This window comes from Oryctolagus cuniculus, chromosome 8 (genome assembly GCF_964237555.1).
Source record: "Oryctolagus cuniculus chromosome 8, mOryCun1.1, whole genome shotgun sequence".
Lineage (NCBI taxonomy): Eukaryota > Metazoa > Chordata > Mammalia > Lagomorpha > Leporidae > Oryctolagus > Oryctolagus cuniculus.
In genome coordinates, this window is record NC_091439.1 from 8,802,874 (window position 1) to 8,947,052 (window position 144,179).

Consider the following 144,179-nt stretch of genomic DNA (forward strand, 5'->3'; position numbering starts at 1 on the left):
AGATGGGGTTTTTGTTTTGCTGGCTTGTCTTTTCTTGGCATTTTAGTTAATGAGAATGGGATCTTGGAGATTTAGTCATTTCTCTTTTTATGCCTGCCTGTTAATGATTCTAGGTTGTCAGCTTCTGTAGCTCCAAGTCTGGGATACTGGAGACCGAAAAGAAAAGGAATTCTGCCAACCATGTGGGAGACCTGGATTGAGTTCAGCCTGGTTCAGTCTTGTTGCAGGCATTTGGGAAGTGAACCAACAGAAGAAGTGTTCTGTCTCCCTTTCTTTAATGTTCAAATAAAATTTTAAAAGTTAAAAATAAAATAAACAAGGATCTCAAAACCCTTTTTATCCTTGGAACCTTAGGTCGCTAGCTTGTCTAGTGACCTGAGTGTGTCTGCCTTTCAGAGCCTTGCTATGTCTTGGATATAAATGTCAGGGTGTTTAGTTATTCTTTATGAAAGGAATCGAAAAATTATTTCTATTCCATCTTTCTGGAAGCAAAAGGCGAATTCCACAGTTCTTTTCAGGAATTAAGCCCACCTTGCACTGGGACTCAAGTGTGACACAAATTATGTATTACACTATAGCTTCTCTAAGCTCAAGTGATGAAAAGTCTTTGAACTATTTTGAAAATAATTAATAATTCCTAGTTTTAGACATTTGAGCTTTACACATGCAGTACTTTTGCTCTTCCTATTCTCTGTGCTGAAGCAAACTTGGCTGGCTTCTTGGAGCCAGCACAAATACAACTTCAACCAAGAGCCTCCTAGGCTTCCTTGGCCTGTGTTGATTTCTCACAATTGTCAGCACTACTTACTATTTTTAATAGAAAACTTTTATTTAATAAATATAAATTTCAAAAGTACAACTTTTGGATTATAGTGGTTTTTCCCCCCATTTCCCCACCCACAAACCATCCTATCTCCTACTCCCTCTCCCATCCCATTCTTCATTACGATTCATTTTTAATTATCTTTATATACAGAAGATAAACTCTATAAAGATTTCAACAGTTTGCACCCACAGAGACAAAGTATAAAGTTCTGTTTGAAGACAAGTTTTACCATTAATTCTCATAGTACAATTCACTAAGGACAGAGGGCCTACATGAGAAGCAAGTGTACAGTGACTCCCGTTGTTGATTTAACAATTGACACTCTTATTTAGGATGTCAGTGATCAATAGAGGCTCTTGTCATGAGCTGCCAAGGCTATGGAAGCCTCTTGAGTTTACAAACTCTGGCCTTATTTAGACAAGGCCATAATCAAAGTGGAAGTTCTTTCCTCCCTTCAGAGAAGGGTACCTCCTTCATTGATGGCCCGTTCTTTCTGCTGGGATCTCACTCTCAGAGATCTTTCATTTAGGTCATTTTTGCCACAGTGTCTTGGCTTTCCATGCCCGAGATACTCTCATGGGCTTTTTAGCCAGGTTTGAATGCCTTAAGGGCTGATTCTGAGGCCAGAGTGCTGTTTAGGGCATTTGTCATTCTATGAGTCTGCTGTGTATCCAGCTTCCCATGTTGGATCGTTCTCTTCTTTTTAATTCTATCTATTATTATTAAGGGTAAAGGTAAAAACTTGCCATGGGACTCCAATTCCCATTAAGTTGGCAGGTACCAATACCATCTTACTAGTTAAAGTGATCTGCTTAAGTTCATAACTGATCATAAAGATAGGATTAAGTGGCACTACTTACCTTGTTCTTTATCATATATCCTGACTTCTAGTGACTTTGGATTTGGGGCTTATTTCTTTTCTTTTCCTTCCTTCCTTCTTTCCTTCCTTCCTTCCTTCCTTCCTTCCTTCCTTCCTTCCTTTCATTAGTTTGTTCGTTGTTTAATGACTTTCCCAACATGGCCTTGAACTCAAAGATAGGAATGCTGTTTTATGATTTTTGCATCACTTTTTTTAATCAAAAATAGTTTCTTAAATCCTTGTTTACATTCATACAGAGAGTTGAAGTAGTTTCTGGACTATATGCCAAAGAGACTTTAAAAAAATATAGGGGACAGGTTATAGCCTACAGGTCGAGACACTCACATCCCACATCAGAGTGCCTGGGTTTGAGTCCTGGTTCAATTCCTTATTACAACTTCCTGCTAATGCAGACCCTAGGAGACAGTGGCAATATCTCAAATAATTGTGGAGGATTTTTGTTTTTTTGTTTTTTGTTGTTTTTATTTTACAGGTAGAGTTATAGACAGTGAGAGAGAAAGACAGAGAGAAAGGTCTTCCCTCCGTTGGTTCACTCCCCAAATGGCCCCCATGGCAGGCACTGCGTTGATCTGAAGCCAGGAGCCAGGTGCCTCCTCCCGGTCTCCCACACAGGTGTAGAGGCCCAAGCACCCAGGCCATCCTCCTTTTTTTTTTTTTTTTAAGATTTATTTATTTATTTATTTATTTATTTGAAAGAGTTACTCAGAGAAAGATGGAGAGACAGAGACAGATGGAAGTCTCCATCCACTGGTTCACTCCCCAATTAACTGCAATGGCTGGAGCTGCAACAATCCGAAGCCAGGAGCCAGGAGCTTCTTCCTGGTCTTCCATGCTGGTGCAGAGGCCCAAGGACTTGGGCCATCTTCTGCTGCTTTCCCAGGCCATAGCAGAGAGCTGGATCAGAAGTGGAGCAGCCAGGACTCAAACCAGTGCCCATATAGGTTGCTGGCACTGTAGGTGGCAATTTTAACCACTACACCATAGTGCCAGCTCCAAATAATTGGGTTTCTACCCACCCATGTGAGTGACCTGGATTGAGTTACCATGTCCTACCAGTCAATCAAAGCTATCACAGGCATTTGAGAAGTCAATTAGTGGATGGGAGAGCCTCCCTGCACCCCGCTTCTCAAATAACTGAAAATTTAAAAATAAATAAATAAATACATATAGAATATTCTTAAAAACAAATTTGAAATTATTAGCATTGCATTACTTCAGTGTCCAATACTTCCTAGTTTCTGAACACAAAGAAAACCACTGCATTTTAGTTAATGCTTGCATTTTATAAATTTTAATATGAAGCTTTAGACAAAATTAACTACAAGGAAAATTGATAAAATGTTAAAAAGTAACACCTTACCCAGACCAATAACTAATGGTTAAAATCAAAACTTATCATTATGGCATATTATTAGCATCTCTATAAATAAGATTCCTAATAATAATTTTGAAATTATCAAGCCGATTCTCTTTCTAAAATAGAATTTTGTTTATTTATTTGGAAATCAGTGTAACAGAGAGAGGAAGAGATAAATATATAGAGAGATAGCTTCCATCCACTGGTTCACTCTACACATGGCCGCAATGACCAGATCTGGGCCAGGCAAAGCCAGGACCTTTATCCAGGTGCCCCACACAGATGGCAGGGGCCCAAGCACTTAGGTCATGTCCTACTGCTTTCCCAGGTGCATTAGTAGGGAGCTGGATCAGAAGTGGAGTAGCCAAGACATGAAGTGTTGCCCATATGTGATGCCAGTGTCCTAGTCAATGGCTTATTCCTATTAGCTACAGTGTCAGCCCCTATTAAGCTCATTCTTAGAGCATATTTGCTTCTTTGGATATCTGATGGTTTATTATTTATTTTTTTAAATATCATGTTCTTGGCCGGCACTGCGGCTCAATAGGATAATCCTCCACCTCTGGGGCCGGCACCCCGGGTTCTAGTCCGGGTCGGGGCATCGGATTCTGTCCTGGTCGCTCCTCTTCCTGTTCAGCTCTCTGCTGTGGCCCAGGAGTGCAGTGGAGGATGGCCCAAGTCCTTAGGCCCTGCACCCGCATGGGAGACCAGGAGAAGCACCTGGCTCCTGGCTTCAGATCAGCGTGGTGTGCTGACCATAGCGCACCGGCCGCTGCAGCCATTGGAGGGTGAACCAACAGAAAAGGAAGACCTTTCTCTCTCTCTGTCTCTCTCTCGCTCACTGTCCACTCTGCCTGTCAAAAAAATAAAATAAAATATCATGTTGTTGCCCATCTTTTACAATTTTGAACATTCTTTCAAGTTGTGAAAATCAAAACAGAGATTACTCACTTTTATGTACCGGGAAATTCGTGCAATTTAAAATGGAAACCAGATTTACTTATAAACCTGCATCTCTTATTTTGACAGGAGTTTTTAAAAGGGAAAGAAAAAAATCACTTGAAAAACATAAACTGTTTTATACCTCAAGTGCAAATATAGCTTTCAGGCTTAATTTGCACAACCCTTAAGCATTAGCTCCTTTTGTGGACAGCCATGGGTAAAGCAAACACATCAAATCAGATTTTCCATCAACATAATTTTCAGTGGCATAGCTCAATAAAAAAGTTCCCAAGTTTTTAAAGTATTTTCAAATAAATACCTTCTTGGACAGCTATCTTATACTGTTTAAGTTCGAAGGGGCACATAAAGGAAAATTCAGACTAGCACTCAAAAATTAACAGGAAAAATTCCTTGCATTTCTACAGTACTTTACAGTTAGTGAAGGGCATCAACGAACATTATTTCATTTAATTTTGTTCTCAAAAGTAACCTATAAATTAAGCATCACGGTTCTATTTTTAAGAATTCCAGCATTCACTTTGAAAGTCACTCTTTGCTAATCAGTGAGTTTTCTGAGCATTCTCATTTGCTATTCCATTTGAGATGATCTCATCATATGCTCCGTCAATCTTTATGACATTTGCACATGCATTTTAGGCAAATAAGTTAAAATATGCCACAGAATTAATTTCCATTGCACAAGGTGTTCCCCCTGGTTCAAAATAAGAAGATGGTTGAGTTCCCTCCGTGGTGCTCTTGCTCCAGTTGGTCGTCTGATTTCAGTCACTGAAAGAGGGCAACAGGCCCTGAGCCTTCCTGTTTCTAGTGCCACACTGAGCAATCTCTTTAGTTCTGAAGCCTAGAATACATCATTCCTATTTAGTCAAAAGTTATCCCATATGAGACTAGAGCTCTGGAGCAGTGGGTAAGCTGCAGCCTGGGACACCAGCATCCCATATTGAGTTCAAGTCCTGGTTGCTTTGCTTCCAATGCAGCTTCCTGCTAAGGTACTTAGGAAGGCAGCAGAAGATGGCCCAAGTGCTTGGGCCTCCACTGCCCACTTGGGAGACCTGGATGGAGTGCTGGGCTCCTGGTTGCAGCCTGCAGGCCGTTGCAGCCATTTGGGGGGTGAACCAGCAGATGAATGATCTCTCTGTGTCTCCCCCCCTCTCTCTGTAACTCTGCCTTTCAGATAAATAAATAAATAAATAAATAAATATTAAAAAAAGAGATAGCGAGAAAGAGAAAATTTCACATCAGTGGATTTACCTGGACGCTGCTCAGGTTCTCCCTACCTCCCTAATTCGCTTCTCTGTATTTTTTGCTTCCATCTGTGATTTTCTTTGGTTTGCATATTCTCTTTTAATTGGTCTAAAGATAAATTCGTCTAAAACACAAGAAGGAAATAAATATTTATAATCAAATGACCCCCTAGAAAGAACAATTTCCCAATTGTTATAGTGTTAATATACTATATATTTTTCTATTTAAAAAGCCCTAGGGGCCAGGGCTGTGGCTATTTCACTCCCCAGATGATCACCACTGGGATTGGCTGGTTCAAAGCTAAGATCCCAAAACTTCATGTGGGTTTCCCACGTGTAGTTACCAGGGGCCTAAGCACTTGGGCCATCATCCACTGCTTTCCCAGGCACATTAGCAGGGAGCTGGACTGGAAGCCTGATGAGACTCAAATTAGCATTTCAATATGGGACACTGGCCTCACAAGTGGGCAGCTTTACCCACTGTGCCACAATGCCAGCACTGAATTTGTTGATCTTAAGCTTAGACAATTCAAAAGGCCATCATTATGCAAAAGAATGCAAATTATAAATACACAAATCACAAAAGCAAGTTATTTGAGAGATTTTCAAAGCTCCCAATAAATTTTAGTAGCCTTAGAAATGTAACTCCCTTTCTTCTGAGACCTTTATAGGAAAGTATCAGGATTTCTTAGGCAAAGATGCTTCTGGCTTACCTTTGCCACAAGAAAAAAAAATCTTTAAACTCCCAGAAACTCCGCATTGTCACAGGCACCTGGGCAACAGAGATACCTGAAGGTTAAGCTTCATTGGTTTCAGACTGTTTGCCTTTGGCTGCATCAGTAAGTTCACCCAAATACAAAAATGCAGGTATTCCTCAGGTCTTCCTTTTATGCACAATGCCCACTAACCAGAAGGCACAGAATTTAGTGATTACCCAAAATAATATCTCTTTTTTTAATTTATTTGACAGGTAGAGTTATAGACAGTGAGAGAGAGACAGACAGAGAGAAAGGTCTTCTTTCCGTTGGTTCACCCCCCAAATGGCCACTATGGCCAGCACTGCGCCGATCCGAAGCCAGAAGCCAGAAGCCAGGTTCTTCTTCCTGGTCTCCCATGCGGGTGCAGGGGCCCTAGCACCTGCGTCATCCTCCATTGTCCTCCCAGGCCACAGCAGAAAGCTGGACTGGAAGAGGAGCAACCGGGACTAGAACCCGGCACCCATATGGGATGCTGGCGCCACAGGCAGAGGATTAACTAAGTGAGCCATGGCACCGGCCCCCAAAATAATATCTCTTGAGGTAAAAGGAGAAAATAGTTTCATTGATTTGAACATCACTTGATAAAGTAACTCACATTTCCTGTTCTTACATTTTAAAAATATTATTCAGTAAATGCCAATATAACCCTTAGAAGAACTGATGGCATGAAAATCCCTGTATTATAAGGAGCTCTTATCCTTAAATTACCTCACACGACGGTCATGCGTTTCTTTTTAATTTTTTTTTAAATGTATTTGTGAGAGAGAGTGAGAAAGGGGCAAGGGAGAGAGAGAGAGAGAGATAAAGAGAGAGAGAGAGATCCTATCTGCGGCTTCATTCCCCAAATACCCAAAACAGCTGGGACCAGACTGAGGCTGAAGCCAGAACCCAAGAACGCAATCCAAGTCTCCCATATGGGTGTCAGGGAGCCATCACCTGCTGCTTCCCAGGGTATGCATCGACAGTAAGTTGACATCAGCAAGAGCAGAGAATTGAACCCAAACCCCTAGGCTGAAGGACTTCCCTGGGTTATGCATTCTAAAACCCTTTTAGGAGTTTTAAGACAATGCATGGTCAACCACAACCATGTTACCTGCAAAACCCACGTTCCAGTAACAGTCAGCAAAACCCTGTGTTTGAGCGTCCAGAGTGGATCACAGGGCATTAGGTCTCTGCTGCACTGGACGTCTGCAGTGCACCGGGCAGGTTCCTCTCGGGATCCCGGGTCCTCTCTGGCCAGATCCCTTTTTCCCAGGGTCTCTCTCTCTCACTGACACCTTCATGGAAAATACGCACACACTCACGAACATTACCCAGTCAGGCAAAACTCTAAACTCACTCTAAAATCTAGCAGGAGTAAGCCAGCCACGCACTCACAGGAGTCCCTTCTCAGTCTCCTGCAGACGTCCACGGAGACTGACAACAAGAACCCAAATCTCAAGTCCATTGTTCTCTACTCTCCCCTTCCACTCCCAAACCTAAGCAGCACACTGTGTCTTGATCACATGTCACAAGGAACAGGGCAAAGAGGAAATGATAGGTGAGAAGCTCTGCATTCCTTTAGAGAACCTTTTCCTCGAAACTGTTCCTTAACCAGTTAGAGAGGAGCCAAATCCACGAAATCATCCTGAGGTCTCACGGCGCCACAGTCTTTCTAGCGGCAGCCTTGGGCCATACTGCCCCCTGGAGGTCTTTCCTGGACACTGCGCAGACTCCCTGCCTCACCTGTTGAAACTTTTGCTAAGATGAACTTGAGTGGCAAAAGGAGCAGGCACCGGAACTCCTGAAATTGTTTATTGAAAGAATGGGGAACTTCCTACATCTGGAATCTGGGAAGAGTTTAGAGCTCTTGATGCAAAGAATCATGAAAAAGAACGTGGGTTCTGTTAAAATTCTGGTGCAGCTCTTTACGCTGGGGTTTCTGTGATAATAGGTTTCTGATAAGGTTAAGCCGCTGCATGAGATGCTCACATCCTATGTGAGCAGCTTCGAGTCCCACGGCTCCGCTTCTTGTCCAGCTCCCTGATAACACGCCTGGGAAAGCAGCAAAAGATGGGCCAAACACCTGGGCCCCTGACATGGACGGGGGAGACCCAGATGGAGTTCCTGGCTCCTGGCTTCAGCCTGGCCCAGCACTGGCCATTGATTCCATCATGGGAATGAAACAGCAATGGAAGATCTCCATCTCTCTCTCTCTCTCTTTGTCACCCTCCAGCCCCCTGTAACTCCTCTGCCTTTCAAATAAAATAATTTTTAAAAAAAATAAGGTTATGATAGGTTTTGCATAATGCCTGGCACAGAAATGCTTAGGAAATATTGGAAGGAAGAAAGGAAAGATGGAGGGAGAGAAGGAAGGAAGCAGGGGGAGAGGTGAGAAGGGACAGAGAGAGAGGGAAAACTGACAGTATATGACAGTTTGATCTGAGATGCAAGGCAGGTGTCATTGGGGCAATTTGTTTCATGGGCAAAGGTAGACTACACCTATCCAACCCTACCAGGACCCTCTCCAGCCTGTCCCTTAGTGTCCCCGTGCCATTGCAGCACCATTTGCCCTCTGGCTCTCAATCTGGGTGCTCTGTGCTTAGGTTTGGATGTGGTTTATGTGTCACCCAAGGGTCCATTTTCATTGAAAGTTTGGTTCCACAGAGTGCTATTATTGGGAGTTGGTAGAACCTCTGGGAGGGAGGCCAAGTTGGAGGTCCTTGAGTCATTGGGGAGGTACCCTCTGAAGGGATTAAAATAGCAATCACAGGACCCCGAGTTCTCCCAAGGGGGTTGTCACAAAAGGAGCAAGCCTGGTGTTTCCCATGCTCTGTGCTCCTGGCTCCAGGTACCATCACTGCTTGCTCCTATGTACACTCCCGTCCAGTCCTTGGCGTGATAGAGCTCTAAGGGCTGGGCTGTGCCACAGAGCCTGCACTACGCTGTTGTGTAGCTGTGAGCGACACAAACCTCTCTTTCTTTTCTCAGTAACCTGACTCAGGAATTTTGTTGCAGTAATGCAAAGTTGGCTGTTATACTCTAGAATGGAGATGAATGTTATTAAAAAGGGAAAAACTGTTCATGACAGCTCTGTTGTGGGAAAAGAATCTGAGAGTCAAAGGAAAGTAAAAGGAGGGACTCTGAGCGTGAGACCTCCACCTGGAGGGAGTCGACCTGGGGACAGTAGCAAAAGAGTGAGGAGCAAATGGGAATTGGGGCCCCAGGGCTCTCAACCCCGGGGCTTGGCAAAAGCTGTGGCTGTGACAGCAGGGGAGTCCAGAGCTGCAGATGGTGTCTCACATGAGTGGCACATGACAGCGTGAGAACTGAGGTCACAAGAGGATCCCAGAAAGAGGAACAAGAGGAAGATGATATTTTCTGGATGTCCAACACAGAGTGGCCTGGACCCCCCCATAAGGGATTTTACTGTAAATACGATGCATTCACTCTCAGTAGCAAGTGATGCTAGAAGAATAGTTTAATATGTATAAAATATGTATTATGATAATATATACACTTTCTATAATGCTATTTAAAATTTGAGTAAAATCTAAACAGAAAGCAATTATAATTATAAAAAGAAAACATCTAACTTGCATTGTGGTGCAGTGGGTTAAAGCCCCAGCCTGCAGCACTTGGCATCCCAAATGGGTGCCGGTTCGAGTCCTAGCTGCTCCACTTCCTATCCAGCCCCCTGCTAATACACCCGGGAAAGCAGCAGGCAGTGGAAGTTGTTCCAAGTGTTTGGGCCTCTGCACCCATGTGGGAGACCCAGAGGAAGCTCCTGGCTCCTGGCTTTGGCCTGGCCCTCACCCCAGTAGTTTTAGTCATTTGGAGAGTGAACCAAGCAGATGGAAGATCTCTTTCATTCTGTCTCTACCTCTTTCTATAACTCTACCTTTCAAATATATAAAATATTTTTAAAAGAAGAACATATTTTTAATGTTGAAAGACACATTTAATTTCTGCTTCAATAGAAACAGGTGGGTTGTAAATGAGGCAGTTGCTTGCCAGGATGTTTTCAGTCTGCATGCATTTTTGAAACGGCACACTTTACTGATAAAACTATCACACACAGGTACTTCAAAAGATTCAGGGAAAGACGGAAACCTGCACATTTTTTTATTTTATTTGTTTATTTTTATATACATAGAAGACAGAGCAACAGTGAGAAAGACAGATCTTCTATCCACTGGTTCATTCCCCAAATACCAGCAACATCCAGCGCTGGGCCAGGTCAAAGCTTGGAGCCTGGGACTCCATCCTGGTCACATAGATGGGTGTCAGAGGTGTAAGCACTTGAGCCATCATCTGCGGCCTCCAAGGTGCATTGGCAAGAAACTGGATTTTGGAAGTGGACAGATGGAACTTGAACTGGCACTCTGATGTGGGATGTGGGCCTCCCAAGTGGTTGCTTAACCTGCAGCACCACAACAATGAGTATTTTACACTTATTTTTTGAAAGCCCCTTGTATTAACACAGAGAAAAGTGCAAACAAGCATTACAAATTAATATTGGTAAAAATTGGGAGACTTTCATATAAAGTATGTTCCTATATTTTGTAATGAACTGAGATAGATTTCTACCTTAAGCTCTTCCAAAGTTAACTTTTGAAAATTACTTTGGTAACTGATAGAATAAAAAAGGGAGAGAACGATCCAACATGGGAAGTGGGATACAAAGCAGACTTATAGAATGGCAGTTGTCCTAAACAGCATCTGGCCTTGGAATCAGCCCTTAAGGCATTCAAATGTGGCTGAAGAGCCCATGAGAGTATTTTAGGCATGAAAAGCCAAGACACTCTGGCAAAAAAAAAATAAAATAAAATAAAATAAATGAAAGATCCCTGCAAGTGAGATCCCAGTGGAAAGAACAGGCCATCAAAAAAGGAAGTACCTTTCTCTGAAGGGAGGAGAAAACTTGCACTTTGACTATGGCCTTGTCAAAATAAGATCAAAGTCGGCGAGCTCAGGGGGCTTTCATGGCCTTGGCAACTCATGACTAGAGTCTGGGGAGATTGCTGACGCCTTAAACAAGAGTGTCAATTTGTTAAGTCAACAACAGGAGTCACTGTGCACATACTCCCCATGTAGGATCTCTGTCCTTAATGTGTAGTTCAATGTGAATTAATGATATGACTAGTGCTCAAACAGTATTTGGCACTTTGTGTTCTGTGTGGGGGCAAACTGATGAAATCTTTACTTAATATATACTAAATTGATCTTCTGTATATAAAGATAATCAAAAATGAATCTTGATGTGAATGGAATGGGAGAGGGAGCGGGAGATGGGAGGGTTGTGGGTGGGAGGGAAGTTATGGGAGAGAAAAATCCATTGTAATCCATAAACTGTACTTTGGAAATTTATATCTACTAAATAAAAATTTAAAAAATTAACTAAAAAAAAGAAAATTACTTTGGTTAACAAAAAATTTCATTAAATTGGAAAAATAGTGATTTTTTTAAAAAATGAGATTCACATGCTTCCAATGAATATTTTATTTATTTGTAATATCTAGAAAATTTAACTTTAGTTCATCACATACATTTGTAACTTCCTTAATAATACTTCCTAAGAAATTCATTCTTCAAAGCCATATCAAGTCAAGAGTAGATTTTTTCCCCTTCTGCTATGCCTGATTTTTCTTAAATACTTGTGCTCAGTACACAAAAGTAATAAGGTAGAATTTATCATTTCAGTTCAACATTGAAAAGCCCTCAATTTACACATTAGTTGTGCCCAACTCTTCTGAGTGTTGACATTTTTAAGGTTTTGGGAAGTTGACCTTTCCCCTAATGGTCTAAAATAATTTATTTTAATTCCCTATAAATCATAACTAGGATTTACAGAACACCACAGGCCTACTCTATTCAATTTTGTTGTGTGGCCCACTTGAGTCAGGAAATTTTGACCCCAAGACTTGAGAAAGTGAAGTGTTCTGTATAGACTGAGTAGCTCAGCAGGATTTCCTTCATTGGCATATTCACCAGAACGGAGAACAAAAGGTGATGAGTAGCTGCACAGTTAAAAGTTGGCATTGTCAACCAAGTCATCACTAGATGCCTGGCAGAAAAATTAGGCAAATTAATATTCAGCGTAGAGTCAAATGCTCTACACTGTGCTTTGCCCCTAATTAATACTCTTCCAAAGAATGCATTTTCTTAGGAGCTTCTCCAGCATTTTGAGAAATCTTTCTATCTCTACAATTAAGTTTTTAAAAACACTTGGAAGTTTCTGATTATGCATTTCAGGATATCCAAATTCATGCAAAACAAATAAATGACCTTGGGGGAAAAAAAAACCTAGCTCTTAGAAACAATTTTCTGCCTGCTTCTGTCAAGTACTGTTCAAATAGTCAATCAGCTTGTGACATTGCTTGGCAGTTTTGATATGAATCATTGCGGTTAATTGAACCACATCCTGCAAAATATGTATGTCTGAACTTGTCACAAACCTCAAAATGCATTGACAACTTGTTTTTGATTGATTTGCTTACTTTGATTTTATCTCGTTTCTTCAGATATCCATTTGCTTACTTTGATTTCATCTCGTTTCTTCAGGTATTCAGAGAAAAATTTTAAAAGTAAAAGAAAAAATATATAATCAGACAATTTAAATGGTAGTATTGTGAATACTCATTTCTATGTTTCCCTCAATAAAAGAGGCTTCCTCATTTACGCAGTCATTCATTCACTCAACAATCATCTGTTGAGTTTATAATATGGACCAGGAACTATTCTAAGCTCTGCTGAAATGTGGAATAAAACAGTGACCTTGTTCTTGCAAATTTTTAAGACTGAGTTTACAATAAAACAAAAACAATCTATTATACATGCTTAAGGAAAAGACTGTAAGGTAAGGGAATAAAGAGGATGCCAAGGGTTGGGATAGAAGGCATTTGTAATGTGGTGGAAACTTCTTGAGAGGAACCTGAAAGCAGTCAAGTATAGCGCCATGGGAATCCCAGGAGACAGTTCAGGAAGGGGCTGCATCCCATATGGGTGCTGGTTCTAGTCCCAGCTGCTCCTCTTCCAATCCAGCTCTCTGTTATGGCCTGGGAAAGCAGTAGAAGATGGCCCAAGTGCTTGGGATCCTGCACCCACGTGGGAGACCCAGAAGATGCTCCTGGCTCCTGGCTTCGGATCAGCTCAACTCCAGCTGATGCGGCCATCTGGGTAGTGAACTGGGGAGTGAACGAGTGAATGGAAGACCTCTCTCTCTATCTCTATCTCTCTCTGTAACTCTGTCTTTCAGATAAATAAATAAAATAAATCTTTTAAAAGAATAAAAATAAAATAATTTGCCAACATCAAGAAAATGTTCTCCTGTTTATCAAGCTCTAATTAAATACCTGAATCTCCTTGGAGCAATAAAACTCATATTGAGAATTCAAGGACATAGAAATCAATCAAATATGAAGTTTTTTTTTCTAAGCTTCTATTTAATTTCACATAGTATATCATGAAATAATAACATGCTGCACTCATTTCTCAGTTTTTTTTTCCTAACAAGACTTCTTAAATTTCAAAATTTCTAGCAGATAATTTATTCTTATCATGAAGGAGCTGCAAGAGAAGAGAGCTTTGTGCATGGCCACGTTCCCCTGAAGACTCGGCAACACTTCTTCCAAGTGGGACGGAAGTTTGACTCCCTCACTCCTGTTCTATAACATAGATAGAAGTACATCTAAGTATAACTTATTTTCTTGATGACTTTAGTAACAGTTTTCTTCTATTTTAAAAATATTAATAGGTCATTATCATGAATGATTTTTGTACAAAGAAGAAAAATAAGAAATTATTATTTCCATTTTCTTCTCTTATAAATTAGAAATATTTTCCCAACAGAACATAACTTTTAATGCCTTACACAAGATGTTCAAGAAACAACAGAAAGAATTTGCCAAATTTGTCTTTCCAAATGAAGCAAATATTGTCACATGGAAACCGATGAAAAGTAGGTTCATTCAAAGTTGGGAAAGCAAATCTCCCAAAATCCACCAATACTCACTCTTTTAATACTTCAGAATTTTCACCAAATGATTATTCTTTCTTCCTATCAAATTTATGCTTCTTTGGAATTTTTTTAAAGTGATTTTGCATCCCACGTTGAAAAAATTCCTAAAACTGTGTTTTAGTTTCAAATGGTTTTTGTACCTCACAAAAAAAGATAAAATTCAATAGTACATCAATTCATACAAAATGGAATCTGATAAATAAGGCAGACTTCACTCTGTTACCCTTCCTGAATCCATCATATACTCAACTGATAATTAGAACTGCATTCTGCTCTTTCTTTTGCCTGATGATGTGATAAATGCTCAAAGGCTTGCTTATGAATTTTTAGTTAATTTTCACTCACTCTAAGACTCAGGAAAATATTGGATTTGCAAGCATTGTCAGACCACCAAGGGCAATTTTATATCTGAGGGCATGAACAGAATCACCTCAACCCTGAGGAGAAAGCCTGGTGGAGGAGGTTCTGGCTTAAAGTACTCCTCTCTCTACCTCATATATCCATGCCAATTATTCGTACCTGTGCATTTTCATTTTGTTTTCTTTTCTCCCTTCAGGTATTCGTAGGCTAATGTTCCAGGCTATCCTGTCAGCCCTGGTAAAGCCCACTTTTACTTTACTCATTACCTGTAGACGGGTTATTTAAGTTTATGCTCTGGTTACTTGCTGCAGGCATTTTTCTTGCATTTTTCTTTTTTTATAAACCCAAAATTTTACCCAAATCATTCTTCTGACATCTGAAATGGCTCAAAGAATTCCTTCTGCATCTGCTAAACTCCTGAATTCCCATGTGTCAAAGCCATTGAACATTTCTGTGATAGGCAAGAGAATGACAAGCCCTAACCCACAAGCCTAGCAATCCCTGGGGCTCACCATATGCTGTACACTTATTCTGGTCTTGTGTAGTACATTTCTTTAATATAGGTCAAAATCTGTCCAGTGATAGAAACCAGACCTTCGTAACTTTAAGCCAGTGTTAGACATCACATTGACAATCAGTCAGCAATGATTAGAGGAAACAACAATGACGACACATTTTTTTCCCAGTTGGGCTCTTGTTAATGTAATAAAGGGAAGACTTCCCTTCACACGATCAATCAAGATCATAGCTGCAATAAAAATATTTGTTTTTCATAATGCAAACTTTTGAACATCAATCTATTTTTTATTACTGCTCAATTTTCTAATTGTTTATACTTTTCTGATTTTTTTTTTTTTTTTTTTTTTTTTTTTTTTTTGTGGCAGGCAGAGTTAGACAGTGAGAGGGAGAGAGACAGAGAGAAAGGTCTTCCTTCGGTTGGTTCACCCCCCAAATGGCAGCTACGGCCGATGTGCTGCTCAGATATGAAGCCAGGAGCCCAAGCATTTGAGCCATCCTCCAATGCCTTCCTGGGCCACAGCAGAGAGCTGGACTGGAAGAGGAGCAACCAGGACAGAATCCGGCGCCCCGACCAGGACTAGAACCCGGTGTGCTGGCGCCACAGGCAGAGGATTAGCCTAGTGAGCCGCAGCACCGGCATACTTTTCTAGTTGTTAAGAAAGAATATTTTAATTGAATGCTCTTAGTCATAAATGTAACTCACTGATATCTTGATTTATGAAACAAAACAGAACTATTATAATTTAAATATTGATAACTTGATAAATATCTAGATTTGAGTCATGAAGTTATATTACTTTATGAATTTGGGATCAAATTATGTATTAGAAACAAATCTCACCTTGTATTTGCCAACTTGTCATTACCATAATGAAATACCTGAGACAAGCTCCTTATGAAGGAAAGAGAAGTTTACCACTCACAGTACAGGAGGTTGAAAGAACAAAGAGTTCCTTGCAGGCTCTGGCATAGGCCCCATGGTAGATGGTAGAGCCTGTGCAGAGGAGGGAGCACATGGCCAACAGGAAGGCAGAGAGAGTGAGTGGGCCCAACCTCAGGCTTTTTAACAACTCTCATTCAAGAATTCCCTTCTGAAGGCACATGCTCAGTGCCCTCAGCACCTCCCAACAGACCCTACCTCTTAACATTTCCATGGCTCCCTAGAAGATCAAGCCTGTAACACATGAGCCTTGAGGAGACATTCAACATCCAAATCACAGCATCGCTCTCTGTCTCTCCTAGCTAAAAAATCAGAAAGCAATGAATCATATGTATAAAATTTTCATAAATTAAAAATCAGACATGTTTAATTGTTGATACCTTCAAATAAAATTTAATTGCAAAAATTATAGTTATTTTAATTATTATGCCTGTGAAAATAATACACATTTATTTGAAATAAATAAATATAAATTTTAAAATAGTGGTAATTTTTTGCTGGAATTCTCAGTGTCTCGATGATAAATTCTTACTGCACACACATACATACACACAACCAACATCTATTATCCCATTTAAAGATTGGAGCATTTTACTCTCAGTTGGGGTTTCCTATATAAAAATGCTTTCAAAGTATCTAAAACACAACAGATAAATCCCTCCATAAACAAGTCCCATCAATTGTCCCCCCTACTGTGTCCAAATTGTTTCCAATCAGCATTTTAGTGCTTCACTTCTGAGCAAAGGAGATCAATTCTAAATATTTAAGGAATACTCCAACCTGAAGAGAAAGTTTTAAAAATTTAAAAAAAGTAAAAGATAAAGAGATAAAATTTTAAAAAGATCTAAAATGCCAATTAATGACTTCATAGCGTTATGAATATTTGTATTACTCAAAAAAGTAAATGGTGACAGGAGAAAGTAGAAATAAACACAAAAGTTAGCCAACCAAGAGATTTTATGAAATCTTTCATAAATAAAACAAAAAAGGAAAGTGACAGAATATGAGTGGGAAAAAGTAGCTGAAAGATGAATTAATGGCATTCAATTTCTAAATAAAGGAAATTCTAGAAAGCATTGAACATGAAATTAGAAAATCCTGAAAAACACAACTGAATATAGTTTTCCAGAACAGAACAGAAGGACATGAATCACTCATTGAAAAAAGACGAAATTTCCAGACCAAAAAAGGAAATTATAGCTTTGCAAAGCAGGCTGTAAATTTTCTAACAACAGAAATGGGCAGGAGGCAGTGGAAAGTGGCGCAGTGGTTAACTCACACTTCGGACACCCACATGGCATATCAGAAAGCCTGGGTTTGGGTCCCACCTCTGCTTCCATTCCAGCTTACTGTGAAAGTGCATCCTGAGATGATGACTCAACTCACTTTAGTCGCAGCTACCGTGTGGGAGACCTAGACTGAGCTCCGGGCTCCTGGCTTCGGCCTGGCCCAGCTGTAGCTGTTACAGACACTTGGGGAGTAAACCAGCTGATAAAAGATTGATCTCTCTTTTGCTCTTTCTCTCTCTCCCTCTATTTCCGTAACTTTCAAATAAAATGAAAGTAAAAAAGAACACCAGGAACAAATTTATCATTCCTAAAATTTTCCAGGAAAGAAATAACAAAAATAAAAGTTACATTTCTCAACAGCAAAAGAACACATAAGTGTAATTCATTCAAATTTCAAAAAAAATGTTTTTCTCATGCAAAAATCAAAATGTAACTCATTTTATTGTTGTGAGATTCACTTTTTTTTTTTTACATACTAAGAAATTCTATACCGAGGCCGGCGGCATGGCTCACTTGGTTAATTCTCTGCCTGTGGCACCGGCATCAGCACCAGTTCTAGTCCCAGTTGCTCCTCTTCCAGTCCAGCTTTCTGCTCTGGCCTGGTAAGGCAGTGGAGGATGGCCCAGGTGCTTGGGGCCCTGCACCCACATGGGAGACCAGGAGGAAGCACCTGGCTCCTGGCTTCGGATCAGCGCAGCGCCGGCCGTGGCGGCCATTTGGGGAGTGAACCAACAGAAGGAAGACCTTTCTCTCTGTCTCTCTCTCTCACTGCCTGTAACTCTACCTGTCAAATAAATAAAATTTAAAAAAGAAAGAGAAATTCTATACTATGTGGAAGTTCTTAAACATTAATGCTCCAAGAAAATCAGAAGAAACCAAGATACTGAAAGACATAGAAGGTCTATAGAATAGAGCAGACCATTCCAAGAGAGGGCAGAAGACAAAATTCGAGTTGGGGATTCATTTGAAAAACAGTAAAACATCGTGAGAAGTAGAGTGCATGACACCCCGGACGTCCAGACCTGCGTATGTAAAATGTACTTATGATGGTAAGAGATTTCATAAAGGAGAAATGAGCACAAACTCTGTGTCCTGCATTCCACCTGCTAGTCCCATCACCTTGGGGGATGTATGTTTCCAAAGAGGGCCATATAAATCCCTTATCGACTAGAACCTTGCCTCTGAATTTTGGTAGGTTTTGGCTTGTTTATAATGAACAGAATGCAATAAAAATAACATTATATGACTTACAGTGTTAGGTCACAGAACATTAAGCTTTTCCCTTACTAACTCAATAATCCCCAACTCCCCCTTTATCTTCCAGAGCTGCCATGGTAAAAATTTGACAGCCTTTGGACCAACTAGCTATGAGGCAATCCAGATCACCTGCAGAGGGCATTTGCAGGTGTTCCAGTTGATGAGATCACAGCCAAAAGCAACCAACAACTGCAAGACTTGTGAGTGGAAAATCTGAAGATGATTCCAGTCCCCAGCTAGTCAGTCCCAGTACAAGTTGTAAATATTTTAGAACAGGGACAAGCTGTCTCTGCTGGGCACTCTCCAAATTCATGACTCAAAGAGTCCATGAACAAAATCAACAGTTGTTGAGTTTTGGGGTGGTTTATTTTGCAACAATAGCAACTGTAACAGGTAAATTACACAGTCTCCACTTTGGATTCATCATCTATATAATGGGGATAGTAATATATCAAAGAAAATGCTAAGGGAGCAGGCTTTAACCTAGCAGTTAAGATGCCTACATCTTACATTAGAATGTCCACGTTTGGTGCCTAGCTCTGGCTCCCAACTCCAGCTTCCTGCCAGTGCAGACCCTGGGAGGAAGTGCCAATGGCCTAGGCAGCGGGGCTCCTGCCACATATGGGAGAGCTGGATTGTATTCCCAGCTCCCAGCTTTGCCCTGGTCCAGTCTACAGCAGTTCCAAGCGTTTGCGGAGCGAACCAATGGATGAGAGCTCTTTCTGTCTATCTTTCTCTCTCTCTCTCTCTCTCTCTCTCTCTCTCTCTGCAGAATGTGGTAAGAACATTAAAATTCATAACACAAATTTAGAGTAGTGCCTGACACTAAACACTTTTTATTATCACATTGGTAATTACTATTGTGCTGCTATTATTATTAATATTATTCATCATCTTTAAAAAAACTTGAGAGGAAATAAAACATATCTAGAGTATCACCCATAACAATAAGCTTTTCAGGATCCTAGTATTATAAATCTTAGCAAAGATGACCTAAATCTTACTGGAAGCCTTGCCACCATTCTTGGGTAAACCAACCTTATGTGTTCCCTTCTGGCTTTAGATAACAACATTTTTGCTGCCAAAGACAGAAAGACAGTGCAAAGAAGAAAGAGTGAGCAGTTGTGATTTTCAACTTTTTAAATTTTTTTTTTTTTTTTTTTTTGACAGGCAGAGTGGACAGTGAGAGAGAGAGACAGAGAGAAAGGTCTTCCTTTGCCGTTGGTTCACCCTCCAATGGCCGCCGCTGCAGCCGGCGCACCGCGCTGATCCTGGCAGGAGCCAGGAGCCAGGTGCTTTTCCTGGTCTCCCATGGGGTGCAGGGCCCAAGCACCTGGGCCATCCTCCACTGCACTCCCTGGCCATAGCAGAGAGCTGGCCTGGAAGAGGGGCAACCGGGACAGAATCCGGCGCCCCAACCGGGACTAGAACCCGGTGTGCCGGCGCCGCAAGGTGGAGGATTAGCCTATTGAGCCACGGCGCCGGCTAACTTTTTAAATTTTAAAGGAAATCAGTTAAAGAACCCAAATGTGACACAAATATATTGGATAACGAAAATTGGTAGAAGGGAGTGAGTGACTCCAACCACACTTAACATGACAGAAAATAAAGCTTTAAAATTATATGTTAAGATGTAGCAGTCAAATTATATTAAAGACTTTAATGGAAAATCTTTAGAACTGTACCCTTAATTAAACATTGTCTTTAGAAGGACTGGATGTGGAGAGTGGTGGATTGAGACACCGAGCGAATCTTTGGTAACCTCTTGTGTTTTATTTGATTTTTATAATGTACACTAGTTATGATAATTTTTAAGACTGAAGATTTTTTAGGAAAATGAAGTCACAGATATTTGAGAAGCAATAGATGAAAGACTGGTCCTCAAGACACACTGAAATCTGCTCAAAACTTTCTGTTGGTCAAGCTATGCTTCAAACAGAAGCAAAAAGTCTGTTGCTGTCTGGCTGAAAAGAGACAATATTTTTTTCTTACAGAGAACAGCAAGAATCTATGGAGTTCTTGTTAAGTCAAATTAATAGGTATATCCTGTTAGAAGGACTACCTGCAGGGGCTGGTGTTGTGTGTGGCTCAGTGGGTTAAGCTGCCACCTGCTATACCAGCATCCCATGTGGAACCAGTTGATGTCCCAGCTTCTCCACTTCTGATCCAGCTCCCTGGGTAAAGCAGCAGAAGATGATCGGAGTGCTTTGGCCCCTGCACACAATGGGACACTCAGTGTTCCAGGCTGCTGGCTTTGGCCTGGCCCAGCTCTGGCCATTGTAGCCATTTGGGGAATGAACCAGTAGATGGAAGATCTCTCTCTCTCTCTGCCACCCATCTTTCCCTCTCTCTCTGTGTGTGTGAATCTGCCTTTCAAATAAATAATACAATGTAAGAGGTTATCCCAGAATCATATTAATGTCCAAATAACAAGATCAAAGTATCATAAAATCTCTTAAATTAAAGCTACATTCAGAATCCATACCAAAGGAATGAACATAATTTCATCTTAAAACATAGACACTGCAATGTCTATTCTAAGCAAGAAGTTTTGCAATAGATGAAAAAGCCATAGAAATGCTTAAATCCTCAGAATCTCTGTCATTCTCTAGAAAAAGGAAATGGGCTTAAAATAAATGATAGAATCTTCTGAGTTAGGAAAATTTTCTGAGAAGCACAGCTATGAAGCATCCCAAAATATGCATGCCATCATTAATCTTTATAAGGAGGCCAGAGAAAGCAAAGGAAAGAAAATTAAATTGAATGTGTGGAATTCAAATATGGGAATGCAAATTGGACATAGTTGAATGACTCCAAGTATAACAAGTTAATTTGGTGTTCTTTACATAAATAAGTTCAAATAAATTGCAGAGCTTGAGAGAGAAATCTTGCTTGATGCTTGCAAAATCTCACATCAAAACCACACAGTAGAATGTCTAATATCATTCAAATAGATAAAGCATTTAATGCTTATGCATTCATAACCCTACATTATAACAAATTGCTTGCCTAACTGGTATTTCAAAATACACAATAATGAATGAAATGCTATTATTACAAATTTTTGCTACTTGTGAATTTTTATTATATTGTCTCTCATGGCAGAAGACAATGAGACTTTTCAAAACTTTGGCCTTGTGCTATGACTTTTTACTCGGCTTTTTTTTAGCATGTTTCTATTGTAATTAGTTTTATATAAACTAATTAACGGCCGGCACCACGGCTCAATAGGTTAATCCTCCACCTAGCGGTGCCGGCACACTGGGTTCTAGTCCTGGTCGGGGCGCTGGATTCTGTCCCGGTTGCCCCTCTTCCAGGCCAGCTCTCTGTTGTGGCCCGGGAAGGCAGTGGAGGATGGCCCAAGTGCTTGGGCCCTGCACCCCATGGGAGACAGAAGCACCTGGCTCCTGCCATTGGATCAGCGCGGTACGTCAGCTGCAGCATGCCAGCATGGCGGCCATTGAAGGGTGAACCAACAGCAAAAAGGAAGACTTTTCTCTCTGTCTCTCTCTCTCACTATCCACTCTGCCTGTCAAAAAAAAAAAAAAAAAAAAACTAACTATAAAAACTCTCGGGGGCCAGTGCCATGGCTTACTTGGTTAATCCTCTGTCTGCGGCGCTGGCATCCCATGTGGGCGCCAGGTTCTAGTCCCGGTTGCTCCTCTTCCAGTCCAACTCTCTGCTGTGGCCCGGGAGGGCAGTGAAGGATGGCCCAAGTGCTTGGGCCTTGCACCCGCATGGGAGACCAGGAGAAAGAACCCAGCTCCTGGCTTCAGATCGGTGTAGCGCCAGCCATAGCTGCCATTTAGGGAGTGAACCAACGGAAGGAAGACCTTTCTCTCTGTCTCTCACTCTCTCACTGTCTAACTCTATATGTCAAATAAAAAAAAAATTTCCTCTCAATTCTCAGCTCCAATTCCTGGCTCCCGTATACTGCTTCTGCTTCTGTGGACCCTGGGAGGCAGTGATGATGGCTCAAGTAATTGGATTCCTGCCACTCAAGTGGAAGACCTGATTTGAGTTCTCAGCTAGCAACTTTGGCAATTCTGGTCATTGTGGGCATTTGGGGAGTGACCTAGGGAATGAATGGGGGCATTCTCTCTCTTTCAATGTCATTGCCTCTCTGTCTCTCAAATAAATACATTTAAAACTGTTTTAACATTCTTAAATGCCACTGAATAAGACTCTTTTTTTTAAAGATTTATTTATTTATTTGAAAGTCAGAGTTACACAGAGAGAGGAGAGGTAGAGAGAGAGAGAGAGAGAGAGAGAGAGAGGTCTTCCATCCGATGGTTCACTCCCCAGATGGCCGCAATGGCCAGAGCTGCACCAATCCAAAGCCAGAAACCAGGATCCTCCTCCTGGTCTCCCACGTGGGTGTAGGGGCCCAAGGACCTGGGCCGTCTTCTACTGCTCTCCCGGGCCATAGCAGAGAGCTGTACAGGAAGTGGAGCAGCTGGGTTTTGAACCAGCGACCATATGGGATGCTGGTGCTTCAGGCCAGGGCATTAACCCAATGTGCCACAGCGCCAGTCCCTGGATAAGATTCTTGAATTCACAAAATATTGAGTAATTAGTAAAATAAAGTCAGATTTTTTTGTTAATTTTTTCCATAGAAGATACCTTATGACCAATAGCATGTATTAATCAGGCTATGAGTCTTATAAAGCTTATGTGCCCATACCCTGTAGTTCCCTTCTAAAAGTATTGCCATACTGATAGATGCGCTAGAGGCCCTGAAATCTAACACTGCCTTGGCCATAATTGATTGCAACAGGCCTGATTACCTAAACCAAGAATGTGGCAATCTGCAGGCTGATGAATTGCCCTTGAATTTGGTGTCTCAGTTCCTCCCAACAGGATCATACAACTGGATGAATCAGACTGTCCTAATCTCTATGGATTAAGTGAGAAGTTCAGCCTTGGAGAGACATGTCTTTATCACAGAAACTAGCTGAATCATAATAAAAGAGGGCATCCGGGTATGGAACATCAAAGTCCAGTTAAGTCAGTGTCTTAGGTTAGCAGGACAGAAATCAGGGTAAGCAAGAATGTGAACCCACGCAAAGTCCCAACTGGTTTCCCAGCGTTGAAGCTGCTACTAGACGTAAGGATTTCTGTGCTAAAATTGGAAAAGTTCAAATGAGCACTTGGCTTAAGTGGTTAAAATGCTGCTGGGATGCCAGTATCCTATATCAGAATACCTGTGTTTGAACCCTGGCTCTGCTTCCAATTCCAGCTTCCTGCTTATATGTACCTTGTGAGGGAGCAGGTAATGACCCAAGTAGTTGAGTCACCAATACCCATGTGGGAGACCCTGATGGAGTTTCTGACTCCTGGCTTCTGCCTGGCCAGCCCTAGTTGTCATGGGTATTTGAAGAAATCCACACGAATGTAAAAAATATGACCGAGTTGGATAATAGCAATGTGCAGTTTGGATGTTCTGATTCTTTGTTGATAAAATTGTAAGCTGGTACCGTCATTTTGGAAAACACTCTGACAGCATTTAGTTATGCAATAATATCATCTAATGATGATGTCTGCAATCAAGGTAAACATACTTCAGCATTCAAAGTATGAATTTGTCAGTTTAAATTATAGCCTAGATGGGATCAGTTGCCCTAATTGGGAATGCAGACCTTGTTAGTGGTCAGATAGAATTCTTTTTTTTTTTTTTTTTTTTTGAGAGACAGAGTGGACAGTGAGAGAGAGAGACACAGAGAAAGGTATTCCTTTACCGTTGGTTCACCCTCCAATGGCCGCTGCAGCCACACTGATCCGAAGTCGGGAGCCAGGTGCTTCTCCTGGTCTCCCATGGGGTGCAGGGCCCAAGCACTTGGGCCATCCTCCACTGTACTCCCGGGCCACAGCAGAGAGCTGGCCTGGAAGAGAGGCAACCGGGACAGAATCCGGTGCCCCATCCGGGACTAGAACCCAGTGTGCCAGCGCCACAAGGCGAAGGATTAGCCTATTCAGCCTCGGCGCCGGCCTATCAGATAGAATTCTAATCAGGAAGCCATCTCTAGAGTCATCTTCTATAAGAATTCCAGTGATTTTTATTTCCTTCAGTTCCAAAGCATCTGTGAAACAGTTTTAGAGATAATAGGAATAGATTTTCACTGGCAAAGTAGTATCCTGATCTTACTCATCCTTGCATTGATAACATTAAGCATTGAAATGGGATAAGGAGACTGCGCTCTTAGTGTTGGTGCCCAGGACTTGATCCTTAGAATGTCCCATATCTGTCACTAGTTCTCAGCGGCTTTCTGGTTTCTTGACTTCAGTGGATGACAGGCTATAACCTGACACTGGAATACTGTCTTGTTTTTTTTTTTTTAAGTATAATTTTCACACTGGGTATTTTTTGAAGCATGAAAGAAGATAGAAAGCTGAGATTTCTTCAATCTTACAGAAAAGATTTGAGTAACTCTGTTTTTCCTTGCTGATAAATGTTAGTGTAAACTGGAGTGTACTATGATATCTGTTTTCTTTATATCTTCATAAGCTTGTAGGTAAGTAGTGACTCTACTCTGCATTTAAATATTACTTGGTTCTGAGTTCTATCACAAGTTAGCTAATTGTTCCACAGGCTATGTTGAAAGGCCAGGTCAATGCTGTGTAAACATTTAGCTCATAATCCCTTGAATACATATCTATAAACAATGGTATTTCACAAACATTAATTGAGCTCTAAAATTATTTTTTATTAATTTCAATGAGACACAATCTCTACCTTTTTCTAAACATTGATGCTATCAAACAAAATCATGAGATTATCTGTCCAATGTACCCAACAGAAACTAAGTAGCTTACAATTATGCACCTCACAGAATTAGAACAGCAAATCAACATCTGACAAAAAGATGTTATCCTAGCTAAATTACTTTGATGTTCAGGGACTATTTGTCTTAGATAAGATGTTGGGAACATTATGTTTAAAACCATAATGGCTGTTCTGTTTTGAAAAGTGCATTTAATGGTATTTGTTGAAATAAATATGTAAACCAAGAAGTGATATTGGTCCATGGATAATTTTCAAGCTTACCAAATTGTATTGATAATTTTAGTAACTGCATTACTGATAGCAGCTTCCAAAACTTACTTTCATTTTAATAATCTAAATGTAACAAATACATGATATCACAGGGCTGTCATCTCATTGGTCAAAAAAGTTCTATGGTATGATGGTAGAGTATGTGCAGAGGATCACATGGTCAGCTAGAAAGCTCTGAAAATGGGTGGTCTCACACTTAGGCATTTACAACAAACTTCTCATAGAGAACTTAAAAGTTCACAAGAGGGGCCGGTGCTGTGGCACGGTGGGTTAAAGCCCCAGCCTGAAACACCAGCATCCCAAATGGGCATCAGTTCGAGTCCAGGCTACTCCACATCTGATCCAGCTCCCTGCTAATGTTCCTGAGAAAGCAGCAGAGGATGGCCCAAGCTCTTGGGCCCCTGCACCCACATGGGAGACCCAGAGGAAGCGCCTGGCTTATGGCTTCTGGATTGGGATCGGCTCAGCTCTGGTCATTGCAGCCATTTGGGGAGTGAACCAGCAGATGGACGATTTCTCTCTCTCTCTCTCTCCCTCTGTCTGAAACTTTGTCTTTCAAATAAATAAAAAAAACTTTAAAAAATTTTCACAAGAGAACTAAGTTCTGAGGGTACACCTCACTGATCTAAGGACCTTCCATCCATTACTCCCCACATTCTAATGGTCCTACCACCTCCCAAGTAGCACTACCCTGAAAACCTTCTTATTTTTTTTTTTTTTTACAGGCAGAGTGGACAGTGAGAGAGAGAGACAGAGAGAAAGGTCTTCCTTTTTGCCGTTGGTTCACCCTCCAATGGCCGCCGCGGCTGGCGCACTGCAGCTGGCGCACCGCACTGATCAGATGGCAGGAGCCAGGTGCTTCCTCCTGGTCTCCCATGGGGTGCAGGGCCCAAGCACTTGGGCCATCCTCCACTGCACTCCCTGGCCACAGCAGAGAGCTGGCCTGGAAGAGGGGCGACCGGGACAGAATCCAGCGCCCTGACCGGGACTAGAACCTGGTGTGCCAGCGCCGCAAGGCGGAGGATTAGCCTAGTGAGCCGTGGCACCGGCACTGAAAACCTTTCAAACATAGGCCGTTAGGTGACACTGAACATCCAAATGATAGCAGGCAACTTTGTCTTTTTGTTGTTAATTTCAAATCCAGGCCTGATTTCAGAACACCTATGAGAGATGCTGGAAGTAGGTATATCTGCATAGTTGTGAAGTCCGTAATGAAAGATGTAGCTTAAATAAAGCATGAGGCGCCTTATAATTCTCCTTGCTCCCCTCTGCGGACTTAATCCTGCAAAAACTGACCCCAGACACGTGGCGCCTGTATGATCAGCGTTCACCCAGCCCCTCATTTTTGTTGTTGTTGTTGTTGTTGTTTTTGGATTGCATTGCTGAAACGAAGAAAACATTGACTAACAGATTAATTATTTATATTACCCCATTTAACTAAGGTAAGAGTTTAGGAATTAAAAATAAAAAATAGACCACGATTGAAAATGTTTATATTGTGTTTGGTGTTATGTTTCTGAACTGTTTTTATTTTGGTTTCTTGTTTATTTCATCAGCCAAAGTATATTATGTGCTTGTTTCTGCAGGCGCATGTTATTCTTGTTTACTCAATTAAAGGGAGTCCGCCAGAGAGATGTCACGATGGAAGTGACTGCGTTGAAGCATGTTGTTTGAAGAACTTCTCGGGCATCTGAGATCCTTCATATTTGCTCCTGGCGCTTTCTGCATCTGTCAAGTTCCTGAACATACTCAATGGCTTCTCTGCCCTTCCTATTCAAAGCCCTTTCTGCAGTTTTGTAAGCCTCAATTTCCTCCATTACATCCTTCATTAGATAGCTTTTCATCGCTATAACCACACGACCAGAGAATGGCTGCTGAGGGAGGAAGACCATTTATTTAACTCACGGTTTAGAGGTTAGCAGCTCACGATTGAGTGGCTTCATTAGTCTGGCATCTGAAGAGAGCAATGGGTGGTGGAAGGCGTGAGAGGGAGAGGTTATCCTAAACTTGCTTCATATGACACCCCTCTCAAGAACTGTGCTCCAAGACCATGTCCCTAATGACCCAAAGACCCACCAAGACACCATAATTGGGTGTATTCTCTACCCTTAACTCATCTACCATGAACTTTAATTCATAAACTGTTAACATAAAACTTTGGGACTGAATCATCTTCATGACTTGGGGAGCCAAATCCCATTCAAATCGTAGCACATCCCTCCTTGCTTGAAATAAAGGCCCTGGTTTCTGCTCTCCTGACCCAGTAGTATTTGTACCGGCCCGGAAGAGAGCTTCCATTGGCGCCTCCCCAAGAACACGGTTTACCAAAGCAAACCTATTTTTTTTTTTTATCTTACTGCATATAAAATCACAGTGGGGGTTAAATCTCTAGTCTGATTGGGTCTGTTTTTTGAAAATGAGGACAAGGTTGAGAAAGTGTGTTCCTAAAGAGGTGAATGAAATAGTGGATTCAGAACGACCCGACTCACCTTCACTTTTTAAGTTCCACTGTGCTTGTCCAGAAAACCAATGGGCTTCCTTGGTCTCAGGATGTTAGATACCTTCTCCTGGCAGCCCTCTTACACTTCTATTTGAGGCAAAGTCTTATCTCCATATTTCATACTGTCTCCAGATACATAAGTAGAGTTGCATAGCAGCATGCTATGTGAACAAGTAAAAAATTTGTGGTGGCAAAAAGACATAGGATGAATGTAAAAATAATCACTATGTATTTCTAATTTACTTCAACAAAAACCTGGGCAATATCTGTAGGAACAGACTCTAAAGGGGTTAAACTGGGAAGGCACTAACCTAACACTATGGGGTGGAAATTATTAATAGGGTACATTTATCAGATGTTTGTTAATGTGTTGCTCAAACAGTAGGGGTACTTCTAATCATTTCCTCAGCTGTTTGCTGGCATGCTGGGCTTAATAGTGTGTATATTAGGGAATATGATATCCTAGAACTTCTCTTGCATATTCCAAAAAAAGAGCCCAAAGAATGAGGAGGTAGACATGTTGGAGTGGCTTTATTCTGTGTAATTTTTTGGCTCAGCCCATATGATATTCCCTGAGGATTTACTGAGACACTCCCCTTGCATCATTAAGGCAAATCATTAAGGAAAGGGGAGCTCAAGTATCCTTGAAATTCTCTAAATTGGTTCTTTGCAGGTCGGGAGTTATGGTGGAAATAATGCCATGAAACATACTTGTTGATTTTACTGAGGAAAAGTGGGATTTGAGAGTGGAAGAGGCCGAAGAACAGCAGTGAATCTCTAGACACAAAGTGGGCACCGATTCTGCGGTTGGAATCAAAGTTAAAGCAATAATCAGAATGAAGTAACCCATACAGGTCATTAGAGGCAGCTTACTGATTGATGATACTGATTAGATGGATGGGAAACCTGAAGAAGTCTCTTTTGATCTCTGCAATTATAATAAACACATGGTACTCCAGGTTATTAAACGGAGACAGATAAGCATCACTACAATATTCTCTAATTCAGGTCCCAGGCTTGAGCCAGTTCACAAACCTGAAGCCATTTGAAGGGCAGAATGGGTGTTATTGAGGAAGGACCAGGCAAAACAAGTTTGAGGGGCCGGCACTGTGGCTTAGTGGGCTAAGCCTCTGCCTGTGCCATCGGCATCCCATGGAATCAAATTCCACTATGAATAGTATATGTCTACATGACACAGAGAGCACTATATACTTTCCCTGTCTTAAGATAAGCCTAAATGATCTTACTCTATCATAACCCAGAGCACAAAAAAATTAACAGGGCTCCTTTCTGTTATTATCACATTGTCTACTGTATTGATAAATTTATGATGATTAGATCTGATAGTAAGAAATATCAGATATAATAGACACACACATATCAAAGGGTTCAGAAATATATTTCTATGAATATTGATGACCCTCCCAACTCCAAGAAGTATCCAGAGACCCAGTGCACTGGGTCTCCTTCCAACATAAATATACATTGTTTCTGTACAAAAAGATGAGGAAGAATTTATCTGGAACATATAGTATGTGTCATGTGGCACACAACAAGTAATAGAATATATGATATAAAACTTGTAAAGTATATTGTACATATAAATATTCAGAACTCAAAATATTTTGGGGTTTTTGTTAGTCATTGGTATAAATGAACTACTTGATTATCCCAATTACTCTCCTCAACAAAAATCAGAGATAGGGGCTGGCATTGTGGCACAGCTGATTAAGCTGCTGCCTGTGACACTGGCATCCCACAATGGCACCAGTTCAAGGGTTCAAGTCCCAGCCTCTCCACTTCCAATCCAGCTCCCTGCTAATCTGCCTGGGAAAGCAGCAGAAGATGGCCAAAGTGCTTAGGCCCCTGCTGCCCACGTGGTAGATCTGGATGGAGTTCCTTGCTCCTGGCTTTAGCATGGCCCAGCCCTATCCATTGTGGCCATTTAAGTAGTGAACCAGGAGTTGAAAGATCTCTCTCTCTCTCCCCCTACTCTTCCTCTCTCTCTCCCTCTCTTTTTTTCTCTTCCTCTCTCTCCCTCTCCCTCTCTAACTCTGACTTCCAAATAAACAAATAAATCTTTTAAAAATCAGAGATAAGTATTTCTATTTTTTTTAATAGAAGACGACATTGACACTTACAGAAGTCGGGTAACCTACTCAAGGCTGCAAAGCCAGAATTAGATATAGGGCTCTGATTCTAATGCCCAAATGTAACTGACAATTTAAAACAAAACACGACTGTGCAAGATTCATACACAATGTCAACTCATGACATCTGATTTCAATCTTTACATTGAAATCAAAGTTGTAAAGTAAAAAAAAAAAAAGAAATGAGCATTTAATTAAATTACACAAAGAAAAAATCAAACATAAGGGATACAGATAATTTATATTTATTAAGATAAAAGCAAAAGTTAATGACATTTAAATTTAAAAGACTTTTTAAAAAGGAATATTCATTTTAATCATTTGAAAGGTAGAGAGGGAATGAGGGGAGAAGAAGGGGTATGAGGGAGAGAGAGAGAGAACTCCAACATCCACAGCAGTCAGAGCTGGGCCCAGTCTGACGCCAGGAGTGAGAAATTCCATCCAGGTCTCCCACATGGGTTTCAGGGACCCACAGAAAACTCTTCTTTGAATGAATAATATGTGATAGATTTATGGCGAGCTTCAACAAACACACAGAAAAATTATGAGCTCTGCTCATTAAAAACAAAACAATTGGTGAGCAGGGCAAATGTAATCTGTATGGCGTTATCCCTGCTAATCGACCAGCATCCTTCCTCCTCTGACATTGATTTCCAACCTCTCTGAAATACATTTTAATTCATTTTTCTCACAAAAATATATTTTCCTCTATTTACCTGCCATCCATAAATGTCCAACAATAAAAGCATTCCAAATGTTAAAAGCATGTCAGTAATTCATGCCATATTTGAAATGAAAAAAGCAACTCTGTCCTGTAAAATCTCTTGGCCCATCAAAAGGGTAACATTGCTACCTGTAACAGAATAACAAAAAGCCAGGATAAGAAGATAAATAGAGGGGAATTCATAGATATTTTTTCTAACATATAAATTTTTAAAGAAGTTTCCTCTTTTCTCTTTCCAAATATTACATTAGCATGTATATATAATATAATATAAAGTTTTCTCATTTTTACTAAACTAGTAGTGGGAAAATTAATTCATGCTGAAAAAAAGATGAAGTACAAATGACTGAAACAGGTTTTTTTTATAGCTGATTCCAAAAAAGAGTCTGTGTCTTGAGGACAAAATTTGCACCATTATTACCATTACTAGAGCCTAAAAAGCATTGAAACTCTCTTAAGCTCATTGCATTAAACTTGGAAAAAGGCTGTAAGTTAAATTTTATCCATCTACACTAAAAACTACAAAACTAGAAATAAGTGCAACCCTTATGTGAGGTAACATTTAACTGAAAAGACTTATGATTACCTAAGATTTCTACCATAGCTACACACACGCATGCACATGCACACACACATACAATATCCTCAGTCAGCATGCAATTTCTTCCATAAATGCTCACACACATTAGATATTAAATGAATGAATCTCTTTGTTTTAACATCCATACAATGACAATAGATGCATAAGGAGAAATTATAGTGTAATGGTTAATTATGAAAGGTTTTGTGGAGGATGTGAATATGCCAATGTGAATTGCATGGTGGTCTGTGCAAAGACTGGAGGGACATTATGACATTATGAATTGTGTATAACAATAAAACAGATTGTCTAGATGGTCTAGAAAGGCAGGCTCACAAGCAGTCATGTGATCATGGAGTTCTGTATTTCTTTAACTTTCATTTAGATTTTTATTGTGATTAATGAGATGCACTTTTGCAAGAGTAGTTACTTAGCAGGTTTGGTCCATTTCCAGTTACAAAGCTGCCATACAAAGTGGAGTTCTCTTCCAACAATGATAGAAAATTCTACTATATGACTATAGAAAATGTAGGTTTCAGGTTTCACAAGATCCTGGGAGACCATTTTATCCTTCCCCTACCATTCTCTTTCCTAAAAGGAGCAGTCTGTGTTCACTATTTCAGTTGTTGTCCTAATTCTGCCATTACATACTCTAATGATCAGCTTTTCATCACTGTAACTAAATACCTATGACAAAATACTCCTGACGGAAAGAGACTTAACTTTGGCTCAAGGATTTGGAGGTTATCAGTCCACAAGTGGGTGAGCACCACTGGTTCTGCCCTCGGGGAAGAGGAAGCAGAGGATGACAGTGGCTGAGGGTGTATGGAAGAGGAAGTCGCATGGCAAGTCAGGAAGCAGAGAGTGACCAGGTCAAACTCTGCCTTAAGAATCAGTGTTCTCATGAGAACTACCTTCTACAGGCACAGCCCCAATGATCTAAGAAGCTCCCACAAAGCTCACCTCTTAGACATCATAATTGGATTAAGTTTCCATGTGGTTAGTAATATCAATTTATGACTTTGGAATTTAACATCTGTGTGAGATCAGGAGCCAAACAGTGCTCAAATTCTAGCACTTACTGTAAAAATATAATTCATATCAAAATGGTGGTGCACACATATGTATCAACACATAAATATATGTATATAAAGTATATTTTTCACATTTAATATATGCGTATATACATAAATAGATGCTTTCTAAAATAGCATGTGCCTTTTCAGTTTTTAATGCACTGTGCATTTTTTGCTATTCTGATCCAGTTTATGCTAAGAATATTATTTTAAAGATGATTGCAATCAAATTAATGCAAGAGATACTAGAAGGTCATCGTTCAGAATCTGAGAAGTGCTTTGTACAATACCCATCAATGTAGCCTACGTTTGCCACTTCTATGTCTCCTTTTTTCAAGCTTCTATGCATCACTCCACAGCTTTCATGTTTCTACTTTAGAAGGTTCTAGATTTAGTTAATTTATAACTAATTTGTTGGATATTTGAGGTGATTACCAATTTTGGGTTTTTTTCTCTCTGTACACAATTTTACTGCTCTACTGAAATATGAACTTTTAGAGAAGAGCAACAGCTATTGGAATTCTTGTCATAGTCCTCACAATTTTGTTCACATTCAGACTGCTAACAAATAAAAGCATCTGCTTGTTTTCCTCTAACAAGATTTCACCTCATATAGACATGTATACTGAAAATATGACTCATAGTATCATAATAAATATGATGAGATTTGTATAATAGAAATATGGCAGAATATAATTTCAAAAAATAAAACAGCAATGCTTAATGTGACAAAAATCTTTATTCAATAAAAGTCTACATATTATTCAAAAACCATTTATACCTGTGTGTATATGCTTATGTGCTTATGTGGTTGTAACAAAAGCATAACCATGAAGTTGTTCAGAGGTAAATATTCTCATCAAAAGCAAAATATATAGAATTAAAATTAAAATAAATGAGAACATGCCCACTGATGGTGTTTCCTGTCATAAGAATATAGCTCATAACAGAATTTTGTATAATTCAATATGTAAAACTCAAAAAAAGAATGCTTATGTTACATAAAATTCGGTCAGCCTAGTATATCAATGTCTCTTAATTAATTTAGGACTCTGAACTATTTTTTCTATTGCTTTAATTCTATGCCTAAATTCTTCATTTACTAAAAATGAAAAATTATTAATATAATTGAAATATATGACAATAATAATATTTTTGTGGTACAATTCTACAAACTAAAAACCCATCTTAATTTTAAATATAATGCAGTTGGGGAAGTTTTAGAAAGAAAAACAACTTTAAATAAGTCGCAGAAAAGTTTTAATAAATTATAGGTTATAGTAAAATACATAATGTACAAATGTTCATTAAAAAATATCCAATTAACATTTCATAAGTATCTACAAATTTTATGAATGATCTAGGTCCCTATCATATTACAACACTATGGACTCTATTAAAAATTCATCTAAATAAATATTATTACTCCTTTTGGAAATCAATGCTGAAAGGCAAAAGAGAACCAAATCTAAGTAATCCCTGATGTTGCTATTGCTGATTCGAGAAAGAGGGTGAATATTAGTCTCAATATCTATACATAACCCCCATGCGAACTAACAAAGTCACCTTGCATTGACTCTGGCTAGGAAGGCAGTCATGAATATTCTTAAATTAAATATCCTAATAATGTTTTTATCAGTAATGATTTCAATGAACTCTGGCTATGTCTATATACTTGTTAAGAATAAATATAACTGAAAAAAATTAGTACGTTGCATGACAAAATAGAAATCAAGAAGTTATCTATAGATCGAAAGAGTGACAAAAGATGCCCCAAAACAGTTAATAGTATTTAACACTTTAAAATATAAACCACCCAATAGTGTTTAATATGTGAAAATATAAAATACTATACAGGTTCATTAGGCCTATTAGACCTATGGAATCTGGAAAATCTCTGCATTTTGGTTGAGTACAAGTTCACAGCATGAATTATTAGAACGTTTCTGACAGAAAATTGTTGACACGCGTTTAGACTGGATTAGTGGTAACCAGACATTTAAAAGTGTTAATTCCTTTGTACAGGTTAAACTACAGCTTGGTTGCTTTGTTCAGCTTTAGACACAATTCTTGAGGGACAAAATCAAATTAGATTGTCTAGAAAGAAATAACCGGTATGATGATGGGGTTTTGAAGCTATGAGAAACAGCAGTAAAGGAAAATGGTAAGTTTGTGGAAATATGCTAATTCTTTTCTAGAACAGAAGTTTTGTCACACTAGAGGAGGGTTATATTTATTTTCTGTGACTCTGGGACCCATGTATAGACAATAGGGAAGTGTATTTTGTTTAAGTATGAAGAATGAAATAATGATAATATGATCTTCCAACAATAGAACACCTATATCATATGATGAACTATTCTATCCAGGTCATTGGAAGCATCAAAATAATTGTTTTCCAATAACTATTTAAAAAGTTCATGTACCAAGACGTATTTGGTATTTCATTTGCATCTTATGATTCTAACTGCATAGGTTTAGCACGGTTTCAACCAGACTCTGTAAGTGATCTAGAATTGCATAGTCTGAAGAAAAATAGTCAAACATACTTGGATATAAACTTGAAGATTGATATTTATAAGCTGGATGCAAAATCCTGTCTAATGACTTCATAATCTGACTTAATTTGAGATGTCAAGATTTCCGAAGTTTACAAGATTTACATTTTGAAATGTCTTTCAAAAAATTTTATATCCCTTACACCTTTTCAGATATTAATAGTTTTCCTCTATGCCTATGAATTCAGGATTCACACACTTCAATATTTAAAAGAAAACAAAAGAATAGAACAAGATGGCAAGTAAGAGGCCTGGGTGATCATCTCCTCACAGACAATTCGAACAGCTATTTACACAGCAAGTCACCTTCTCAAGAGCTACCGAAGCCACAAGAAAGACGAACATGACTGGTTTCAGTGTAAGAGTAAGAAAAGCCAAGGCGGTGCCCTTATAATCTTTTCCTTGTTCTGAGCAGACAGCAAGTCACAGTTTGCATTTCCATGCTAGTGCCAGTGGAAAAAGTCCACTGCAGAGTCTCAGGGTCCTAGCTATCAGAACTATGCTGCGGCCAGCATCATCTGTGCCTGGTTACAGCAGGCTCAGGATGAGTGCCCAGCTCAGCAGCAGCCAGACCTGCCAGTGTGGGCTGTGTTTCTATCCCTGTGCTGCAGTTGTCTGCATGGCTGTGGCCTCTGGGTGTGGTCCAGCATTGTCACATCAGTGACCGCAGGACTGAGTCTCTGGGCCTGCCTTGGCCCCATGGGGAGGCTTGTAGCTAGGGACTACACTTTTTTGGTGACTGCTCAGTTCATTCTGAGCAGCACAATACCTGTAGATGAGGGACAAACCCTGAGTTCAGGGTATCACCTAGGACATGAGGCACACAGGTCGTGGGCTTGAGACAAATCTCGACTTAGAATGCCACCTACTGCTGAAGCGACAGAAGTGTCCATGGCTCAGAGAAAAGAAGTGGACTGCTTAGAAGTTCTGGAAGGACAAACACAGAGGAGAGCAGATTATACAGACCGAAAAGATAATTCTTCAACATACATACGACATCATATATGCCAATAAGCATAAGAAACTCTCAGGAAACCATGGCCTCATCTAAAGAAAAAATAAGGTGCCAGAAACCAACCACTTAGAATTTGACATTGTCAAGTGCTCAGATGAATTATTTAAAATAAGCATTTTAAGGACAGTCAATGAACATAAAGAAAACCCAGATAGATAATACTCTGGGACCCAACAGAGATGAAAGTTATTTTTAAAACTCAAACAAAAATCTATCAACTGGAAACTATAGTAAGCAAAATTTAAAACATTTCATAAGGCATTAATAGCAGCATTGATCAGACAGAAAAAAGAATCAGTGAGGTTGAAGACAGTCTATTTGAAGTTCTTCAATCAGAGGAACAAAAAGAAAATAAGCAAGAAAAAATAACAGGAAACTTCACAAACCTAGAGAAAAATGCAATTATTCTAGTGCAGGAAGACGGAGATCAAAAGTCAGATTCAAATCCTGTCTTTCACAACAAAATGTATGCAATTGGAAACCATTATACTTAGTGAAGTAAGCCAGTTCCCAAAAGACAAATATCAAATGTTTTCCCTGATCTGTGGTAACTAATAGAGTACAAAAAATGTGATATATATGAGTGAAATTGACATTTTGAGATTTGATTATTATTTACAGTCCTTGTCTCTAATGTTGAGAAACAATTTTTTTCTTACTATTTATTGAATTCTTTACTTAGTGGAGGGTTAAGCTTATGATTACAAAATAAACTGAAAGTGGATCATTGCAAAAATTAAAAGAAAGAAAGGAGGAGGGAGGGAGGGTGGGAATGTGGTCAGGAGGGACTGTAGGGTGGGAAGTATCACTCTGCTCCTATATCTGTGTACATGAAATACATGAAATTTGTTCACCTTATATAAACAAAAACAAAGAAGCTTTGATAAAATGCAAAAGAAAAGTCATACTCTTTTCAATCAGGTCTACTCCAAGACAAATTATTATCAAGCTCTCCAAAGTTAAACATAAACAGAGACTTCTCCAAAAGTACAGAGAAAGGACACAAACAGCACATATAAAGGTCCCAATTCACATGACTGCAAACTTCTCAGCAGAAACCATATAGCCCAGGAGGGATTAGGATGGGACTTTCGCAATACTGAAGAAAAAAGTATGTCAACTATGAATACTGCACTCAGCAAAGCAATCCTTGAGATATGAGGGAGTGATAAGGACATTTCCAAAGAGAAGTTGAATGAGAACTTTATCACCACTAGACATATCTAAAGAGAAATACAAAAAGAAGTTCTTCAAACTGAAAGAAAAGAGATGCTAAAAAGTAAGAAGGAAACATCAGAAGGCATAAAACTCATTGGTAAGACTAGCCTATGCAGACAAACTCAGACTGCTCCAAACGAGTAGACATGGTGTGTAATCCATTCACATCTTCAAGAAGAGATGAAAAAGGAAAACAGTTAAAAACTAAAAATACAGTAAAGGACAGATACTTCTGAAAGAGGTGAAATTGGATATCAAAAATTCAGAATAGGAGGAGGAAGGGATTACAAGCACTGTGTTCTTTATTTGTATTTTTGTTTCTTTTCCTTTATTTATATTACATTTTAAGTTGTTATCATTTCAACTTATCTTATAATTAAAAGATGATTGTGTAAGCCTCATGATAACTACAAAGCAAAACTATATGGAAAGTATACCAAAATAATAAGGAAATAGTCAAAGTCCACTACCTGAGAGATTCACTTAAACACAAAAGAAGAATGTAAGAAAGAGAAAAGGAAAAAAACTATAATAAAGCTACAAAATAAGTATCAAAATGGCAGTATTAATGCTTCACCTATCAATAATCACATTCAATGTAAATGAATTAAATTTTCTAAATAAAAGATAAAGTGACCAACTGGATTTAAAAAAAAAAGACCCAACTACATGTTGCTTACTAGACACTCATATCTTCTATGAAGACATGCACAGCTTGAAAGTGAGAGGATGGGACAACATATTCCATGCAAGCAACACACACACACACACACACACAGGAGTAACCATACTCCTATTACATAAAATATATTTTATGGGGTCGGCACTGTGGCACAGTAAGCTAAGCCTCCTCCTGTGATGCCGCAATCCCATATGGGCACCAGCTGTGTCATGGCTGCTCTTTTCCCAGTCCAGCTCTCTGCTTAAGGCCTTGGGAAACAGTGGAAGATGGCACAAGTACTTGGGCCCCTGCACCCACATGGGAGACCGGAAGAAGCTCCTGGCTCCTGGCTTTAGATAGGCCCAGCTCTAACTATTGAGGCCATTTGGGGAGTAAACCAGCACATGGAAGATCTTTCTTTCTGTCTCTCTCTCTCTATAACTCTACCTATTAAATAAATAAAATCTTAAAAAAAGATAAAATTCATTTTATATTAAAAGTAGTAAAAAGAGTCAATGCAAGTTATTATATAATAAGGGATTTAACCCAGCAAAAGGAAATAATACTTATAAATACATATGTGTCCAATATAGGAGCACCCAGATTCATAAACCAAATATTAGAAGACCTAAAAAGAGAGACAGCCTGTAATACAATAATAGTAGAGGACATTTAACACCTCATTTTTAGAAATGGACAAATTCTCTAAAGAGAAAATCATCAAGAAACAGCAGAGTTAAATTGCACCTCTGATAAATTGCATCTAACAAACACCTAGAGAACATTCTAATATGTGCAGAATACAAATTCTCCCCCACAATACTTACAACATTTTCCATTATAGATCATAAGGTAGGTTAAAAGAAAAGCCTCAACAAATTTTAAAAAAGAGATCATATAAAGCATCTTTTCTGACCACAATACAATAAAACTAGAAATAACAAGAAAAATATGGAAACTATGTAAATGTGTGGAAATTGAACATCTCATTCCTGAACAACCCATGGATCAAAGGAAAAATTAAGGAAGAAATGTAAAACCTTCTTGAAATAAACAGAAATGGTAACATACCAAAACTTATGGGACACAGCAAGCGCAGTACTAAAAGGGAAGTTTTTAGCTATCGGGGCTTACATCAAAAAAGCAAAAGATCTCAAATAAACAACTTACTGATGCACCTCTAGGAATTAAGAAAGAAAAGAATACCTTAAAATTCATAGAATGAAAGAAATAATAAAACACAGAGCAGGAATAAATCAAATAGAAATCAAATAATCTATATATAAAATCAATAGAACAAAGGGCTGGCTGTCTAAAATGTAGAAAAACTCTTAGCAAGCTAAGAAAAATAGAGAAGATTTGAATAATAAAATCAGAGATGAAAAGGGAGGCATTACAAGTGACACCACAGAAATACGAAGGATTCCTGGACATTATTATAGCAAAAAACTTGATAAACTAAAAGAAAAATAAATCTTCCTAGACACATATACCTACTAAGATCGGCCCATGATGAAACTGAATACTTAAACACACCAATAACAAATAACAAGATTGAAAAAGTAATAAAAAGTCATCTATCAAAGAAAAGCCCAGGACCAGATGGTTTCACTTTAATTCTATTATAATTTAAGAGAGAGCTAACACTAATTTTCTCAAAGTACTCCAAAAAAAATAGAAGAAGAGGGCGTTCTCCCAAAAGATATCCTTGATGAACATTGTTGTAAAAATCTGCAACAAAATACTGCCAAAGTAAATTGAATAGCACTTCAAAAATTACTCGCCGTGGTCATGTGGGATCCATTGCAGAGACACACAAATGGTCCAACACATGCAAATCAATACACAGGACACACTACATCAACATACTGAAGGGCACACATCACACGATCACCTCAATAAATGTCCAAAATGCATTCAATAAAATCCAGGGTCCTTTCATGATAAAAAGCTCTGAACAGTTAAGTAGAGAATAGACACACACTCACACACACACACACAGCTGTCATCTTACTGAATGGGAAAATCTGAAGATTTTGTCTCTAACCTCTGGAACAAAACAAGGATGTCCACATGCACCACTTTTATTTAACACAGTGCTGGAAGTCCTACCCAAGGCAATTAGAGAAATAAATGGTAGTTGAATCAGAAAGGATCACTGTTTGCCGATAGCATATTATATGTATAAAACACCAAAGGCTCTACCAAAAAAATCTATTAGGAGTACAAATCCAGCAAAGCTTCAGGGCAAAAGGTCAACATATAAAAATTAGTAGTGTTGGGGCCGGCTCTGTGGCGTAGTGAGTAAAGCCGCTGCCTGCAGTGTCGGCAGCCCTTATGGCTGCTGGTTTGAGTCTGGTCTGCTCCACTTCTTATCCAGCTTTCTGCTATGGCCTGGGAAAGCAGCAGGAAATGGCCCAAGTGCTTGGTCCCCTGCACCTGCGTGGGAGACCCAGAAGAAGCTCCTGGCTCCTGGCTTTGGATTGGCTCAGCTTCAGCCATTGCAGTCATTTGGTGAGTGAACCAGCAGATGAAAGACTCTCTCTCTCTCTTACTCTCTGTAACTCTGCCTTTCAAATAAGTAAATTTAAAAAAAAAAAAAAAAAAAAAAAAAAAAAAAAAAACCTAATAGTGTTGTTATACATTAATAGCAAATTATCTGTAAGAGATTAAATAAAGTAATTTCATTTCCAATTGCTACTAAGTAAAAAAAAAAACCTTAAATTAACCAAAGATGAAAAATCTCTGCCATGAAAAATATAAAACATTGGTGAAACAAATTGAAAAGGACACAAAAAAATCAGAATACATGCATGTTCATGTATTGGAAGAATCAATATAATTAAGATGTCCACAATATTGAAAATAATTTACAGAATTAATGCAATCTCTATTAAATTACTAATGACATTTTTCACAGAACAAGGGAAAAGCAATACTAAAATGTATGGGAAACCACAGAAGACCCCACATAGCCAAAACAATTTTGAACAAAATTTAAATTCATTTGTTCTTTTTTTTTTTTTTTGGTGAGATTTATTTATTTGAAAGGGGGGGAGAGAGAGAGAGAGAGAGAGAGGTCTTCCATCCGCTGGTTCACTCCCCAGATGGCCCAATAGCCGGAGCTGTGCAGATCCGAAACCAGGATCCGCACCCACATGGAATGCTGGCACTGCAGGCGGCAGCCTTTCCTAGTACACCACAGCACCAGCCCTGCACCTTATACTTTTTTTTAAAGTTTTTTTTATTAATTTATTTTTTATTTATTTAACAGGTAGAGTTATAGACAGTGAGAGAGACAGGGAGAAAGGTCTTCCTTTCGTTGGTTCACCCCCAAAATGGCCGCTGCGGCCGGTGCTGTGCTGATCTGAAGCCAGAAGCCAGGTGCTTCCTCCTGGTCTCCCATGGGGTGCAGGGCCCAAGGACTCGGGCCATCCTCCACTGCCTTCCCAGGCCACAGCAGAGAGCTGGACTGGAAGAGGAGCAACTGGGACTAGAACCCCGCACCCATATGGGACGCTGGCGCCGAAGGCAGAGCATTAACCAAGTGAGCCATGGCACTGGCCCCAGCAACTTATACTTTTGAGAAAGGGTTAATAAACATAATGTATGAGAAAGTCAACTCAATAGCAAAAAAAGTAATAATAATTCAGTTGAAAAATGGGCAGTAGATATAAACAGATATTGCTCAACAGAAAACATTCAAATGACCAACAGATAATAAAGAAATTCTCAACATCACCAATCTTCAGGGACAATCAAAAAACACAGTGAGAAATTACACCACTCCAGATAGATTGACTATTATCAAAAAGACAAAAGATAACAAGTCCTGGCAGGAGGTGGAGGAAATGGAACGCTTGTACACTGCTGATGTGAGAAGATGAGTTAGTATAGCCTCATGCACAGTGGTAAGTATGGAGGCTTCTCAGAAAATAGAAGACTATATGACTCAGCAGTGTCACTGCTGGGTATACAGTGAAGGAAAATGAAATCATATGCACTTCCTTGTTTATTGCAGATTTCCACAATATCTAGGATAGAAGTGTCCACCTTCTGACAAATGGATAAGGAAAATGTCATGGTACACATACACAAGGGGATACTAGTTAGCCACAAAACGATGAAATCTTGACATTGACGAGAATGTGGATGGAACTGGAGGTCATTATGTTCAGTGAAACAAGTCAAATACAAGTGACAAGCACTGCATTACCTCACTCACACGTGGAATCTAAAAAGTTGACCTCACAGAACCTAAGAATTTCATGGTGGTTATGGAGGCTAGGGAGATTGGGAGTCGAGGGAAGGGACTACAGTTCATCAATGGATGCTAAGTTATAGTTAGATTGGAAGAAGCACGTCTGCTGTTTTGCTGTAAAGCAGAGTGAATATAGATAATGAATATGAGCTAGACATTTCTCTAAAGAAAACTAGAAGGAAGGATTTTGAATGTTTTTACCATAAAGAAATATTAAATGTTTCCTTCGACTGCACATTATTCATCTATAGATGTACAGAAATGTCATAATACTCTATATATACATACAACATCTGTCAATTAAAATTAAAACAAAAATATTTAAAATATATTTAAAATCAAAATCAAACAGAACGAAATAACCAGATTCACTGAGAGTTAATAAGAAAAAATTATCTTACCTAACAGATATAATATTGATTTATTAAAGGGAAAATTCTATGGGCTTTAATTATAGAAGAAAAGGGAGCCATGTAATATAAAATGCAAGAAAAAGAAGTTTGTCTTAAATTTTTACCAGGCACATTCCTTATTCTTGGTCATAATAGAAAAAAATCAGTTGACTACGTGTTGCATGAATATGCTATTATAAAACAACACTTGACATCTGGATCCAGGTCAGAGGGTGAAAGCAACACCTTGCAGTATTTACTCAAGAACCACAAAAGTTCATTTCAAGGTTAATAAACTTGCATACCAGAACACTTCTATTAAAGTTTACTCTAAGTTTGGCTACAGTTCATTTATTTTTATATAATGCCTAAAACTGAATACATGGTTGGGTAGTATAATGCCTCTGAATCACATAAAGTATTTAGCAATGCATTAACATCCATTCATCACTACCTGTTTCAACTTCAAGAAGTTCATGCTGTTTTCAGTTCCTGTGACCTAATGATTCTACTCTAGAGAACTGTATTAAAGTATCTTCCTAATGCTAGAAACAGTTGTTACAGGAATCAAGTAAACTTAAAATATTTTATTTTTGCCCCTAGAAGAGCATTTTCTAGTTACATGTAAATCATTGTCTCTCAGCCTTTTGGCTAAGATCAAGTGTAGTTACATGTAGATTGTTTCTCCTGCCTTCAATGGTTCCTTTAACCCTAACTCCTGTCTCCTTCCTTTTCTCCTTTAACCTTAAAAACCTTGAGTATCTCAAAAACTGAAGAAAGCAACAATGATTTATATTTGCTTTTATTTGATTCTAGGTTTTATTTTGAGACAATATATGAAATTATTTTTAAAGAAGGTAATAAGACGAGTAGCACAAAATAAAATGAGAAGAATGGGGCCGGCACTGTGGCATAGCAGGTAAAGTTGCCACCTGCAGTGCTGGCATCCCATATGGTCGCCGGTTCGAGTCCCGGCTGCTCCACTTCCGATCCAGCTCTCTGCTGTGGCTGGGAAAGCAGTAGAAGATAGCCCATGTTCTTGGGCCCCTGCACCCATGTGGGAGACCTGGAAGAAGCTCCTGGCTTTGGATCGGCACAGCTCCGGCCATTGCAGCCATTTGGGGAGTGAACCAACAGATAGAAGACCTCTCTCTCTCTCTCTCTCTCTCTCTCTCTCTCTCTCTCTCTCCTTCTCTCTATAACTCTGCCTTTCAGATAAATAAATAAATCTTTAAAAAATGAGGAGAAAAAATTAGGAAACAATTATATTGCCTCTTATAAGGATGCAATAAAGTGAACTAATAAATAAATTTAGGTGAAAACCATTCTCACGATATTATATTCAGAAGTTTTCTGGAAGGCACTTTGGCAAAAAGTGTAACAGCATACATATACTTTGATGCAATAATTCTACCTCTGTGATTTTAATTCAAACAGTTAAAAGTATCACAATGCTGCTCATGAAAACTTTAAAACATAAAGCACTATCTGTAATGATTTAACATACACATAATTATATAACCATAGAATAATGTACAATTCATTTCTTATTAACTTGATAGAATATTCAAGTGGCAAGACCAAATTACAGAAGAATATATATCATATGAACATTCCTACATGCAGGTTAAAAAGCATGGGAAAGAATCATAACTATTAACAATGATCATGTACAGTTTGAGGTGGTAGGGAACGGATTAGGGGAGCAGTTTTTTTAAAAATATTTATTGTAAAATACTCTCCTCACATTAAACTAGTAAGTTTCTAATTTTCTAATATAAGGAAATTATGCTCATTCAAAAAGCTTTATGAAATGATTTAAAAGTAGTTTTTCATTGTAATTTTTAATCAAAGTAAAATAAATTATCCCCCAAATATAGACTATGGTCACGCCACATCTCTGGCAAATCTGTTGCTGCCATCTTCTGGAACTTGGTTACTAATGCATGCCATGAGATTGCTTTCCCCTTCTGGAAAATGCTTCTCAGAGGAGACAAAGTCAGAATATCTATATTCTTATATGAATGCAATGTGAAACCAAAATTAGATTTTTTTCATAGAGTTGAATAATTTGTTTATTCACATTAGCCTAAGCTGGCCCCTGGACTTTTCTTGGGAATGCAGAAAGGAATGTCTTACAATGAAATTCCCACCAACTACTGCATGGGCTGGATTTTTCTTCCAAAAAAAAAATTAAAAAGCAAATAATGACGTAAGATAAAATACAATGATTTGAATGGACAGTAACAAGCAAATAAGCAGTTTTTCTTTTCTATTCTGAAATCAGATTGTGTTAAAGGGAAGATGGGCAAAGAAAGAACGCACCAAGCAGTTCCAGAAAGGTGGATAAAAGGCAGTCACTCATGAAAGAAATGATGCATAGAAATACCTATTCAGTGTGTGCTACTCTATGAGGACAGGAATAAAGCAGTAGATCAACTTCTTACATAAGAATGATGTGCTTTTATAAATGTAAGCTTTTGTGGGGGCCGGCACTGTGGTGTAGTGGGTAAAGCTCCTCTGCAGTGCCGGCATCCCATATGGATGCTGGTTCGAGTCCCAGCTGCTCCACTTCAGATCCAGCACTCTGCTATGGCTGGGAAAGCAGTAGATGTCCCGAGGCCTTGACCCTTGCACCTGCATTGGAGACCTGGAGGAAGTTCCTGGCTCCTGGCTTCAGATCGGCACAGCTCCGGCCATTGCAGCCAATTGCGGAGTGAACCAACAGATAGAAGCCTCTCTTTCTCTCTCTCTCTCTCTCTCTCTCTCTCTCTCTCTTCCCCTCTCTCCCTCTCCCTCTCTCACTCTCCTTCTCTCTATATATAACTCTGACTTGCAAATAAGTAAATCTTTAAAAAAAAGAATTTTTTATTATTAATTTATTTGCACACATTTCATAAATACAAATAAAGATTGCTTAAAACATCAATGACATAATGAAGGTTTCATACCCCATCCTGTCTGGGACATTTTCAGGTGAAAGTAAAATTATTTCAAACATACTTGGGTCTCCAGATGTTACTGGAACTCTCTGTTCGCCTTCACCATTAACTTCTGGAAAGAATATTGGACACTTTAATTTCCTACTTCCTTATCTCCCGTTCACATGTAGACTTAGTGCAATCATTCTTCTCCTTCTTTCTCACCCAGTTGAGTCTGGTAAATGTTTGGCTTTTGCAGGGTGGGGTTGGGGAGGGAGTGAATGTAGCATTTGCCAATCTCAAACAATTTCCACCATGTCTTATCTAAAGCCATCACAAGGATGTGGCTGGGTGCAGAGTTGGGACTAGATGTGCACAGGCAGGTAGCTACAAGCTGCAGCACACCACCTCTGATATCTCTGTTGAAACTGTTGTTATCTAAGCACAGGACAGACCCCACCGACTTCCTATCACCAAAGGAAGTCGCATCTCTTATCTACCTGATGAATAGCCAGCATTGGCACCCCCATATCTGTGAACATTCTCCTCTGTTGTTTCTCTTCCCATTTCTCTGGCTGTCACTTGTCCTCTGCTGTCTAAAACCCACAGGCACATCTGGTCAATGTATACCAGGCTTCCATCCTCCACTCCCTTCTAAATTCATTCTCATAATCTCGGTCTTGCTCTATCCCCACATACCACAGATATCTCAAACACAGCGAGGCCAAAGTCAGCACTGAGCTGCTGGTCCTCTCCTCTTTTCATTGCCCAGAACACACACCGTTATTTAATTCAATCATATTACTTAAAATATGGTCATGTTGTATCTCCTGGGTGTACCTTTCTTCTAGGTTAGCCCACCCCTGCCTGCCACACTCCACCAGTTCATCTTCGAATGGTCAAAACTCCCTGTCTTTAGCATAATCTGATCATTACATTTCCTGGTTTCCCCATTTTCCCTACAGACTACATTATTAACTCTAAGGCCCATGGTGGACCCTGCTTTCCTGCCATGCATAGCAAGCAGCAACAGAAGTAAGTTATATTATGATAAAGGTACTGCCTGTTTTTTCCCGTCCTGAGCACCAGATTCTTGATTGAAAAATAAATACAGCATACATGGTTGTATTAATTTCTATTGTTGACATAGCATGTTACCACAAATTTAATGATAACCAACAATGCTCATTTTTCCCCCTTATAGTTCTGGAGCTCAGAAGTCTGAAATAGGTGGGCAGGATCATATTGCTTCCAGAGGCTTTAGGGAAGAATCCGTCTCCCAGTGTTTTCCAGTTTCTAAGATGCTGCCTGGATTGTTTTTGCCACAGCCCCACATCACTCCAACCTCTGCTTCCATTGCTGGCACAACTCCTCTCTCTTACCCTCCTGCTCAGGTAACATTGGATAATCTCCCTATTTTGAAATCTTTAATCACATCCACAAAATCCCTTTTGACGTCTAAGGTAACAAGGTTGTAGGTCCTGAGGATTAGGGTATGGAAGTTTCTTGAAGGCCCACAACAGAGTTTAGTGAAGAGCAGTGGCTCCATCATAGCTTGCCTGGATCCAAATCCTGGTTGTGTGTATTAATAGCTAGAATATCTTGGGAGGATAATTAATTTTTCTGTACCTTCCTTATCTTACCCATAAAACATGGATATAAAAAGTACAAATTTCACAAGGTTTAAAAAAAAGGACAAAAAATAATAAGAGTAAAGTACAAAGAAATATACCGGACCCACTACTGTTAGCCTTGTGCAGGTAGCAGAGGTCATGTCCAGCCAAGTCCCATTTCTACTTACAAAAAATCTGTATGGCATCTAATTAAGGATGTTGCCCTGATAACAAAACCATATTGTTCTGAATGACACATTCTGAGTTAGAATGGGGAATCACATCTCTGGTGCTGTGTAATAAGTCTGTCTCTACACAATAGCCAAAAAAAAATGTACATGGTTACATTTGAGTAGCGATGCCCAGGTCTCCCTCACTCATCAGAATACATTTTTAACCAGAACAGTAATCACGGCTTTCCTCAAGATCCTGATGTCTCCCTGCTGTGAACTCCTTGCTGACAGATGTTCTCCTCTGGCACTGGTATTGGTCAATGCACCAGTCTGCATGGGCACTTCTGCTTGCTAGAAGTCATGGTCTCTGTTAACTGACATCCATGAGGTCTTTCTTTTTGCAGGGCACTTTGGGAAATCCTGGGTTGGGGCCTTATTTATTCAATCAATGCTGGATATGGCTACAAACAATCCATATCTCTCTTTAATTTTTACCTAATCTCAGACTTACTGGCCAGCCATGGGACAGTAAACAACTTGCCTGCTGAGTTTAGGGAAGGGAACTTGTGAACAGACTTATGTCTCAGTTGCTTCTAGATCTGGAAATATATCTCATTCCCTCCTCCCCCAGCCCCAGTCCCTTGTCCAGTGGGCAGCAGAAGCTGAGGACCACCTGCTTCTCCCTGGAACACGGATTTGAGGCACCAGTGCTCAATCCCTTAAAACATCTTTGGGCTACGCTCTGTATTCACAGCCTCCTCATACTGATTTATTAACTATATCTCAATGTTGATTTGTTTATGCATAACTGTTGAATAGTGAATTATTAATAGATTGTAGAAACCTGGGTTAAAATACCAGGTATAAATGTAACTGCTAGTCAATGAATTCATTTGGACAAGTTAACGAGGATTGCACTCAATAAATTAAAAATAGTAAAACAATATGTTCTTTTACCTTTAACTTCCATGTTATTTTAGTTAGTGTTTTTGGTTTTTATTTATTTTAAGGGTTACTTATATTAACTGTGATGCAGATGCGAATTTGACTGTAGCAGCATAAAGCCCTTCATTTTATTAGATCGTCGTCTTTGCTGACTTCACTTTAAATGGATAATTCACTGAGTATGCCAAGGCCGGGAGCTGTGCATTAAAGCAAGATGGGAAATGAACTTTCAACTCTGTCGCTCCCCCTCTTCGTGGAGGAGCAACACAAAGCCCTGCCTAGGCTTCATATCCGAGTCACGGCACCATTATGTCGCTCCCCCTCTTCGTGGAGGAACGACACAAGACCCTGCGCTGTTCTTTCGTCTGCTCGGCCCTCCCCGGGTTTGCTGCTGGTTCTTCCCGGGTTGGCTACTATCCCTTCCACCTCCGTGGAAGGGCAGTTCCCCCTGGCCACATTCCCCACTTCCGCAGGGGAGCGGCACACCGCCGGCCGGCTCTTCTCGGGGGCTGCACAGGTGTTCCTTCAGCTAGATGTTCCCCATAGATGTTCCCGGTGCATGCCGTCTCTCTCCTCCTTTATAGTCCTCTTCCGCCAATCCTAACTCGGCTGCCCACACGCCGAGTACGCTGCTCTCCAATCAGGAGCAAGTCCTACAATTTATTAGTTGAACTGGAGGCAGCTGTGCGGAAGCTGTTTACTTCTCTCCCAGCGCCATATTGTGGGAGAGCAGATGCATAGAATAAGTCTTAATTCGAGTAACAGTCTAGTCCGGATTGCTCCCCACAAACTCGTTCCACAAGGAATGACTTCCGTGCAGGCCCCCTGTGGCTCAGCTGCATGAGAACCAAAGACTGGATCCAAGTGCAGGCACTCTTCCAAGCGGTCCAGCTGCAGTATCTCATGCCACACTCAGTCTTTTAAGGTGGGCAATATCGTTATCTTCAACAACTTGCACCACAGCCGCAGGTGCTGAGCAGGGACGCCAGGCACTCAGCCTTGCAGCTTGTCTCTGCAAACTTCGTACGTGACATTTATTCGGTCCCATCCACTGGCACGCTGAGTCACAGAACTTCCGGTCCTAAAGGCGGCAGAACCGTGAATGTGCTTTGGCTCACGCAAACGCTCTAGTGCCCTGGAGGGAGCTGGGCGGGGGCTGTCTCCTAGGCAACCGCAGAAGCACCCCTCCCCCTGGACGCAGAACGGTGACGTCACTTTCTTAGTGCGGTGGGAGGGCGGAGTTGGGTACCCAGGAGACCCGTTGGTGGGGAAGTCACTTCCTGCCGGAGACGCTGTTTCCTAGCAACGGCCTCCCACCTCCGTTTTTAGTCCCGCCCCCTCGGTCAGTCGGGCGCTCGTTGTCCGAGCGCTGCTAGGCCCGGCCGCCGCGAGAGGCTAGCGCCGGGGGCCGTGCGCTCGGTTCTGGGGAGCCCGCCGCAGGAGTGGCGGGGGATCACGGGGCGGTGACTGCGCCGGGGTATGCGGGGGCCTGTCGTGTGCTGGGTTCCGGACGCCCTGAGGAGCTGGCGGAGACCCGGGCGCTCCGGGCTCTGCGGTGAGCGGCCGTCCAGGTGCGCGCTGCTGCGGGTGGCGGGCGCGGCCCAGGCCCGGCCTTTCCTCAAATAGAGACTTTTAAGGCAGCCCATTGCGGAAACTTCCTTTTGCTTGATTTGGCTTTGTTTGCACTGTTGTGAGGGGCAAAGTGCTTGGAAAAATATCGCTGTTCGTGTTCTAACGTTACGATCTTTTCCTTTGAATAGAGCAGTGTGCAAGCTGTGTGTGTGTGTGTGTGTGTGTGCACTTACACCTTTTACCCTGCCAGCCCTCCAGGCGCGGTCGGTTTGTACGCAGTGTTAACACTTTTGGAATAAAAGTGAAAAGTAAAGTGTATATTAACGGGCAGCATTTTGCTCAGCTTTAAACAACCGTAAAGCTGTTTTAGGGTAAAGTCTTCCTGAATTTTCGTTTTTGAAAACAAGCTGCTTGTGAGGATCTGGTATTTCTTTGCAAGAACACTTATGTTTTTAGGAGAAGATGTAGCTCCGTGTTCGTGCGATGTTGGCTCGGCTTGGCTCCTGGGGGGAGGCACGCACTGCAGTGGGAATTCTCAAGTGTGCGAAGAAGTCTGATTTGCTCTTTTGTGTATTTCAGCCACTTTCAGAGCTTGGACTATTCCAGTTATTTATTAGCTGTTGTATAAAGGTAAAAGGCAACACGATGTCTGACGAAGTTTTTAGCACAACTTTGGCTTATACAAAGAGTCCAAAAGTTACCAAAAGAACTACATTCCAGGTAAAGTATTCCAAACATCTTCATTTTCAGTGTTTTTACAACTTAAACGCTGTATCAGGAAGGTAGGAAGTGGTGATGTACAATCAGTCCTATATAAGGATGAGCAAACCTTACATTCCTTTGAGCTTTTGCTGACGGTCATGTTGGGGCTCCAGGATTATTTAAACGACTACTCAGGTAGCCTCATTATGAAGTTCTTACTAAGTTCAAAGTTAAACGAGTTGTAATTATTCATTTGAGTAGCAGAGAGACAGAGTTCCCATCAGCTGATTCATTTCCAGGATGACAGCAACAGTCAGGTCTGGGCCAGGCTGAAGCCTAGAGCCAGGAACTCACTCTAGATCTTCCATAGCAGTGACAGGGACCCAACTCCCTGAACCATCCATCACCTTCTGCCTACCAGGAGCACATTAGCAGGTATCTGGATTCAGCAGTGGAGCTGATACTGGCCCAAGCACTCCTCCTATATAGATTCAGGCATCCCTACCTGCATCTTAACTGCCAGGCATAGCTTTAAATGGCTACTTTCCTGTAAACATTTTGTGTTTTTTCCTGTTGTAACATAAAAACATTTAAATTGTCTATGTTGTGTCTACAGTTCTGAACTCAGGCGCCAAAGGTATTGATTGCCTCCATTTCAGGAATGTGCCAAAATAAAAATGTTTTAAAAATACTAGTTTCAGGGCAGGTATTGGAGCAGCAGGTTAAGCCGCTGTTGAGACACCTGTGTCCTATATTAGAGTGCCTGGTTGAGTCCAGGCCACTCTGCTTCTGGTTCAGATTCCTGCTAATGTGCACACTAGCAGGCAGCAGGTGAGGGCCCAAGTACTTGGGTTCTTGCCACCCACATGAGAGACCTAGATGATGTTCCTGGCTCTTGGCTTCAGCCTGGCCCAGCCTTGGTTGTCTCAGGCATTTGAGGAGTATGAATCAGAGGATGGACTATCTCTTTCTCTGTTTCCCTCCTCACCCCTCTGCTTCTGTCACTTTGCTTTTGAAGTAAATAAATTATCTTTCAAAAAAGCACCAATTTCTTTCAAAATGCCAATTTCTAATAAATTTTGTCTAAATTGAGTTTGGTTTCTTACCTTCCAGCTTGAATTACCCTTATAACCTGCAATTAATGTATTTGATAGTGTCCGTCTCCTCCATTTTAATTGCAGGCTCTGTTAGGAAGGTCTCTTGTCTGTGACATAGCACACTGAATCTCAGGGCGCAGGTGCATGGCACAAAATAGGCTTCCAATGCATGTTTATTAGATAAATGGAACCTCCCTTTGAAAGCAGTTATTAAAAAAGTATTATTCATTTAAAACTTATAAATATGAGACCTCCACATTTGGGCAGGAGTTGATTTTAATTGTTTTCTTTCAGGATGAGCTAATAAGAGCAATTACAGCTCGCTCGGCCAGGCAGAGGAGCTCTGAGTACTCCGAGGACTTTGACAGTGATGAGATTGGTATGGAGAAGTAAACCGCGTTTCTTTTTTTTACTTCCTTACTTCTTTAGCAACCCATCGTCACTTTACGCTAACATATTACCCATGGATTAGATTGGTTTTAGATTTCAACCTTTTGATTAGTAGAAAGCAAGTCTTATCTTCAAGAATTTGTCTTAAGTGTCTCTTGTTTGAATTATAAATTAACTGACAACACGTATGCTAATAAAAGAGGGCTATCCTTTTGGAGTTGGAGAAAGTTTTATGTTTAAGGTTCACAACCCTACAGCTGGTTGGTAACCAAGGACCACAGAACTACTTTGGTGCATATGGGAAGCACTTTTGTAATGCTTGTCATACATCACGTTTTTTTATCTGTAGTTGAGGGTCGGTGTAAAAAACAGATCCTTCACATTGCATATATTACTAGCATCTTAATTTAATTTAGTTATTTAAACTTATTTTAGGTTTTAAATATAGGCACACAAAATTCTGAACTTTTAATTCAGTTTTCTATTCTTTACTGTGCACTGGGAGACTTTTAATGTTCTCTGTAACAAACAAGCAATCAAAATAATAATTAAATCACTGCTATGTTGTAAGGTTAGGATATTCTTTAGTTGTTCTTTTTTTTTTTTTTTTTTTTTTTTGACAGGTAGAGTTATAGACAGTGAGAAAGGTCTAACTTCCGTTGATTCACTCCCCAAATAGCCGCTACGGCCGGTGCTGCACCGATCCGAATCCAGGAGCCGGGTGCTTCCTCCCGGTCTCCCATGTGGTTGCAGGGACCCAAGCACTTTGGCCATCCTCCGCTGCCTTCCCGGGCCACAGCAGAGAGCTGGACTGCAAGAGGAGAAGCTGGAACTAGAACCCAGTGCCCCAACTGTGACTAGAACCCAGGGTGCCAGTGCCGCAGGCGGAGGATTAGCCAAGTGAGCCACGGCACCAGCCTAGTTGTTCTGTTAAAAATAATATGTAGTTTTGTGGACAGAACTGTAGTTCCAAAATATTTATGGGGGAAAAAAAAAGCTAGTTAAATTATTCCATTGACAGTTGCTGTTGATTTTATACAGAGTCATTTGCAAAGAAAGTTTTATACTCCAAACTTTGGTTGAAATGTCCCACTGCTGACAGTTATTTTGAGGAGTTTTTGGTGGTGGTTCCCAGGGCAAGTACTGTACTTGGCACTGATTGATTTTGAGTAAATCAGTGAAATGGAATTTTTACTTTATATGTGTCAATAAAAGCTGCCTATATTAGGTATTTTGAAGAGCTGCAAAATAGATTTGCACCCATTCATGATGTATGTTTTTCCAGTCATTTCTGTTCTTTAATCTTTTTTGGTTCATGCAACCTTTAAAACTAAAATATACTATTGAAAATGCTTTTTTTTTTTTTGCGTTTTTCAGTTTCTTTGGGGGATTTTTCTGATACCTCAGTAGATGAAAATTCAATTAAGAAGAAAATGAATGATTTTCATATATCAGATGATGAAGAAAAGAGTGCTCCAAGACTGACTTTTTTGAAAACCAAGAAATCAAGCAATGACCTAATCAAAGATAAGCCAGAATTGACCATCAAGAATGATGAGGAAATGGCACCCAATGGTTGTGAAGACATAGTCGTAAATTCCTCATCTGAATCTCAAAGTAAAGGCCAAGAAATTGAGAAAGACAAAATTAAACTGAAACCCAAACCCAGAATTCTTCCAGTGAAAAGCACATCTTCAGGTAATTTGTTGGTTAGCTATAATTGCACTTCTTGAAAACTATTTTGAGATAATCCGCACAAAATACTCTTGTATCTAGTATATGTTTAAGGGGGAAAAGCCATCAGATCTAACTTTTTAATTTTATATATATAAAGCAAAATAATAGACCCCTAGAGGAAACCTGTAGTTAGGCTTTCTGGCTGTGTTATCAGTCTCGCATCTTGCTGCTGCTGGAAAGAAAGCCAGAGCACCTTCATCCAGAAGCTACAGCTGCCAAAATCCCACACCAGTGAGCTTGAGTTTTGCTTTTTTAGGGACAGATGTGCAATGTAATCCTTTCTAAGCCCCTCGGACTCCAGAGATTAGAGCTAAAACAGCATTGGAACTAATCCTGAAAACAGTCATTCCCATATCAACATTTTGCCAGAAAATTTTTTTGACGTTTGTGTACTTGAAGGGACAGTTTTGTTGTTGCTTTCCCCACTGTTTCCCTGAGTGCTAGGCACAGAGGAGCAAAGGTAGAATGGAGCAAGGACCAACCTCTTTAATGACTCCCAGGCCACCACACAAGAAGTTGTGCAGGCAGTGTTAAAGACTTGGTGTCTTCCAGTTTTGTTGCTTTCTGTTTTATAGAGGAAATATTCATTGATGCTAACTTCATAAAAATGTCTTTGTTTTATATCATCAGTAGATACAATGCTGGCCAATAGTTCACACATTGTACGTTCATTGTATAGTTCACATGTTAACACTGATAACATCAGAGAACATTTTAGCTATGTGTTAAGAAGCAGCTCCTTCCTCCCCCTGCCCCCAATCCCATTAACTTTGAAATGATGAAAAGATATAAGCAAAGAACACTAGAAAATGTGTCCAGGACATTGGAAGACAAGTCATTGTTTATTAGTTATATATAACATCAGCAAATACATGAAACTTTACCGTATTCATATGAAAGAAGATGTCGCCTACTCTTCCTGTTCTTCAGAGCTGTGTTGAGAATATACTGAATTGTGTTTCATAAACACTACACGAACGCAAGCAGAAGACAAAAAGAAGCAGAATTAGCTTCTAAATTCTACCTTTGCAGCATAGTGAGTGGAATCAAAGATAGAGAGGAAGGAAACATAATTGAAATTTATTAAGGAAATGTGGGCCAGTGTTGTGGTACAGTAAGTTAAGTCCCCTCTTGTGATGCCAGCATCCCATGTAGGCAATGCCAGTTCAGGTCCAGGATGCTGTGCTTCTGATGCAGCTCCCTGCTAATGGGCCTGTGAAAGCAGCAGAAGATGGGCCAAGTACTTCAGCACCAGAAACCCATGTGTGAGGCCTGGATGGAATTCCATGCCCCTGGCTTCAGCCTGGTCTAGACATGGTTGTTGTGGCCATTTTTGGATAGAACCAATAGCCAAGAGATCTCCATCTCTTCTCTCTCCCTTCCCCTCTTTCTCTCTCTTTTTCTCTCTTTGTCTGCATTTAAACAGAAGTAAAGAAAAAGGAAAATGTCAGCATATAACAGCTAGAAATTGGTCGTAGACATATGGAAATATAGAATTAGAAATTTATGGTATCTAGGAGCCAGCGCTGTGGTGCAGTTGGCTAATCTTCTGCCTGCAGCACTGGCATCCCTTTGGGGTGCCAGTTCTAGTCCCGCTGCTCCTCTTTTAATCCAGCTCTCTGCTATGACCTGGGAAAGCAGTGGAAGATGGCCCAAGTGCTTAGGCTCCTGCACCTGCATGGGAGACCCAGAAGAAGCTCCTGGCAGCTGGCTTTGGATCAGCCTAGCTCTGGCTGTTGTGGCCATTTGGGGAGTGAATCAGCGGATGGAAGACCTTTCTCTCTGTCTCCCTCTCACTGTCTGTATCGCTGCCTCTCAATTAAATAAATAAATTTTTTTTTTTTTTTGACAGGCAGAGTGGACAGTGAGAGAGAGAGACAGAGAGAAAGGTCTTCCTTTGCCGTTGGTTCACCCTCCAATGGCCGCCGCGGCTGGCGCGCTGTGGCCGGCGCACCGCGCTGATCTGATGGCAGGAGCCAGGAGCCAGGTGCTTTTCCTGGTCTCCCATGGGGTGCAGGGCCCAAGCACCTGGGCCATCCTCCACTGCACTCCCTGGCCACAGCAGAGGGCTGGCCTGGAAGAGGGGCAACCGGGACAGAATCCGGCGCCCCGACCGGGACTAGAACCCGGTGTGCCGGCGCCACTAGGCGGAGGATTAGCCTAGTGAGCCGCGGTGCCGGCTGGTAAAAATATTTTTTAAAAAAGAAATTTATGGTAGATAAAAAGCTATGGTAAACTAAAATGAATATGGAAATACTTAAACCACAAAGTGGCAGCAAAACTCTAACTGATCCACTTAGGGGTGTATACACACACACATACCACTTGTATATCTGCACATGTAATATAATTACCAATATAGGTAATATTATATGTTTGATTATAAAACAAAGTTTGAAAAAAGTATTTGGGCATTTGTTTTATTTCTGAGAACTTGACAATACTTCTCGAAGTGGAGTTTTGGTATACATTATATTAAAGTCGTTAACCCTCAGGTTCTTCAAATTGAAAAATGAAAATTGAGGTTAGTGGTCTTTAGATAACACCCGGTATATCAGATTCATTAAGGATCTGATGAATAATTCATTTATGAAAGAATTAATGTGGTTTACAAATATAGTTTTATACTCTAAATTCTTAGATTTTTTTTTTCATGTCGTATAAGATCCTTCTGAGTAGCAAATAATGCTTTATTTATTTATTTGGAAGGCACAAGGACAGAGATAGACAGAGAGAGAGAGAGAGAGAGATGCAGAGATCCCCCATCTGCTGATTGACCATTAAAACAGTAGAACTTGAAAATGTTCATTCTGCCTGCTTGTCTTTTGTAAAAAGTGCAATGACCAGACTCCTTCAATTTGTAGAGCAAGTGTCACTTGGGTGGTGATTGCAGGAAATATTTTCTGCAGGCTAAGTTGTTTTAGTTTTAATATTAATGTCACCAGAGTTGTGGTCTTTGCAGTCAGGTGCTTGTGCTTTAACCCCAGAACTGTAACTTCCTAGGTTTGTGACCTTGGATACAAGACCTCTTCTTCAGTTTATTCATCTATGAAATAACTTAACAGTTGAAATACCTCTAGGAGATAAATGACTTCATGTATTTGAAGTGCTTATAACAGTTCTGGCATGAATTAAGCATTTTATAAATACATCTTTTACTCATTTTGATATTTAGTATTTGTTCATAAACAGATTGTTTCATTTATCCACAAATATTTATTTTGATTACCACTGTAGTATGTTACAAGCACTGTGATGATAGAAAAGAATACAACAATAAAGATGTAGCACAGTCATCCAAGACTTAATTTAGTCAGGATGTGTTCGAAAGGTATGATAAACCAATTTTACACATAAAGTTAAGACAAAAATATAGAAATGATAAGCTTCCATCAACATATTGAGAGATGGAAATACATTAGTTCTTATTTTAAAGTTAGAAATAAATAGTAACTTTAATTTAAATATCTGCTAGAGAAGTCTTATGAATGCAGTTATATTCACAAATTATCTAGTTCTACATTTCTTCCTCCATTGTAAAGGGGCACTTCTGTCCCCTGTGTGCCAACTTCACCATCTTCTAATTTGTAACAGGCTTTGGCTTATAATTTTGTTTATTGAGAATCATCTCCTTTTCCAACCTGTAGAGTCCTTGTACAGGGCCTGCTATCAGGTACTCAGTAAAGGTTTAGGGAACCTCCTCATTTTATACAGGTAGACCAAGGGAAGGTATCATTTTGTTTTTGTTTTCTTAAATATCTAGAATACAATGAAGATCATGAAGTTGAAGAGTTAGGATTTCATAAACAAGTACATTATACTAAAGTATATATATTAGCTGCTTTCAGGATGGCAAATATCTTTTTATTTTGGTTAAGAGCTGTCATTTAATTGCGCTTTATGTGAGCTCTGGGTAGACAAGGATTGTGGCATTCCTATGCACTCTCCAGGACAGAGAGACAAGGGCGAGAACAGAATGGAAGTAGGGAGGCCACCTGGGGGTAGTTGAAGCCATGGGCTTTGTTTGATACACTGGACTTACAGCATTTTATCTTTCAGCAGAAAACAACAGCAGCCTTGAAACAGATGACCACTTGAAACCTTTACCTCGGCCAAGGAGCATGTTAAAAAAGAATAGCTACAGGGAACAGAAAGATAGACTGGAAGAAAAAGAAATCTCTCCCAGTCAAGAACCACAGGTACAGTCTGCACCTTCTTCCCCTACGAGGCCAAGTGGCACAGAATTAGAAGCTGAGAAGAAAGAGGAAAATGATCATCCTGAGGTTAGTACTACTTCTTTGTGTTCTTGAATTTAAGCCTTTGCATCTGATTGTGTGTGTGTGTGTGTGTGTGTGTGAGAGAGAGGCAATTTGTGTTTGTGTTTTTACATGGTTTTTTTTGTTTGTTTGTTTGTTTTTTTTTAAACAGGCAGAGTGGACAGTGAGAGAGAGAGACAGAGAGAAAGGTCTTCCTTTGCCATTGGTTCACCCTCCAATGGCCGCCGCGGCTGGCGCGCTGTGGCCGGCGCACTGCGCTGATCCGATGGCAGGAGCCAGGAGCCAGGTGCTTATCCTGGTCTCCCATGGGGTGCAGGGCCCAAGCACCTGGGCCATCCTCCACTGCACTCCCTGGCCACAGCAGAGAGCTGGCCTGGAAGAGGGGCAACCGGGACAGAATCCGGCGCCCCAACCAGGACTAGAACCTGGTGTGCTGGCGCCGCTAGGCGGAGGATTAGCCTAGTGAGCCGTGGCGCTGGCCCGTTTTTACATGTTTTCTTTTGCAATTGATATGGAAATGGTTTCAAATTTAAAAAAAATCAATATCCAATTAAACTATGGCATACCAGTGATTATAAGATACATCCAATTTCAGGGAAAGTACGATGTAGAAAAAAGATGTTTCTCTTTAGAATCTATATGATACTACAATTTTCAGTTGCAATCTATTTTTAATTTACATATTTTTAAATTATGTAATTTATGGGTACAGATAATATAGCTAGTATCACTTTATTCATCTGGTTTACTTGACTCAACAGATATGTATTTAATGTTTATGACACTATTTTATTTTATTTGAATATACCAAAATGGAATTGAATATGACCCTTGACATTTCTGTCAGGGGATTTACATCTTGTTCTTAAAGGATAACACCTAGTCCCCTCTCTATATTCCACTGTGGGAAGCAGACTTCCAGCTCATATTTCACATGAGGAAAGTATGAGAGGAACATTCTTCTACCACAATCCGTGTGGGGGCATCAGGATAACTGGGCTTGGTGTGGAAGGATCTGCTCCCTGGGAGGTGATACAAAAGGGGCCACAAGGAGCTCCTTTGTACTGTGGCTGAATGCATGAATTCCTGCAATTTGGACCTGAACTGTTGGGAAGCACAATAGGCAACTCATTCAAATCTTCTGCTGCTTTCCCAGTAAAGCAAACAATTTGACTGACTCCTCTGTGCTCTTTGTAACTTGTTCAGAAAATTGGGGCAGGGAGGGGGAGAAACCCAAACAGTTAACTTTATGTATGATACATACTTTATGTATGATACGTACTTTATGTATGATATGTGCTTGTGTATGATATGTACTTGTGTATGATAAAATTATCCTCTCAGTTCTGGTGCCAACATTCAATATCCAGGTGTAGGCAGAGCTGTGTTCCCTCTGAAGGCTTTAGGGAAGAATTCTTGCCTCTTTCAGCTCTGCTGGTTGGCTGCAGTCCTGAGCATTCTCTGGGTTGTAGCTGTGTCAGTGTAATCCCTGCCTTCATTACTACATAGCCTTCTTTCCTGTTTCTCCTTGGTGTTTCTGTGACTCCTTCTTCTCTAAAAAAAGAAACCAGTCATCAACTATAGGGCCCGCCCTAATCCTGTATGTCCTCCTCTTAACTAAGTACAACTGTAAATGCCTTATTTTTAAATAAGGTCGTATTTTGAGGTTGTGAATAGACCTGAACTTAGGGAAGAACTATTCAAGTGGGTAAAGATACATAATTTTGAATGCTGTTTTTGAACATTTCTTAATTGCTGTGTTGAATACCCACTCTGTGTTTCAGTATTTCTTACAGAAAAAGTGTTCCCAAAGTTTTAAAGTAGCATCATACTGTGACATAGAATTCCACAGAAAAATATCCAACCCTAGTCCCATCATCTAATAGTACTGATGTTCATTTTACAGCTTTATATTAGACTGTTTTCCTATATTTGCTTTATTTTCCATCTTAATATTCATAATATTTTGGGTTTTTCTTTAAGATTTTTAAATGTATTATTTGTTTACTTTTGAGTGGCAGGGACCCAAATACTTGAGCCATCAACACCTACTGCCTCCCAGAGTACGTAGTAGCAGAAAGCTGATCAGAAGTTGAGTAGCCTGGACTTGAATCCATGCTCTCTGATATGGGTTGCTGGTATCCAAAGCAACATCTTAACCACGGTACCAATACCCACTCCCTTTTGTAATGTTTTATATCATTCTTTTCTTCATCTATTAATATTAGATCATGAGTATTTTCATGCTGCTTGTGTGATCTTAAGACCACATTCACATTCACATCCAAAACATAACCCAGAACACAGAATTATTATCATGCCATTGGACACTTCTATTTTTTTTTAAATTTTTTTGACAGGCAGAGTGGACAGTGAGAGAGAGAGACAGAGAGAAAGGTCTTCCTTTGCCGTTGGTTCACCCCCCAATGGTTGCTGCGGCCAGCGCGCTGCGGCTGGCACACCGCGCTGATCCAAAGGCAGGAACCAGGTGCTTTTCCTGGTCTCCCATGGGGTGCAGGGCCCAAGCACTTGGGCCATCCTCCACTGTACTCCCGGGCCACAGCAGAGAGCTGGACTGGAAGAGGAGCAACCAGGATGGAATCCGGCGCTCAGACCGGGATTAGAACCCGGTGTGACGGCGCCGCAGGCAGAGGATTAGCCTATTGAGCTGCGGCACTGGCCGGATACTTCTATTTTTAACAATCTGAGTTTTCAATACATGAAGTATCTCCATGATTGTGCTCTGAATCTTCTTTAAGTTTATGGTTTCAGGGATTTCCCATCTGTTTTTTGTTTAAGCCTTCTCCCTCCTTTATGTTTAACTTTTGGCTTTTCACTGGTCTGTTTCCATCCATATTCTGTCATTCTCAAGCCTCTTAGTAAACTCTTACTTGACACTGTACCTCTACTTACTGCCTTACATTCCTGCAGAAGGCATAGCTAGATACTGAAAGGATGGGCTACTTTGTTTTATCACTATATCCTCATCTCCCACTTTTCCTGTCGATTGTGTATGTGCGTGTGTGTGTGTGAGGTGGCATGAGCGTGTATATCATATTGTTCTTGTGTTAAAGTAACCTAGAATTCCTGGGATAAAGTCTGGTTGATTATGGCATAGTATTTTATTATGGGATTTGATTTCTTAATATTTTGTTAAAATTTTTGCATCTGTATTTATGAAGGTTATTGGTGTATATATTTTTTCTTATATGTTGTTATCAGGCTTTTTTATTAATTGAGTTGAGTAATACCTCTTCCTGCTTTACTTCCTGATAGTTTAGTGTGAAACCAAAAGTTTGGTACCATTTTTCCCTTTAATGAGAAGAATCACCAGCAAAATTATTCAGATCTGGAATATTTTGTGGAGAGGTCTTTGGGCTTAAATTCAGTTGTTTTTGTAATCTGCTGTTCAGATTTTTCCATTTCAACAGTTTAGTGATTTCTGTATACTAAGAAATTGAGACATTAATTTATAAACATAGTTGTCCATGATACTGCCTTATCCTTTTGATATCTATTATCATGATTATCATTACATTCTTTTACCTCTAATGTATATATTTTTTGTTTTCTGTCTCTATTTCTTGTTAAATATTTATAGACTGCTTAGTTTTATTCAGCTTTTCACAAGAACAAACTTGGGCTTTGCTAGTATCTCTGTTGTGTATTTCCATTTTCACTGCTTTTCAGTGTTTATTCATTTCTTTTACTTTCTTTGATTTAATTTTATATCATTGAGTGAAAAGTTTCTCATTGACTTTAAGCCTTTCATCCTTTCTAGTAAAACCTTCGAAAGCTACAAATTTTCTTTTCTGCACTGCTTTAGCAGCCCCAACTTTTTTGATGCCTTTTACTTTCATTGCAATTTCTTTAAATATAATTTATAATTTCCAATGTGATTTATTTTGGGACAAATCAATTTTTTGTGGTAAATAACATTTAAAAAGTTTTATTTATTATTTTATTTGAAAGACAGAGACAGACAAAAAAGACAAAGAGGTCCCACCCACTGATTACTCCCCAAATGCTCATAACAACCAGTGCTATGTCAGACTGAAGTCAGTCTAGATCTCCCAGATGGGTGGCAAAGACCCAACTACTTTGAAACATCCCCTGCTGCCTCCCAAAGTGTGCATCAGGAGGAAGCTAGAAATGGAAGCAGAGCTGGGCCTCTAATCCAGGCACTCTGATTCGTGATGCACACTTCCAAAGTACCATCTCAACTACTGTGCTAAACACTTGCCCCCAAATTAAACTTCCCATATGATACCATCATTACCTTTTGGAAAGATTATTACTCTATGAAAACATGTTTAATTTAGTTTCAAATATGCTTATTTTGTCTCAGATATTATCTTCAGAATTTTGAGGAAAAATCAAATACATCAAATCCCTGTGATTTCCTACCTAAAATATGTAGAATTACCTGGGTTTATAAATCTTTCGTTTAGACAACTATTAATATTTGTTTGAGAGAAGATATTTGTACCTACTGTCATCTTTATACTTTTGTTGAAAGAGGAATTGTAGAAAGAGATGTCAGCCTAGTCATTGCCTTAGATATTTATAAAAGATTTCATTTTGAACAGCAGGAGTTTTGAAAAATATTAACAAATATAGAGATACCAGTTATATAAAGGACTAGAATAATTCTTTTAGTGATCCTTTTTAATGACTAGGACATCAAAGTCAAAAGTATATTCTTTTCTACTATCTTGATACTTGGTATTTCAACAACTAGCTCCTAATAATGCATAATTTTGAGTCATAACAAAGTTTTAATAAAGCTGTTGCCTCCACAAATATTGGGAACTAAACTTATATGGTAAATGCGTTTCTTTTAAACAGGACCCATGTGCAACAAATCTATCACCATCATCCCTTAGAGAAAGTACTGGAAATTCCTTTTCACCAGAACCTGGGGAAAAATCATCCATAAAAGGTAGATATTTATAATTTTGTGTCTTATTTGTGACATATGTATTGCTTAGAAGTCTGTTTGTAAGAGAAATGATACTTTTTATAGTTACAAGGAAAATAACTATTTGTATTAGTCTGAGTTTTAATCCCAACTATGCAGTTTATTAACTGTTGTTACTTTAGATGCCGAAAAGTGATCTCTGAGTGTCTAAGTTATATATTATCTGTCTCATAAGGCAGTTGTGGAAATCAAGTGACAAAGGGCATTTCAGCCATTAGGCAGTTCCTGGTACAAGTACAGTGATCACTTAAGGTAAACTATTACTATATATGCGTTGCTGCAGCAGATTGTAATGCAACATAATGGCTAGGTGAAATTTTAGAGTGAAACTAAACTAGATTTGAATCCAGACACAACAACATGAACATAGTAACCAACCTATCTTGCCCTGTATATTGATCTTTAAATAAAAGTATTCTACCTCATAGGGTGGTTGTGAAAATTAAATTAATGAGTAATATACACAAAGCACTTAGAACAATATCATGGTAAGCAGATAGTGACGTGTCTCATGCACTGCTTCTTTTCCTAGGGGCATGACATGTGGCTTAATGAGAGACCTAAAAGGCATAACTGTTTCTAGGACTGGGATGTGTAACTAGCATTAGCTAAGTGCTTACTATGTAACATTTTTGTCATTTTTCAGATGAGACAAACTGACGTGCAAAGATATTGGGAATCATACCCAACTTTAGTGATGGAGCCATAGCTTGAATTTTCAGCTCCAAAATCCCCATTGTTTTTTCACTGAATAGATTAACATTTCTAAAAGTTCAGTGATGAGTTGAGTTGTGGTCAGTCTCCAAATATGAATGTGTCCTATAATAATAAAGTGATTTTAAACTTAGCTTACCCCAAAACAAGTTTCCAGAAAAATGAATGCAGCAGAATTAATACTTTTGATAGTAAAGGTTACACATTTAGCCTGGAGGTACATCTTGGTAGAATTGAAACTTGATAATTCACATAAAAGCATTAATTTCTTTCTGTTGAACATCCGTAAGTGCAACAGAATTAGAATAGGAGCCATTGAGTAAAAGCACAGCTGAGCCATCTTATTCCAGAGTTGAGCACCGAGAGGGTCAGTAACCAGCCTGTCCTTAGTGCCCTTTTTAGTATCAGGGTCAGCACTATCTCAAGATGGGGATGCAACTGCCCAGCGACTGACTTGATTCTCTGTGTAAAATTGCATTGGTTCTTGGTTCTCCTTCATCTGTGCAAATCTACAGCCACATTGCCAGTAACTGTAGTAGCTGTGTGCCCCTTGTTCCAGCTCACACACACTCAAACGGTAGAATTGAATGGATACTACCATCTCACTTCATGGGTTCATACGTCACCACCAAAGTCTTTCAGTATGGTTTGTTTGGGGCTAGTTATACCGTTATATTTATTAATATGCTGTTTTTCTAATTATTAGATTTTTGGAGTGCTTCATTAGGTTAAGAGTAGTTATTTTCTTTTTTTGTAACTCACAATTTATTCAAGTTTAATATTTTAGTTTGCTTTATATAATATTCCCTCAGTATCCACAAGAAATTGGTTCCAGACCCCTGGCAGATACCAAAATCTGTGGGTGCTCAAACCCCTATTATAAATGATCTGGTATTTGCATAATTTCCCATATACTTTAAGTCCTCTCCAGATTATTTATAATACCCATTACATTGAAAATGCCATGTAAGTAGTTCTACATTCTATTGCTTAGTAAATAACAAGAAAAAAAGTCCAGAGGAGTTCAGTGGAGATACAATTATATTTTTAAAACTATCTTTGATCTGAAATTGATGGAATCTGCAGCTATGTAATCTATAGATGTCAAGAACCGGCTGTATTTTATTATACAAGAAAAAGAGATAATAGCCAGTCTTCATGTAAAGCAAACTGACTTATTAATTCAGAAGAGAGTTCTAATCCTGTTACTCTGTCTCCAAGTAGATCAGAATGAAGAATTCACTGAAAACTGTGCTTCCTTGAAATCAAATGCAAATAAAGAGAATTCATTATTGATGGACTTTGTTACTACTGCACTTGAGAAACCTAAAGAAAGTCATTTGACTGCTGAGGGCCATAAAGAAGAAAAGGAGAAGGCTGAACTGGTAACAGACGATAACTCAGCAGTTGATCCATCACTATTTAAATCTCAGAGTATCTTATTATCCACTAGTCCAACAGAATCTGCAAAGGTAATTATATACATTTACACTACTTATTCTGTACTATAGCTTCAAACTTAAAAAATTTTAAAGTATGTTATCTTTTGTGTTACAAACTTCTGAATTACAGAAAACTATAATTGTAGAAAACTCATCTTTTAGTAGTAGTGTTGTTAAGTGGTTTTTACTTAATTAAATTGAATTTTAACTTCAAGGAAGATTTGTAGTGAATATAATGAAACCCATTGTTTTGCAAAAAAAAAATCAAAGGTATATAATATACATTTTGTTGCTTTATTTTTTTATTTTCCTTGAAAGCAGGAATAATAATATCATACAACATGGGATTCATGACAAAGATTATAAAGTGAGGAAAGAAGGGAATATTATTATGTAAGGCATATAATTCAGTGAACATAATAAGTATGTAGCAAGTACTATGGCATCTTGAACCTATTTGTCATTTTTCTTAGCATTTCCCTGATGGCTAGTGATGCTGAGCAGTTTATCATGTGCTGTTAATTGTTCCTCTGCTGTGCAGAAGCTTCTTAGTTTGATGCAATCCCATGTATTGAGGTCTTATTCAAAAAGATTTTGCTTGTACTAATGTCTTGGAGTGTTTCATCTTTGTTTCCTAGCATAAGTTCTTCTATTTAGATCTTTGAGCATTTTGAATTGATTATTGTATAGTGTGTACATTAGGGGTTTTGAGTCACACTTCTGCATGTATAAATCCAATTTTCCAACACCATTTATTGAAGAGATTGTCTTTTCTCCAGGTAATATTTTTAGCACATTTATCAAAGATAAATTGGTTATGCATGCATGGATTTATTTCTGGAGTTTCTATTCTGTTCCATTTGTGTATGTGTTTACTTTTATGTCAGTCTCATGCAGCTTTGGTGAAAGTAGCCTTATTGTAAGTCTTCACATCAGGTATTGTGATGCCTCTGGTTTGTTTTTATTATTCAAGACTGCTTTCACTAATGGGGGTCTGTTGTGTTTCTAAATGAATTTTAGGATTGTTGTTTCTAATTTTGTGAAGAATGCATTGGTATTTTGATGGACATTGTGTTGAATCTATAAATTGCTTTGGGTAGTATGGACATTCTGATAACATTAATTTGTTTAATCCATAAACATGAGAGACTCTATTTATATTTCCTATTTCTTTCTTTAATGTTTCGTAATTTTCATTGTGGAGGTCTTTTTTGTCCCTGGTTAAATTTATCCCAAGGTCATTCTTTTTGTTGTTAGCTATTATGAGTGGGATTGTTCTTACAAGTTCTTTCCCAGCAAGACCACTGCTGGTGTATAAAAAATAATACTGATTTTTGTGTATTGATGTTGTTACCTGAAACTTTGCTGAATTCTCTTATAACTTCTAATAGTCTCATAATAGAGTGTTTTATTTCCATTTATATAGAACCATGTCATCTGCAAATGGGTAATTTGACTTTCTACTTTCTGATTTATAAACCTTTAATTTCTTTCTCTGGCTAAAACTTCCTGTACTGTATTGATTAAGACTGGTAAGAGTCGACATCTTTGTCTAGATATTAGTGGAAATATTTCTAAAATTTCCCTATTCAATAAAATGTTGGCTGTGGGCTTGTCATATATAGCCTTTATTATCCTGAGATATGTTCCTTCAGTACTTAATTTGAGGTTTTTATCATGAAAGGAAGTTGTATTTTATCAAATGCTTTCTGTGCATCTATTGAGGTAGCCATATGATTTTTATCCTTCATTCTGTTGATGTGATGTATCATGTTTATTGATTTGCCTATGTTGAACCATCTCTGCATCCCTGAGATAAAAACCACATGGTTAGATTGGTTGATATTTTTCATGTTATTGGATTTGATTTGTTCATTCTTTATTGAAGATTTTTTTATCTATGTTTATCAGGGATATTGGACTATAATTTCCTTTTTTGTTGTTATATCTTTGTCTGCTTCTGGCCTTAAAGAAATTAGTTTGGAAGAGTCTCCTCCATTTAGCTCTTTAAAATAGTTTTAATACTTATGTTAGTTACTCCTTACAAATTTGATAGAATTAACCCAGAAAGCCATCTGATCTTGGGCTCTTCTTTGTTGGGAGATTCTTTTTCACTGACTCAATCTCATCTTTGGTTATTGATCTGTTCATGTTTTCTATGTTTTTATAATCTCATTGATTATATGTTTCCAGAAATTTATTCTCAGTTTTCCAATTTGTTAGCATATGGTTTGTTCATGATAGTTCTTAATGATTCTTTGTATTTCTTTGCTTTCAATTGTAATATCTCCTTTTTGTCTCTGGTTTTATTGATTTCAGTCTTCTCTCTTTTTCTCAGTCTGTCTAATGTTTTCTCAGTTTGGTTTGTCTCTTTAAATAAGCATTCATTTCATTTACGTTTTGTATTTTGTTATTTTATTTCTTCATTTTTATTTTTTTACCTTCCACTCATTTCAGATTTGGTTTGTTCTTGGTTTTCTTTACTTATTTTCTTCTTTAAAAGATTTATTTATTTATTAGAAAGTCAGAGAGAGGGAGAGACAAAGAGAGATCTTCCGTGTTCTAGTTCATGCCCAGATGACCACAATGGCTAGGGCTGGGACAGGCAAAAGCCAGGAGCCAGGAGCTTCTTCTGGGTCTCCCATGTGGATGGTAGGGGCCCAACCACTACTTGGTCCATCTTCTACTGCTTTTCCTATGACATTAGCAGAGAGCTGGATTGCAGGTGGAGCAGCTGAGACAGGAATCAAGTGAGATTACAGGAGTAGCTGGGACAGGAACTGCCAAGCATCCATATGGGTTGTAGGCATTGCAGGTGGTGGCTTTACCTGTTACTCCACTACAGCAGCTCCTTGTTCTTGTTTCTCTATGTCTTTGAAATACATTGTTAGCTTATTTTATTTGCTACATTCCCATTTTTTGATGTAGGCCCTTATTGTTAGAAACTTTCATCTTAATATTGCTTTGCCTGTTAGTTGTATGTTGTGTTCCCATTTTCATTAGTCTCCAAGAATTTTTAAATCTTCCATTTGACTTCTTCAGTGATCCATTATTCATGAAAGAGCATGTTGTTCCGTCTCCATACAGTTGTATGATTTCTAGAATTTCTTTTGTTTGTAAGTTCAAGCTTTATTCCTTTGCGGTCAGAAAAGATACACAATATGATTTCATTGTTTTGAATTTGTTGACTTATTTTGTGGTCTAATATATGGTCTATCCCGAAGAATGTTCTGTGTCCTGATGAAAGAAATGCATATTCTTTAGCTATGCAGTAGAATGTTTACTTCTCCTGAAATGAATTTTTTATCTCTTATAGCTACATTTGACTAAAAATATATTCTAGTGTGTATTCACTATTAAGGTAATATGTGTATTCACTGTTAAGGAAAGAAAATAGGGCTAACTAAAAATTTGTGATGGGCAGGGCTTTTATAATGAACAATATTAGTTTTCAATTAAGATTATGAAGACTGATTAAGCCATTTTCCAGGTAAATCACCCTTAGCTATCTTCTTTAAGAAAAACACTCCTGCCAAGTTAGCGTCCATCTGCACTCTCACTTTACTCCTAGCACATACTCACCCATTTGTATAAAGTAGAAAAATTATTCCTTCAAAAAAGGGTATTTTGGAAGTTTATAGACGGTATCTTAGAAATCTCTAATATAAACATTTAATTTTTGTAAAAAAATAAAAGTTAATTCTAAACTAGATCAGGCTTCAAAATTTCATGGAAAATTGATATTATGAAAAAAGTATTTTTTAAAAAGGTCTGAACCAAAATAAAACTCTTAATTCTGTTTTTCCATGAACTTAATTGGAGTCCTTTCATTTCTTTTGACTAGATATTTGGTCTAGTTATTACTGCTCTTAAAGGGATATTTCTTAAGTCTGAATCAGATCATCCCCCCTGTTAAAGTGTCTTTGTTGTTTTTTCACATGAGAATAGAATCCAAACTCATACCACCACCTGGTAATCCCATTTCATTCTCTGACCACCACGTCTCTTCTGCTTTTCTTGCCGTTCACTGTGCTTCAGCGCCAGCTCTTTCCCTTCTCTGGCTCTTAGCACTGAGTTTCCTTGTTCCCTTAGACCTTCATGGGACCCTTTGTGCTCATCCGTTCTCTGTTCTGATGTCAGTCTCAGGAGACCTTCCCAGATCAACTTCACCATTGTGGCCTTTCGGCCTCCTTCTAGTCATGCTGTCACTGTACTCAATTTGTCTCCATGATTCACTTTTATGGATACATTTATTGTTGGTCAACCCTCTCCAAAATGCAGTATCCCTGAGAGCATTTTATTCATTGATTTGTTCCTGGCGCCTGTTGTACTTGACTTGTAGTAGTTTTGAAAAATACTGATTTACTACCTATGGTAAATAACCCTTCTGTGGTATTTTCTGTTTAACAGAAAACAATCGAAGACAGAAACACAAAGAATAAAAGGTCAACAAATAATAGAGTATCCAGTGCATCTGGCAGGTAATAAACTTATCAAAATTCCTCATTTGTAGATTTGTATTCTAGAAAGTTTGATTTCAGTTTAAATTCCATAAAATTAATTTTTCTTTATGTCACTTGGTTTTCTCTTATTTCTATCTTATGAGCTGAATAATAAAATCCTTCAGCTGATTAAATCCTTTATAAAAAGTTAGTAATAGAATTATTTCTTTTTTATATAAAGATTTACGTACTTATTTGAGAGGCAGAGTTACAGAGATAAGGAGAGAGAGAGAGAGATGTCTTCTATCCACTGGTTCACTCCCCAGATGGCTGCAATGAACAGAGCTGAGCTGATCTGAAGACCAGGAGCCAGGAACTTCTTCTGGGTCTCCCACATGGTGCAGGGGCCTAAGCACTTTGGCCATCTTCCACTGCTTTTCTAGGCACATTAGCAGGGAGCTGGATTGGAAGTGGAGCAGCCAGGACATGAATTGGCATCTATATGGAATGCCTGTGAAACTGGCAGAGGTATAACCTACTGTTTCACAGTCCTGGCCCAAATAATTATTTCTGTTAATGGTTGTTTTAATAGCTAGAGTATTTATGCAATCATTTTGTTCTCCAAAATTGCTTGTTCCCTGAAGTCAAAGACTAGGAATTCTCTATACTCTATACTGCTCTTCGGTTTTTCCTGAGACAATAATATAAAATGGTGATAAAACTGAAGTCCAGCATTATGCTTAATTCTATTAAGTGTCTTTGTCCAACACATTAAAAAACTTGTGCTTGGAGTTTTCAGGTTCTCTGGTCTATGTGGGCTCATTCAAGTGCTAAAAATCTGTACCTTTGTCCATGCTGATGATAATGAATGTTGACTCATTAGGTGCTAATCAAAACTTTCAGCATCTTTTATCATATATGAAATGACCATTAGAACAGGGTCAGCCAACTTCTCCTGTAAATGGACAATAAGCCCATGTTTTAGTCTTTATAGGTAATGCAATCCTGTTGTGACTGCACAGTTCTGCTATTGTAGCAAGAAGGCATCCATAGACCACATGGAAATGAGTGAATATAGCCGTAGTGCACTGAACTGTGTATCAAAACAGATGATAGGCCAGATTTCCCCACCAATTCTTGAAAAAGAAGCCATGGTTCTTTCTAATCCCATACTGAGAATGGTTTATGTAACAAAACACTATAAAAAGGCATTAAAAAGTGATTAAAACTACCTTTATTATTATTATTATTATTTTTTACAGGCAGAGTGGACAGTGAGAGAGAGAGAGAGAGAGAGAGAGAAAGGTCTTCCTTTTGCCATTGGTTCACCCTCCAATGGCCACTGTGGCCGGTGCGCTGCAGCCAGCATACTGCGCCTATCCGAAGGCAGGAGCCAGGTGCTTATCCTGGTCTCCCATGGGGTGCAGGGCCCAAGCACTTGGGCCATCCTCCACTGCATTCCCGGGCCACAGCAGAGAGCTGGCCCGGAAGAGGGGCAACCGGGACAGAATCTGGTGCCCCGACCGGGACTAGAACCCGGTGTGCCGGCGCCGCTAGGCAGAGGATTAGCCTATTGAGCCGCGGCGCCAGCAAAACTACCTTTATTAATATTGTTTCCCTTGTAACTTGAGATATGGTCCATGTTTCTTAAAATGGTTCTAATTATAAATACTACAGGGAACAATTGTTTAAATTATATAAAGTGAAAAAATTTACATTATTTTTAATGGGGCTCTTTGTATACTAAGAAAATATTATACAGGCCAGTATTGTGGCTTAGCGAGTTAAGTCTCTGACTGTGATGCTACCTAACTTCTGATCCAGCTCCCTGCTAATCTTTCTAGGAAAGCAGCAGAAGATGGCCCAAGTACTTGGGCCTCTGCCACCCACTCAGGAGACCCAGATAGAGTTCCTGACTCCTGGCTTCTGTCTGGCTTGGCCCAGCTGTTGCAGCTGTTTAGGAAGTGAATCAAAGGATGGAATATATCTCTCTTTCTTATCTCTCTTTCTCTCTCACTTTGCCTTTCTTAAATCTTTAAAAGTAAAAAAAAAAAAAAAAAAAAAAAAGATTTTATGAAGATATTTGATTCTTGAAAAAGTTAATAGAAAAATGAAATTAAAAGGAAGTTTATTTTGGTACCAAAATTTTTTAAATCCATGCATACTTTTTTTCATACTATGCATGTTCAATAAGCTTTTTGAAGACCCTTAATATTTTACCAACATCTTATAATTTAGTATATTAAAGAACAAAATAGCTTTCAAATATAATACTTGCATGTTATAACACATGTCTGTTCTACTAAATGCATTTGTAATATTTTATCTTAATCTGTTTGGATCTTTTCAGATTAATGACTTCCGACTTTTTAAAGAAATCTAGTTCTGCAAGGAGAAGTCCTTCAACAACTACTTCTTCTCACTATTTAGGGACTTTGAGAGTCTTGGACCAAAAGCCTTCACAGAAACCAAGTCTAGAACCTGACAAAGCAGACAGCATAAGGGCAGCTGTGTATCAGGTAAAAAAAAAAGAATTTTGTTTTAAAATAATAACAGATAACTTCCATAAGGCTGTTTGTCACAGAATAACGTTACCCTGATAGAAATGATAGCAAACACTTAATTTTATTGAGAAGGATTTTATTTTGTAATACATGGGCAAGCCAAAATAATTTACTAAATTATTTTCTTCCATGCTTTGCTTAGTTGATTATAGATATTTTTAAAGAATGGGAGCATGCTATTACTGTTGATTAAAAACAGAGCAATAGTTGGCTGGCGCCGCTGCTCACTAGGTTAATCCTCCGCCTTGTGGCGCCGGCACACTGGGTTCTAGTCCCGGTCGGGGTGCTGGATTCTGTCCCGGTTGCCCCTCTTCCATGCCAGCTCTCTGCTGTGGCCAGGGAGTGCAGTGGAGGATGGCCCAAGTCCTTGGGCCCTGCACCCCATGGGAGACCAGGATAAGTACCTGGCTCCTGCCGCGGCGGCCATTGGAGGGTGAACCAACGGCAAAAGGAAGACCTTTCTCTCTGTCTCTCTCTCACTGTCCACTCTGCCTGTCAAAAAAAAAAAAAAAAAAGCAAAAGTTAAATACTTGAAGATCTATATATGTTTTTATGCTTTTTTCTCTTTCAAGCTTAGATTATGAATAAAAAGGTTTCATTTTTTTCTGTCTCTGAGACTTTATGGGGCTTACATACACACAAAATTTTCCTAATTTTTGCATAATCCTCAAAATGGTCTTTTTTGTCTTGCTGAGAGGCAGAGTTACAGAGAGGAAGAGAGAAAGATCTTCCATCTGCTGGTTCATTCCCCAAGTGGCTACAATGGCAGGAGCTTATTCTAGGTCTCCCACATGGATACAGGGACCCAAGCATTTGAGCCGTCTTCTATTGCTTTCCCAGGCCATTAGCAGGGAGCTGGATCAGAAGTGGAACAGCTGGGATATGAACCAGTACCCATTTGGGATGTGGCACTACTATGCCACAGTGCTAGCCCCAAAGTCTTTTGTTACAACAAGGATAACGTGAATAGAAATTTCTTAATTGCACTTTTCCTTCTGTATTAAAATCTTAGAAGAAAAGAAAAATGACATTCCTTTATATAAAATTTACAAATTTTGTGTTTTTAGAGTTTTAATCAAATATTTCAGAAATAAATAAGAATTTGGGAACTTTGAATATCATGCAGTATTTTTCTTGTTCTGACAGGAGTGGTTAGAAAAGAAAAATGTATATTTACATGAAATGCACAGAATAAAAAGAATTGAAAGTGAAAACCTAAGGATCCAAAATGAACAGGTATTGTGAAACTAACTGAAAAATGTTCTAGATTTGCATATCAATAAAATCTCTGAGTTTTTCTAAATCTACTTTTTAAAATGGCAAAGTGACATATATATACAAAATAATTCACTTATGATTTTCTTTCTTTTATACTTTATATTTTTTAGTTTAATATAAATGTATTATAACTTTTACATGAAAACATTAACTTATAGATTTTTATTTTTTGTTTTATCACTTTATGTATAGAATAGCTATGGTATGACTGATTATAAATTTATTATTGCTTGTGACCACCTAATTCCTAAAATTTTGTTTCCTTTAGTATTTAACCAAAAATATAAGGAGTCATTAGACATTAGGCCTTCATTTTTCCTCCATTCTCTGTTGGGTTTCCATCCAATGGTTCACTGCCCAGATGGCCACAGCGGCCAGAGCTGTGCCGAGCCGGAGCCAGGAGCCAGGAGCTTCTTCCAGGTCTCCCACATGGGTGCAGGGGCCCAAAGACTTGGGCCATCTTCTACTGCTTTCCTGGACCATATCAGAGAGCTGGACAGGAAGCAGAGCAGCCAGGTCTTGAACTGGCGCCCATATGGGATGCTGGTGCTTCAGGCCAGGGCGTTAACCCACTGCGCCATAGTGCTGGCCCCAACTTTCTTGATTATAATTATAATTGAAGTGCTTTATTAAGAACATTTAATTGTAACAATCAACACTATATTTAGCATTTTTTTATTGTATTACCAAAGAATAGTTGACTTCCTTCTCATAAATAGTAGGTGAATATCTGATGAATGCCTTTAGAAAAGGACATTTTAAATAGAATCAATAATTCAGATAACATTTCTTCTAAATTCACCTGTATAAAGCAACCTAAATAAGTCATCTGATTTGAAACCTTCTGTCCCTAATGACTATCAAGGAATTAAAGCTATATTTATATATGTGCATATCTCTGTATTTGTCTACTTGTTTATACACATGTGCATTATGTATCTACCTATTATTATTTCCAAAATAGAAAAGAGCTGCTAAGAGAGAAGAAGCATTAGCGTCATTCGAGGCCTGGAAGGCAATGAAAGAAAAGGAAGCAAAGAAAATAGCTGCAAAAAAGAGGCTTGAGGAAAAAAACAAGAAGAAAACCGAAGAAGAAAATGCTGTGCGAAAAGGAGAAGCACTACAGGTATTCAAGAGTTTTGAATATCTCTCTTTTCTTTTGTCTTATAATTTCATTTTTTTTAATTTTAAAAAAATTTTAAGTCATGTATTAATACCTACTTATGGGGTACTATATGACAATTCAGTATATATATATGTATTTTTTAATGTCCAATTAGGATAAATACATGTGTCCCTTAAACAGTAAATACTTCTTTACAATTAAAACACCAAAATCCTACCTTCTAATTTGTTTTTTCTTTGCTTCATAATGAAATACACAGTATATTATCTATATATACCATGCTGTAATTCTTTTTAAATATTTGAAATCAAAATTCATGATTAACTGCATTTTTACTTGTTTCATAATAGTCATAGTAAGAAAATCAATTGGAACTTTTTCAGGCATTTGAAAAATGGAAAGAGAAAAAGATGGAATATCTTAAAGAGAAAAACAGAAAGGAGAAGGAATATGAAAGAGCAAAGAAACAGAAAGAGGAAGAAACTGTTGCTGAAAAAAAGAAAGATAATTTAACTGCTGTTGAAAAATGGTAATCCACAATAATAAATATTCTTTTAAAGATCTTATTTTATTTATTTGAAAGACAGAGTTACAGAGAGAGGTAGAGACAGACATAGAGAGGTCTTCCATCCGCTGGTTCACTCCCCAAATGGGCACAGTGGCCAGAGCTGAGCTGATCCAAATCCAGGATCCAGGAGCTTCTTGTGGGTCTCTTACATGGGTGCAGGGGCCCAAGCACCCAAGCACTTGCACCATCCTCCGCTGCTTTCCCAGGCTCATTAACAGAAAGCTAAATCAGAAGTGGAGCAGCCAGGACTTGCACCAGCACCCATGTAGGATGCCGGTGCTGCAGGCCGGGTCTTTAACCCTCTGTGCTGTAGCACTGGCCCCAATAAATGTTTTTGTAGATTACAAATTTTTTTCCTGCTTTTTAAAAATTGATTTTCTTGAAGTCTGCTCATGTATCTCAATTTCATTGTAGCTAAAATTTATTTTAAGGAATCTTATTATATATTCTTTAACCTTCCAGTGTTTTGTACTATCTTACATAGGAATGAAAAAAAGGAAGCTTTTTTCAAACAAAAGGAAAAAGAGAAAATAAATGAGAAAAGAAAGGAAGAACTTAAAAGAGCTGAGAAAAAAGATAAAGATAAACAAGCTATTGACGAATATGAAAAATGGCTGGTAGGTGTTACTTGTTAGTGTACTTGTGTCTTTCCCTTGCAGTTTTCTGAGCTTTTTATGTCCGTAATTCCAGTGCTGTTTGTCCCATACCAGTTTACCATTTCTACCTGGAAGATGTCTTATTGAATTTATTCTCTGCTATGTATATCACATTCTCTTTAATTAACTGATTTCTTTTAGTGCTTCTACTTTTCTCTCAGATATTCAGATAATATCCTTTCTTACTTGAATCCCCACATTCAGTAATTTACCAGTCATGCCCATTCTTTTATTTTTATTTTTATATCTGAAATCATGGAAAGCAGACAAGTAAACTATTGAGGGTATTCTAATGTTAAGCAAGATATCATTTTCCACTTTAAAAGATCAATATACATATCTGTTTTTAATAATTCATACATTATTGTAAATAGGTACTTTGCATGATTTAATAACTTATATGAATAGTTTACATATTTACATGATTCTGCAATCAAAATGTATGAAAATTTTCCATAGTCTTTTTTATTATTATTATTTTTAAAGATTTATTTCATTTATTTGAAATACAGAGTTACATAGCAAGGTAGAGCCAGAGAGAGAGAGTGAGTCTTCCATCTGCTGGTTCACTCCTCAAATGACCGCAATGGCCAGAGCTGAGCTGATCCAAAGCCAGGAACCAGGAGCTTCTTCTGGGTCTCCCACGCGGGTGCAGGGGCCCAAGGACTTGGGCCATCTTTTTTTTTTTTTTTTTTTTTTTTTGACAGGCAGAGTGGACAGTGAGAGAGAGAGACAGAGAGAAAGGTCTTCCTTTGCCGTTGGTTCACCCTCCAATGGCCGCCGCGGCCGGCGCGCTGCGGCCGGCGCACCGCGCTGATCCGATGGCAGGAGCCAGGAGCCAGGTGCTTTTCCTGGTCTCCCATGGGGTGCAGGGCCCAAGCACCTGGGCCATCCTCCACTGCACTCCCTGGCCACAGCAGAGGGCTGGCCTGGAAGAGGGGCAACCGGGACAGAATCCGGTGCCCCGACCGGGACTAGAACCCGGGGTGCCGGCGCCGCTAGGCGGAGGATTAGCCTAGTGAGCCGCGGCGCCGGCCTTGGGCCATCTTGTACTGCTTTCCCAGGCCATAGCAGAGAGCTGGATCAGAAGTGAAGTAGCTGGGACTAGAACTGGCGCCCATATGGGATGCTGGCACTTCAGGCTATGGTGTTAACCCACTGTGCCACAGCGCCAGCCCCCCCCCGCCCCATAGTCTTTTTAATAGGGGTTTTATATCAAATTTTTTTAATTCTTGCCAGTCAACCCATTAAAAATATCATCCAATATATTTTTTATTTGCATTTCTCTGGTCAGGATTGAGCTTGAACATCTTTTCATCTGTATGAAATTTATATATAAACATATATATATATGTGTATTAATGTATGTATACACGCATGCATATATATATATACACACTCTTAAAATGTTTTATTTTGGAATTCTGTAAACTGTCAATTCATAGACTTTAAACATTTTTCTATTAGTTGTTGGTCTTTTTCTTATTGATTTCTAGAAGCATTTTATGTAAATTAGCTTATTTCTGGGAGGAGTTACAGATATTTTTTCCCTGCTATATTACTATTTGCCAACTTTATAGTATTTTATTCCATGAAGAGTTTAGTTTTATATTTAGGTCTCAAGTTCAGTCTTGTCTTTTGATTTCTGATATTCAAGCATAGTTTAAAAATCCTTCTCAGTAAGTTGAAGTTAAACAAATTTCTCTTGTTTTTCAAATAATATGACTTTATTATCTTATCTTTTTAACATTTGTTCTGTTTAGAATTTATCCTAATATGTGATAGGGAATATAAAACTTTATTTCTTCAAATTCATCTTTTACCCACTAAATATTTTCAGGGCTATCTATTGACTTTCTATCTCATTGGTCAAATTTCACTATATATATATTCCAATACCATACTGTTTCATTGTTATTTTTATATGGCTAAATATTGTGGCAAATTTCTCTTCATAGCTCTGTTTCAGAATTTCTGCCTATTGTTTATTTTTTAAAATGAACTTTAGAATCAAAAGTATCTAGAATGACACCAAAATGAGCTATTTGATGGTAGGATTAATGTACAAAATGTACAAGACCAAAACTTTACAATGCTCTTGAAGGATGCAGTTGAAAACTTCAGAAAACAAAACAGAACAACTCTTTTTTTAAATTAATTAATTAATTAATTTTTAAGGAATACAAATTTCATGTGTACAACCTTAGGAAGAGTTATTCTTCCCGCCATACCCGCCTCCCACCCACACTCCCGCCCTCCTCTCCTTCCCTTTGCCCTTCCCAGTCCCATTCTCCATCAAGATTCATTTTCAGTTAACTTTGTACACGGAAAACCAGCTCTACATTAAGTAAAGATTTCAGCAAAATTGCACACACACACAAACCTGTTTGAGAATAAGTATCACATTTAACTTTCATAATATTACAACTCATTGAGGACAGAAGTCCTGCATAGGGAGTTAGTGCACAGTGACTCCTGTCATTAACAGTTGACACTCTTATGTATGACATCAGTGATCACCCAAGGCTCTAGACATGAGCTGCCTAGGCTCTGGAAGTCTTTTGAATCCACAAACTCAGTCAGTATTTAGACAAGGCCACAAGCCAGGTGGAAGTTCTCTCCTCCCTTCAGAGAAAAGTACATCCTTTACAAAACTGCTCTTGGACAGAAAAACTTAATCTGTCAGTGATGTTATAAAGATGTAATTACCTCTCCTTTATGTAATTTAATGTAATCCTAATAAATATACTCAGGATTTATGTTTATATGTTGACTTAAGTACTGACATTTGCTAATTCCCTACAAGAAATAGTAACAAATTAAGACAATCGAAATTGGTTCAGTAGTTTGAAAGAGAAAGGTGATGTTTCTTAGTGATTTCCTTTGGTTAAACTACTACATGGCATATGTTCTAAAAAAGCACTTATAAGTCTTATACTCACTACTAATATTATTTTGAGCAATTAATTATAAATGCTTGAGTTTTACTTTTGTTTTGACATTTTCTTGAAAATAGAATAAAGTTTCCTTAATGATTTAACCAGTTATTTTTTATTTATTATTTAAAATTTATTTATTTATTTGAAAGACAGAGACACAGAGAAGGTGAGAGAATGAGAGAGAAAACAAGAAGGAAGAGATCAAGAGAGAAGGAAAGATCAAGAGAGATCCTCTATCTGCTGGTTCCATTCCTAAATGGCTGCTAGGGCCAGGCTGAAGCCAGAAGACAGGAGCTTCCACTGAGTCTCCCACGTGGGTGCAGGGGCCCATCTTCCGCTGCCCTCACAGGTGTATTATCAGGGAGCTGGATAGGAGGAGGAGCAGCCATGACTCAAACTGGCACCCACATGGGATGCTGACACTGCAGACGGAGGCTAAACCTTCTACACCACAGCACCGGCCTCACTTTTTATTATAGTATTTTTTATACTTCTTTATTTTTTAAAAAAGGTTTAAGATAAACAAATTTCATGCAATTCTTATATATAGATTTGAGAGCATAGTGATACTTCCCAACCAACTCTCCCACTCATTCTCTTACCCTTCTTCCTCCTTCCTGTCTTATTCCCTCTCTTAATTTTTACAATGACCTACTTTCAGTTTACCTTATACTGAAAAGATTAACTCTACACTAAGTGAAGAATTCAACAAATAGTAAAAAGAAAAAAAATACTGTTGCTCAATAGAAGAGACAAGGGCTGTAAACAGTCATCAAGTCTCAAAATGTCAATTTTACTTGTATATATTACATTTTACCATACTCTATCAGTTATCAGAGGAAACACATAGTATTTGTCTTTTTGGGACTGACTTAATTCACTAAGTACAGCTGTTTCCAGTTGGATCCATTTTATTGCAAAAGATAGGATTTCATTGTTTTTACACTTGAGTAGTATTCCATTACAAATATATATATATATATATATATATCACATCTATAAATATATATATACATACACACCCCAAATTTTCTTTATGCAGTCATCAGTTGATGGAAATATGGATTGATTCTGTATCTTAGCTATTGTGAATTTAGCTGCAATAAACTGGGGATATAGATAACTCTTTCATATGCTAATTTCATTTCTTTTGGATAAATTCCCAGGAGTAGGATGCCAGGGTCATATGGTGTATGTATTTTCAGCTTTCTGGAATATCTCCATATTGTCTTCAAAAATGGCTGCACTAGTTTACATTCCCACCAACAGTGTATTAGGGATTTTTCTCTACATCTTCACCAGCATTTATTGTTTTTTGATTTCAGTGTGAGAGCCATTCTAACTGGGGTGAAGTGAAACTCATTGTGGTTTTGATTTGCATTTCCCTGATGATTAATGATCCTGAGCATTTTTCATTTTTTTTATTTATTATTTCTTAAATTTATTTGACAGATAGAGTTATTCAGTGAGAAAGAGAAAAAGAAAGGTCTTCCTTCTGTTGGTTCACTCCCCAAATGGCCGCTACAGCCGATGCTGTGCGGATCCGAAGCAGGAGCCAGGTGCTTCTCCCTGGTCTCCTATGCAGGTGCAGGGGCCCAAGCACTTGGGCCATCTTCCACTGTCCTCCTGGGCCACAGCAGAGAGCTGGACTGGAAGAGGAGCAACAGGGACTAGAACCTGGTGCCCATATGGGATGCTGCTGCCACAGGCGGAGGATTAACAAAGTGAGCCATGGTGCGGGCCCCAAGCATTTTATCATGTGTCTGTTGGCCATTTGAATTTCTTTTCTTGAAAAAATGCTTATTGAAGCCCTTTGTCCATTGCTTAACTGGATTGTTTGTTTTGTTGTTGTTGAGTTTCTTGAGCTCTTTATAGATTCTGGATATTAATCCTTTATCAGCTGCCTAGCTTGCAAATAATTTCTCCCATTCTGTCAGTTCCTCTTCAGTTTGCGGAGTATTTCCTTGCAGTGTAGAAGCTTCTCAGCTTGACTTAATCCCATTTGTTATTTTAGCATTGGTTATCTTTGCTTCTGGGGTCTTTTCCAAGAAGTCTGGGCCTATATCAACGTTTTGCAAAGCAACCAGTGTTCTCTTCTAGTAATTTAATGATACCAGTTTGTAGATTTACATCTTGATCCATTTTTAGTTTTTGTATAATGTGTTAAATAGCTGTCATGTTTCTTAATTCTGTGTGCAGAGATTCAATTTTCCCAGTAGCATTCGTTGAAGAGACCTCTCTTTCTCCAGCAACTGATCTTAGCTCTTTTGTCAAAGATTAGCTGTTTGCATATGTGTGGATCCATTTCTGGCGTTTCTGTGTTGTTCCATGGGTCTATATGTCTATTCTTCTGCCAGTACCAGACTGTTTTGATTATAACTGCCCTGTAGTATGTCTTGAAATTTGGTATTTTGACACCACTGGCTTTGTTTTTGTTGTTTAAGAATGCTTTAGTAATTTGGAGTCTCTGGTGTTTCCTTATGATTTTTAGCATCGTTTTTCCTAAATATGAGGAGAATGTTGTTAGTATTTTGATTGGGATCACATTGAATCTATAAATTGCTTTTGGTAGTATGGACATTTTGATATTAATTCTTCCAATCCATGAACATGGAAGATTTTCCATTTTTTAATATCTTCTACTATTTATTTCTTTAATATTTTGTAATTTTCATTGTAGAGATCTTTTACTTCCTTGGTTAAATTTATTCCAAGGTATTTAATTTTTTTGTAACTATTGTGAATGGGATTGATCTTAGTTCTTTCTTAGCCTTTGTACACAAAGGTTATTTTTGTGTTTCGATTTTCTATCTTGCCGCCCTTCCAAACTCTTTTATGAATTCCGGTAGTCTCTCAGTGGAGTCTTTTGGTAACTCTGTGTATTGAATTATGTCATCTGCAAATAGGGATAATCTGACTTCCTGCTTTCCAGTGTGTATCCCTTTGATTTCTTTTTCTTATCTAATGGTTCTGGCTAAAACTTCCAGGACTACATTGAAAGCAGTGGTGAAAGTGGGCATCCTCGTCAGTTTCCAGATCTTAGTGGAAATGATTCCAGCTTTTCTCATTCAATATAATGCTGGCTATGGATTTGTCATAAATCGCCTTGTGTTGAGGAATGTTCCTTCTATACCCAATGCACTTAAGGTTTTCTTCATGAAAGGATGTTGGTTTCTCTGCATCTATTGAGATAATCATATGGTTTTATTCTTCAGTTTGTTAATGTGATGTATTAAGGTAATGCTGGCTTTGTAGGAGTTTGGGAGGATACTCTCCCTTTCAATTGTTTTGAATAGCTTGAGAAGAATTGGAATTAGTTCTTCTTTGAAACTCTTGTAAAATTCAACAGTGAAGCCATTTGGCCCTGGTCTTTTCTTTGTTGGGAGGCTCTTTATTACTGATTCAATCTCTGTCTTGGTTATTTGTCTGTTTAGGTTTTCTGTGTCTTCGTAACTCAATTTGGTAGATTGTATGTGTTCAAGAATTTATCATATTCTTCTGGATTTTCAAATTTATTGGCATATAGCTGTTTGTAGTAATTCCTGATGATTCTTTTTATTTATGTGGTATCCATCATTATATCTCCTTTCTTTTTAATCTCCTAAGTTTATTAATTTGTATCTTCTCCCTCTTTTTTTGTTGTGTTTTTGTTTTTGTTTTTGTTTTTGGTTAGTTGTCCAATGGTGTATCTTTTTTTGTAAGAAACCAGCTCTTCATTTCATTAATCTTTTGTATTTTGGGGGGTGGGGAGTTTCAATTTTGTTTGTCCTCTAATTTTAATTGTTTCTTAGCTTTACTACTAATATTTCAAGTATACACAGCTAAATGTTTTAGATTGCTTACTAATCTCCAGATACACAATAATTTCTTTGAAGGGAGTATATGAGAAACACTGGTTCAAAACTTAACCTACTATAATAAAAAACATAAAAGTATGAAAGGTGGTATTTTTGAAAATATTATGAAACAGGACTATTCCTATCAAGTAAAATGTAAATTTCCCTTCTCACCCTTTTGTGAATTCAGCATACTTTCTTTCTACCTTTCTGAATCATTCCCATTGTGTACCCAAATGCATACTCTAAAATAAAGATAAGCTCTCTAAATTCCTTCCATCAAGGGTTCCACATTTTTTCTGCTTTTCCTTATCACTGTATTTTTAGAAAGCTTTGTCCATACTTTCTTGGTTCCTCATAGCCATTTCATCCTCAGCCCACTCCAGTCTTGTACATTGACTCTGCATTTAGAAAGTCGCAGGATGCCAGGCCATTTAGGCAATCTCACGTTGCTTTTCAGTCCCCATGTCCTGGCCCTTTCAGCACTCTACACAGCTTAACATTTACCGTACTGGAAATGCTTTTCTAAATCTAGAAATACAATAAGAAATCATAAAGTGAAACATGATGAAATATAAAATCTTATGCACATCAAAATAAAAAATCAACGTAGGTGCTGGTTGGAGGGTAAATTCCTACAGCTGTTTTGGGAATAAATTGATGTTGTCAGTTAAAGTTGGTCATGTGCATGCCTTTTAAAGCACTGGTTTCACTCCTATGCATTACACATGGCCATATTTAACTCATGCATAAGAATACAAACACAGATGTTTAAAATGGCATTGTTTTGAGTGGAAAAAATGGGAACATTATACATACATGCTTTATAAAAAATGGATGAATATATTGTGATGTAGTCTTAAGCTAGAATTTTGTACATGGATGAACCAGAGCTGCATTGCCACATTGATGGATCTTAGAAATACCAGGAGGAGCCAAAGAAAAGGAAGTTGTAAAAGATTATAAAATCTTCCCTTGGAGTGCATGGGGGATTGGTTCCAGGAAAGCTTGCATCCCCTTTATAAAATGGTATATTTGTGTATAACCTATGGACATACTGTCATATACTTTAAATCTCTAGATTAGTTTTAACACTTAATGCAATGGAAATGTTGTTTAAATAGTTGTTGCACTGTAATGTTTAGAGAATAATGACATGGAAAGAACTCTGAAGATGTTCAGTACAGACACAGATTTTTTTTTTTTTCTCGGAATATTTTGTATCCACTCCTTGGATGCCGAACTCACAGATACAACAGCTGAAAAAATTATTTGTGGTTTCATAATGAATACATGTGAAATGAAATGATTCAGACTTATACTGCAATACTAAGTGTCTAATTCAGAATCTGGTTACTGCATTGGGCTGGGAAGGGAGGGAGTTGTGACGAGGGAGTGGATGCAGGGCACTCCACAAGTATTGGTCATATATCATTTCTTAAGGCAGATAGTAGGTACACAGGTTTGGGTTATATATATATATATTTTTTTAAAGATTTATTTATTTATTTGAAAGGCAGAGTTACAGAGAGACAGAGGAAGAAAGAGAGAAAGAGAAAGGTCTTCCACCTGCTGGTTCACTCCCCAAATAGCCACATAGACCAGAGCTGTGCCAATCTGAAGCCAGGTGCAAGGAGCTTCTTCCAGGTCTCCCACACAGGTGCGGGGGCCAAAGGACTTGGGCCACCTTCTGCTGCTTTCCCAGGCATAGCAGAAAGCAGGATTGGAAGTGGAGCAGCCGAGGTGGGATACCAGCCTTGCAGGCAGTGGGTTTACCTGCTACGCCACAGCGCCGGCCCTGATTATATTATTCTTAACAAAGTTTTCTGTGATTGAAATATTTACTACATTTTTGTAAAACGGTGAGCAATAAAAAAGGCAATGTAGGTAAAATGATGCAAAGATGATATTTAATGAAAATATGCAAATTCCTAACAGTTAAAAGCACTGGTATGCATACTTTTAGATGAGCCAGATAACTGAACAGAAAATTCAAAAAAGGGCTGGGGGGATGTTTGAAAATGTGGCCAAGCTCAACAGTAAGCAAAGAAATGTGATGCTGAATTCTCAACCATTTGAAAAATATGTGAAGTCTCTCATGTTGCAGAGGCATGTTCAAATATTGCACCCAGTCAATTTACTTCCAATAATCTGTTCTCAGAAAACCATCACTGACTTCTAAACTATTATCTTTGAATTATAGAATTAGAGATGTGCAGCAGACATTGTGGTGCAGTGGGTTACACTACTACTTGGGACACCTGCATCCATATCAGAGTGCAGGTTTGAGTCCTGGCTACCACGCTTCTGATCCAGCTTCCTGCTAACGCACGTTGGGAGGCAGCAGATGAAGACTTAAGTGCATGGGCCCCTGAGACCCATATGATAGAACTGATGGAAATTTGGATCCCTGACTTCTGTATGGACCAGTCCTGAGTACTGGGAGCATCTGGGGACTGAACCAGTAGACGGAAAATTTGCGTGTGTGTGTGTGTGTGTGTGTGTCTGTGCGCGCGTGCGTGCGCGCCCTCCCCTCCCCCACCACTCTTGTTTTCAAATAAACATTAAAAAAGAGGGGACCAGTGTTGTGGCACAGTGGGTTAAGCTAACAATGCTTGTGACAGTGGCATGCTATAACAGAGTACCTGTTAAGAGTCTTGGCTGCTCTGCTTCAGATCCAGTTTTCTGCTAATGTGCCTGGGAAGGTTGTGGAAGGCAGCCTAAGTACTTAGACTCCTGAGGTAGAATAGGGTGGAGTGTCTAGCTCCTGGCTTTTGAAGGCCGTTTGAGAAATGAAACAGTGGATGAAAGATCAATCTCTGCTCTGCCTTTCAAATATATAAATAAGTAAATCTTTAAAAGAAAGAAAAGAACTATAGGTCTTTTTAAATTTTGTTATTTTTAATATCACCTTTAGTATTATAAAAAATAAGTGACATTAGTACTTATTGGTAGTTTACATATAAATCAGTGTATCTCCTATCCCTTTGTAGCCAATTAAAGTGGGAAATAATGTATAAATATCTATTTTAAAAAGATTTATTTATTTGAGAGGCAGAATTATAGAGAGAGACAGAGAGAGAGGTCTTCCATCCACTGGTTCACTCCCCCAAATGGCTGCCACAGCCAGAGCTGCACCAATCAAGCCAGGAGCCAGGAGCTTCTTCCAGGTCTCCCACACGGGTACAGGGGCTCAAGTACATGGGCCATCTTCCACTGCTTTCCCAGGCCATTAGCAGGGAGCTGCATCGGAAGTGGAGCACCTGGGACTAGAACTGGCACCCATATGGGATGCTGGCACACCTGGAGGAGGCTTAACTTACTATGCCACAGTACCGGTTTCAATGTATAAATATCTTAAATTGTATTATTTTGCTCTTCAGTAAGCAAACTGATTTGAAAATAATGTTGATGTATGTATGTAAACTTAGTTTTCTATTTTCTTTTTAGGAAAAAAAAGAAAGGCAAGAAAGAATTGAACGAAAACAAAAGAAACGCCATTCCTTTCTTGAAAATGAGGCACTTCCTCCATGGAGCCCTCCAAGCAGAACTGTGATCTCAAAAGTGTTTTGATAATTCTCGTTCTCAGATATTTAGCTATTTACCAATTTGCTGATTTTAACCAGGGGCTTAAAACCATTCAATTAGTTATAGTTAGAAGAATCTATTTTAATAAGTTGCCAGACTCTTCTGCTGACAATGAAAAATATACTTAGGAATGGAATCAGTGAAAACATTTTTCAAACTGTAGATAACTGCTTCAAATGAAAAGCTAATAATCAAACTTCTTTCTATTCAAATGCATAAAGCTTTATCATGTCTTGATAATCTGGTAATTCTTAACACAGTGTGATCCATGATCACTTTAACTAAGTCTTCTGCATGTTATTTAAATTTGTTCCCAGTAATAAGGGAAATCATTGAGGTATCATCATAGAAAACACTGAATCTGTTGATGATTTTGCCTCAAGGTTTCAGTTTTTAAATGAATGTTTGCATATATTTTATCTGAAACTGATATTTAGCTCCAAGCTGTGTTTGCACTGTGCAAATTAGAACTTGGCCAACAGAGGCAATAGTTCAAGTAGAACTCTAATCAATGAAGCATTTTAAGAATTCTGCCTTATGCTTTAATATGACTGTACTTTATCTGTTCCAAGCTTACGTGACAATCATAGGCACTTTATAATGAGCTCACCTCTGAAATTTCTCTTTCTAAATTTTATCTTACTTTCCTTATTATTTAAATGATACCAATAGATACCAACGTCATGGCAGTGATACACGTAGACCTTAGTAATGGAAATTCCTCAGGAGTTCAAGGTCCTTATTGCCACAAAGAGGATTAAGGCAATGATTGTCCTCAACAATCCAGTTTTAGAACTTATATATTTAGAAGACACTTAGCTGTATGGGAAAAAATTTATGGAAAATGTTTGAAGAACTTTTATTTATTTGATCTCTGCATATCCATGTATTAACTAGTCTCATACTTGACATGGAACATCTAAGTTATGACTTAATATTCATTCTCACAGGTGAGATGCTACTTTAGCCAATAGTGCAATCCAGAAATGCAAAGGTGATGGATGAGAATAAGCAGTTACTATTTATTGAGCACCTATTATATATATATGTAATTCCTGCTAGATCTTTACAAATGTTATTTCTCATCTTTATAAAAACTATTTAGATACTGTCCATTCATTTTACAGAGACTTAGGAAAACCAAATAACTTGCCATCCATCTAGCATGTGGCTGAGTTGGAGTCAGAACTGTTGAAGTCTGACTAAGGCTGCCTCCCTCCAGAATCCCTGTGCTCTTTTTCACACTACATGTAACCTCAAAAATCGTAAGTGCTTTCAAGATTTCTGAATCATAGCAACCTTACAAATCATGTATTATTACTCAGAAACTACTTTTCCCAAGAAATACATGCCTAATTGGTATTAGCGATAGTGGACCTCATTAAATCTATAAAATGAAGCAAGAATTCATAGCGTTTAAGGAGTTGCTCAAACATCTTGTATCTCGTATTGGAACGTCAGAAAGTCAGCACATCCACTACTGTGAAACGGTCACTCGGGGTTCCACACACCCATCCCTCTCCTTGCTGCAGTGCCTGTGCAAGTTCAGGAAGATGCCGAGGATCCTTCAGAGGCTGTTCAGTGCCACAGGTGAGTGTGAGATGTGTGTGAAGAAGGATGCCTTGTCACGCTGCCTCATCTAGAACACTTCCTGCAGTGGGCATGACTGCCAGCAATGCGGATTATCAGCATGGGGATTGCCGCCTCTTACTCATCGGGTGCTCTCCACAGGACCTGACACCTTGCCTACCAGAACAGAGCACTAAGTGTTTATTGTTTTGAATCTGCTCTTCAGAGCCAAAAAGATATTTGCAAATTCCAGGGAGGCAAAAAGAAATGTAAAAAAAGGTACACTACTCTGGGGAATGTGAGATCATAAATGTGTGTGTTCTGGACTTCACATTAATTATTTACTTGGGTTTTCTTACTTTCTCGTACATTATTACATTTAGTGGCTTACCATTACCTCATAGATTGTTGTGAGAATTGAATGAGATCAATTAATGTAAAGTACTAGGAACATTAGAAGGACTGCATAAATGTTCGTTTTTGACATCATTTCCTTTCAATCATGAGCCCCACATTCACTCCACTTAACTAGAATGTGAGAAGGTGGACATAACTAGGGTAACAGTGTGTATTTAGCACTAGATGATTTTCCCATATGGGAAGAAATCTTGGCCTTTCTGGTCATTATAGGCTATACAACTGAACAATAAAGTGGTGCTTTCTATCAGGGCCTTCCTAAGAAAGAAAACTAAATTTCTTCTTAGAGTTGCTTCTGATGTAGGAGGAAATGAGAAATTGAGGTGTTTGGAAAAAACCAAGTCATTTGTCTCAAATGTGAATGGTGGTTTCTGTCTTACTGTGATAAATAATATATTATTTCTTGTGAATAATATGCTAAAAATCATCTGAATCAGTGAAGTCATCTCTTCTCCTGTAGCAAAAACAAAGCTGAGTTTTTGGGAAGGGAGTGAAGATACGGTACTGTATTATTGTTTACTGCCTGAGAGGCAAAGGGGAGAATCACACTTGGTAGTATTATCTAGAAAATATTTAATGTATTTAAGGGGTATACCTTTCTCATATTCCCTTAGAAATTATCAAGTATCAGTATAGATATTTATTCATTAAGTTTTCATTAATACTATTAGGGCATGTATAATTCAAATTAAGGACCCATTGAAGTTCATACTAAACTTCCCACTTACAAATAACATTGATCACTTGAATACTAAGATTTTTAGAAGTACATAGGAATTATATGAATATTTTAAATTGCTATAAACATGTTTCCTTGGAATATTTTAATACATTTAAATATTAGAACTTCAACTTTTACATAGAATTTAAGTTTCATAATAACCAAGAAAACAGTGAAGTGAAAGAAAGTAAGAATTATTCATGGGATAATAATATTACAGTGGTTTGTAGTTACATCACTGAAAATTTTGGCTAATTCTGTATTTCAAATTGTGTTGGAACTGGTATTTTTCACTGTTGCTGAAGCAGTACCCAATACTAATTAGTGGCCCATGGTTATGTTCCTCAATGTGCAGTAACTGCACCTCAAAGAGATTTTAGTAATTTGACCAACTTGATCCAAACACTTTATTTCTAAAGTGTACAAACTGATTTCCAAAGATTTTGATTTAGCCAGTCACACAGCTGTAGGGCATCCAGAGTTAGAACTCAGGTTTCTTAGTTGGATATGTCCTCCATTCCACAACTGCTAAAATGTTCACACTAACTTTTGTACTGTGTTTTTTTTATTATTTGAGTTATGTCTTCTCATCTGTTTCCTTATTTCTCCAGTGCCCTCCCCATAACTGAGCATCAGATCAAAGCAGTTTGGATACCTACACTATCATAAGGTGTGGGAAACTGAAGTTGCTTAAGTCTTGAGTCATGATCTAAGATACAACAAAGAAAGTAAGTTTCACAAAACAGGAAAAATTACATGTTGGTCAAAATCATTCCCAATTATAAACTAGCAGAGGAAACATCGATTCCCCTAATTTAATCTTGGCTCTGATTTCAGTAGTGCTTTTAAACAATATTTAAACCTACCTGCTTCCATTCTATGTAAAACAAATATGGTAAATTTTCCTAGTTTATTATACTGGCTGATATAACAATAAAATGCTATGTAGATGTTAACTTGGAGACCTCTCTGTGTTTTTTTAATTCAAATTTCATGTGATTATGTTATTTTGAATGTTTATGCTACATTAAATTGTATTATGTTAACTTAAGTTGACAAAACTCATGGTATTGAATTTAGAATATTTTAGGAGTCATTGAGGGATATGTATTCATGTTTATGTCTGTGTTTTGATAGTATGTTTTCATGTAATGCTTAATTTATTAAAGTCAACCATTCAAGATATATTCTATTGATTGATGTCATTTATTGACTGTGTGCTAAAATTTTATCTCATGGTGTTAGAGAACTTTGTGTGACTTCTAGTTGTGGGCCAGAGATAAAATAATCATGTAATATTGATATACCTTTCATAAGAAATGGCTGAAAATTTGTATATAAAATTTTATTTTTAACTTAAATTGGATTTATAACATTTTTACACAAACTATAAAGGCTATATAATCATTAAATAAGAAAATTAAAATAAGCAGAAATCACCCATGATCCCATTACCCAAAGATAATTATAGTTAAAATTATTTTTTACTCTTCCGATTTTTAGTTTCTAATACCTTTTCCCCATAGCTGAAATTATACTGAAAATGAAAAAAAGGATAGTTCCTTCCACCTCTGTCTCTCTTTCTTTTGTGACCTATGTATATGTACATACAAGTGTTAATGCATCCATAATATAGAAATGCAAATATTAACACATGCATACAATCAAAATAGTCTTTTATTGTTTGAATTGAATGATCAAACTACGTATCTGATAATAAGATTTTTCCACAGAACAATTTATCATGAGATAGATCCATACTAATATAACTTCCTAGACATTTTTGGTACTACAGGAACAATTTATTCAACCTGTTAATGGACACTGTTTTTCTTAACAAATGTTTGCTTTGGAAAATAATATGATACAGTCATTATCCTCACCAATATGGGTGACCTCATTAAATCTCCAAGATAGAATAGGATTTAAAATACTTAAGGAGTTATTCACATATCTTTAATTAAGTAATAGAGTGCCAGAAAACTCAGTAGGTTATACAGCAGGCTTTGAGATACCCACTAAAGAGGTTTTACACACAGGATTAACCTTGTCGCAGTGTATTTCGAAGATAATAAAGATGCCATGGGTCTTCCTGCAAGACCATATCAGTGCTGTAGATAAAAAATTTCATATGTAATACTAGAACCAGTTTTATGCTGCTAGAACTAGGAGACAAAATGAGTACTGCTGAATGGATACAGAGCTTCAGTTTTGTTAGATAGGAGATAATTCTGGAGACAGTGGCATAACATTGTGAAAATGCATAACTTACTGAACTGTTCACTTAAAGTGGTTGAGAAGATAGATTTTATGTACATTTTACTTCAATTTTAAAAAGGTGCCCCCAAATGCTTACTTTTTCATACACAGGAGTGATAATAGAAAACTTCTCCCTGTTACAGAATGCCGCTTTTGGTCTGACTGGACCAATCTGCTCATTCCATGGCAGTCCAGTTACAGTTGCTAGAATATGAGATGCTACTGGGCTTAAAAAACAACTGAAAGCTAAGGAAGAACGGAACAATTCCAAAAATCTTCTAATAACTCTGCCTTTCAGATATTTTTCTTAAATATTCTTGCTCAATTTTTGCAATAAGCTTTAGTGTTCCTGGTAAGTATTTAATGCGTAAAATACATTTACGTTTTTTGCACAATCACAGTAACCATGCACTATAATAAAATCTGTTGGATTGACACAGTGTGAAACATATCTTTCTAGAGGCTGACTAATTTTGTTATATTTTTGTTATGTGTGGCTATTTAACTTTTAAAAATAACTAACCCCATGGTGTTCATGGATCAGCTGGGAGAAAAGTCGGTTGTGATCCCACCATCCCAGACATACACAGGTTACCTTATTCTCAAGTTTCCTTACCCTTGGATAACTGTTACTGCAAACCTTATCTTTGTAAGTACATGTTTCTCTCACTTGAATAACCTCATGAGGTCAGGAAATCTTATACATTTTGATAATTCTATTATTCTTTTGTTTATTTTTACTTGAAACACAGTGACAGGGAGAGACAGAGACAGATCCCTCATCTGCTGATCTACTCCAACAGCTGGGGCTGGACAAGGCTTAAGGCAGAAGCCAGGAAATCCATCCAGGTCTCCTGTGTGGGTACCATGAACCCGAGCACTTGGGCCATCATACGTTACCTTCTCAGGCACATTAGCAAGAACCTGGATGGGAAGTGGAAGAACCAAGACTAGGGCTGGCCCTCTGAAGCAGTGTCTTAACCTGCCGCACCATAACATATGCCCAATTTTATACATTTTGACATTTCTACTTTATCATTGGATTCTGGATAAATATTGTATGGCTGATAAAAGAGCAAGTTACAAACAGAATATAAAATAGTGCATGAGTGTTTATAATGAATACATACATATTTGAACAAGGATTCTAAACTGATGAAGATATACAAATTTTAAAATATTAAAATGTTACAAATTACAAGTATTATAATGGTTACAAATAGGTTGAAACTTTCGGATATGACATCTCTTTTTCAGTCCTAATAAAAACAAAGAAAAATGGGGAAAAATGGCTTGTGTGTGCATGCAAGTGTATATCTTTGCAATAAGTTGGGAAAGAAAACAAGTCCAAATATATTCCCATATATTCTCATATTTACAGTTAAGTAGATAAAGCCTGATCCAAATAATTCTTTCTTTGGTGTCTCAATACTTTCTTCTTGTGAAAATATTAAACAATAACAGGAAAAAAGAAAGAGGAAAATCCCAAGACTCACTGGCTTATTCAGCATAAAGGATGAATCCTAGACAGAGTGATCTTTTGACTAGAGTTGAAACTTGGCTATATCCAAGAGTGGAAGCCACATTCTGCAGCTATGCCTCAACCCTGGCCAATGCACTGCATAGTTGCTGTGTGACTGGTTCTGTTTATCTTATCACTGGATCTAGAGCTAAGAGCTATGCCTCTGAAGCTCGTGATGCTTTTCACGTATTCTTACCACTCATCCTTCAGCCACAGGAAAAAGAATGTCATCAACCTGACTATTGTATTTAGTAATATATCATTTAAAAACATTATTTAAAAACAAATGGAATGTTTTCTAGGCCTACCAAGTTCTTTCAAGGTGCACTGGATAAAACAGATAAAAATTTAAATGATTTCTTTCAAAAATCACTGTGATGAGTAGACCATAAACTATATCCTATTCCAACATTAATAGATTTTATAAAATATGAAATATATTCTACATCCTTTTAACAAAAAAAACATTTGCCAGAGGTGAACCTGTTAGTAGTACTCAGTAGTTTAACATGTTTTGAAGATTTTTTTTTTTCAATTAGGTTATATGAAGCTATCTTCCAAAAAAGAAATGCCCTACATCGCAACTTAAAGTTCTTGATAAAATACATGTAAAGGATGTAGTGAGATATTATACTGGCAATGGTATAAAGAAACCTGCAATATGTTGAATAATTGCTAATACAGGTAAATGAGCACTGAGTTTGGAAGCAGAAGTTCTGCCCTGGATCTTGGCACCTCTCCTGGGCAAGTCTAGAGGTCTTTAGGTAAGACACCTAACCTACCCAAATGTCAATTTCTTTATTTATACAAAAAAGGTGAGATATTATTTGCCTATTTCAAATGATGAGCTAGGGAGATAATGTTAATAGTGCTATATGAAAGTAATAATAACTTTTTAAAGATTTATTTATTTGAGAGGCAGAGTTACAGACAGAGAGAGGTAGAGAAAGAGAGTGAGATCTTCCATCCTCTGGTTCACTCCCCAAATGGCCATAATGGCTGGTACTGGGTCAACACAAAGCCAGGAGCCAGGAGTTTCTTCCAGGTCCCCAACGTGGGTGCAGGGACCCAAGCAGTTGGGTCATCTTCCACTGCTTTCCCAGGCCATACCAGAGAGCTGGATTGAAGAGGAGCAGCTGGGACACAAACTGGTACCCATATGGGATGCTGGCACTCCAAGTAGAGGCTTAATGTCAGTCCCAGAAATGTATTGTTTATATAAAACCCAAATTATGAAATGTGTGTTGTTTTGATCAACGATATACACTAATAACTGTAAAGACAGACTAATCCCCAAAGGAAAAAAATACAATCAAAAGTTATGATCACAGACAATAAGACAATATTAAAATTTGAATTTACATTTTAATGTGGCAGGAAAGTACAACAGAATCATAAAAAAATTCTACCTTAGAATATATTAGAGGTTGGCACTGTGGAGCAGCAGGTAGTCACCAGTTGGGGATCGCCTCTCAGCCTTTGGGCTAAGATCAAGTGTCACCAACTGGGATGCCCAGATTCCACATTGGGGTGCCTGCGATGCAGTCCCACCTTTGCTTCTGATCCAGCTTCTTGCTAACGTGTACCCTGGGGGGCAGCAGACTGCGGCACAAATACTTGGGTCACTGCCACCCATGTGGGAAAATCAGATGGAATTCCTGGCTCCTGCCCTTGCTATGACCCAGTCAGTCTCTGACTCTCTCTCTAGCTCAATGTTTTCCAAATAAATGGATATTTTCTTAAAAGAGAACAATAAAAGCTACAAACATAATTCCAATCTCTCTTTTGATTATTTTTTTCTTTTACTTAATCAATGAGCTTATCTTAGATAAATCAAGAGTTTGTCAGCAGTCAAAGGAAAAAGTCTCATTTTATAGAAAAAAACGTAATACAGAGCTGCTTGAGTCAAAGTCACCTGCTGCCTCCCAGGAAGTACATTGGCAGGAAGCTGGAACTGGAAGCAGAGCCAGGACCCAAACCCAGGCACTGTGGATGTGAAGGCAGGCATTTCAACTGCCAGCTGAAGCGTTCTGCCAAACATATGCCAGTTTCTTATTTTCTTCCATAGTCTTTAAACTTTTTGTGGTGTCTTTTACTCTTTATTTAAAATTATTACGCGTTGATGTAGAATTTAAATTATTAGCATGAATTTAATAATCATCTTTATACTCTGCAATGGTAGTTTAAATGCAAATACAAGAGCCTTTAACTCATGCTAAAATTACACAATTTGTACTTCTTTTTCCATATATGCATTTTGTTCTCAATAAATGCATAGAAATGGTGCACAAAACTTGCTCAATTCATTTTTTTCATGCCCTCATATGTGCACATTCCACCAACGCTATGCTTTCGGCTTCCTGATGAATAGGGAAGGAAAAAAAGGGAACAGGACTGTGAGTAACCCTCTATTTCCCTCTCCTTCCATAGTGTAAGTGGAGCCCAACACTGGAAGGACCATCAATCAGAAGGACAGGGTAAGACTGCGTGGTTGTTTGTGTTTGCTAGAATGCCACCACCAGGAAGATGCTAACTGGGACACTTCCTTCCATATCTGATTTCCTGAGTTCCAACCCTGGCTCCACTCCTGATTTAGGCTTCTTGCTGATATGCACACTAGGAGGTGGTAGGGTCCCAGCCACCCAGGTGAAAGACTTGATTGAGTTTTCCTTGGCCTGGCCCAGCCCTGGCATTGCAGACGTTTGGAGGATGAACCTGTGTATGGGAGCACCCCCCACCCACTTTCTGTTTCTCTATGTGTTTCTCAAATAATAAATAAAAACATACATTTAAATAGAATTGCACTGTTGGGACCGGTGCTGTGACATAGCTCATTAAGCCTCTGCCTGTGGCACTGACATCCTAAAAGGCCTGGGAAAGCTGTGTGGCCCCTGCACCCACATGGGGAACCTGGAGGAAGCTCCCAGCTCCAGCCGTTGCAGCCATCTGAAGAGTGAACCAGAAGATGGAAGACCTCTCTCTGTCTCTCCCTCTCTCTGTCTATAACTCTGCCTCTCAAATAAACGAATACATATTTAAAAAAAAAAAAATGCCATTGTCTTCTTTTACATTCAAAACAAAAGAACTCTGTTTCCAGGCAAGGGTCTCTCCAAACCATACCAGATTTTGAAAACAGGCAAAGACTGGCATTAAAAGAAAATGGGGAATGTCTAGTAAAATCAAGTGAATGAATAGATAGCAAGAAACAACCTTTCATAAAGAAGCTGCCCTGAAAGCACCTTGTATAGTAGAAGAAGGCGTTTGTTCATTTCTAGTCCACATAGCCTGATCACTCGTTCCTACTCAGAAACTCTCTATCACATTGTGTGGTTTGCTGTTCCAATGCTCAATACACTGCGCAGATTACAAAATGTGCTTTGGCATTTGTTACATACAACTGCTAGCACCTGGGCTTCTTGCTGTTCATCCAGAATCAATATCTAACTTGGTAATCATTTTCCATGTGAAATTTATTTCCATGAAAACTTCTTGAGTTTGGGGGATATTTGGGGATATATACAAAGGTCAGTTCCTTCTGTGAAAATATTGGGAATAACTGTAGACAAGGCGTCAGAAGTCTTAAAAGCTATGTGACTATAATAAATTACCACATACTGGGTGGTTTACAAAGACCAGAAATTTTGTACAGTGCTGGAGACTGTGAAGTCCAGGACCAAGACACTGGAATAGTTCAGGCCTGATGAGGACTGGCTTCCTGGATTATGGAAGGCTGTCTTTGTACTGTAACCCACATGGCAGAAGGAGGAAAGGAATTCTCTGTGGTACTAATCTCAAGGCAGGGGCCTCATGACAAAATGGCTTCCCAAAGGCCCCAGGTCCTAGTCACCTCAGGTGCTGCAATTTCAACCTCTGCATTTTGGTGGAACACATTCAGTCTACAGTGGCTTCCAACAGCCAAAATTATAAACATCCTGTGTTGATCAACAAGTGTGTATACATTTGATGGAATATCATTCAGCCTGCAAAAGCAAGGAAATTCTGACACATTACAAAACAACTCATCCATGAACCTCAAATACTCTTACACTGTGTGAAAAAAGCCAGACACAAAAGTACAGATATTGTACGAGTCCATCTTTTAGTGGAACCTATTGTAGGCAAGCACAAAGAGACACAAAGCAGAATGATGGTTTCTGGAGGGGGTCTGGGCATAGGAGCATTGTGGAGTTACTGTTTCATGGGCACAGTTTTAGTTTGGAATAATGAAAGTTCTAGAGATGAATGGTGGTGACACAATGAAGGGGAAGTACTTAATGCCCTGAACCGTGCATTTCAAATGGACAAGATAGAGATGGTAAGTTTTCTATTACATATGTGTGACTGACTTCAGGAAATCCCATTTATTTTCTCTATACTACAGTTTCCTTATCTGGAAGCAGAGAAGAAAATGTAGCATGCCCTATCCAACACAGACCTTCACCGCACATCCTCAGCTCAGCCTTCCCTCACACATCCATACAAAATGTGGTTAATGCGGATCTAGTGACAGAACATAAATATGAAATGGCTTTGCAAGTAGTAGATGTCTACGAGTAGTGGTTGTTTAACTTTGACTATATGTCATGACTGATTTAAGGGCTTTACATACAAACTTATTTAATCCTCATAAAATACATTTCTATGTATTTTATAAAATACATTAGATAGGGACTATGCATCTAATGTTTATATATAATGTATATATCTAATGTATTTTAAGAATACATTAGATATGGACTATTGTTTCCATTGTCCAGATGTGCTAGCTGATGCGTGGGGAAAGTAAGCTCTGAAATGTACATAGTTGGTAAGAGATGAGGTGAGGACTTAAAACTAGTAAGTCTGATTCTAGATGCTCAACTTCTGACTTAGACCGGTGGGTATCAGCTGAAGTCTGGAGACAATTGTGATTGTCACAAATCAGGCATGCTACTGGCAGTTAACTAGTAGTTATGTGAAGGAAGGAGCTTCACAGGGTTCTGGTCAACTGATCTTTGCAAACACTTCCAAGAGCACCCGGGGGAAAGGATGTTTCTTTCATATGTGGTGTTGGGAAAACTCACTATCCATGCACCGAAGTATTAATTTAGAGCCTCATCTCAAAGCACACACAAAAATCAAATCCAAATGGATTAAAGATGTAAAAATAGTACCTGAAATTGTAAAAGCACTATCAGAAAAGAGAGAAAAAGATCCTACCATTGGTGTGGGCAATGATTTCATAGCCATGACCCCAAAAGCAGAAGCATAAATAGCTATTGGTATTATATCAAATTAAAAAGTCTCTGGACAACAAAGAAAAACCATCAGAAAAGTTCAGAGACAGAATAAGGAATACAGAAAACATTTCCAAACCACAGAATTGGTATGGAATGAACATCCTAAATATATCAGACTCAAACAATTCAATAATAAGAAAACAAATAACCAGATTAAAAATGGGCAAACAGCTTGAATGGATATTTCTCAAAAGAATTAATGCAAATGACTTTCAGGAATATAGGTCACTAACCAACAGAGAAATTCACATTGAAACCATAATGAGAATCGCCTAACACCTGTTAGAATGGCTATTATCAAAAAGGTGAAAGACAACAAGTGCTGAGAAGGATGCTAGAGAATGAAACTTTACTATTACTTATTTGAAAAAGCAACACAGAGAGAGGTCTTCTATCCACCTGCTCACTCCCTATATGGCTTTGTAATAGCTGGCATATGACCAGGTCAAAGCCAGGAGCCAGGAACACAAACCAGGTCTTCTCCCTGGGTTGGAGGGACCCAACCACTTGAGTCATCATTGCCTGCTGCCTCCCACGGTGCAGGAAGCTGGAATCAGAAGCAGAGCCAAGGCTGGAACTCAGACCTTCCCATGTGGCACATGGGCATCCCAAGTGGCCTCTTAACCACTGTGCTAAATGCCAACCTCCCTCCATCCCCCTTCCCAAAAACGAAGCTGCTGTATCCTGTTGTGCAGCAGGTGAGTTAGCACAAACATTACAGAAAGCTGCGTGGATGGTCCTCAAAAGCAAACACGAATTACCACATAATCCAGCAGCCCCACTGCTGGATCCTTATATAACGGGGATGAAATCAGTATGTCAAGCAGATACGTGCACAGATTTCTAGTACATCAAAGGGTTTTAAATCAGTTACTAAAAGGCTCCACATTCACCCAAGAACACCATGCAAATATTTTAAATGCTAGATTCAACATGTGTTATTAACTGCTTATACAATAAATCCCTCTCATTCCATCCCCCAGCTTTAGGGCACTTTTTTGTTATCTTTTAATATTTATAGATTTATTTGAAACGCAGAGTTACAGAGTGAGAGGGAGAGACAGCGCCAGCTTCCACCAGCTCTGTCACTCTGCGAAGGGCCCTAAGCCAGGAGCCTGGAACGCCCTCCGGTTCTCATGTGGGTGGCAGGGGCCCAGCTGACGGTTTAACCCTCCTGGGCCACAACGCCCGCCTCGGGCTCATTAATAAGGTTACTGAGAAGAACCTAAAGCAACAACCGCCAACAGCAGCCAGTGCCTGCTCGCGCTTCCAGCCGCGGAGCCTCGGGCCATTCCCTGGGGCTTGCTTACTTTCCTTGCTGGTATTTACTGAGCCACCTCTGCAGGGTCACATGCTGCCTCCCGGGGTGAGCAGGAGCCGGAGCCGGAAACTGGAGTCAGCAGCAGATCCCGGACCGGAGCAAAAGGCCCCGGGCTGGGCTGTGGGACCCGGGAGGCCAAGGGCCCAACCCCCGTCTTAAGGGCCGCAGAGGCGAGCCCCGCCCCCTCGGCACTGAAGCCTGTGGGCGAGGAGCCGAGTTGCATGGATTTTTCCCTTGAAAAATCCTGAAGGCTCTTCCTAGGCCTGCGTTGAATATGCTTAAACACATCTAAGAATCCCCATATAAAGTACCAGTTAGTACCTTACAAGTTTTCTTTTGTTCTTTAAATCATTTATTTGCATTTTTGGGTTATGTGAAACAGGCATCTACTCAAGGGCGTTGGCTGTTGAGGAGTCTGGAGGAGGGGAGGGTGTGTGTGCAGAGGTCAGTGCTGGGCAACTCTTCCCATTGTCAGGAAAGAGAGGCAGGGAGGAAAATCCGGGCGCAGCTAAATGACTAAAATGAACCCGGCAGGGCCACGTTCAGACGTCAGTGGAGGGAAGCTGCCTGGCCAGGAACGCGTCTCCAGGTAGGTCTAGGCTCCCTGGCTGGGGCTCATGGCTCCCACCCGATATGAGCAGCCAGTCACCCAGGCCGACACTGCACAGTCGGAGGGGGTGGGATAGGGGGCATCTGGGCACTCCCCTCTTGTCCATCTGCTGGTGCTGCTTCTCGCAAGCACGGTTACCCAGCCCGTTCTTCCTTGTGGCTACACTTACAGGCTGGACCTCGGAGTCTCCATCTGGAACGGGGGACCTCCAACCCATGCAGATGCCAGCAGCCTCAGGAGACGGTCTTGGCAATGAGATGGAGATGACAGCGCCTGAGACCTGAGCTCACCCCTGGCTTCCAGATCACCTCCCAGTGAGTCCTTCCCGGTGTCTGAGCTTCCACTTCCTCCTGTGGTGCGGACCCCTCCTGCACCGGCTGGTGACAGCAGACAGGAGGGCTTGGATGCCGGCCCTGGCTCTTCCCTGCCTCTCTGCTGCTCCTTTCAGACAGCTGTTAACGGCGGGAGGGTGTGGGGGGGGGGCCTCGGAGGGAGGCAAGCCTGCCCACTGCCCTGCCTGGGTACACATGTGGCCAAGCACCTGACCAGGCTCCTCACCTGCTGCCCCTTTTGGGTGCCACGGACAGGTAGTGCCAAGATGCCAGCCTCCAGTTTCCCACTGCAGGCGTCCCCTAGGGCTGGTCTTGAGCCAGAGAAGCCAGGCCGATGAGCCACTCCTGGGGAGCTTAAGGGAAAAGGCTGCTATCTGGGAAGACAGCGTTGAAAGAAAGGGCAAAGCTCAAATGCCTTTGAAGTCCTGCATGCCGGGCACCCCACGAGGCTCCAGCCTGGGCTGTCTCCTCCTCGCCTCTCAGAATCAAGGAAGAGAATCCGGTCCGGTGGCGTTTGGGTCAGGTGTCCAGCCTGGACCAATCAGCCGTGGCAGGGGCGGACCCACGTAGCACGGACTGAGTCTGGCCAGTCCCAGGGAAGGGAGGATCTGTGGGCGGGGCACTAACTGATGGGCTGGAGGTTGACCGGCACCCCAACCAAGGTCCCTCTTTACCGTGTCCCAGCATCCTGGGATCAACTCTGGCAAAACCCTTGTCAGCAGACTCAAGCCCAGAGTTCACAATTTAGCAGGTAAGTAGGGTTTTAAATCATAACGGACCTCCTGTTAGGAGGACAGGGAGAAAAAAAAAATGAGCAGCCTAAAGAAAATCTCTACTTCATAAGAATAGTAATCACTATCACAGTAACAAATTCGGAGAGTCGTTTAGAAATCCGATATAGCTCACCTTATTCATAGTCTCCTTTCTTACTCGCCTTTTATTGCTTACAGCTACTTGCATGCAAAATAAAGTCCCAGAGAAACTAAGTTCCTAGGGGCGACTACACATGTGTGAAAGTAGGAGTTGCAGTAGGAGAAGGCTAGACATTTTTCAGAGTCCCACATTCTCGATTGGATTATGTGTTTCTCCGTAGCAAGCAATGCTTGGCTTTCATGAAAAGAGCACTTTGAAGGGAGTTTGCCAAAAAGCACGGTCACTCAATCACATTGGGCACGTCACTGTTGATGGTGTTAATCACGTATAACTCCAGATGGGCTTCTGCCTCCCAAATTAGATCATTGAAAAATGCCACGTGAGAACTACAACTTCATTCATGACGAGGACATTAGGATGAGGACAAAACAGAGGAAGACACCAGCTCGCTCCTCTCGTTAAAAGCATGATGCGCGGACACACACGGTGCAGTAGGAAGACCAGGGCCTTTTTGGGGAACAGAGGAGGGGTGTTAATTTTCGGTAAGAGGAAACGATGAATAATGTAAAATTGCACCAACTGCTTGCTCTGCGCTGTGCCCGGTGGTCCTGTGTGCCAGAGATCTCCCATTAATCTAACAATCCTGAGAAGTCTTTGTTTTCTAACTTCATACTCTAATCACCTGGGATTATTGGTTTGCCTTGTATTTCCTTAGACAATCGTTCTCCATTTAGGAAAAGAGGGTGCATAATGCGATAGTTAAAGGCTCTTTCCATTTAGAACTGTTTTTGCGGTTATGACGAAGGTCAGGTATGGCTTTGGGAAGTCCCCAATTCTCCCTACGATGGCGCCGCCCACGGCTAGAGGGCTCTGAGCCTCCATACCTGAGTTCAGGGAGGGTCAGGCCCCTCTCCTCCCTCACGGGAGCCTTGGGTTGGAGAAAAGTGAATGAGAAAGTCCTTATATTCCTAGGTTGGAGGAATAAGCGCCCAGAGCATCTCTCACTTTCGGGGACGTCTTCCCCTAGCTGCTACCCACTGGGCTTGAGATGGGTCCCCCCGCGGCGACTTTCGCCTCCCTGAAGTGGGCCTCTGGGGGCACACCCACTGTCCCCACGGTGGCTCCCCGGGGCCTGCCCGGCACACAGCGCACCCCGGCGGCCGCGCGGCTTCCCTCTCGCCCGGGACGCTTGGCTTCCGCAGAGCTCGCGGGTCCCCTTCACTGCCCTGTTTCCAGTGTGCTGGCGAGCCTGCGAGAGGTCCTCTCGGTCAAGCCCAGGGGACATCCCGGGGCGGCGGCACCCTGGAAACCCAGGGCCGTGACTCTGCAGAAGGCTGGCCCAGAGCGGGGCAACTTGGCCGCAGGTGAATTGGGAGGGCCTGGGACGGAGGGCCCTGCGCCTCGGACGGAGGCATCCCTGCCGGGCTGCGAAACCCACAGGCCGGCGCCGCCACCACGGACCCGGCCGGCTTCAAGTCCTGGCAGCCGCCGCAGCGGGACCAGGACTCCGGCGCTGCGCGGCTTGACCATTGCTGGGATTTAACCTTTGTCAGAAGAGTTACCAGGTAAGCAAGACCTCCCTAGAACTCCCGGCCTGCACACAGACGGTGTCCAGGAATTCACCGCTCTCTCCTGCGGAATTTTCCACCCGCCCAGACCCCCGGCGGACCCCGCCCCGCATCCGCGCTCACAGCCCTGCCTCCCGCCGCCCCTAAATCTTGTGGGCAAAACTCTAGACACCGTCTGAGCCCCCGCCCTGCAGCTCCGAAAGCTCCGAGCCCACCCCGGTCCCAGAGGCTTCGCTCCCCCTCCGTCGCCCCCCGCGCTGATCCCTGGTACCGACAGGACCACGGGGACGCCCCAGGGCAGGTCCGCCTCTGAGCCTCTCCAAGGGGACGGCGGTCGGTGTTGACCCGGTGCCAGCGCCCTGACCGGGCTGCGCGCACCCTTGCCCGTGAAGAGGAGGCTCTGCGGGGAGGGTCGCGGCGCGCTCGCTCAGGGCACGGGGGAGCGGACCCTCAAGGGCCTGGAGGACTCAGGTCCGCACCGAGCGGACCTGGGGTCTGGAGGGACCTCCGAAGCTTGGGGAGTTGGTTGCGCAATCCTGGCAGGATCCGGCCTCCTGCGGGCAGGCTGAGGGTGACTCCGGGAGGAAAGGTTCGAGCCTCAGTCGGCAGCGGCCATCGGGCAGCCGGTTGCTGGCCGCCTGGATCGGAGGGCGACGCCGGCACGGAGGACGGTGCGGACCCCTAAGGGGGGCTGAGGACAAGGGGCATCACCCCGGTAGCTCCCGACCCCCCTGGAGTCCCTCGTCGTCGTCAGAGCTCTGAAATGAACTTCCCACTTTTTTTTTTTTTTTTTTTTTTTTTTTTTTTTTTTTTTTGACAGGCAGGAGTGGACAGTGAGAGAGAGAGACAGAGAGAAAGGCCTTCCTACTTTTGCTCTGGTGCCCTTTGGGTAGGGACGCCCGGCAGAGCGGTGGCCTGGAGTCCTAAGGGCGGGGCCGGGTGTCACTGGAAATGGATCTTGTGACTTATTTGTCTTTCCTCCCTGCCCCTTGAAGTGCTTTGAGGTCTTAGTTCGGGGCTCTTTAAATGCTCTTTTTTCTAAGATCTGTTAAGAGTTGACTGGCAAAGAAAGCAGTGTGCGAGCTGTCGCCCACATCCCTTACTGGAGTGCCTGGTTCAACTCTCAGGTACTTCCGATCCGGCTTCCTGTTAATGCACACCCTAGCAGGCAGCAGAGAATGGCTCAACGACTTTGGTTCTGTCACCCATGTGGGAGACTGGGATTGACTTCCAGACTCAGGCGATATGAAGTGTTAAAAACGGATGAAGAAAAGATTGTGGTATTGATGCTGCCTTGACTGTTGACTATGTGTTGCACACTACAGGAACAGCCGTCCATCATAATGAATGCCCTCTTAAGAGCATGTCTCGTGGCCCCTTCTCCAATCCCATCCTCCACTGAACCTGAGCTTGATCATGTGCCTCTGGGCTTTGACCAGTGTGGGATTAGCAACTGTGAAACACATAGAGGTTTGTTTGGTATCTCTTGTGGCTAGAAGTTCTTTCTTGTGCATATACAAAAGGTGGGACTTGCCTGTTGAAAGCATAGAGACCAACAAAAAGACAGCACAAGTTGAAAAACCAGTAGGGTATCCCCAGTGGCACTGTCAGTTGACAGCAAGTCTGTGAGTGACCCAAATGAGACCAGAGTGCCCCAGCTGAGCCTCTAGCAAAGCCCTAATAAGGAGTAAGTGACATAGTTACTGAAGCTAGTAAGTTACGTAGCAGTTTTAGCTTTTATTTCATGAAAAATAAAAGCAATAGAATGAAACACAGAATTTCATAGAAAGATAGTCTGATACATATGTCAGATTCTAAGGGGAGAGAATCTGAAAGAAAATTGACTTTTTTGCTTGGCACACTTGGTATAATGGTGAGTTATTTTTTTAAGCAGGGTTTGTCATGCCCTGGACTCCAAATTAGACCGTGTCTCAGGATGTCTCAGACGCTGGCAGCATTCTGTTTGTTATCAGACAGTTAAATTACTACAAGCACCTGCAGCTTCTTGGTAATTGTCCTGACTCATTTGGCACTCCCCTACGGAAGAGATGGCATCTTCTCCACAAGTTTTCCAACAGCTTTCAATAAGAAACTGTACAAGGGAACTCTGAAACACATGGGCAGAAAGATGATGTACTTTTACATTTGGCATCATTATACATGACATTTCTTAAATGAATATTGGACCCAATCAAAATGTAGGACCAACTTTCTCTGAGAACTGATGGTAGTGTCACAGTTTTGGGCACAGATCTTTCAATACTTCTAATCAGTGGCTTATCATTATCATTTGTGGCCTACACTAGTTCTTATTTTCATTTAATCTTCCTAGAATGTTTGGGTTAAGATGTACTCATTTTAAAATTTGTAAAGCATCCAATAGGCACAAACTAGGAAAATAACTCTTCCATGAAGTAATCTAAACTCAAGAAGCAGATTCTTGGTGGGTTCTTACATGATAGGAAGCAGGTGGAGAGAAAATGTCTGCTTTTGTAATTGAAGTCCCTCCTTGTGCACTGCCTGCCTTGCCTCACCCTTGCATTCTGGATGAGGTTGGGGAAGTGCTGAGGTCCTGCTGGACATTTTGTGACTCTATTAGGATATTCTGGAATTTTCATATCCCACCAGCAGAGATGAACTAGGTTCCAGGCAGATCTCTGCATGAGTTACAACTGGCAGAGGAAGTCAATGTGTGTTACCATGCTGCCCAAGCCAACAGGGCAGTATCACCCAACTTTTCTGGTCACCATAGCTACTACCACTGCCTAGAGGAGGAAACTGTGGCCAATGGTTGCACAGCCCTCAATGTTGAAAGCCAAAGTTGAACCTTGCTTTGTCCAACCCCAAAGCAAAGGTTCATTTCCGTCACATCACATGACGTTTTTCTTTCTCTCTTATATAGTCAATCTGGTGTTCTGACTCTTGGATGGGAAAGAAGTAATTCATCTCACTGAAGTTCCTGCTTAATATACCACTTTCCCTTACCTACCAGGAAGGGTAAATGACCTGCTCCTCCAGGGCAGTAATTAGCGGGTGCACTGAAAAATGCTCTATAAGAATTAATATACTGAATTTCAGATTCAAAGTGAAAACAGTGCTCCCAAGGGTATAAAAATGAGACGTCTCATTACCTTTTTCTTCAATTCCTTTTCTAGTTCTGAGCTTCTGGAAAGAGGTGGCCCAGAGCAGGTTAAAAATGTCATTTGGTTGAATGAGGCATGATGAGTGATCTTGTATCTTGTATAAGGATCCAAACAGGTAATAGAGGACAATCATATTGGCTTTGGCAGATGATGTAAAAGCCTAAACACAGAAGAATGTATGCTTAAAGCAAGACATTTAACTCAGGAAGTTACACATCCAGAGAAAAAGAACAGAGGGTAGTGTCTACCCCTGGTATAATCCAATGAAAACACTGAGGAATATACCTATATGTCTTCAAAATACTGTCTATAATGTTTCCCTGAAACCACAATACCATGTTTTAAATTGTACAACTATTATTAATACCTCATTTGACATAAGTATATTTAAAACATGTGTCACATTCCACGATGTGATCAACTCAAAGATTACAGATGAATGTAGATGGAAATTAAATATGAAAGGCTCCTTTGGCTTTTGAGGTTGTAGCACAAGAATGCTACTTTGGGACAAAAGCTCAAAGGTTCACTTAAGAGACTCATTTCAGGTATGAATTCATACAAACATTTTTCATTGAGTTCAATTCCTGAACCACTTATAGACTTCTCTGGTTGGCTAACTCCTTGACAATCTTATGCAAAGACCACAGGTGAGGGGTCCGCTAGTATCGGTCCTGAACCAGTGGATTTTCTCCTGTATCAGTGTCTTATATTCAAGACATTTACAAAGGTCTAGGGTTATATATTCATCATTTTGGGAGAGAAACAAGAACTAAAGGACAGTGAGAAGGCCTATGTTCCCTTCTAGACTGGCCTCCAGGTGTGTGACAAAATGGAGTGCTTTGACATAGGTCATTATTTTAGTGAGTAAAATGATAAAATAAAGCCAATATTTTTCTAGAATATACTGGTTTATTTTAAGGCTTTCACAGAGTAGAATAATTATTGTATCTTCACCTCTGAATCAAGTTTGTCTTGTCCTCATCTTTTAGTCCATTTAGAAGTCAAGGCCTGAGGTGGGAGCAAGTTCCTCTCTACTCTCACTACTGTGGGTACTGTGTTAAATGGGGTCACTGTTAACAAAAAATACCAAAGGTGGTAAAAGGGAAAGAAGGCAAAACTGTGGGAATCCTTCCTGAACCAATTTGAAACTGAAGGTGTTAAGAGACAGGAGAGGGAGTGATAAAGTGAACGGATGTTTGGATGGCACCATTTGAGCATTTAGTTGTTGATTCATTAAAAGGCAAATTTTTTGCTGCCTGTGGCAAACATCTGTAACAGCTTCCAAAACCCTAACCAGAGTTTTCTTTTGGAAAGTCGGCTTTTGTAAGCGTGAAAGCATCAGATGCAGGATTTTCATTTGGGTCAACATTCTGTATGCAGAAGGGTATCCTTCGACACTGTTTTTCAATAAAGTTATTCATGATATTATTGTTTTATACGGTGTATTCAGGCTGAAGGAGAATAGGGTCATCTGTGATGATCAAAGAAAGCATGTGGAACTGATGGGGTTTGGAACAGGCAATGGAGTATACTTTCCATGTGCACATGGTGACATGTGTTCAGAATCTCCATTCTTGAAGCTTATTGTTGTTCTTGGGCAATCCTGGTGAAGGAGAATCACCACAGAGCTTCCATGTTGTGTATGGATTATGCTAGAACTCTCCTTTACCTTTAAGATGGCTGCTACCACCAAAGTGGATTGGTTCTTCCAGTCCACTTTGTGTCCAGAATTTAGTTTCTCTTTTAGGACTTTACATGATTTTAGATAGGCACATGCCCAGAAGATGCCTTTTGTGAATGGACCTTTTTGATTGATAAAAGAAAGTGTATCATATGGGCCAAATAAAATTACATGAAACTTAGCTAGAGTACGCCAGATTACAGACCTGGAAAGAAAAGAGTGAAATCAACTTTGATGATTTAATTTTGGTATCTCTGAATACATTTTGTACCCGAGGGAATGAACCTCTTCAACACTTGATTTAACAGCATCGTCCTTTCCAGTGGACTTGTAAATTCCAAATTCTCTGTTTCAAGGACTGTAGAATCACCCTCTTGTGAGGTGTCATTCTGTGCTCATTTTTTTCCAAATATTGATGATTTTCCTCCAGTGTGCACATCTTTTTGCTAGACTCATTTTCTCTTTGTTTATTCCCCTTCCAGTGACTACATACCCTGAGGCTACCTCCAAAAGTTCCAATTCTCTTTTAAAACTGAGATAAAACCTGTTGCCTCTTAAACTTTCTCTGGTTGCATTTCCTTCTCAACAGTCTTTCATTTCCTATTACTCTGTCTTTGTATCTAGTGCAGAAAGAGAATACATTACACAGGTATTCTAAAGCATTCTCAATTATTCCCACAGTGACCTTGGAAATATAAATAATTTTACTAAAGCTTTTCTTAATCCTACTGGAGAGGTAAGGATGAACTCTCTCATAGACTCCCCTAAAGTTTACTGTGAAAGATGGAATGTCTACTCTGATATCTACTAGGTGTCTAACATGACACATTTCTTCACATCTAACATAAAATCCCTCAACTTTAGTGGAGAGCCAGCAGAAATACTGGACACTTCATAAACATTACTACTGACAATTGAATACACTAATTTTGAATGACATAGGCAATTGTCTGTAGGGTTTATTTGGCAAATTCTGTTAGCATGGAAAAATGAACATATGTCACAGGATGAACTTTTATGTCAAAGCACTTGAGATACAAAAGAAAAAATGGGAGTTATGTTGAGGTTTAGAAGTGAGTAGAGTAAATGAAGAGGAAATAAAAGGAGCCTTCAGATGAGTCAAAGGTTCAATAAGAGCTGAGGAGATTGAGGGGGAGGAGCTTACAGAGAATCAGACACACAGAACCCATTCTGATTTGTCTGAGCAAGTGGTGTATGGGGGTCTTTGATAAACCTAGTAAAATACAGTAGAGGATTTTTTTGTCTTATTGTGCTTGTCTTATGAGTCTACAATACATAAATCAGACTTTTAATCTTGCATTCACAGTAACAAAACTTCTCAGACAAAAGCCAGCAGCTACCCAATGACTTTGCCATTTGTAGAGAGACTGGGTTGAGAAGGCTCAACCCTTCCCACATGTTCTCACCAAAGGTGGGCTATAGAAGACCAAAGTTAACACCTACTAAAGAGATAAGAGAGGTTGTCATTCTCACAGATATCTTGGAGGAGAAATCCAAAGAGTTGTCCTTGCTGAGGTGTGAGCAGAGCATGATCTTAGAGTAGGCTGGTCCAGCTCCTGTTAGTATCCTGCTGAAACAGCTGGCTTGTAAGAGAACATCCTCTTTGAACTGGACTCTGGTGGGGAATCTGAGGAAGATGTGATGTGAAATTATTTTACTATTTCTAAGCAATAGCAGGTTTGTGAAAAGGGCTAGAAAGAAAGGCATTTGTTGTGTAGAAAAGCCTATATTTATAAATTAACTCCTGGGGTCCACGTATTCTGGGTGAATGTGCTCTTCTCAAACTCCCACGAACTGGTAGTGAAATCTGAGCTACAAAGTCTCAGCACCAATTCTTCTAGTGGGAATATCACCTATACTGTGCTAGCCACAGTCTGTTGCACTGTGTCATCAGGAACTTAGCATGTAGAGGTGCAAAGTACCTGATGCTAAGTTAAACCAGTGAGCTCAAGAGTTAGAGATCTCATTTGAAAAGTGTAAAAGCATTGAATATCCACATCAAGTTGAAAGTGACCATCCTCTTTCATGTTAAGTCTCCTCCCACGCTGAGATTTCCCGTTTGACATTTGGAATGCTTGACCACTGCCACTTAAAACTCATTATAAGAATTTGCCTAACCTGACACAAACTGCCTGAGCCCATTCCTTAGCCATTCTCTGGCCCCCTGAGTATGGAGGGCTGGCAACCTCAAGGAACTCCATGGTGGACCCATTTTCAGTTTCTTCAGCTGGTGTTCCTGGTTGTGTGGGATGATCCTCTATGGCTTTGTTCTTAGTGACAACTGGCCAGGAATACCAGAATCATTTTTAACTACTCATCAGCCCCTGCAAAATGAATGCTGACCAAGAATTGCTTCTCAAATAGAAGGTGGTCAGCAACAGACAGCTGAGTCCAAAGTTTCTACTGCTCAGCTATGCATCTCTTTTCAATAAGGTATGGTAACTTTTTTCTCAGATAACACCCATCTACCAAATGCTATGAAAGTCAACTGGGAAGCCCAGGTGCAGCCTGATAGACATGTTAGGTACACATCCACTTGGCACTTCAGGAGCATTGAGTGTATACACACAGGAGGATAATACTTATGGTGGTGAGTCAGAAATATCAGATTGGGCTCCTGGCTTTTCCATTTCATGGCCAAGCTACTCAGAATTTTTTGATTTTCACTTTGCTCAATTTAACAAGAGTGTTGCTTCTCTGACCTCTTCTTTGTGCTGAGTAACATAACACTCCATTCAGTAGGAGCCCTGCTTCCTAGAAGCCCTGACCAACCTCATTTTATTCCTCTCTTATTTGGTCTAAGGCAGTCTAAAGCATGATTGCCCTCCCCCTAAAGCAGATTATACCTCAATTCTCTATTCAGTGACATGATCTTTAGAAGATACGCATTCATTAAGCAATGCCAGGGGTACACAGAATTCATGTCAACTATTTTCAAAGTAAGAAAGCAAATGCATCCTTAAATCCAGAATCCTATTCCTGTAGCTCAATATGTGCAAACATTTGTTGAAGTTACACATTAATGTATAGCTTGTTTGGTTTACTGCAACTGAGATTCCTTAGGGACAAACAGTTGGTCCATAATCAAGCTGTTGCAGTGTGACCCAGTGATAGAAAACATGAAGCAAAATGACTGTCTTCATTTAACAAAGAATTCAGTTCTTCCTGGATGCAAATCGAACATTTCAAGCAAAGTAGGAAAATCCATGAAAACAGTTTTGAAAAAGAAATTCCCAGAGTAAGGTTAAAGGAAGTGAAGGGAAAATAAAACTCCCAAACAGCTATGCAGATTCTAATCCTCAGTAACCCAGATAATATAGAAAGAAGAGGTCATTTTCCACTTGAGAACTTTGGTCAGTCACAACAACTGGAATTTTGCTGTTCCCAGCAGGAGGCAGGCCTGCCTGGACATGAGACTCCAGAAAGGTGTTTTATAAGGCTTTTAGGTTGAATGAAACACAAAACTTGTCTCAGTGTTAATATTTTCAGATACCGAGAGCTTCTGGTTTCTGGTATTGATACAAAACATTTTCTAAATCCATGCTTCGTTTCCTCCCGCTATGTATTTTCCAGAGGTTTTCAGACATCATGTAGAAAAGTTCATGATGATCATATTTTGAAAAACCATGCACAGACTTCAAGCACTTGGGAAAACGTCACCTCATTCTTTCTATTGCATTTGCAATGTTTTATGATTATCTTTGAAAATGAGTTCTGCATGAACACTTTGGATAAAGGAAAGGAAAGGAAATATCCATCAAGAAGAGTTGGTAATTGAAAGTACTCATTCAGTGTTCCACTGCAAATCAATGAGAAAAAAAAAAAAACATGAAATACAAAGCTTCGCTTAGTTTTAGTACTTCACAGACAATTGTCAACCAAAGAATTTCTAGACAGAATGAAGATTTCAAGCAAAGGTAGTAAACTCATGCAAACTGTTTTGAAAAAGTCATTGTGTGAAGTTAAGGGAAGTGTAGGAAAGCCAAAAGTCCCAAGGCATAAAGATTCTCTCCTTCAAGAACTCAGAAAAAAGAGATGGGTATATGCATACCACCACTGAGCTTCCCATCATCTTCTCCTTGAGAATTTTAGCCAGTCACAACAATTGTCTTTTCAGCATTTCTGGAAGGCAGCAGATCTGCCTCGGCTCCTGATTCCAGAAAGGTGTTTGCAGCCTCCATTGAAGGAAAAGCAAAAAGTTGTCTTACTGTTAAGATTTTTAGACACCTAACGAGTCCCAACTTCTCAAATTAGTACCAAATATTTTCAAAAACCCATGCCTCATTTGATCCTGCAAGGTATTTTCTGATCTTACTGAAAGATCAGTGCAAAAAGATGATGAAAATGGCATTATGAAAGAACTCTGGACAGATTAAAATCACTTGGGTCAAAGGGAACTCACATTTTCCATTGCATTGTGACACATTTTTACCTTTGAATACAACTTTTTTATAAACTACTTGAAATGTCCTTGGAAAGGAAAGGTCACAGGGAAGGAGCAGGAAATGTGGAAAGCAATCATTCAGTGTTCTACTGTGGACCAGTGATGGGAGACATGAAGCAAAATTGTTGTCTTTGTTTGACAGGAAATTCAGTTCTTCCTGCACAGACACTGAACACTTTAAAGCAAAGTTGGAAAACTCATGCCAACATTTTTTAAAAAGAAATTCTCAGTGTAAGGTTAAAGGGAGTCTGAGGAAAATGCAGCTCCCAAGCAGACATGCATATGCTAACAATGAGTGATTTTAAAATAAAGAACAGAGAGCTTGGTAGGTACTCATCAACACTGGGATTCCCCTCATCTTTGGCCTAAGAATTCTGGTCAGTCATAAGGACTGGAATTTCTATGTTTCCAGCAGGTGGCAGGCCTGTCAAAGAAAAGCAAAAGCTGGTCTCAGAGTTAATACTTACAGAGATACCAAATTTCCTCAGTTTCTGATATTCGTACAAAATATTTTCCAAATCCATGTTTCATTTCTTCCCACTGTGTAGTCTGCCAAGTTTTTGAGACCTCATGAAGAAAAAGTATATGAAAATCATTGTGACAAAGCAATGAAGACTTCAGAAGTTTTTGCTTAAAGGCAACTCATCCTTTCCATTGCATTTGCAATGCTTTATGCATATCTTTGAGTATGACTTTTGCATTAACACGTTGATGTCTCCTTGGATAAAGGAGAAAGGCAGGGAAATATCATATGGGAGGAGCTGGTAAATGAAAGTGCACATTCAGTGTTCCACTGTCTCAAGGGCAATCCAAACTGAGGAATTCACTTCTTGCTGAACAGAATGTGAAGATTTCAAGCAATGGTAGTAAACTCATGCAAACTGTTTTGAAAAAGTCATTGTTGGTGTGAAGTTAAGGGAAATGTAGGAAAGCTGAAAGTCCCAAGGAATAAAGAAGATTCTCATCTTCAGGAACTCAGAAAATCTAGAATTAAGAGATGGGTGTATGCATGCCACCAATGAACTTCCCATCATCTTCTTGAGAATTTTAGTCAGTCACAACAATTGTCTTCTCAGCATTCCTGGAAGGCAGCAGATCTGCAAGGGCCTGTGATTCCAGAGAGGTGTTTGCAACCTCCACTGAGTTGTCTTACTGTTAAGATTTTCAGACACCTGATGATACCCAACTTAACTGAATTAGTACAAACCATTTTCAAACTCCATTTTGCATTTCCTCCCACCATCTATTTTCTGAGTTTCCTGAAACATTAGTGAGAAATGACGAAGAAAATAGAATTATGAAAGAATTATGGACAGATTAAAAAGGTTTTTGGAAAAAGTGAACTCATCCTTGTCATTACATCCTTACGTATTTTTATCTTTGACTATAACTGTTGCATTAACTCTGTAAAGTGTTTGGGCAAAGGTGAAGGGAAAGGAAAGATCAGACGGAGTAGCTGGAAATGTGGAAAGCAATCTTTCAGTGTTCCACTATGAACCAATGATAGAAAACATGAAGCAAAACCATCGCATTCATTTAATAGGGAATTCAGTTTTTATTAGACACAAACTGAAGCTTTCAGGTAAAGATGGTAATCTCATGAAAACAGTTTCGAGAAAGAAATTCTCAGTGTAAGGTTAAAGGAAGTGTTGAGAAAATGAAACTCTGAAGCAGCTATGCAGATCCTAATCTTCAGTAACTGAGATAATAAAAAACAAAGAGCTTGGTGAGCATTCAGCAACAGTGGGCTTCTCATCATCTTTCACGTGAGAATTTAGGTCAGTCACAACAATTGTAATTTTGATGTTCCCAGCAGGAGGCAGGCATGTCTGGGCCTGAGACTCCAGAAAAGTGTTTCAGGCTTTGTTGAAGGAAACACAAAACTTGTCTCAGTGTTAATATTTCCAGACGCTGAAAGCTTCTTGGTTTCTGATAACTGATACAAAACATTTTCTAAATCCATACTTCGCTTCTTCCCACTGTGTGTTTTTCTGGGTTTTTCAGACATCAGGTAGAGAAGTCTATGAAGAACATATTGTGACAAACCACACACAGACTTCAAAAGCTTTGGGACAAAGTCAATTCATGCTTTCCATTGCATTTGTAATGCTTTATGATTATCTTTGGACACAACTTTTGCATGATCACTTTGAAGTCTTGGATAAAGGGGAAAGGCAGAGAAATACCAATCAGGAGGAACTGGCAATTAAAAGTGCTCACTTAGTGTTCCACTGTGAGTCAATGAGAGAAAAACATCACAGGGAAAGTGTCTCTTGGTGACAATTCTAAACCAAGGAATTTACTTCTTTTTGGACAAAAAGTGAAGCTATTAAGAAAATGTATAAACTCATGGAAACCTTTTTGAAAAAGGCTCACGTGAGGTTAAGGGAAGTGTAGGAAAACCAAATTTTCCAAAGAATAAATTCTTATCTTCAGGGACTCAGGAAATGTGGACTAAAGAGCTGGGTGAACCCATATTAACAGCGAGACTCCCTTCATCTTCTTCTACTTGAGAACTCTGGTGAGTCACAACAACGGTGTTTTCAATATTTCCAAAGTCAGAGGTCTGCTAGGGCTTGAGATTCCAGAAAGATGTCTGCAGGCTGTGCTCAAGGAAAAGCAAAAAGTTTTCTTATTGTTAAGATTTTCAGATACCACAAGATTCCCAAGTTCTCATATTGGTACAAAACATTTTCAAAACCCATGCTTCATTCCCCTCCTCCACTGTGTATTTTCTGAATTTTCTAGAACATTAGTGAAAAAAGGACTATGAAATAGAATTATGAAAGAACTATGGACAGATTAAAGACTTGGAGCAAGTGGAACTCATGTTTGCTATTTTTATCTTTGAATAAAGCTTTTGCATGAACTTTTTGATGTGTACTTGGATAAAGGCAAAGGGAAAGATCACATAGAAGAAATTGGAAACATGGGAAGCCATCATTCAGAGTTCAACTGTGAACCAATTATAGAGAACATGAAACAAAGCAGCTGTTTTCAAATACCAGGAAAAGTTCTTCCAGGACAGAAATAAGATTTCAAGCAAAGTTGGAAAACTCACACAAGCATTTTTGAAAATGAAATTCTCAGTGTAAAGTTAAAGGAAGTGTAGATAAAATGAAACTTCCAAGTTGTGCAGATCAATAATCTTGTTGGGCACATGCCAACAGTGGGCTTCCCATCATCTTCCACTTGAGAATTTTGGTCAGTCACAACAATTGGAGTTTCAGTATTTCCAACAGATGGCAGATCTTTCAGAGCTGAGATTCCAGATAGGTGTTTGCAGGCCCAGGTACAGGAAAAGCAAAAAGTTGTCTCAGTGTGAATATTTTCAGATATTGAAAGTTTCTAAGTTTCTGATATCAGTACAAAACATTTTATAAATTCATGCATCATTTCCAACCACTATGTGTTTTCTTGAGTTTTTGAGACATCATGAATAAAATTATATTGTGACAAAGTATGGAGAGACTGAAAAAGTTTTTAGAAAAATTCAATGCATCCTTTCCATTGCATTTGCAATGCTTTATGCTTATCTTTGAATATAAGTTTTGCATGAACACTTATAAGTCCCTGGATATAGGAGAAAGTAAGGGAGAGATCCAATAGCAAGAGCTGCTAATTAAAAATGCTCAGTTCATGTTCTACTGCAAATCAATGATAAAAACATAAAATGAAAAGATTCTCTTAGTTTAGCTGGCTCATGAGCAATCCTAAATCAAGGAAATCAGTTATTCCTGGACAGACTTTGAAGATTTTTCACAAAAAAATTAGTAAACTCATGCAAATGTTTTTGAAAAAGTCATTCTTCATCTAAAGTTAAAGGAAGTGTTGGAAAAATAAATGTTCTTATAAAGCTCTCATTTATAAATGAAGACAAAATAAAAATTTTCCATGGAAAACTAAAAAAAAGCATTTGTCATGACCTGGATAGCCTTACAAATGACACTTAAGGATGTACTACACATAGAAACAGAGAAAGGTAATCAGCATCATGAAAGAACAAGAAAGCAGAAAAACTCCTAGCATTAGAGCAAATAAAATCCAAAACAAACAATATGGATATTTATGGAAAGATGGCAGGACCAATTCATTATCAATAACAGTCTGGAATGTAAATGCACTAAATTCTCTAATTAAAAGATGCCGACTGGCTGAATATATCAAAAACCAAAACCCATCTATATGCTCCCTACAAGAAACACACGTCACCAATAAAAGTACACACAGACTGAAAGCGAAAGGATAGTAAAGATATTCCGTGCAAATGGAAATAAAAAATGAGCAGGAGTAGCAAAACTCACATCAGACTAAAGAGACTTTAAGGCCAAAACTGTTAGAGACAAAGAAGGTCATTATGTAACAATTAAGGGATCAATTCAACAGGAAGATTTCACTACAGAAAATGTAAATGCACCCAATACTAGAGCATCCAGCTTATTAAAACAAATGATAATAGATCTAAAGAGAGACATAAACTCCATTACAATAATAATGAGAGACTTAAGCACCCCTCTTTCCTCAATGCAGCCAAAAAAATCTACAAAGAAACAACAAAGCTAATCTACACCGTGGACCACATAAATCTAAATCGTAGCTACCAAACATTTCATCTCACAGCTGCAGAATACATATTCTTTTCAACATTCTTTTCATCAACACAGGGAAAATTCTCTAAGGACAAACCAATTACTAAGCCATAAAATAAGTCTCAGCAAATTAAAAAAAAAAAAAAGCTGAAATCAGCATATGTCTTTTTTGACCACAATGGGATGAAGCTGGAAATTAACAACATGAGAAACTCTAGAAAATGTACAAACACATGGAAACTGAACAACATTCTCCTGAATGAACAGTGGGTCAAATAAGAAATCAAAAGGGAAATAAAAAATTCCTTGAAACAAATGAAAGTGACAACACAATACATCAAAACTTATGGAATACAGCTAAAGCAGTGTTAAGAGGAAGGTTTCTACTGATTAGTGCCTACAACAACAAATTGAAAACATATCAAATAAATGATCTAACACATCTCAAAGACCTAGAAAAACAGAAACAAACCAAATTAAAAATTAGGAGGAAAGAAATAATAAAAAAGAAAAGAAACAAAATTGAAATTAAAAAAACATACAAAGGATTAGTGAAATGAAGAGTAAGTTTTCTGAAAAAACCAATTGATAAACCATTGGCTCAACTAACCAAATTAACAAAATGAGTTGAAAAGGAGATATTACAACTGATACTACAGAAATAAAAAGAATATCAGGAATTATTACAACCAGCAATGATACAACAAATTGAAAAATCTAGAAAAATGGGTAGATTTCTGAACATACACAGTTTACCAAAATTGAGGCATGGAGACATAGAAAACCTGAATAGACCAATAACTAAGGCAAGACTGAACCAGTAATAAAGAGCCTCCCAACAAAGAAAAACACAGAGCTGGATGGCTTCACCACTGACTTTTATCAAACTTTTTATTTTAAGATTTTATTTTTTTGAGAGATAGAGTTAGAGACAGAGAGACAGAGAGAAAGGTCTTCCATCTGCTGCTTCACTCCCTAAATAACCACAATGGCCGGAGCTGTGCCCATCTGAAGCCAGGAGCCAGGAACTTTTATTGGATCTCTCAAGTGGGTGCAGGAGCCCAAGCACTCAGACCATCTTCTCCTGCATTCCCAGGCCATAGCAGAGAGCTGGATAGGAAATGGAGCAGCAGGGACATAAACCTGTGCTCCTATGGGATGCTGGTGCAGCAGGCAGAGGTCCAGCCCACTATAATGCAGCATGGGCCCCTCTACCAAACTTTTAAAGAATAACTAATTCCAATTTTCCTAAATCTATTTAAAACAATTGAATTGGATGAAATCTCCCAAACTCTGTGGGGCCAGCATTACCTTAATTCCAAAACCACAAAAAGATACCACAAAAAAAGAGAACTGTAAACAAATATCCCTGATGAACATAGATGCAAAACTCCTCAACAAAATACAAGCCAGTCAAATCCAACACACATCAAAAAGATCATCCTCCCAGACCAAGTGGGATTTATCCCAGGATGCAGGGATGGTTCAGCATACACAATCAATAAACATGGTACATCACAATAACAAAATGAAGAACAAAAAACATATGATCATCTCAATAGATGGAGAAAGCATTTGAGAAAACACAACATCCTTTCATTATAAAAACCTCTTAAAAATTGGGTATAGAAGGAACATACCTCAATACAAGGCAATTTATGACAAATCCACACCAGCATTATAGTGAATGGGGAAAAGTCTGAAGCATTTCCACTAAGATCTGGAGCCAGACAAGGATGTCCACTCTCACTATCAGTATTCAATATAGTTCTAGAAGATTTAGCCAGAGCCATCAGGCAAGAAAAGAATCAAAAGGAGATGAATTGTAAAGAAGGAAGTCAACTGTCCTTGTTTGCAGATGACATGATCTTTTATATAGGGACACCAAAGTACTAAGAGACTATTGAAATTCATAGAAAAAGTTGGAAAATTTGCAGGATACACAGCACACAAAAATCAGTAGCATTCATGTATACTAACAGTGCTCTGAGTAAGAAAGACAAGATCAGTCTTATTCACAATAGCTACAAAAAACTTAAATACCTTGGGATAAATTTGATCAAATATCTGAAAGACCACTACATGAAAACTACAAAACATTAACAAAAGAAAAAGATGAAAAAAAAATGGAACAAACTTTCATGTTTGTAGATTAGAAGAATTCATATCATCAAAATGTCCATACTACCCAATGCAATTTATAGATTCAATGTGATCCCAATCAAAATACCAAGGACATTATTCTCAGATTTGTAAAATTCTAGGGAAACACAAGGGATCCCAAATAGACAAAACAATCTTAAGCAATAAAAACAATGCCAGAAGCATATCAATACCAGATTTCAAGAGATAACTGTAATCAAAACAGCATGGTAATGGCAGAAAAAGACATGTGGACCAATGGAATAGAACAGAAACTCCAGAAATTAACGTATCTATAATCAATGGGCTAAAATCACTCCCTGGAGAAAAGAAAGCCTCTTCAACAATCTGCTTTTGAAAAACTGGATCTCTGCATGAAGAATTAAGAAACATGATCCCTATCTTATACCTTATAGAAAAATCAACTCAAAATGGATCATGGACCTAAAACTATGACCTGATATCATCAAATTCTAGAGGAGAACATTTGAGATACTCTGAAAAACATTAATATATGCAAAGACTTCTTGGAAAAGACCCCAGAAGTATAGACAATGAATTTAAAAATAGACAGATGGGAGTACATTAAGCTGAAAAGCTTCTGCACTGTAAAGGAAGCACTCACCCAAGTGAAGAGGCAACTTACAGATTGGGAGAAAATATTTGCAAGCTATGCAATGGATAAAGGGTTAATGCCCAGGATCAAGAAACTCGACCACCACAAAACAATCCAGAAAGAAATGAGCGAAGGACTTAACAGTCATTATTCAAAAGAAGAAATTAAAATACCCAACAGATACATGAAGAAAAGCTCAAGAGCACTAGCCATCAGGGAAATGCAAATAAAAACCACAATGAGGTATCACTTCAGCCCAGTTAGAATGGCTATCATCCAAAAATCAAAAAATAACAAATGCTGGTGAGGATGTGGAGAAAAAGGTACCCTAATACACTGGTGGTGGGAATGTAAACTTGTACAACCATTATGGAAGACAGCATGCAGAATCCTCAAAAAACTAAAAATAGACCTGCCTTAAGACCCAGCCATCCCAGTCTTGGAACATACCCCAAGGAAATGAAATTAGCATATGAAAGAGTTATCTGTACCCTCATGTGTATAGCAACTCAATTCACAATAGTAAGATATGGAATCGAACTAGATGTCCATCAATGAAGTGGATAAAAAATATGATATCCAAATATGATGAAATACTACTCAATCATAAAAAAGCAATGAAATCCTGACTTTTGCAACAAAATGCATGCAACTGGAGATCATTATGCTTAGTGAAAAAAGCCAGATCCCAAAAGACAAATAGCTAATCATTTTTCTCTGATTTGTGCTGTAGCTAATATATACAGTAGAAAAAATTTAATATATATAAGTTATTGGCATCTTAGGAATTGATTATTGTTTATAGTTCTTGCGCATATTGTTGCTGAACAATAGTCTTTCTGCTTTTTATTTGTTGCACTCTTTATTTAGTGGAGCATTGAGTCTTTTCCTATAAAGTAAATTTAAAATGTTATTGCAAAAGTTAAAATGAAAGAATGGAAATGGGAGGGAGGGAAGTATTATGTTCTTAGAATTGTATCTATGAACTACATGAAATCTGTTCTCTATTAGTAAAAATAAACATTTAAAAGACTGAAAATTCTGATGGCCTATGTAGTGTTGGAGGTGTTACAACATTTAAAGAATTAGAATATAATAACATAGTTCAACAATACTGAGAATTTTGTTGTGAAAAACAATAAAAGAAGTGCTGATTGCCTAATTTGATCAGTCTGTGCTGCATCAATGTTAAATATTGCAGTATATCCCCCAAATTAACAAGTGTTACATGTTAATTAAAAAAAAAAAACTTGGTTAAGCCTCTGACATAATAAAATCTCCTCTAAAGTTTCTCAAGGAATCCTGTCTTTCCACTGACTCCCTAGGTTCTAACTTTGCAGACAACAAGCCTAGATGTTCTGCTCCCATTTGTGCTGATTAGGCAAGGGTCGGCGTCCTGGCTTTCTGGGACCCTCTCAGACTCCTAAAAAGGACAAGAGCAAGCCTTAGATCTCCTGCTTGTCCTTCCTCATGGTGATGGGAAGATAGAAGGGTGTGTAGACAGGACAACAGTCATCAGTGTAAAAAATAACAAACCATAGTAATCAAAGTGCTCCAAATTCTCTTTTTTAGGAAATGATGGTATCTCATACGATTTGTAGACTAAGACCTATCCTAGTACCTGACATACAGTAAAACATCAATTCATTTACTAGAGCAGCTATAAAAGCTCACATGTGTCCTTAATTTGGTGCAGTATAAATAGAAAAGTTACATAAGGTCACTAACATACTGTCACATCACAGTTCCTTGTTAAGATTAAATGTTTTCATTACATAAATAAAGGAAAGCAAACCAAAGTTTGACTCTACGGCCAAACTCTTTGAGCTACATCAGACAGGATATTTTACAGCTCATGAAATGCTATACATTCATAGAAAAATAAAAGCAAAAGTATGAGGTTATTTTGAGGCAAAACAGCTTTTGAAATCCATGAACTGCTTTTTCATAATATGGATTTCCAAATATTAACAAAATTTTCTACATTAAATTTTTGCACAAAAATTAATATTTTTAATTCTACTTTTCCTGAAATCTTTTTGAAACACCCATGCAGTTGTAGCACTCTAATCTTTCAGTGAATGCAGTAACTTCTATAATATTTTGATAGTGATTATTTTTGGAATAGTTTATATCTTTTTTTTTTTTTTTTTGACAGGCAGAGTGGACAGTGAGAGAGAGAAAGGTCTTCCTTTTCCATTGGTTCACCCCCCAATGGCCGCTGCGGCCGGCGTGCTGCGGCCAGTGCACCATGCTGATCCGAAGCCAGGAGCCAGGTGCTATATCTTTCTGACATACATATATATGCACACACACAAACATGGGTTCCTAGGAAAAAAATTCTAACTCATAAGATTGAGTAGCTTATTCAAGTATTTTTTAAAGAATTTGAGAGCACTCTGAGACTTGGTACTGATGCATAGTATAGTAAGTACAAGGTAGTATGCTAAGTATAACCTGCTCCAGCTTTAAGTAAACTTCATTCTGGTTCGGGACCCGGCTGCTCCACTTCCAATCCAGCTCTCTGCTGTGGCCTAGGAAAGCAGTAGAAGATGGCCCAAGTCCTTGGGCCCCTGCAACTGAGTAGGGGACCCAGAAGAGGCTCCTCCTGGCTCCTGGCTTTGGATCGGCAAAGCTCTAGCCATTGCAGCTAATTGAGGAGTGAACCAGCGGATGGAAGACCTCTCTCTCTCTCTCTCTCTCTCTCTCTGCTTCTCCTTCTCTATGTAATTCTGACTTTCAAATAAATAAATCTTTTTGAAAAAAGGGAGGGGGAGAAGGAAAAATATTGACAAAGCAAAATATTGGAAAGAAGAAACATATAATTAGCATCAGAACCAAATAATACATTTTTCTATTTTTCCTTAGGCCTCCCAGAACAACAACTTCATAGCTGTCATATAACACTAGGAAATTAAGGCTGAGAAATTCCAGGAAATTTCCCTTTTTTTCTCTTAAAAAATCCCAGTAATTATATGTAATATATGTGCATGTTTAAAAGCTTTTGATGGTCTGTAACTTTTAAAATGCACAGCAAGCAAGCATAGAACACAGTAATTAAGTAACTGCCCACTTTGGGAGCTTCATAGCTGCTGGGTATTGGAAAAGCACACTTATGGAGAGGAGTTGTCAGCTCCTTAAAGGAAACACAAAATGTTAACTAAGTTTACAACAACAATGCATCTTACACCAGCCTCAGACAATTTTGAAAAAGATGGTTTTACTGAGGTAGGAAATTTCTTGACTCTAATATAAAAGTACAATGATTGATATGTGCAGCATGGATTTCCATTAATAAGAATTGGGGATAAGGGTGGGGAGAAAATGAAGCTGATTTGTGGAATAAAATTCAGCTAAAGATATGTAAAGCCATCAAACTATTAAAAGTAGTCAAACACACAAATAGACTATTGAGTTGATAGAAACAGAGGTCATATCTTAAAGATCTGATCTACAAAATCTCAAGCTATTAAACACATTATAATTAGTGTTAGGATATTTTAAGAGTAATTTAAATTTTAGTGAATTTAATAACCCAAGATCATGTTTGAAATATTCATACAAGTCTATGGCTTGCACTGCTACCTGGCATGTTGCTGAGATTTTCTGTGGCTGAGTTTCTTTATCTGAAGAATGGACATTAAATAATAGCTGCCATATTTAGTAAGGTATTATAAAAAAAGTGACAGAATATAACAATTTTATTATGTTGTAAAACGTATAATAGGAGTCAGTCACAATTTATGATGAAATCTGGTGCCAGGGCATATGGACACAACATCTACTTCTTTCCTTCACTCCACAAATATTATAGAAAGACCTGAAGATTATCCTAGGTTTCCCATCCAAGTCCTAACCAGGCCCAACCCTGCTTAGCTTCTGAGATCAGACGAGATCGGGCGCGTTCAGGGTGGTGTGGCCGAGACTAGCCTAGGTTAATATGTTAGAGTACATGCCAGAAATACACACAGCCCCTTTTGCATTAGGGAGCATGGTCAGTACCACAGTAGGATTCTGTGGCACAGAGGTTATTTCTGGCTCTTGAAACTAATATTATACTGGGGCTTTAATCTACCTACTAGATCATTTTCAACTAAGATAAAACATAATATATTCAGTATTCCACAGCACAGGGGGTGATTATCTTTGATAAAAATGTATTCCATATTGTTTAAAGATATAGAAGAAAGGGGCTCAGAGGATACTAATACAAAACATAAGGAAATGCAAAGGCTGGTTGCCTGGTTTGATTGGTTTACACTGTGTATGTGTTGATATATTACACTATACTCCACAGAAGTGTGCAAGCATTACATGGTAATCACAAAAAAAGAAAACAACGTTAAAAAAAGAGTAAGTATTCATTATCTCTTATTGAACCATTTTGGATAAGCATGAGATTTAGGTCTATTGATTCAGGGCATAACAGCTGAAATTAATTGTAAAGCAACATTTTATTTTCAGCAAAGAATATGCTGTGGAGGTACGAGATTATAGCTACATCAGTCTCTACTTGCTATATGAGCTTGGGTAAGATGGTCATAAACACATCCGTCAGCAAAATAAGAAACATTTTTTAAATGCCCTTTGCTCCTGCGAAGCTTAATGAGATGGTGGACATGAAACTTCTTGAAGCATGAGAGATATAATATATATATGTGGACTACATTAATATTGACTAAGTGGTTTCTTTGTGATGAGGAGAAAAATGCTACATTAACCCACATTACTCTCAAAGGGCAGGAAGTAATAGTCTTCCTTTTTGTTACTTATCCTTGTGAATTTATACCCAAAGCAGAACATTGATACATAAGGTCAAAAGGCTTGTGGTAATAACATGAAAAATCAATACACTGGGGGTGGGTATTGTGGCAGTGGGTTACACCCAGCACTTGAGACATCCATATCTCATATCAGAGTGCCAAGGATCAAGTGCTGCCTCTGCCTTCAACCCACCATAATCCACCTAGGTGGGAGATCTGAATGAAGTTTTTGGTTACCAGCTTCCGTCTGGTAAAGCTCTGGCATCGTGAACATTTAGAGAGTGAACCAGTGGAAGAAAGATCTCAATCCATCTATCCCTCTGTAGTGCCCTATGTTTCTGCCTTTCAGATCAAAGTAAGTTTTTTTAAAAAAAAAAAAGATAAACAACATGGTTCCCCAGGGGCCAATGTACTTCCTAATATTGCTCATCACAAAGTTAGCCAGCTGAGATAAAAGGACACAACACCTCAGTTGCTCTTCATTACTAACAACAGTATAATAACACCCTTTTCACAGGTTCCTGTTAAGATTAAGCAGATATAGCAGGAATATATTAGCAAATATATAGACTCAGAACATGATCTTCAGTTTCTCTTTTCTTTACAAATTGAGAAAAAAGAAAAAAAACCAAGAACTTCTTTTTTTAAAAAAAATATTTATTTGAGAGGTAGAGTTACAAACAGTGAGAGGGAGAAACAGAAAGAAAGGTCTTCCATCCATTGGTTCACTCCCCAAATGGCCACAACGGCTGGAGCTGCGCCAGTCCGAAGCCAGGAGCCAGGTGCTTTTTCCCAGTCTCCCATGTGGGTGTAGGGGCCCACAGCAGAGAGCTGGACTGGAAGAGGAGCAGCCAGGACTAGAACTGGAGCCCATATGGGATGCCGGTGCCACAGGCGGAAGATTAACCTATCATGCCACGGCACCAGCCCCACAAGAATCTCCTTATTGAGAAGTCCAATTTTTTTTCTCAAATTTTAATAAAACTTCCTTCAATACCTAAAACTGATAACCTAGTAACTTTTTATTTGCATAAATGGTTTCCTTCTTTTGGTAAGACTCATGCTACTCCTGCTCTAATCTTCCCACTACCTTAGTTCAAGCTCTCATTGTTCTCACTGGATTATTCCAATGATTTGTTTCACTAGGCTGCAGTCAATTCTTCTGGGATAGATCTTTCTGAAATGCAAGCTTGGTTGTTATTTCCGCATGTAAATTCCTTTAGTGACTCCTAACTACCTTCAGGATAAAAGCCAGAGCACTGCATATGAAGTACAAGGTTCTCAAAAGTTCTTACCCAGTCCTCCAACCCCATCCCACTCAACTCTTATTACTGTTCCTTGCTAACCATAGGTCTCAGATTTACTAAAGTTCCCCAAATATACAATTTTCCCTCAAACTTCTTGCTTTGTTTTAAAAAATGTCTCTGCTTCTCCCCATATCCATCATCTGCCTAATTCCCTTACGAGAATCTTCCCTGTCCCAACTCCCGTAGGAGAATCTTCTCTGTCAGCCCATCCTATATCTGGTTCCAGCTTCCCTTTATATTTCTATACCACACTATTCATGACCTAAGACTTAACTCCAATTTTCTTGCATAATACAAACTAGATTGTGGACTTCTTGGGTGTTTGTTTAAATCAAGTTGGCAAATGGGACATTTTTTTTTTAAACATTTATTTCTGTATCTGAAAGGCAGGATTAAGAGGCAGACACACACACACACACACACACACACACAGAGAGAGAGAGAGAGATAGAGAGAGAGAGAGATAGAGAGAGAGAGAATGTCTTCCATCCACTGGTTTACTCCCCAGTTGGCCGCAATGGCTGGAGCTGGGCTGATCTGAAACTAAGAGCCAGGAGCTTCCTCTGGGTCTCACACATGGGTGCAGAGGCCCAAGCACTTGCGCCATCTTCTACTGCTATCCCAGGCCATAGCGGAGATCTGGATTGAAGTGGAGCAGCCAGGATTCAAACCAGCACACATATGGGATGCCGGCACCACTGGCTTTACCTACTATGTTACAGGACCAGCCCAGATGGGGTATTATTAAATAACCTGTTTAAATTGGTTAGTTTACAGGCATTTAGAAAGTCCACAATCCATATTATATTGACCATACACTATATCTTAGCAATGAAATGGAAAAAAAATAAAGCATTTTCAAATGTGTTGTATCTGAGATAATTAAATTTGGGGTTACCCTAGACATCCTGTCATCATCTGAACACTATACCTTTTGAAGTCTAACTCTGGACTCTCGCACCAAATCTCTTTGCACAAGAGCCTTACTCCCTGACCTTGTACAGAAAGATGGAATTTCCAGCTATAGCAATCCTATGAACAAGATGTCTGTAAGGTGGGATAGTCAAGAAACAGGTAACACCTGCAAATAAATTACAATTCTTGATGTATGTGAATATGAAAAACCCTCAAATTATTTACTTTCCTGATGGAATGCTGATCATTTTTAGACACAGAACATGTATTAAATTTATAAAACTTTGGAAAACATAATTAGGTATGGAATTCAACTGATAGATTTGGTTGATAAATTAACAAGATTACATCAGCTAAAGATAGATAAAAGAAAGGTAGATTTGCACAATTTTAGAAACCAGAGCTAAGCAGGCCAATATTGGTTTGTTATGTAGTGAGTCTAACTTTTTCTGTGTGAAAATACAGCATTACTTTTTAAAATAATCAAGAGGAACAGGCATATGGTATAGAGATCAAGTCACCACTTGGAGTACAACATCCCAAATCAGAGTCCCTATGTTGGAGTGGCTTCCTGTTAATATACAGCCTTGGAGGCAGCAGGTGATGGCTCCAGTAATTGAGTCCATGCCACCCACACAGATGCCCAGACTGAGTTCCAGGCTCCTGGCTATGGTCCGGTCCAGCCCTGTTTGTTGTGGTCATGTAGAGTGAACTAGAGGTTGAAAGATCTCTTTCTTTGTCTCTATCTCTGTCTCTCTCTCCCCCCTCCCTCCCTTCAGATGATCAAATAAACTGTAAACCCATCATGATCTCAGATGCAGCACCACAGACTGAACAGTAACTTACCCTATGTGAATGTCAAACAAAAACTAACTAGTATCTTAAAACTCAATATAAAAATTCAAAAATAGATTTTTCCCCCAACATCACTTGTAAAATACATACTGTCACAGTACCAAGGTCATAGGAAAGTTTTGTGCTTTCCTCTGATTTCTTTGCAACCTGAAAATTCTTTGGAAGTAACGTCATGTGGAGTGCATATGGCCAAGTGAGAGAACACTAGGTGACAGCATCTTCCAGAAGCAGGGATGATCACAGTCTGGGGTTTGAAATACCCTTCCTTCCTCACCTCTTCATTTCACTTCTCCATTTTTATTCACTGCTATTCCTTTACACTCCCATTTTCTAGTTCATATTCCCAGCTTTTATATGCTAGTAAAAAATAATATTTTGTTTCCAAGTATATATTTAATAATGATGAAATTTTTAAAAGAAGTCTACTGGTAGGGGCCGGCGCTGTGGCTTAGTGATTTGAGTCCCAGCTGCCCCACATGGCCTGGAAAAGCAGTGGAAGATGGCCCAAGTCTTTGGGCTTCTGCACCCACGTGGGAGACCTAGAAGATATTCCTGGCTTCGGATTGGTGCACCTTCAGCCATTGAAGCCATCTGGGGAGTGAACTAGCACATAGAAGACCTCTTTCTCTGCCTCTGCCTCTCTGTAACTCTGCCTTTCAAATAAATGATTAACAAAATCTAAAAAAAGCAAAAGAAGTCTATTGGTAGCATGTACTTTTAAGAGTAGATGTTCTGATATAAAATTAGAACTGAAATCAAGTAGATTTCAGATTGAAAGTTTAAATATTCCCACAGTTGACTGCTAGACTGATTTTCTGTGGAAAAACATATAATTTTTAGTAAATGAAGAACTAAAATAATTGATAGTAACTTTAACTCTCTTTATGAAAAAGCATATTAATGATATTACATATGAAAATATTTTGGTAACCGGCAGTGTTTAAAAAAACTAAGATTCCCTTTAAAGCTAGGTTTGCTTCACTCCAACTCCATAATATTCCCTTAACTTGCAATCAACATAAATATCGTTCTAGAAAACCACGAATAGAGAACACCAGGATACTAGTGAGCATGCCAACAGCACTGTCTGATGATTTTGGTGCATAGTAGAAATGGCACAGTGAGAAAACATCTAAGCAATTCTGCAGTGACTACTATCCTGTGCCCTACAGTCCTCAACTGCTCCAGTGCTTTTTGTTCTCTAATCCTCTAGATGGAAAATCAACAAAGATACACTGGAGTTGAACCACAATATTGAGCAAATGCACTAGCAGACATTTATAGAACATTTTACCCACCACTACAGAATATTCTCATCAGCACATGGAACATTATCTAGGATTCAACATATATTAGGCCACACATCAAGTCTCAATAAATTTAAAAAGACTGAATCATACCATGTATTTTCTCAGAACAGAAGGAATAAAACTAGAAATCAAAAACAAGAGGAATGATAGAATGTTCATAAACATGTAAATTAAACCACATGCCACTGAATTACCAGTGGGATCCTTGAAAAAATTAAAAAGAAAATTAAAAAAAAACCTTTCTTGAAGTTAAAAGAAAACATGACAAATTAAAACATGTAGGATACCCAAAATTAACTATTGGGATTGCATCAAATTGAGAAGTTTCTGTACTGCAAAAGAAACAGTCAGGAGAGTGAAGAGACAACCGACAGAATGGGAAAAAATATTTGCAAACTATGCAACAGATAAAGGGTTAATAACCAGAATCTACAAAGAGATCAAGAAACTCCACAAAAACAAAACCAACAACCCAATTAAGAGATGGGCCAAGGACCTCAATAGACATTTTTCAAAAGAGGAAATCCAAATGGCCAACAGGCACATGAAAAAATGTTCAAGGTCATTAGCAATCAGGGAAATGCAAATCAAAACCACAATGAGGTTTCACCTCACCCCGGTTAGAATGGCTCACATACAGAAATCTACCAACAACAGATGCTGGCGAGGATGTGGGGAAAAAGGGACACTAACTCACTGTTGGTGGGAATGCAAACTGGTCAAGCCACTGTGGAAGTCAATCTGGAGATTCCTCAGAAACCTGAAGATAACCCTACCGTTCGACCCAGCCATCCCACTCCTTGGAATTTACCCAAAGGAATTTAAATTGGCAAACAAAAAAGCGGTCTGCACCCTAATGTTTATTGCAGCTCAATTCACAATAGCTAAGACCTGGAACCAACCTAAATGCCCATCAACGGTAGACTGGATAAAGAAATTATGGGATATGTACTCTTTAGAATACTATACCGCAGTAAGAAACAACGAAAGCCAGTCATTTGCAACTAAATGGAGGAATCTGGAACACATCATGCTGAGTGAAATAAGCCAATCCCAAAGGGACAATTACCATATGTTCTCCCTGATCGGTGACAACTGACTGAACACCAAAAAGGAAACCTGTTGAAGTGAAAGGGACACTATGGGAAATGGTGACTTGATCAGCATAGCCCTGACTGTTAATGAACAACTTAATACATTATCCCTCTTAGTAGTTTTTTTGCCTGTTCTACTTAATATGACTGGTTTAATTCTGTAATTAATACACAGTTATTCTTAAGTGTTAAAAATTAACTGAAATGTGATCCCTGTTAAACATAAGAGTGGGAATAAGAGAGGGAAGAGATGTATAATTTGGGACATGCTCAAGCTGACTTGCCCCAAATGGTAGAGTTAAAAACATACCAGGGGATTCCAATTCAATCCCATCAAGGTGGCATGTACCAATGCCATCTCACTATTCCAAGTGATCAATTTCAGTTCACAATTGATCATAATGAAAGGACTAAGAGTCAAAGGGAGCACATAAACAAGTCTAGTACCTGCTAACACTAACCGATAGAATAAATAAAGGGGAGAGTGATCCAACATGGGAAGTGAGATACTCAGCAGACTCATAGAATGGCAGATGTCCTAAATAGCACTCTGGCCTCAGAATCAGCCCTAAAGGCATTCGGCTCTGGCTGAAAAGCCCATGAGAGTATTTCAGGCATGGAAAGCCAAGACACTCTGGCAAAAGATCTCTGCGAGTGAGATCCCAGTGGAAAGAACAGGTCTTCAAAGAAGGAGGTACCTTTCTCTGAAGGGAGGAGAGAACCTCCACTTTGACTATGACCTTGTCTAAACAAGATAAGAATCGGAGAACTCAGAGGGCTTCCATAGCCTTGGAAACTCATGACTGGAGCATAGGGAGATTACTGATGCCATAGACAGGAGTGTCAATCGGTAAAGTCAACAACAGGAGTCACTGTGCACTTACTCCTCATGTAGGATCTCTGTCCTTAATGTGCTGTGTATTGAGATTTAATGCTATAACGAGTACTCAAACAATATATTTCACTTTGTGTTTCTATGGGGGTGCAAACTGTTGAAATCTTTACTTAATGTATACTAAACTGATCCTCTGTAAAAAAAAAAAAAAAAGAAATTATCAACTCCCAACTTGACTCTCACTGGGATTAAACATGACAATAGGTCTGATCTGATTTCATCATCATTTAAAAAAATCATCTATTATTTTTCACTTTATGTTTCTGTGTGGGAGCAAACTGTTGAAATCCTTACTTAATGTATACTAAGCTGATCTTCTGTATATTAAGATAATCGAAAATGAATCTTGATGTGAATGGAAGGGGAGAGGGAGTGGGAAAGGGGAGGGTAGTGGGTGGGAGGGACAGTATGGGGGGGAAGCCATTGTAATCCATAAATCGTACTTTGGAAATTTATATTCATTAAATAAAAGTAAAAAAAAAAGAAAATACTAACTGATAGAATAAAAAAGGGAGAGAATGATCCAATATGGGAAGCAGAATACACAGAATACTCATAGAATGGCAGATGTCCTAAACAGCATCCTAAACAGCACTCTGGCACCAGAATCAGCCCGTAAGGCATTCAGATCTGGCTGAAGAGCCCATGACAGTATTTTAGGCATGGAAAGCCAAGAAACCCTGGCAAAAAAAAAAAAAAAAAAAAAAGAGGACCTAAATGAAAGGTCTCTGCGAGTGAGATCCCAGTGGAAAGAAAGGGCCATCAAAGAAGGAGGTACCTTTCTCTGAAGCCTCCAGTTTGACTATGACCTTGTCTAAATAAGATCAAAATCAGCAGAATCAAAAGGCTTCTATAGCCTTGGAAACTCATGACAAGTGTCTAGGGAGATTACTGACACCATAAACAAGAGTGTCAATTTGTTAAGTCAACAACAGGAGTCCCTGTGCACTTACTCCTCATGTTGGATCTCTGTCCTTAATGCGCTGTACAGTGTGATTTAATGCTATAACTAGTACTCAAACAGTACTTTTCATTTTGTGTTTCTGTGTGGGTGCAACTGTTGAAATCTTTATTTAATATATGCTAAACTGATCTTCTGTATATAAAGAGAATTGAAAATGAATCTTGATGTGAATGGAAGGGGAGAGGGAGTGGGAGATGGGAGGGTTGTGGGTGGGAGGGAAGTTATGGGAGGGAAGCCATTGTAATCCATAAGCTGTACTTTGGAAATTTATATTTGCTAAATAAAAGTTAAAAAATAAAAAAAAATAAAAAAATAAAACATGTAGGATACAGCAAAAGCAGTATTATGAGGAAGTTTATAGCATTAAGTGCTTACATTAAAAAAAGAGAAAGGTATCCAATAAAGGATCTAGTAATGCATCTCTACGATTTAGAAAAACAAGGACAAATCAAACCCAATAATAGCAGGAGGTGAGAAATAATAAGGATCAGAGCAGAAATAAATGAAATTGAAACAAAAATATAAGAGATGAATGAAACAAAAAGCTGGTTCTTTGAAAAGATAAACAAAATACATGGACTTTTAGTTAGACTAAAGAAAAACAAAGGAAAATAAAGAAATTAAATAAATAAAATTACAGATGAAACGGAGACCTTGCAACTGACACAACTGAAATACAAAAGATCATAAGAAACTACTATGAAAAACTATGTGCTTACAAATTGGAGCACCTCAAAGAAATCAATAAATCCCCTATAACCTATCAAGATTAAATCAAGAAGATGTAGAAAATCTAAACAGCTCCATAACAAGCAATGAAATTGAAGCAGTAATTAAAAGTTTCCTATCAAGGAACAGTGCAGGACCTGATAGTTAGTATGGAATTCTACAAAACATTTATATAGGATCTAACTCCAATACTTTTTTTTTTTTTTTGATAGGCAGAGTTAGACAGTGAGAGAGAGAGAGACAGAGAGAAAGGTCTTCCTTCCGTTGGTTCACCCCCCAAATGGCCAATCCGAAGCCAGGAGCCAGGTACTTCCTCCTGGTCTCCCACACGGGTGCAGGGCCCAAGCACTTAGGCCATCCTCCACTGCCTTCCCAGGCCACAGCAGAGAGCTGGACTGGAAGAGGAGCGACCTGGACAGAACCAGCGCCCCAACCGGGACTAGAACCCAGAGTACCAGCACCGCAGGTGGAGGATTAGCCTAGTGAGCCGTGGCGCCGGCCTCCAGTACTTTTAAAATTAATCCAAAGTATTGAACAGGACAGAGCTCTGCCAAACTCTTAAGCAGCCAGCATCACTCTGATACCAAAACCCAACAAAGGTACAACACATGCACACACATATACACACACTCACAAACTACCAACCCACATCCTTGATGAACATGGATGCAAAACTTTTCAACAAAATACTAGCAAATCAAATCCAACACCATATTAAAAACATCATACATCATGATCAAGTTGGATTCATCCCAGAGATGCAAATGTGGTTCAACATTCACAAATCATAAATCACATCAACAGGATGAAGAACAAAATCCATATGGTTATCTCAATAGATGCAGAGAAAGCATTTGTTAAGAATAAACATCCCCTCATGATAAAACCCTCCACAATTTAGGTATGGAAGTATATATGACAAACCAACAGGCAATATCATACTGAACAGGGAAAAGCTGAAATTATTTCCCCTCAGAATTGGAACAAAACAAGGATGTCCACTTTCATCACTCATATTCAATGCAGTATTGGAAGTTATCAGCAAGAGCAATTAGGGAGGAGAAAGAAATAAAGTACATCAACATTACAAAAGAATAAGTCAAAATATCCATGTTTGTAGATGACATAACATTTTACATAGGAAAAACTAAACACCACAAGACTGTTAGAATTGATAAGCCAATTCAATAAAGTTGCAGGCTACAAAATATAAATACAAAAAAGAAGCTTTTTATGATGATGATGAACTTACTGAAAAAGAAGTCACATTCACAATAGCCACAAAAAATATCAAAAATTTAGGAATAAGTTAAACAAATAAAAACATTACAAAACATTGATGAAAGAAATCATCAAAGACATAAAAATTGGAAAGATATTCCTTCTCATGTATTAGAAAAACTGATTAAAATGTGTATATTACGTAAATCCATCTACAGATTCAATGCAATCCTTGTCAAAATACTAATGACAGCCTTTGCAGAATTAGAAAAAATAATCCTAAAATTCATATAGAACCTCAAAATACCCACAATAGCCAAAGTGATCCTGAAAGGAGAAAAAAATCAAGGGGGAGCATCACAATACCTGACTTCAAAACATACTACAAAGCTATGGTTACTAAAGAAGCACGGTAGGGGCATAAAAACTGACACACAGATCAATGGAACAGAATACAGAATAGAGAGCAGAGATATTAATCCACATGCATACAATCAACTGATGTTTGACAAAAGTGCCCAGATGATACACTGGCGAAAGGATAATTCCTTCAATAAGTGGTGCTGGCAAAACTGGACATATATATGTATAAGAATGAAATTAGATCCCTCCCTCTCAAAATACACAAAATTCAAGATGAATTAAAGACACATTTTTAAGACCTGACGCTATGAAGTTGCTTGAAGAAAATGTAAGGGAAACATTTCCAAACAATGGTGTAGGTGACGAAAGCACAGGCAACAATAGCAAAAGCTGACAAATGGGATTATACCAAACTCAGAAGCTTCTACCATCAAACAAAACATTCAGTAGAGTGAAGAGACAGTAGACAAAATGGGAAAAATATTTGCAAGCTATTTATTCAACAAAGGATTAATATCCAGAATATATCAGAAACTCAAAAATCTCAACAATAAAAAACCAACCAATCTAGTTAAGAAAAGAGCAAAAGATATCAACTGACAGTTCTTCAAAGAATAAATAAAAATTGCCAACAAATAAAAATGCCAACATCTCTAGCCACCAGGGAAATGTAAATCAAAATCACAATGAGATATCACTTTTTTTCAAGATTTAATATAACTTTATACTCTGTGATATACATTATACAACAGACATGTAAATATACTTATCTAACTTGAAACATAATACACTTGCTTCTCTTCACCATTTGCTTTGCTGAGAAAAAAACAACTCTAATTTTTAGAATAAACAATATTCATACATGTCAGATGGCAATAGAGTACCATTCTCTACCCTCTGCAAAGCCGAGGATGGGGTGGACAGTATGTGCCCAATTACAGATCAATCTATTGGGATGAGCAATTGGCACAGTTATGACACCACTTGGGATTCTTGCAATCCATATCATAGTATCTGGTTCAACTATGCACTCTACTTCCAATTCAGTTTCTTGCTACTGAGCACTCTGGGAGGAAGTAGGTGATAGTTCAAGTACTTGGGTCTCTGCTATCCATATGGAAGACAGGGTTTGGGGTTCCTGGCTGTAGCTTGGCCTGCCACTGGATCTTGTGGGCATTTGGAGAGCAACCCAGCAGACAGAAGATCTGTCTCTCTCTCTCTCTCTCTTTCTCTTTCTCTCTCTCTGATGCTGCCTTTCAAATAAACAAAAATAAATACTTTTTTTTTTTAGAAACAAGTAAGATTATCAATCAGTGGTAATCACCAAGTAGAAGCAGTGCTATTATCTATAAAAAAAAAAAACCACTGTACTATAAATATCAACTTCTACTTAGGGAAGAAAAACAGGCACTCAATGATTCAAAAGCTACCTGTTCTCTTTCCTGTCCTCCCTAAAAATAAGCTTTAAAATCATCAGCAAGATGGCTGTTTGGTACAGTGCCTAAGACACTGCTTGGGACACCTGCACCCCCTATCAGAGTGCCTGAGTTCCAGACTCATCTCAGCTTCCAATTCCAGCTTCCTGTTGATACACACCCTGGGAGGCAGCAGGTCATGGCCCACCCACAAAGGAGACTCAGGCTTTTTTAGCTTAGATTAGGCCCAGCCCTGAATGTTCCAGTCATTTGTGAACCAGCAGGTGATGGAAGATCTGTTTCTCCCTTTGGGTCTTGTGACAATTAAAATTTTAAAAACAAAACAAAACAAAAAAGTTCTCCATGGAATTGCCATTTAAAAAATTCTGCAGGTAGGCAATCAGCTTGATTAACTTAAGGAGGTGCAGGAGGAAGTAAGAGGAAAAGCAGCAGCTAACGCCAAAGCCTCCAGGCAGTTTCCCAGGCGCCAGCAGTATTTAACAGCACTCCTCTGCTTGTCTGCCTACACCCTCTTAGGGGAGCAGGGCACCAGAGAAACAATACAATAATCAAAACGAACAAGCAGCACATAAAATCCTTGTGTCAAGCCAGGTTCTAAAAATCACCTCTCAAAGAGGCAACGATGTCTTTGACAAAGAGAAAAAAAAATCATGCAATTAAAACAGATTAAAACAAAAATAAAACACTAAAATTTCCCACAGAAAGTCATCGGATAAAGTTTTTTAGACCCCAGTGTCCCAACGCTAAACCTGTGCAAATCAAGGACGAGGAACGGGCTAGACATTCAAAGGCCATAGACAAATCGCCTTCCGTGAAGAGAGCAGCAAGGTAAGCCCAGAGCCCGGGGAGGGTGAACCACCCTAGGCAGCCGCTGTGGGGTTTGGAAAAGCCGCACGAAGGCTCGGGTACGGTGCCCAGCGAGCCCCGCAGCACCCCCACGACCCGCAAGTCCTAGAAGGGCGGGCGGCTCGACCCCGTGCGGGCCACCCGGTCCTCCTTACGGACCCCGAGCGCACGCACGCCCTGAAGCCCGCCCAGCAGCTGTTGGCCCTTCTCTCCCTAGGAAAGCCAGAGGCAGCCGCCGACCGCCACCGGGGCGACAGGAGGCGCGGAGTAACGGGGGCAGGGTGCTCCAACGCCCTCAGCCGTGAAGTTCCGGCCGTCCCTCGACCGCCCGAGGCCCGCGCCCGGGCGGGCGGCGTCCCCACTGGGCGCTAGCGTGAGCGAGGGCTCCGCGGGAGGAGACGGCCGCGCGCCAAGGCAGAGGGCGTCCGCTCACCTGGCTCCTCGCTCCTCCGGGAGCCTCCCGGCCCGGCAGCGGCTCCGCACCGGCGACCCCTGGCCCGCGCGCTCCGCGGATGCAGCAGGTGAGGCGCGGGGCGCGCGGCGGCTGGTGCGCACAGCACTCTGCGGTTTTACCGGCTCCTGGCGCCCCTGTCCCCGCTCAGGGGCCTCCAGAGGAGCACGTGCCTGGTGAGAGCGCACCGGGGCCTACCAACCGTCTCAAAGCACACGTTTGGAGCTTACTCTGGGTCCTGAATAGCTCTGAGGTTGCCATTTGCTGCTTTTCCGTGCGCACACCAAATGCGTTTTTCCTTTTTCGGAGAGAAATTTAAAAAAAGCAACTCTTCATATTTAAAAATACTTCTCTCCAAAGCATTAATGCTCTTGCAAGTTTGTTATAGATACCTTTAAGAAAAGTAAAGCAAGAGCAATTTTTACTGTAGAAAATTGTGCCTACATGATGTAATACGGTATCTGTATATATGAGAGTACTTCAAAAGGTTTGAATTTGTAATTTAAATTGGGGAAATAGGATTAAAAGATAACATTTTTTGGTGCAAGAACATTTGAAATCAGTGTATAGTGTTTTCATATTACCCATTTTCCATGAACTTCTCAAAATCTCTTCTGTTTAATAAGAGTAGTAGGAAGTTTCTTTTTATAGTCTGAACCTTTCTTAAAAAAGATTTATTTTATTTAAAAGGCAGAGTAATAGAGAGGGAGAGAGAGGGAGGGAGAGAGAGAGGGATCTTCCATCCATTGTTTCACTCCACAAACGGCCACAAAACCTAGGAGCCTGTAAATTCTTCTGGGTCTCATGTGGTGGCAGGAGCTCAAGTACTTGAGCCATCTTCTACTGCTTTCCCAGGCATATTAGCAGGGAGTGGTTCAGAAGCAGAGCAGCCAGCCAGGTCTAGAACTCGTGCTCCAATAAGGGATGCTGGCATCCCATGGGGCAGTTCAACCCACTGAACAGTGCTGGCTCTTGACCTTTTCTTTTTAATTACATGTGCAGTATTTCAAAAAAATGGTTATAGAGCAGAAATACTGTCCTTTTGTTCCCTCTGCTAATTAATATACACAAGACTACTTGTAATTACTAATAAAGAAATATACAAAGCATTTCAGTATACTCAGCATTAAATTGTTATTATTTGTTCAACAGTAGTACTGAGCACTACTACATGACAGACAGAAAATACACCATGAACAAAACTAAACAGTCCCTTCCCTTTATGGAAATACAGTTGGGGAGACAGAGAGCCAAGCAGTGAGTGATGAGGGATGCCTAGGGTGACCAAGGATGTGGGAACCATATAAAATACACTGTTCCTGGAGTTTTGTTGTGTGTGTGTGTGTGTGGTTTTTTGTTTTCTGGTTTTTTTTTTTTTTTTTTTTTTTTTGCGTGTTTTTTTTTGAATAGGGGATCAGGGAAACATCTCTGAAGAATAAGTGAAATGTTCAAACCCAGTGGCAATAAACCCGGAGGGGGAGTGTCCTTTTAAAAGCAATAGGTCCATAACAGAACTCTCAATGGATTTAAAAACATAGATCTTAGGGGCCGGCACCAGGGCTCACTTGGTTAATCCTCCGCCTGCGGCGCCAGCATCCCATATGGGCGCAGGTTCTAGTCCCGGTTGCTCCTCTTCCAGTGGGAAGGCAGTGGAGGATGGCCCAAGTGCTTGGGCCCTGAACCTGCATGGGAGACCAGGAGGAAACACCTGGCTCCTGGCTTCGGATCAGCGCAGTGTGCCGGCCGTGGCGGCCATTTGGGGGGGTGAACCAATGGAAGGAAGACCTTTCTCTCCCCCCCCCCTCACTGTCTAATTCTGCCTGTCAAATAAAAAAAATTAAAAAAAAAACATAGATCTTAGAGGCAGGAGTTTGTCACAGCAGTTAAGGTGCTGTTTAAGACATCCATCCATGTCTCACATCAGAGCACCAGGGTTCTATTTCTAGCTCCAGCTCCTGACTCCAGCTTCCTTCTAATGCAGGTCCAGGAAGGCTTCAGCGATGGCTTAAGTAGTTGGGTTCCTGCCACTTATATGGGAGATCTAGATAGATTTCCCAATTTCAGTCTGTTCCAGGCCTGGTGGTTGCCGAAATTGGGGGAGTAAAGCAGCAGATGGAAGTGCTTTCTCACTCTTGCTCTATCTGTCTTGCTGTCTCTCAGATACAAAATAAAACATATAGATGCATTTTATATATTTATATCTTATAGTGCATATATATAAATATCTTGCAAAGTAGGATATAATTCAACTGAAACAAAAGAACACACACTTTCTAAATCTGACCATGAGTATCTTAGCTTTTATTTATATCTCCTAGCTTCATAGGAGAATAAAAAAGAATAGCCCATAATAAGTAAGGACTTAAGAGGCTCCTTTCCTTACCCCAAATCTCCCTAAATTAAAACTGGAAAGAATCTAATATATCTGTTGGCTCATTGTTTGCTTGTACTTTGGTTAGAATAAATGTCAGTGTGCTTGGGCCCCTGCACCTGCATGGGAGACCAGGAGGAAGTACCCGACTCCTGGCTTCGGATCAGCGCGGTGCGCCAGCCGTGGCGGCCATTAGGGGAGTGAACCAATGGAAGGAAGACCTTTCTCTCTGTCTCTCTCACTCACTGCCTAACTTTGCCTGTCAAAAAAGAAAAAAAGAAGAAGAAGAAGAATCAAAGACCTTCATATGCCTATTACCTGCAATACTGGACTTTCTATAACTCAGTATTTACAACTTCTCTTCCACAACACGCAAAAACAGTTCCAGAATCAATCCTTTCTCATATGTCTCTTATTATGACATACTTGTGTGTTATATGACATCTCCAATAAGAATGGAGAATGAAGAACAAGAGATATCAAACCCAGGGCCAGGAAGCATGGGAATATTAGAGAAAGGGTGATAATAACACTAAAGACACTAGATTTACATATCAGAAAAGGACATGAGGCCAAAATAACACATACATACAAGATCAGATTAGTTCACATCAGAGCTTTTAGGATTCAGAGTTTGAGACACTATTCTGTGATGTGCCTAGAGACAAATCATTGTTCAAGATTTAAAGGAAATTCACTCCCTTTGAATTGGAAAGCAGAAGGTACTAAGAAGTGCAATAATCATCAAACTTTTGTTATTTTGGTAGAACAGAGGTTTCTATGTATTTGTTAGACTCCAGGAGAAATATAAATCTGATTTAGTCTGCTGAGAGGGACCCAGCTTCTTGAGTCACCACTTGCTGTCTCCCAAAGTGAGCATTAGCAAGAGGTTAGAATTGAAAATGGAGCCAGGACTGGAATCCAGGCACTCCAATGTGGGAAAGTAGGTGTCCTAAGCCTGTACTAAAGACCTTCTCCACCTTTGGCTTTTTAAAGTTGTTAATTGTGTCTCTCCTTTGAAAGCTCCTTAAACAGAAAATATGTGTGCAGTACTTGATATATTGGAGATGCTTAATAAATCTTTGGGCCATAAACGAATGTGTATCTACTTTGTGCAATAAAGATAGACACAGCACATGTTTTCTATCAAGGGCCAGAAAATAAACATTTTAGTGTTTCTGACCACATGATTTCTGTCACAACTGCTCAGTTCTGCTTCCTAGAAGACACTAGTGAGTTCTCTGTGTTGGATCCAGAATATCTAAGACAGAGTTTTGCTTAAATCTTTGACTGACAGAAGTGAGGTTGCTACTCTGGGCTAGAGGACATTATTTGAAGGTACTTTTACATGCAGGCTCAGTATTCTTGTTTCCAGTGAGTACTTGAGGATTGGGGGTGGGGTGGTAAATCCTGGATTGTGGGAGTGAATCCTTGGATGGAAAAAAATTCCCTCTCTCTCTCCATTCCCTTTCAAATAAAATGCAAGTAAATTATAAATTTAAAAACAGTTTAAAAACCATCAGTGTTCAACCACAGGTGCTGTATTCTGAGGACCTTATCTAAACCCAGTAATCTCCAAGGGCCCCACCTCAAGCACCTTAGTAGGATTAAGTTTTTGCCCTCTTAATACCTCACAGTGGGTGTTAAACCCTTGGAGGACACTCTCAAATGACATACAAACCAAAGCACTATTTCTCTCTAGAAAAACATAAAAATGAAGTGTCCATTTTATACCTCTACCCAGCCTGAACCATTCCCTCAGGTTCTGACAGACATTCCGCTGTACTCTTGCTGAGCCCATTCTCAAGGTCTCAGACTATTGGCAGAAAACTCCTGGTACACTCAGGCTATTTTAGAGTTTTGGACAGATTCTAGGGAAATACTACAGTCTTAGAGCTAGTAAGAGAGCAGTTACCAGACTGGAAAGGTGGAAAAACTGTTGCAGAGGGCTCCTGACTAAACCCAGGAAAGAGGAAGGCACATAACTTGGTGCAGTCCTGCAAGATGGGAGCTGGGATAGTGATCCCCCAATCACCTCTCCTCCTTCCCTTTGGCAAGCTCAAGTGACCTGCCCCTCTCCACTCTAGATAAGCTACTGGAAGCCAGAGGGAAGTTGTTAATTTCTTCCATAAAGGTCAGCTTTCCTGGCACAAAGTGGGTGGAGAAGGTCAGAGAGGGATCTGGAGGGAGACACCAATAGGATACCTGCTGTTACACTGTTGTTTATCCTGGGCTTATCACCTAGAGCACCCTCATTTCCAGCTGTAATACAATTCTCTGGGCTGGTCTAGGATTCAGTTTATGACCTACTTTTAAATATAAATAGAGGGCCCACGCCGTGGTGCACTAGGTTAATTCTCCGCCTGTGGCGCTGGCATCCCATATGGGCGCCAGTTCTCTTCCAATCTAGCTCTCTGCTGTTGCCTGGGAAAGCAGTAGAAGATGGCTCAAGTCCTTGGGCCTCTGCACCCTCATGGGAGACCAGGAAGAAGCTCCTGGCTCCTGCTCCTGGCTTCGAATCTGCGTAGCTCCGGCCGTTGCAGCTATTTGGGGAGTGAACCAACGGAAGGAAGATCTTTCTCTCTCCCTTCCTCTCACTGTCTGTAACTCTACCTCTCAAATAAATAAATAAAAATCTTAAAGAAAATATAAATAGAAGCAGAAATGCTTCTCTCAGTATTTTTATCTGTACCATTCACACTTGTATTTACACAGCCTTGATGTGATACAAGGATTCTACTCCATATGAGGGGGCCTCAGAATGTTCATGGAACATGTGCACATCTTTTATTAAACAATTCTTGTCTTTGTTTTCATTTTATTTAAAAGGCAGAGAGACACCAAGGCAGAGAGGTATGTGTGAGGGTCTGTGTGTATGTGTGTGTTTGAGATGAGAGGTGTATGTTTGAAGGTGTGTGTGTGTGTGTGTGTGCATAGCTCAGGACTGAAGGCAGTGTGTTAGGATGTCTGTGATGACGTTTGTGTTGTGAGAGCAGATACCTGCATATGTGAGGGTAAGTGTGAACGTGTGTTCATGTGAGTAGGTATGTATTTGAGGTTCTGTGTGACTGTGTGAATGCGCTAGGGGTGGATGTGTGTCAAGGTGTGTGAGGATATGAGTGTTGTGAGAGGTGTCTTTGGGTGGGAAAGGGGCTGGCATGGAAGGAAATGCTGGGCACTAACCATACAGGTAGTGTATACAAAAATGGCAAAAGTCATGTCTTTGAGTTGGGCCTGACAGCAGAAAAAAACAAAAAGTGATCTTACTGGTGGTCATCAAGGAAATGGGCTTTGGGGTTTGTGGTTTCTCCTTCCCTCCTGCCTGGAGCTGAGTGGTGCCCTTTAATCCCAAGGGGCGCCTCCAGGGTGGGTGTAGACCAGGCAACAAGGCTGATGACCATCAGATACACACCCCAGGCAAGATCAGAGCCGCTCTGGTGTTGAACTGATAGACTTCAGGGTCCTCTGGAAAGGAAATGAAGAAGCCCACACGGTATAACCATCTGGAAGCTGGGAAAGCCTGGAGAAATATATAGACATACATATCTGCAGATGGTGCATCTGTCTTACCCATTGTCTATCTGACTGAGCACTCTGCAAACTTGCTGTATGCAAAATAGGTCACAGGGATGTCAGTCCCTCGATGGGCTCACAAATTCTTGCCTTATTTGCATATACACATGAGCCAAAGTTCCTCATTGAGAAAATAAAAATTCCTACAGAGCCCTTCAATGGCAGCCCTCTCAGGCCGCCTTCTGGGAGCCTTAGCTTTGACTTAATAAATTTCCTTCTCTTTGCTCGTTTGCTGTTTCCCGTGTGCCTCATTCTTCATGGTCGTGAGAAAAAGAACCCAGTGGAGAGAAAATGCTGTAACACTTCTAAAGAATCCGCAGATACAAACTCTGCCTGTTCCAGAATGACCCCCTGCCCCAGGCTACCAAAAACCAGGGCCCGGACCCCGGGGCGGGGGCGGTGCAAGCCACGCACTGGCTGGCAGTGAACTTCTCCAGCTGGGGTGAGTCTGCACCCGGGAGTGCCACCTGGCCTGGCCGCCTGGGGAACCAGCAGCCGCCGAGGGGTCCCGGTCCCTGAGTTTCAGATGAGCATCCTGCAGCCGCCCCGCGCTCACCGTATTTCTTGGCCTTTGTCCTCTGGCGAGTGGTCCAAGGTCCCTCTGGTCATAATGTAAAGTTTCCACAGTTCTCCGGATTCCTTCACCTGGGCTTCATCCGTCCAGGCCTTGGCCTGCAGGTGTGCAAACTACGGGTGGACACCTTCGAAGACGGGGCACGGGAGGAAGCCGTCTGGAAGCAAGACCTAGCCTGGCCCAGGGTATGCAGCTGAGGCCTGCAGGGAGGCCCGCCAAGGTGGGTACCAGAGCCAGGGATGCCAGCCCCGCCTCCCGCGCCCATTGGTCAGCTATGCGCATCGCCCCGCCCTCCAAAGCCGCGGGCCAATGAGGTGGCTCCGTAGCAGGAGAGCGGACGAGCCTCGGGCAGCCACGAGGCGGGGATGAGGCTGCGAGGGGGTGGTCCTGGTGTGCGCCTCCGACCCTGGCGTGGTCCGCAGGGCCGCAGCTGGTAACGTCTCGAAGCCTTGGAGGAAATGGGGAGAGAGCACCAAAGCCAGAGAGGGACATCGGGGAACCCCAGGGAGGAAGCAGGAGAAAGGCTCCCCACCATCCCCCATGGACTCAGGGACTCCAGGAGATGCCCGGAAGTTTGTCTAAATTAAAGCACTTGCTAGCGGTCTTGCATTCTTTTGGAAATCACGTTGGACATATTTTTCCTGGTCAAGAATTTGAGAGAGCTTCTATTTCTTTAGGAAGCGATGGTGATAAATACGTAAACACCTGTATGATGAAATTTTTTTTTTTTTTTTTTTCTGGACAAAGAAAGGGGATGGGGTGGGGACGAAATGGGGCTGGAACATGTAGCAGCTACGTAGTGAGGGCCATGGCGGGGCCGCGGGGCCCTGCCCTAGCACGCTCCACTGCTCTGAAGAAGCCATGGTACACGTTGGGTGGCTGTCGTGTGCAGAGGACTCTGGACTCTGCATTCCCGCTGACTAGAGAGAAAGGATGTTTGCACAATGCAGATCTTTCACACGGGAAATGGAGGGGAGGCTTAAGACTTGGGAACCAGAGCACATCTAGGGACAACCTGATGTGTAGGTATTGGAGGATCTCTAGTTTTCATTCAGAAGGAACACACTTCCACATTTACTGTTGTGATTAATATCTTCTTATTAAGAACTGACCATCTTCTTATGGGTCAGTATCTTTTCAACTTCTTATTAATGTCCTACCATCTTACTAATAAGTGCTGTGTCACCCTCAAGGAAGCTGCCTGAACAATGCAGGGGGTGAGGGTCACTGCACATCAGGGTCCAGGCAGCATTCACTAATGAA

The 144,179-nt window shown here is 39.6% G+C and overlaps 1 protein-coding gene and 2 long non-coding RNA genes across 17 annotated transcripts; 2 read left to right on the forward strand and 1 right to left on the reverse strand.

Moving 5' to 3' along the window:
• The first annotated feature begins 49,554 nt into the window (after positions 1–49,554).
• MAP9 (microtubule associated protein 9) lies at positions 49,555–95,631 on the forward strand. Of its 14 annotated transcripts, none has more exons than XR_007909331.2 (15): positions 49,555–49,801; positions 50,382–50,522; positions 51,896–51,980; positions 53,369–53,689; positions 57,788–58,011; positions 62,854–62,947; positions 64,922–65,172; positions 69,553–69,623; positions 71,935–72,103; positions 73,295–73,384; positions 74,391–74,552; positions 74,936–75,081; positions 75,605–75,737; positions 78,865–79,028; positions 86,002–90,031. XR_007909331.2 is itself a non-coding variant. In XM_051819929.2 (14 exons), the coding sequence occupies exons 2-14, from the start codon at positions 50,448–50,450 to the stop codon at positions 78,883–78,885; spliced, it is 1,842 nt and encodes a 613-aa protein (XP_051675889.2). In that variant the 5' UTR covers positions 49,555–49,801; positions 50,382–50,447; the 3' UTR covers positions 78,886–79,029. The 14 variants fall into 14 exon arrangements, 11 of the variants coding, with proteins under 11 accessions (XP_051675889.2, XP_051675884.2, XP_051675885.2 ...); XR_007909330.2 differs by lacking the exon at positions 78,865–79,028 and adding an exon at positions 93,167–95,631 and having other exon boundaries at positions 49,556–49,801; positions 86,002–87,404; XR_007909329.2 differs by lacking the exon at positions 78,865–79,028 and having other exon boundaries at positions 49,556–49,801; positions 86,002–87,404; positions 87,672–90,031.
• A 3,496-nt stretch (positions 95,632–99,127) lies between these two features.
• LOC127483230 (uncharacterized) lies at positions 99,128–104,236 on the forward strand. The gene is made up of 3 exons (XR_011378020.1): positions 99,128–99,272; positions 99,762–99,816; positions 100,009–104,236. It is a non-coding gene; the product is annotated as an uncharacterized lncRNA (long non-coding RNA).
• Positions 104,237–104,327: 91 nt separating this feature from the next.
• LOC103350662 (uncharacterized) lies at positions 104,328–110,532 on the reverse strand. 2 transcript variants are annotated; one of them, XR_011378021.1, is made up of 3 exons: positions 108,902–110,532; positions 105,742–105,913; positions 104,328–104,717 (listed from the first exon to the last, which is right to left on the reverse strand). It is a non-coding gene; the product is annotated as an uncharacterized lncRNA (long non-coding RNA). The 2 variants fall into 2 exon arrangements; XR_011378022.1 differs by having other exon boundaries at positions 108,932–110,527.
• Positions 110,533–144,179: the final 33,647 nt, after the last annotated feature.

Excerpts from the sequence above, each read along its gene's own strand:
- MAP9 (XM_051819924.2), top strand. The coding sequence starts at position 50,448 with ATGTCTGACGAAGTTTTTAGCACAACTTTGGCTTATACAAAGAGTCCA. Across the intron at positions 53,690-57,787 it reads AGTGAAAAGCACATCTTCAG|CAGAAAACAACAGCAGCCTT; the intron begins GTAATTTGTTGG and ends TTTATCTTTCAG. Across the intron at positions 74,553-74,935 it reads GAAAAGGAGAAGCACTACAG|GCATTTGAAAAATGGAAAGA; the intron begins GTATTCAAGAGT and ends GAACTTTTTCAG.